The 121,663-nt window shown below is 43.2% G+C and overlaps 1 protein-coding gene across 1 annotated transcript; it reads right to left on the bottom strand.

Annotated features, from left to right (window-relative positions):
• Positions 1 to 32,287: 32,287 nt before the first annotated feature.
• PLEKHD1 (pleckstrin homology and coiled-coil domain containing D1) lies at positions 32,288 to 91,381 on the bottom strand. Its single transcript, XM_073610716.1, has 13 exons — positions 91,001 to 91,381; positions 90,756 to 90,849; positions 90,081 to 90,170; positions 88,617 to 88,693; positions 80,838 to 80,929; positions 74,914 to 74,966; positions 74,476 to 74,570; positions 67,073 to 67,166; positions 61,386 to 61,558; positions 55,902 to 56,034; positions 49,001 to 49,145; positions 42,642 to 42,785; positions 32,288 to 34,226 (listed from the first exon to the last, which is right to left on the bottom strand). The coding sequence occupies exons 1-13, from the start codon at positions 91,147 to 91,149 to the stop codon at positions 34,069 to 34,071; spliced, it is 1,497 nt and encodes a 498-aa protein (XP_073466817.1). The 5' UTR covers positions 91,150 to 91,381; the 3' UTR covers positions 32,288 to 34,068.
• Positions 91,382 to 121,663: the final 30,282 nt, after the last annotated feature.

The following is a 121,663-nucleotide window of genomic DNA, read 5'->3' as shown; positions in this document are numbered from 1 at the left end:
TCCTTACTGTGAAGGAGTGTGGGGTGTGGCAAGATGGTGATAGAACGTCACATCCGTTACAATATCTGATAGGTCACCTAATCTGATGAAACACTGTACACACAGGAGTATTTCCTGTTTAACGGCAGTCTCTGTAATAGGAAGTCCTGTCTCCGGCGCTGCATTGGACGACCGTTCTGTCCATCAAAGGAGGCGGGACTTTCTATTAATGAGGCCGCAGAGGAAACAGGAGTTTTTCCTGTATGTAATCTTTTGGCGCTCGTCCCGCCCCCTCCCTGTCCCCTCCGAGGCTGCAGATGAATGGACATCAATCACTGCACTGATGGCAATGGTGAGTCTGCATTCCTGGCAATACTGGGTGCTGCATTCCTGGCAATAGTGGGTGCTGCATTCCTGGCAATGGGGGTGCTGCATTCATGGCACTTGTGAGGCTGTAGATGGTCACTGACCCTTATTTTGCTTCACCGTTCTTTATTTAAAATGTAAGGTTTTTTCCTGAAACTTCCCTCTGAAAGTGAAGGTGCGTGTTGTACACCAATAAATACGGTATATCTAAATAACACACCCAAGCTCATCTCTTCACCACACACAGCCACAAAGGCAAGAGAATTCTTGTTGGGCAGTGTATTAGTGCTCGGACGAACACTTAGACCGAATTTTAATGCTTCAAAGAATGTCCGGCAAAATGGTCGGCCCTCACGCATGTTCACTTCATCAAATCTGGCCCTCTTTGAAAAAAGTTTGGACACCCCTGCTGTAGGACATAACCATTACCATACTGACACCAGAAGAAACATATTGCAGACACAATGGGGGTGATTTACTAAGAAGAGGGCACTGCACCAGTTCATACATTAATTGGTGCGCCGGAAAAGTCTTTCATTGAACGTGCGAACCGGCGCAGATTGAAGCGCAAATAATGATAATAAATACCTGCATATGTAAACTACAACTAGCGCTAGGGTAACTGCGGTTTTCTCATTGATAACAGTGCAATAAACAATACAATTGGTTAATTTCATCTCATTGGATGTGTCTTGTTAGGCAATTAGTAGGCGTACTCGATTAATTAACCCTTTTGGTGCTATTCTCATTCCTATCACTTCTAATATATCTTTGAAATGTGTTTTTTTTTTCTTTTTTAACCCAAATCTTTCAATACATTACAAAGAAAAGAGAAGTGTTTCTAAACCTAATAAATTTATATTTTCAGATCCTGATCTTTAAAGGTGACCATGCACTGCAATCAGTTAGATCTTAAAGAGGGAGTCTGGCGAATTTTTTTTTTTTTTAAAGTCAGCAGCTACAAATACTGCAGCTGCTGACTTTTAAAATAAGGACACTCACCTGTCCCTGAATCCAGCGGTGTCAGCACCCGAGGCCGAACCGTCCCTCGGTCCTCGGCAGCTGCCGCCGCCATTCTCTGTGTGGGAATCAGGAAGTGAAGCGGTGCGGCTTCACTTCCCGATTCCCTACTGCGCATGTGCGAGTCACGCTGCGCATCCTAACTAGTTGCCGCCATCTCCTGGGACCCGTGTGTGTCCCAGCAGACAGCGTGGTGGGGACGGGAAGAGGCATAGACTCCCGTGGGAGTCTATGCCGGAAGTGGGTGCAAATACCTGTCTTAGACAGGTATCTGCACCCCCCTCCCCTCTGAAAGGTGCCAAATGTGACATCGGAGGGGGGGAGGGTTCCGAAAAGCGGAGGTTCAATTTTTGTGTGAACCTCCGCTTTAAATAAATTAGATTTAGTGCAAGAGCCTGTTTGATTTTCTATATTTTGAATTAATTGTTCAAGGGCATCTTCCTATTACCCATTTTTCCTAAATATTGAGTTCTATAGAGATTGGCCAATAAGATTGCATAGTGCATGACCATCTTAAGTGCCAAATTTGGAATGTAGATGTGCCATGACCTCCTTGTATTTTCCTAATGATATTTCTTGGGCATTATACAAGGCAGATGAAAAACCACCTTTTTTCAAGACATACTAGAGTGATCAGGAATCTTCAAACTACGGCTCTCCAGCTGTTGCGGAACTACACATCCCATGAGGCATTGTAAAACTCTGACATTCACAGACATGACTAGGCATGGTGGGAATTGTAGTTCCTGAACAACTGGAGGGCCGTAGTTTGAAGACCCCTGTGCTAGACCATTATTATGCCTCCAGAACTGGGAGTGTGGCATCTACCCAACTTCTCTCTAAGAACCTACATCTATATATAAATAAATATATAAATATATATATATATATATATATATATATACATATATATATATATATACACACACACTGAAGCAGGAAGCAATATACATTGGCCCGGAAGCGAATCTGTACACAGGAAGTAGGTGTTTGTTTTGAGGCCAAATCATTTAGACATACACGCATGACCCACACAAACACCACCCCATGTAAAAATAAATAAAAAGTTATCTTAATTTGCAAAGAAGGATCATCTCTTCCTCAGAGAACACTGAATGGGGCATAGTGGTGGGAAGAAATTAGCAGCAGTACAAGCAACTTCCTGGAGGGGCGTGATGTCATTCCTGTGTACTGGCCACCGCTTCCAGATATGTGCCACGGGTACATACCTCCGCGCACACACAAGTTGCCCATCTCACATACACATAGGGTTGCCATCTTTTCTTCAAGTCAAACTAGAACACATTAGCGGCGCACAGCAATTTATTTATTTTTTATAGTATAAACTATACACATATTTAGCAATTAAATAACATTTCTAATCATTTGAAGTTAATCACAAGTGTTCCCCTTTTACATCAGAGTCCACAGAGTTCCCCTTTTACATCTGAATCCACAGAGTTCCCCTTTAACATATGAATCCGCAGAGTTCCGCTTTTACATCTGAACTCGAATAGTTCCCTTACTCTGCAGTCTCTGATGTAAGGAAGAACTCTGGGGACTCTAACATAAGGGATGCTCTGGGAACCCTGATTTAAGGGGGAACACTGAGAACTCTGATGTAAGAGGGAACACTGTGGCTTCTGGTGTAAAGGGGAACCCTGATTTACCTTAGTGTACTCACTCAGAGGCAGGAGGGAGAAGGATGGTGAGCTCACTCACCCCTTGACAGTCAGCACCTCTCATCCAGATTTATCTGAGGCTGCTGGACTTCAAATTTTCGGCCCCCATTTTCCTTTTCTGAGGCACAGTGCTGGGGATTAGAGTATGGGCAGACACAGAGGGGTAAGGGTGGGACAGAGAGGAGCAGATCGAGCCCTCTCTCCTCTCCTGTCTGTGTGTGTGTGTGTGTGTGTGGGGGGGGTGAATTGTTAGTGCTGGCTTTGGGCAGTGTGAAAGAGAGTGTAACAGAAACTCTCAGCTTAGACAACTGCAGTGCTCTAAATCAGTGGTTCTCAACCCTCTCCCCAAGTACCCCCAACAGGCCATGTTTGCAGATTTACCTTCACCTTGCACAGGTGCAAGAATCAGTCAATGGCTTGGTATTTTTCTACAGCTATTTTAGCTAAGATAAATTCCCAAAACATGTCCCGTCGCGGTAATTGAGGACTCAGGCTGAGAACCACTGCTCTAAAATGGAAAATGGAAATCTTACCTCTCTAGAATTTTCCTTTCCTGGTGCCTATCCATGGAGCATACACACAATTCATGCATAGGCTACCATGAAGGCACCAGGAAAGTAGTTTTTAGACAAATCACACCTTTTTTTGTTTTGCCATGCCAATCAGACTAGTTAAGCTGCAGCTGGGAAATCTGTTGCATGAAAATTGTTTAAGGGGGAGAGAGAGTTTAAAATGCATTACTTGGATTGAGCATTCATCTGCAAAACAAATTATTAACAAAACACATAAAAAATAAAAAGGTGCTACAAATTTTATCGGTCAACAAAACAGGACTTGGAAATAAGCAAGGAAAGCAAAAAACATGTGTTTGTTAATTTGAGACACTAACAGAATATGGTTTTGAGGTCTGACCATTTTGCAGAGGAAATTAACAGGAGCTAAAAGGACTGCACCCACAAACGGACAGTCTCTTAATGATTTAAACATTTAGCATTCACAACAGCTTGAGGAAGATTTTGCAAAATAATGCAGCACAGACAATTAAATCAAAGTGAAACTAACAATCTGCAAACAGCGCAGATTGACAACATCAAAAATATTTCAATGAAAAATATCCCCCCTCCCCAAATACAAAAACTAAAAAAAGTAAAAATTACTTGCTCTAAAACACACCTGTTTTGCAAAGACATAACAAACAAAATACAAAGAGAAAATACATGTGTTACAAACTCTATAAGGACACCCAAATGTACTAACTTAAGAGACACAAACACCTTTTCAGGCCAAGGTAAAGAATGCTATCTGCAAGATTTATATAACATAGGTTTGTGTGCTAATCAGGCAATTGAAAACACATACATAGTCATGAAAACGCACAAAATGCAAGTTCACCCAGTATAGAGACAGAATTTCAAAGTGGGTACACCTGTTAAGGATGTCCTTAAATTACTAACCCAAAAAACACACTCTCTGAGCATGCCCAGAAAAATCCAAGTGCTGTTCACACACAAAAAGCACAACAAAAACAAAAACAAAGTCCCTGAGCATGCCCAAACCAACCCAAATGCATTTCACACACCAAAAGCCACAGCAAACAAAACAAAGTCCCTGAACACGCCCAGAACAACCAAAATGCAGCTAGCACAAAATAAGCCACCCCCTGTCTAAAATTAAGCACACTATCCGGCATGCTACAAAATTACAGATGGGACAAACTCTCCCCCAGTCCAGGGGAGGCAAACAAAGAGCCTAACATGGGCAAAAAATATACAACAAATGCCATTGCAGTCTATGGGAACTGACTTGTTAGCTTTGCTAGTCCCCTCTTGGCTGGCTTATATTCTAGTTATTGGCCTTAAAATGGTTATGGGGGCCCAGGTCCCATCCTAAGGGACATATATCAATGTCACCAATTTGGACAACCCCAAAAATGAAACAAGGAGAAGTGCCTTTAAAAATGCAAAATTGCTGAAAAGCTACTAACTTGGGCGGGGGGGTGGGGGGTGGGGAGCTTCAAAGATGTACGGCTTTAGAGAAAGCTTACAAATCTACATTGCAGCTGCAAGATTTTAACCCAAAACAAAAAATAGCCTGCCCTCCCAATACATACAAGGCCATTTGGGTCTGTTAAGGCTTAAAATGAGAACCCCCACGTGAAAAATACCATCCCAAACTAAAAAAATATTGTGCCCCTCCCACACGCTAACAAACCCCTAGCCAAACACACAGCAAGCCAGCGCATGAAAGGGGGGTGGATGCTTGGGGAGAGGGCACCCCAAAAGTCAACCTCCTCGTTCCCATATTCAGGGGGACAAGGGCCTCTTCCACACAACCCTAGGCTGGGGTTGTGGGGGGCTGCAGACAGGGGGCTTTACGGAATGTGGCAAGCCACTTTAAACTAGTGGGTACAAAGTGCTTTGTGATTGGTATTGGGCTGAGCCCAACATGCCCCAAAGGCAGCCAGCTATGTTGAGTGCATGTGGCCTTGTATGGTTCAGGAGAAGGTTGGGCGATCACTCTTCTTGCCCCTTTCCTAGCTGGCCCTGTTGTATGCTCTGAAAAAGGATGTGGTTTGGATTGGTGAAGGCAGCTCACAGCCTTTTAAGAATAGAGATAGAGTGGAGTGTGGAGTTCCTCTTTAAAAGCAAAAGTTAGCCCATGGAAATCCAAGGGGTTAGAAGGGGGAGACAAGAGCATAGTAGAATGGAGTGTGGAGTTCCCCTTTAAAAGCAAAAGTTAGCCCAAGGAAATCATATGCATTAGAGGGGAAGGTTAAATGCCCTTTTAGGAGGAGCTAGAGGAGCGAGAGTCTTCTTACATAATTTTAACAAGGTGCATGTCACATGTTGGCAACGTAACATGCTAACATGACCTGTGTGCAAATCTCCTTAAAAAAATACAAAAAGGTGAACCAGCGTAAATAAAAAAATTGTCAAGTTAAGAGGTGTGCCGTTCAACTGTATGTACGTTGCTTAACATTTACTAAGATTTTGGCCGCGCAGTGAACAAACGCATTTGAACGAGCGCAAGAGCTGCTTGCGTATGCGCACTGCTTACATCTCACGCAGTTCTAAACGTACTTGCAGGCACAGCAGGCTTTCTCTGTAAAAGTTACTTTCTTATTCTATTTTGGGCATATTTGTTACTTGGGCAGTTGTTACTAAACTTCCTCACATCACCCCATAATATTGGCATCTTCTGTCAATATTGATTTGGAGATGCTGTGCGCCATGTCCATAGTGGTGCACAGATTGCATCCTCCCGTGCGCCGAGATCGCTTTAGTAAATGGGGGGTTCGCGCTCTGTTACCGACGCACCATTTTATAAATATGGAAATGTGCGTTGCGCCTCGCCGTGCACCATATTCATAAATCACTTCCAATGAGTACCATACTAACATGAACTAAAACGTGTCCGCAGACACAATCATTACCGTACTGACACTTCCAGATGACTTTGCAAGAGCACCAACCAAGCCATACAAGATAACATAAAATGATATTCTATATTTGGTAATTTTCTGTTATCTTTCTCCATTAAGATATTACATACTAATGTACTGTAGATTGCCTTGTTTATATCACTAATTAACCCCCCACACCAAAATATATATTTTTTCTGGAGCTATTCTGTTATATTAGCTTAACCACCTATTTACCAGTACCTTTTATAAATAGTGGCTGGTAGACAGGGATTTTAAAGCTGCTAGCTTTAAATGTTTTAAATTTGTTTAGCAGGTGATGGGCTTTCATGTTATAACCACCCGATCACTTCCACAGCCCGCCAAAGATACCGCCCCCCTGCTGTACTGCTGTGATCTTATCCCTTTAATTAGTGGCGGCTGGTGCTCAACATTTTGGGAGTGGGGGGATTATGCGGCACAAACTAACATCTTCCCCCAGATGAAAGGTGGCGATTCGTTCGCTATTGTCACACAAGTGGGTGTGTCACACACTTTTTTGAAGCCTATTAGAGCCTCTGGCTCTAATCACGCATACCTCCCAACTGTCATGGATTAGCCGGGACATTCCCGGAACTTCAATCAAATCCTGCGAATCTGTGCTGAGTCCCACAGCGAAGCCCAGTACCGGAACAAGTACAAGTTCCGGTACTGGACTCCACGAATCCTCCAGTCCGGTGCCCGTGGATGGCCAAACCGTACTGTAGCAGTCCCCTGTCTGCTCCGCCCTCTCTGTGTGTGTCGGCTCCTCTCACAGACATAGGCGGCTGATGAGAGGCTTCTGGTTTAGCCGGAGCTGCTACCAATCAACCCCTGCACTCCCAGAAATGCCCTCCGAGTCCCGCTCCCCTATCAACCAAAGATGTCACGTATGCCCCGCCCCCTGCAATGTGCTTCTGCTCCTAGTGCTACAGGAACCTATTGGACAGGTACAACCCTACTGATTTATGAGGACACTTGCTATGGGGGGACTCTGATGGGGAACCTGCTGTGTGGGGTGGCTCTGATGGGGAACCTGCTGTGTGGGGTGGTTCTGATGGGGAACCTGCTGTGTGGGGGGGCTTTGATGGGGACACCTGCTGTGGGGCGACTCTGATGGGGACACCTGTTGTGTGGGGGGGACTCTGATGGGAACACCTGCTGTGTGGGGGGGACTCTGATGGGAACACCTGCTGTGGGGGGGCTCTGATGGGAACACCTGCTGTGGGGGGTGGGCTCTGATGGGGACACTTGCTGTGGGGGGACTCTAATGTGGACACCTGCTGTGGGGGGACTCTGATGGGGACACCTGCTGTGGGTGGGGGACTCTGATGGGGACACCTGTTGTGGGGGGGACTCTGATGGGACACCTGCTGTGGGGGGGACTCTGATGGGACACCTGCTGTGAGGGGGGACTCTGATAGGGACACCTGTGGCGGGGGGGAGTCTGATGGGGACACCTGTTGTGGGGAGGACTCTGATAGGGACACCTGCTGTGGGGGGGGCTCTGATGGGGACACCTGCTGTGGGGGGAGGGGCTCTGATGGGGACACCTGCTGCTGGGGGACTCTGATGGGGACACCTGCTGTGGGGGGGGGACTCCGCAGGTAACTCTCTCCCCAAATGTTCAAAAGCTGGGAGGTATGATCACGTGCTTTAAAAAAAAAACATCCCTTTCATTGGAATCCATAGCACCATGCATGTAGATTAGGGGCCGCACGCGTGGATGGGAAGGCGGCCCCCCTACGCCCCTTATGGAGCGCCCACCACTGACTTTAATCCATATTTGGAAAATCTGAAAATCCATGGTGTGCTGGCAATATATGCTTTGACTTATGTCACTTCTGGCATTGACTGCCACTTTCCCTAGCCACAAGGATCTGTGCTCCATTAGCTGCAGTGGAGGGTAAGGAAGACATCAGTGATCTAATAGACTCCTGATGTCTCCATAAAGAGAATCTGTCATTATAGTATGTTGGCCCCCCCATGTGATAGCAATAAAGTTAATTGTATAATAGGAAAACACAAAAAAAATGAAATAAGAGCATAAGAACACAAATGAATTTGCGTTACACATTACACATCACCTTGAAGGTTGGAGTGAAAGGAATAATTCTAGGGCTATCATTCATGGTTAAAGGAAAAGTACAGCCAAAGCTTGTTTTTACTGCGCTTTTGTAAGGGAGCAGTGTGAAAGTAACCATAGAGATTAGAAAGGAATTCACATAATGAATAATACCATTCTAGATATTAGCCACATACAGGTATCAGTCCAGCTAGGTAATCCTGTTTAAGGGCTTGTTGGCCCACTTTTATTTGAAAAGAGAGTAGAAGTTCTACAAAATAAATGGCTGCCCTCGCGGGGGTTTCCACCATCACTTCAAACACAAAACAAAAATGACATTAAGCCTCCTGACTTTCTCTTGCAACATCACTGCTCGGGCTTATGGTATGGTCCCTCAAACCTCCATGGTTTGGTGCAACCTCTGCACATGCTGCACTGGCCCATACCCTAACCTAGGCAGGGAACCTCCTGTCTTCTGGGTGGAACCCTGAACTATGGCCAGCCCCATGCTTTTATAGGGTGTGCCCACCTGCACACACACAGCCTGCTGGTCTGACTGGTAAAACCCAGATACAGGGGTACAGGCTTCTTCCCTTCTACAACTCTTTGCAGCCTCTGGATTCCAGACCCCAATCAAAGCGTTACAAAACATGGGGAAAACTGAAAAGTCTATTTTTTTTCTGCTCAAACCAGACATTCTGGAGCCCCTCAATCAGTATATGTGGGAACCCTGTGTGCTGTTTACCTCTTCTAACACAGTAACAGGGTCTATCATGTCACAAAGTATACAGCAGCCAGTACAATGAAAAAATATTTAATTTCTTAACATGCGTTTAATCATTTTGTTCATAGATTTGATCTCATTTACCTCTCCCCACCACTAGCACATTGGCTGCCCAGTTTCCAGGCAACATTATTTCTCACAATTGTAATTTCTTTCTTGTAGATCAGTGTTCTCCAAACAACAGATCGGGGGCAGAATTTCTCCTAATGACACAAAGATGGGGCAGAAATCCTCCCAATGACACCAAAGATGGGACACAATTCCTCCCAGTGACACCAACAATGGGGCCCAATGGCACCAATGATAGGGCACAATATTTCCCAATGACACCAACGATGGGGCACAATTCTTCCCACTGAGACCAAAGATGGGGCATTGTTTATTCCCACTGATGTTGGGACCTCTTTTACTACCAATGGTTACAGTCTGACAATAAGTGACGTTTCCTATTGTAACTTGATAGGCTGTCACAGTGATCACATGAGCAGAAATTATATAGAGTATATTTAGTATATTTTCATAGCATACATCTATCTGCCGTGAATTCTGACTAGCTATTATGGATTCATGCACTATATTGGTTTTTGTAATGTTGATACATTAACTAAGTCAAAACATGCTTCTTTTTAACATTCATTAACCACTTGACCTCCGAAAGGTTTTACCCCCTTCATGACCTGGCCATTTTTTACTACTCAGCACTGTGCTACTTTAACTGACAATTGCTCAGTCATGCAACACTGTTATGCCCTGTACACACAATAGGATTTTCTGACAACAAAACCGTGGATTTATTTCCGATGGATATTGGCTGAAACTTGTCTTGCATACAAACAGTCGCACAAATGTTGTCGGAAATTCCGAACGTCAAGAATGCGGTGATGTACAACACACACGACAAGCCGAGAAAAAGGAAGTTCAATAGCCAGTGCGGCTCTTCTACTTGATTCCGACTTGTGTGGAATTTTGTGCGTCGAAATTGTGTACACACGATAAGAATTTCCGACAAAAGATTTTGTTGTCGAAAAATTTGAGAACCAGCGCTCAAATTTTTGTTGTCGGAAATTCCGACATCAAATGTCCGATGGAGCATACACACGGTCGGAATTTCCGACAACAAGCTCACGTTGAACATTTGTTGTCGGAAATTCCTATCGTCTGTATGCGGCATCAGAAATTACGTTTATATCATTTTTTTCACACAAATTGTTTTTTTTTGTGGTTTTTGACCATTACTGGATTTTTTAATACTTTGCTATATAAAGAAAGACTGAATTTTGTTATTAAACATAGCTATAGGTCAAAATGTATTCTGCTACATGTCTTTGTTAGAAAAAAACAACCAGAAATATAAATGTATTTTATTGGGATTTTATGTGATAGACCAAAACAAAGTGTCACATAATTGTGAAGTGGAAGGAAATTATAAAAGGTTTTACATTTTTTTTACAAATAAATATGTAAAAAGTGTGGCGTGCATTTGTATTCAGCCCCCTTTACTCCGATACCCCTAACCAAGATCTAGTGGAACCAATTGCCTTCAGAAGCCACCTAATTAGTAAATAGAGTCCACCTGTCTGTAATTTAATCTCAGTATAAATACAGTTGTTCTGTGAAGCCCTCAGGAAGTTTGTTAAAGAACTTAGTGAACAAACATCATCATGAAGGCCAAGGAACACACCAGACACGTCAGGGATAAAGTTGTGGAGAAGAAGGTTAGGTTATAAAAAATATCCCAAGATTTTAACATCTCACGGAGCACTGTTCAATCCATCATCCGAAAATGGAAAGAGTATGGTACATCTGCAAACCTACCAAGACATGGCCATCCACCTAAACTGACAGGCCGGGCAAGAAGAGCATTAATTAGAGAAGCAGCCAAGAGGCCCATGATAATTCTGGACGAGCTGCAGAGATCCACAGCTCAGGTGGGAGAATCTGTCCACAGGACAACTATTAGTTGCACTCCACAAATCTGGCCTTTATGGATGAGTGGCAAGAAGAAGCCATTGTTGAAAGAAAGCCATAAGAATTCCTGTTTGCAGTTTGAGAGAAGCCATGTAGGGGACACAGCAAACATGTGGAAGAAGGTGCTCTGGGCAGATGAGACCAAAATTGAACTTTTTGGCATAAAAGCAAAACTGTGGTGGAAAACTAACATTGCACATCACCCTGAACACACCATCCCCACCGTGAAACATGGTGGTGACAGTATCATGTTGTGGGGATGCTTTTCTTCAGCAGGGACAGCGAAGCTGGTCAGTGTCGATGGGAAGATGGATGGAGCCAAATACAGGGCAATCTTAGAGAAAACCTGTTAGAGACTTGAGACTGGGGTGGAGGTTCACCTTCCAGCAGGACAATGACCCTAAACATACAGCCAGAGCTACAATGGAATGGTTTAGATCAGGGCATATTCATATGTTATAATGGCCCAGTCAAAGTCCAGAGCTAAATCTAATTGAGAATTTGTGGCAAGACTTGAAGATTGCTGTTCACAGATGCTCTCCATCCAATCTGACAGAGCTTGAGCTATTTTGCAAAGAGGAATGGGCAAAAATTTTGCTCTCTAGATGTGTAAAGCTGGTAGAGACATCCCCAAAAAAAGACTTGCAGCTGTAAATGCAGCAAAAGGTGGTTCTACAAAGTATTGACTCGGGGGGGCTGAATACAAATGCACACCACACTTTTCACATATTTATTTGTAAAAAAAATGAAAACCATTTATCATTTTCCTTTCACTTCACAATTATATGTCACGTTGTGTTGGTCTATCACATAAAATCACAATAAAATACGTTTATGTTTTTTGTTGTAACATGACAAAATGTGGAAAATTTCAAGGGTTATGATTACTTTTTCAAGGCAGTGTATATACTGTAGAGCTGCACGAATAATCGTTAAGAATCGAAATTCTTTTCCGTTCCTGATCTTAAAACAGCATTTCCCGATTCTATCTAACAAGTGCAGAGAGTTCTCTGACAGCTGGAAAAAAAAATCCAGGCAGCCTGCCAAGTTTTATCACAACATCAGGATAAATATAAACAAAGTCACATTTCGTTCTTAGATCAAAGGGATGAACTTCTGTTTGTAGATGAGGGAAGTTTAACCACTTAAAGACTAAACCTTTTCTGACACTTGCTGCTAACAAGTTAAAATCAATATTTATTGCTAGAAAATTACTCAGAACCTCCAAACATTATATATGTATTTTAAGCAGAGACCCTAGAGAATAAAATGGTGGTTGTTGCAATATTTTATGTCACACTGTATTTACGCAATTTTTTGGGAAAAAATACACTTTAATGAATTAAAAAAAACTATAAACAGTAAAGTTAGTAAAGTTTTGTATAATGTGAAAGATGATGTTACGCTGCGAGAATCATGAGAGAATTGTGATCTTTATTCTAAGCAAAAAAAATCGTGATTCTCATTTTAGCCAAAATCGTGCGGCTCTAATATACTGTATAAGGAAATTGAGCCATTCTGATGTACTGATGGCCTATCTCATTTCTTGAGTCCCAAAAAATCCAAGACAGTACAAATACCCCCCAAATTACCCCTTTTTGCAAAATAGCCAAGCCCCCATTGGGGTTGCTGATTACTGTGGTTCACCTGACACCCTGCCCAGACAGACATCCATCTCTCAATCACTCAGAGACATAGAACAGTCCATAAGCTTTAGGTTTTTTTGTTTTATTGAGGGGATTGAACTTGGATGGGTAAAGAATAGTTATGGGATGCCCATAATGATATGCACTCCAGTAAATACACTCCAGTCTTCTCTCCAGCACAAACATTTGCTTAAAGTGATTGTAAAGGATCGTTTTTTATTTTTTTTAAATAACACACACATCATACTTACCTCCACTGTGCAGCTCTTTTGCACATAGTGGCCCTGAACATCCTCTTCTAGGGTCCCCCGATGGCTCTCGTGGCTCCTCCCCGCATCAGATAACCCCCTAGGAGAAGCATGCTCCCGAGGGGGTTACCTTGTGGGCGCGCTCCCGAGTCCAGCATTTGCGTCCACAGACACGAATGCCGGACTCGGCCCTGCGCCCCGGTGCCCGCGTCATTTGATTTGATTGACAGCAGCGGGAGCTAATGACTGCACTGCTATCAATCTATCCAATCAAGAGCTCCATGGAGAGAGAGACAGCACGTCCCCACTGAGGAGATGAAGGGGCTCGGGTAAGTAAAACGGGGGGCCTGGGGGGCCGGTGACTGACAGGTGTTTTTTTGCATTAAGGTGAAAAAACGCAAGGGTTTACAACCCCTTTAAGACCTCTTTTCCTTTACTCCTCCAGCACTTCACTTGCTGCATAACGTTACTCCTCCAGCACTTCACTTACTGCAGACTAGCTAGCATCGCATGGTTGGGCCTGACACTAAATCAACCAGAGCTTACTGGATTGCCTTTTGCGGGCAGAGGCCTCGGGCCCCTATGGTGAAGAAATAGTTCAGGTGCTAACTGTCCTCTATTTAGTTACCAATTCCAGATGGCTCTCTTCAGGCCCTGCAAGCCAGCCTGGCTGCAATGACCTCTCTCCACTGCCCTTCCCACAGTCCACTCTCCTGGTTCTGCACCCATCTCAAACGGCAAACTCCCAGTTCTCTCAGGCTCGCCTCCCCAGTCCCCCCGACTATTCTTCACTCACCAGCCCTCTTGGCTGCGACCAGTTGTCCTCCCTGGAGTCTCTTAGCAGTGTTCTCTCCCGCTGTCCTCTCCTTGGTCTCTCATGTGCCTCTCCTCCAGGATCTCTTCTCTCCTCCTGGATGCACCCGAGCCCTGGCCCAAGGTAACCCCCCCCCCCCCCGACTGGGGAGCTCTCTGTGGGCCCCGACAGCCTCCACACTCTCACACTCCAGCACTTCCAACAACTCCTTCCCAGCTGGGCTGACTCTGGGTATTTAAGGAAGCCTGCCCCCCTGCCAATGCAAGTTGGGGATTGGTCAAGGCTCCTTACAATACCCCAGACAGCGCCACCTTCCCTAATTTCAAAATAGAAATCTAGGCCTGCCTAAATTTTCCTACTCTGCTAGAAAAATCCTCTCTAGCACCTACCTAACTAGTGGGTGCTACACTGACAGTGTGAGGCATTTAGTAAGAGGCATGGCAAGTTTTTTGAATTTGTAATTTTTTGTCACAATCTTTTTGTAAATGAAGAAATTAAATATTATGGGTTTTTTTTCACAAATGTTTTTTTTTACATACTGTCACCAGTGCAGTACAGCATCATCATATAACTGGTGTGGCGATGATAAGGGATACTGACTGATGACAGTATTTTTTTTTTTAAAAAGAAACATTTTATTCCATTTTTTTAACATTTTTTTTAAACTTTTTTTTTTTTATCTTTTTACTATTTTTTTTTCATCCTGTCCTCGGAGTAGTAGTGACACTGTGCTAATCTAAGGGGGTGATCAGGGATGTTTTCTTTCTTTTTTATACTTTGCTGTTACAGTGATGATTACTATAACAGCAGTGTTTTGAACTGTCATGAGTAAGTTTTATTCGTAACAGCTGTGATTGCTATTGTGAGGTTGTGATTGGCCCACAGCTATCCCATGGTATAACATGCCGTGACTGGCCCATGTTCCCATGTGATAGCTGTGGGCCAAACACAGCATCACAAAACTAAGCACAGCTGTTCAATTTGCATTATACTTGTATGTCGCCCAGCACATGTGCACTGGGGCACTCACACAACCGCTGTGTCCACCAGACACAGTGGATAATGGCATCACATGATCACAATGTTAACACAACGAACATTGTGATCATGTGATGCCATAATCCACTGTGTCTGGTGGACACAGCGGTTGTGTGAGCGCCCCAGTGCACATGTGCTGGGCGACATACAAGTATAATGCAAATTGTAAGATGAAACAATCAGCGCCACAAGTAAAAAATATTGTGATGTTTAAATAAGATAACCTAATAATAAACGTGCACAGCTGCTAAACATTCCAAGTGGTACACCACACTAATTTCAATATAGATAGTAAATAAATAAATGTAGCGCTATGTGTAAAAATATATATAAATATAAAGTGCAAATCTCTAAAATAAATAAATCTTACATTAAATGAATAGTCCATAAAATGAAAAAATGAAGAAATGATACATGAAAAACTCTTCTTGTGATCAGTGTATCCACACAATTCCACCACAGTGATTGTTTGTCCTCAAAAGGAGTGCACACCACCACCAGTAAAAATGCACGCTCACCTCCCAGATGAGTCAAAACTCATATGCGGATCTCCCCACAAGCTCTTTGCTCTCACTTCCTCTTCCCAATCAATGGTGGGTAATCCAGATGGCTCTTTTCTTAATGGTAACTCAGCTCATTAACATCCAAAGAAACGAATCACCTCCCAGCTTGGCTCAACATTCCATGAGTTCAGAACATGTAAATAATAAGTATAGAGACCATAGTGTTCTCTGTATGTTCCACTGAGGAAGGCCTGTGATTGGCCGATACGCGTCTAGAAGGGAGGTGCTGATAGTGACGTTTAGCCAGGCACTGTGTATGTGGACATGGCAGTGCTACTCTCGAGGTTTATATGTGATTTTAAAAGTTTTTATCTTGTAAGTGCAACTTGTCTGTTTGGGGGCTTTGAATAAATTTGTATACGGAGAACACTATGGTCTCTGTACTTATTATTCAGAGGAAACCAGTGCAGCCTAATAGTGCCCATCAGTGCCGCCTATCAGTTCTCATCAGTGCAGCCACCTCAGTGCCCAACAGTGCAGCTCATCAGTGGCCATCAGTGCAGCCTCATCAGGGGCAACCAGTGCAGCCTATTAGTGCCCATCAGTGCCGCCTATCAGTGCCCATCAGTACAGTCTTATCAGTATCCATCAGAGCATCCTCATCAGTGTGGCCTCATCAGGGGCAACCAGTGCAGCCTATTAGTGCCCATCAGTGCCGCCTATCAGTGCCCATCAGTACAGTCTTATCAGTACCCATCAGAGCATCCTCATCAGTGTGGCCTCATCAGGGGCAACCAGTGCAGCCTATTAGTGCCCATCAGTGCCGCCTATCAGTGCCCATCAGTACAGTCTTATCAGTACCCATCAGAGCATCCTCATCAGTGTGGCCTCATCAGGGGCAACCAGTGCAGCCTATTAGTGCCCATCAGTGCCGCCTATCAGTGCCCATCAGTACAGTCTTATCAGTACCCATCAGAGCATCCTCATCAGTGCAGTCTCATCAGGGGCAACCAGTGCAGCCTATTAGTGCCCATCAGTGCCGCCTATCAGTGCCCATCAGTACAGTCTTATCAGTACCCATCAGAGCATCCTCATCAGTGCAGCCTCATCAGGGGCAACCAGTGCAGCCTATTAGTGCCCATCAGTGCCGCCTATCAGTGCCCATCAGTACAGTCTTATCAGTACCCATCAGAGCATCCTCATCAGTGTGGCCTCATCAGGGGCAACAAGTGCAGCCTAATAGTGCCCATCAGTGCCCATATCAGTGCAGCCCATCATTGCCCATATCAGTGCAGCCTCTCAGCACCCATATCAGTGCAGTTCATCAGTGTCCACATCAGTGCAGCCTATCAGTGCAGCTCATCAGTGCCCATATCAGTGCAGCCTATCCGTGCAGCTCATCAGTGCCCATATCAGTGCAGCTCATCAGTGCCCATATCAGTGCAACCTATCAGTGACCATATCAGTGCAGCTCATCAGTGGCCATATCAGTGCAGCCTATCAGTGCCCATATCAGTGCAGCTCATCAGTGGCCATCAGTACAATAACTTCCATATTGAGCACTTGACACACGCACATTAGTAGTAGTCACATAACCTTCTGTCCTGGCCGCTGGCAGGGGATTCCCCTCGTGCTCCTCTCTCTTCTCCTCCTATCGCCCCGGGTTGGGGGGAAGATTCAGTGAAGAAGAAAGCCGTGTGGAGGAGAGTGGGCTTAGCATTTAGCTCCACCTCCGCCAGTCAGATTACGTTCAGCTGGCCTGGCCAATCACCGGCTGCTTATGGGGGTGCCAGTCATCGTTGCTGCCGCCCCACCCCCTCCGCCGGCAAAGCGCGCTCCATGTACTGCCCACAATATTTACAAGTGCCGTGCTACAGCAAGTCGGCCGCCGGGGCTATATTTGTGCGGGAGGCGGCCGCGGGAACCGGGACTTGAGAAAACAGGACAGGGGGGCTTTTTGCATGCGGGGGGTGGCTTTTTTGCAGCCCCCCGCAAAGTGCCGCCCTAGGCCTGGGCCTTGTCGGTCTAGGCCAAGACACAGAACTGTATAGACTGAGTTTTTATTTGTGCCTGGAGTTCTGCTTTAACCATTGTATTCTGGATCAATATTTTTTGAAACAATGTCTAAAAAGTCTAATTATTATTGCCATTGCTATTTTTATTTTACTTTATTAAAAAGTATGTTTCGTTGGATCTGCAGAATCTGTGTATCAGGGGCACATGGAGCTGTTTCTTGTAAATTTCTTCTGTAGCAACCAGAATGCTTGAGGCATTGGCTTTCAACTTCATGAAAGAAAAATTATCTGTGGCCTTGAGGTTTAAACAGAAGCGATAAGTAGATTCAAAATGCTGGTAATGCTGAGCCTGAGGAGCTGTGCTATATAAGTAACTGCATTATACATTTGTTCAAAGAACGCAGCCAAGGTCTAATTCTGCACGGTTTAATGGGACAAGTGTACTTTTGTTAGTGCACATTGACTCTTTACAGTCAATTGGTTCTTTTTTCAGTGAATATGGATTTTTTTTCAAGGAAAGCTTAATGGGTGATCAAGCCATTTCAGAAACAAATTACATATCACAAAATTCTTTGTTTCCCCCTTCTTTTCACACCAGAGGATTTCCAGTAACGGGTTCTTCCCTAAAGTCTTTGCCTGATGAAAAGCCATTCTGATTGCTACACAATTTGCGTTTTTTTTCTGGCAACGACAGATTACTGATAATTTTTTTTTCACTCCATAGGCCAGCCTTTCTCAAATAGGGTTCTGTGAAAACTGGGGGTTCCTACAAACATTTCTAGGGGTTCCTTCACCATCTTCTACCTCTTAGATGAGTATTGTAACCACTTACACCAATGATCTTTTAGATATCTGTAAGAGTATGATTCTCCTACCTCAGAGGCATCAACCTTAACATAGTTAAGGTTGATGCCTCTGAGGTAGGAGCAGAGGAGCAGGTACCTTCTGGAAGGGCCTCCCAAGCCTTTTTCTATCCTCACTGACCATAAAAACCTGCTGTATCTTCAGACTGCAAGACGTTTGAACTCACGTCAGGCTCAGTGGGCTCTGTTTTTCTCCCGTTTTCATTTTGTTCTTTCTTATGTTCCTGGGCATAAAAACAAGAAAGCTGATGCTCTTTCCAGACAGTTCGCTACCTCTGAAGAACATCAACCTACCGAGCAGTATATAATCCCACCTCACAAAATTGTCGCACAGATCTCTACGGCTCTTTCCCAACAGTTACAAGAAACCCAGAATCGTGTTCCCCAAGGCTTGAGGATACCACCAGGTCGCCTGTTTGTAGCCCCTAGCCTCAGAAAACATGTACTCCTCTGGGCACATGATGGTGTGTTATCCGGTCATCCTGGTGTCACCATCACTCTTAAGACCTTGCAGCGTCATGTCTGGTGGCCTCATATGAAAAGGGATGTTACTGACTATGTGGCTGCCTGTCCAACTTGTGCTGCTAATAAAGTACCCCGCACATTGCCTACCGGACTGTTACAACCACTTCCGGCACCTCGCCAGCCTTGGACCCATTTGACTATGGACTTCATTACAGACTTACCTAAGTCCAAGGACATGACTGCTATATGGGTCATAGTGGATCGCTTTTCCAAAATGTCTCATTTTGTGCCGCTCCCGGGATTACCTACAGCGGAAGCACTGTCTACCCTATTCCTTTCCCATATTCTGAGTTATCATGGCATACCTACCAGTGTCGTCTCAGACTGCGGATCCCAGTTTGTTTCCAGATTCTGGAGAGCGTTCTGCAAGAAACGGAGTAACGCTCTCACTCTCTACCTCACATCACCCTCAAACAGATGGTCAAACTGAACGCATGAACCAGACCCTGGAAACCTATCTTCGACATTATGTCAATGCCCTACACTCCAACTGGTCTGAGTATTTGCCTTTGGCTGAGTTCGCCATTAATTCCCGTTGGCACAGTGCTCTTCATACCACACCATTCTATGCTGCCCTAGGCTATCACCCTCAGACTTTTCCCCTACTTCAGCCTTCTTCTGGTGTACCAGCAGCAGATCAGCGGGTGAAAAATATTCTGCTACACTGGAAAAAGATTTGCTTATTACTACGGAAGTCAGCAGGCAAGTATGCGCTTTTCTCCAACAAACAAAGATGCCATATACCTCCATATGTGGTGGGGGACAGAGTTTGGCTATCAACCAAATACGTGAGACTGAAACAACCTTCTACGAAATTGGGCCCTCGATTCATCGGTCCTTACAGAATTATTGCTGGAGTCGGGCCAGTTTCCTATCAGTTGAAATTGCCCTCTTCTCTCCAAATACACCCCGTATTCCACGTTTACCTCATCAAAAAGGCAATTTTCAATTGCTACTCCAGAACGCAAAAGCTACCTCCTCCTGTTTTTGTTGATGGACAAAATGAGTTTGAAGTCTCTAAAATTCTTGATTCCAGAAGACAGGTTCGTGGCCTATGGTATCTGGTTCATTGGAAGGGATATCCTGTCACAGACCGTTCCTGGGTCCCATCCAAAGATTTGCATGCTCCTGCTCTTATTCAAGACTTCCATGCCTCCTTTCCCACTAAGCCCCGCTAGCCCCCGGGGGGGGTCCACTGGGGAGGGGGCCCTGTCATGTACCTGGATGTATTTGAACTGGGATGTTCCTGGTCCAACAGCTGCAGTCTTACCACAGAAGAGCTCTGGCATTATGGTTCTCTCAGTTTGATGCATTACCTTGGACTCACCAGCCCCACCTGCTGCCAGCTGTGGACAATCTACAATCAAAGCAGCCCATAAATAGCAGCACTTCCTATCTCTCAGTGACCGTTTGTGTGGACTAGCTACCTGGGTGTTGTGACTGCTTTGTGACTCTGAATACCATATATGAATTTCTGCCTGAATTCCTGACTACTCTCTAGCCTGCTGATTTTTTACTTCACCGCCAGCTCGTGTATGACCTTTGCCTGCCTGACCACCCTCTGGATTTTGATTGTGTATCACTTTGCCTGATCTGTTGCCAACCTGATCTGCCTGACTAAGTTTTCACCTAAATCCTCAGCACACAAGCTCCACTTCGAACACTACCTATCGCAGGTACCTTACTTTATGAATGTTGCCAAAAGTGTGTTGTGAAGGATGGCCATTTTTTTGAAGGCCAACAAAGGTAATTTGCTTGCATCTTCTGTTTCCTTTGTTTTCTGATACCATTCACTGAACTTTTTAGACACACCTCGTAGACACTCATGACTATCGAAAGCATCTACTGGTTAGCAGCTGAAAAGCAACTTCCTTCAGGCCTGTGTGGATGGACTTTGGGCTTGTGTCAATTGGCAAATACAGCTTGATTTTAACATCAGTTCAAGGCACATCTGAGATTACTTGGAATTCATTGACATGCATGTGACCTCCTTCAAGCTGCTGTTCCATTGCCAATTATTTTTATGGTGACAGAATAGTTTTGAAGAGAGCAAAAGCTCATCGACACAGGCCTGCTAGAGAAAATACAATCCAGAACATATGGACGAGGTATGTGCAGCACAGTAGTCCAAATTTATGTGAGCTTCTATTAGGTTCTCTAATTTCCACCCACAGTAAATAATAAGGTTAAAGAAGAACTCTGCTAAGAGCTCTTTTTTTAAAATGACTGCATAACACCTGTCTGTGAAAAACACAATTTGAGTCTCCATACCTCATTGAGGATAGTGACTTCAGAACCTCTTTAGCATGTCAAAGTATTTTATTAAAAAAGGGCAGTAATAGTTATCCTTCTGCTAACTCCCAATGATCAGGAGCTGTAAGCAATGTCATTGAGCAGGAGAGACCCGACAACATATCCTAAGACAGACAGATTCTCTGAATTAGGATATGATCTTATTTCCATGTATTGACCTTGCAGCTTCAGACAGGTGAGACAAAATTGTTACTGGGTTATATTTAGATATTTTTATCTTATCTGGTTCGCACATGTGTGGACAAGGTCTATAAGATTCTGAAATTTGCTTGGGCATGCGATCTGTAAAGATCTATGCAGCATGTTAGTGCTGTATAAATATGGGAAATAAATATATAGTTACACGTTTAATAAGTATGGCATAGGCAATTTTGATCCAGTTAAGAACTAAAACACATTTTGCCCAATGGCTACCAGTATTGCCCCAAACATAAATTCTTCTTAGCTCCACAAATAGCAGAAAAGGGAATTCCCTGGATTAATATACCTACAATAATTATTACAGCTGCATATTATTTTACATTAGGTGTTGCTGACCTGCAGCATCTCCAATTTCTACAGTTGCTCAGCATGGTAAAGTTATCTTATTGTAGTCACTGCCATATGCTGTATCTTCCCTTAGGTTGCAATACAATCAATATTCAAACATTACTTTTTCTCTCCCTTTTCTGAGTCAAGATTTTAGTTACTAGCTAATATGAATATAACTCGGTGCCTCTGATTCTGAAGTATCTGCAAATCTCTTTTTGACAGCAGTTACAAATAATGCCTGCCAAAAAATAACAGGTTTTGAAAGCATGCAAATTCAAAAAGCTTGAGCTGGCCTATAAAAAGTATTACTTAAATTCCAAACTTTCTAAAAGAATAATTCCTCAGTACCTGAAGCTGTCAATCAGTGACAGTTTGTTATGCCAGTTATGCATTTTTGTTGCTTTCCCTTTTGTTAAGTAGATCTAGCTATGTTCAGCATCAGTCCATCCATTTTCTTATAGTGGTGATGGTATAGTGGGAAGTTAAAAAGAAATGTATGATACCTTGAAGTGGGTATGTTTACCATTGTCAGCATTTATCCAAAATTTTCAATTATGTTTTAGGCCAAATTATCCATTAACTTGAGTATCACAATGTCATAGTTAAGAAGAAAAACAAAAAAATTGTAAACAGGCACGTTCATGATTATTACTTTGTAATTGTTTCCTAATGGAAAATTATCACAGTAAATTCCATAATATGGGAACAGCCTAGAATAGCTAATACAATTATTGTATTTCTTTTTCCACAGTTTACCTAAAGCACACACCCACATCTCCCAGCATGTCCACCTTTTGGAAAGTTGCCTATGGTTGAACCATGATGCATTGTAATGTGTGGCCCTTCCTGCTGGAGCACTGGCTTGTGTTAAGCACAGTAGTAGTTTGTATGGATAGGCGACAGTGTCAAAAAGGTGGCACCAACATCCCTGAAGACTATATGGGCAGGAAGATGATTTCGGTGGGATTGTAAGGGTGCCAAGCAATAAAGTTACTGACAATACATCAAAGTGTAAAAAAAATATATAACAAAATTTATTACACAAAAGTCAGATTTAAAATATTGGCTGTACATCTATTACGCAGACAGATATACACATCTAATCAAATGATGGAACAGATGGTCACTCTATATATTTTTTTACACTCTGATGTATTGTCAGTAACTTTATTGCTTGGCACCCTTAAAATCCCACCAAAATCATCTTCCTGCCCATATATTGTGTTAAGCACAGATATGTCTGCATTTTATAATGACTTTGCACTGTTTGATTTCTATTGGTTTGTGAAATATTATTTTTGTATAAATAAACTGAAGATTACATGTCAAGCCTTGACCTCGTTTATATGTCATTTTCTACTATGCTGTATATAAAACCCATTGTGTAGCATGTAAAAGGCATTGTATAGCTTCCTCACCACCTGTTTTAACCTCCTAAATGCAGGACTACCACACCACAACCATGTGCATTGTGCAAGGTTGTGGGGCCTCTGCTGCATCCCCATACACTTGAATGGGTCACATTCAATGGGCATCAGAGCCCTCCAAACAAATGTAGCGTTACCTCCGTAGGAGCTGCTCAAATGTTGGATTGTCTGTCACCCTACCCAGACTGGCATTCATTTCTCAAACACTCAGAGACATAGAACAGTCCACATGCTTTTTTTTTTATTTTTTTTATTGAGAGAATTGAACTTGGATGGGGTAAGAGAAATATGGGATGCCCAGTAGAATGGGTAGAACTTGCTTGGGACAACTATATACAGTCCAGTATATACTCTCCATTTCCCCTCTTGCACATCACTTCCTCTCTAATCTTCAGGTCTTTCTCCTCCAGCACATCGCTTCCTCTCTAATCTTCAGGTCTTTCTCCACCACATCGCTTCCTCTCTAATCTTCAGGTCTTTCTCCTACAGCACATCGCTTCCTCTCTAATCTTCAGGCACAGCTAGTACAAAGTGGTTAGGCCTGACACTGGCTCACCCAGGCCATTAGCAATAGCCCTTTGCAGGCAGGGCACATGGGCCCCTACAGTGTAGCAAAGTAGAAAGTCTCTGGTGCTAGCTGTCCTACACGCAGCTACTGAGCCCTGTAAGCCATCTTCAGGCCCTGCCAGCCCTCCTGGCTGCAGCTGCTTTTCTCCATTGCCCCCTTCACCACAGTGTACTCTTCTGGTTCTGCACCCATCTCAGACTGCATGCTCCCAGTCCTCTCAGGCGTGCCTCCCCAGTCCTCCTGACTGTGCCTCACTCACCAACCGTCTTGGCTGCGACCAGTTGTCCTCCCTGGAGTCTCTTAGTAGTGCTTTCTCCCGCTGTCCTCTCTTTGCTCTCTCTTGTGCCTCCAGTCAAAGACCTCTTCATTCATTCCTGAAGGTGGTCCCAAATGTACCCGAGCCCAGACCCAAGGTCACCCCCCCAGACTGGAGATTTCCTCCGGACCTGTCCCGCCAGCTGGGCTGACCCTAGGTATTTAAGGAGGCCTGCCCCAGGTTGGGGATTGGTCAGGGCTCCCTAAAACACAAAAGACAGCTCAACCTCTTCTCTCTTTCCAGATCTTTCTATCAGACTCTGGAAAGAAGAGGGAGGTCTCAGTGATGCTGCCTGTGAGTCACCAGCTGCTACCCTGAGCTACTCCCAGCCCAGATCAAAAGAAACAGGCCTGACAGCCAGCCAGGCCTGTCCTAACAAAGAAACATACCTCTAGCACCTACCTACCTAGAGGGTGCTACGCAAAATATGGGGTATAGGTCCTGCAGCGGGCACAAAGCAAAGAATAGTGGCCATGGCATGTGTTTACCCCTGGACCCTGCAGTTGAGGGAGCTGTTGAGAGGCAGTAAAAATTTGGCTCAACTACACGGTTTTACAGCCTCCACTGAAACCACTGGTTCAAACAAGCCCTTATACAGAATACATTAACAATCCATCAGACCCCATTCCCCGGCAGAGCTGTGCACATTACGGAACTGCATAACTACAACATGACTCGTTGTCTTGAAATATCATGATGGAGTGCTTTGTTGAGACACTGTAACTGACCAATAAAGCTCCTACTTAGATTAAAGGCATCCAGTACAGCCTAAAAAATGGCCTACCTGCATTTCTCCTGCCTGTACCCATCCTTTGCTTTTATCTACTTTTATATTTCAATAAAGAAAGTCTACGTTATCTCATGTGTGGGTGTGCTGCCGATCCAAAGTCTCCTGTTCCATGATTTCTGCTGCTGTGGCAGGACATGCCCCCAACTTTACGGAAGCAACCTTGGAGTAGTAACAAATTGTATCACCTGTTAGCAGCGGCCTCTTTCTTTTTTCAACCTAAATAAATGCATTTATGTAAACCAAGGACTGGATTTTTTTTTTTAGGTACATCTAAAGACAAAGTGTGGAAACCCGTATCAGGTTTTTATTGTTATCTTTATCCCCACTAGGGAGAATCAACTTCTAATATTTGATTTACAGTATCTCACAAAAGTGAGTACACCCCTCACATTTTTGTAAATAATTTATTATATCTTTTCATGTGACAACACTGAAGAAATGACACTTTTCTACAATGTAAAGTAGTGAGTGTACAGCGTGTATAACAGTGTAAATTTGCTGCCCCCTCAAAATAACTCAACACACAGCCATAAATGTGTAAACTGCTGGCAAAAAAAAGCGAGTACACCCCTAAGTGAAAATGTCCAAATACATGTACAAATAAATATCTGAATAAAAAAGCGAGTACACCCCTAAGTGAAAATGTCAAAATACATGTACAAATAAATATCCGATTAAAAAAGTGAGTACACCCCTAAGTGAAAATGTCCAATACAGCTTCCAGATTGTCTCTGTTTATTGCGAATTATAGTTTCCAACCATCCATGTTGCCTGACTCTTTTGTTCCTCAAAGAATTCTTGCATCTGATCATGATCTTCGTTTCACTTGGGAGCAGGTCCAAGAGTCCTTACGACATGCTAGTGAGAGGTACAGACGCCGCAGACGCCTACCTGCGCCTTTCTACCAAGTTTGGGAGAGGGTCTGGCTGTCATCTCGTAACCACCAACTCCGTGTTCCCTCACTGAAGCTGGCACCATGGTTTATTGGGCCTTTCCATACTCTCCATAGGATCAACCCAGTGGCTTACGCATTAGACCTTCCTTCTAACATGCATATTTCAAATGTATTCCATGTCTCCTTATTAAAACCTTTCGTATGCAACCGTTTCACCACCTCGCTACTATGTCCTCACCCAGTTTAGGTTGAGAACCATGAAGAGTATAGATACAATTGATCATTGACTCCCATAGGTTCTGTGGCTGCATACAGTACCTGGTTCACTGCAAAGGATATGATCCGGAGGAACGCTCTTGGGACTCATCCTTGGATGTACATGCTCCTGTCCTCCTCTGTGCTAGACGTTTTCCCCTCAAATCTGGTGACCCTCCAACGGGGAGGGGTCGTTGAGGAGGGGGTACTGTCGGGGCTGGGCTCTCAGCCTCCCTTCTCAATGCTCAGGTTGCTCAGCTGTCGGTTAGTTGACAACACTCACCGTTCCACAGCGGCTCACCTGGTGATCATTTCCTGCTCGTCAGTCCAGCCTACAGCCAGCCCCTTCTGGATATTTAAACTGCCTGGTTCATTTCTTCCGTGCCTTCGCCTTGGTCAAACATATCTGGAGACTCTCTGCTGTGTTCCTGTTGAAGAGTTGCCTGGCTGATGCCCCTTCTGGTTCCTGATCCTGTCTGCTGCCCCTGACTACACTGATCTCTGGCTTCCTGATTTACTGGCTTGTTCTGACTACCTGCTTTGGCTACCGAACCCTGGCTATGTTTTGACTATGTTTACTATTTGTACCATTGTATTAAAAGGTGTGATTTTTACTGCATTTTCTGTCTCCGTTTGATTCATGGTTCCTGACAGGGGTGTACTGCACTTAACCGCAAGGGGAGCCCCTCTCGGCACTTTGGCCTCCAACCAGGTACGTGACAGTACAATCCAGCCATGTCTGAGGCCGTCAGAGGTGCTTCCCTGCTTGAGGCTCTGTGCCAGCAAGTCACCGCTCTTACGCAAGCCATGCAGAGACTTCAGGAGGGCTACTTCCAGTTGGAGGGTCAACTGCAGCATTTGACAGTTGCTTCAGCCCCTGCGGATTCCAGTTCACATTCCACCAGCACTGCATCAGCTTCCTTGCCTCAAGAACGTGCCAACCCGAACCATACAGTGATGGTTCCTCCTCCTGAGCCATGGGTACCAACACCTGAATGGTTCTTCGGTGACCGGAAAAAGTTCAGGGCCTTCCAGAATGCTTGTTGTACCTGGCCCTTCAGCCTAGAACTATTTCTATTGAGACTGTGAAAGTAGGGTTTATCATCTCCTTACTATCTGAAGAACCCCACGCCTGGGCTCATAACTTACTGGAACAGAAGAACTCTCCTCTGAATTCTGTGGATACCTTCTTTGAGGCTATGGCACAATTGCATTATGATCCACAGCGTATAGTCTGCGCTTAATCTGCCTTACATGCTTTACAGCAAGGGAAACGTCCAGTGGAAGTTTACACCATTGACTTCTGCAGATGGTCTGCTGACACAGGTTGGAATGAGGCAGTGCTTAAGTATCAGTACTGCCAAGGACTGTCTGAGATCATCAAGGATGAACTGGCTCGAGTTGCGGCTCCCACTACTCTTGAAGGACTTATCCAACTAGCCATTCAGCTTGACAGGCGCCTGCGGGAGCGACGGTCAGAACGTGCTCAAGCCTTCTGGCCTACCTGGATGCTGTCCAAGGTTCCACCTACTGTTTCATCTGCACCTGTACCTGCCTTCTCTACAACCTCTGAAGGGGAACCAATGCAAATTTGCCTGGTCTGTTCTTCCCTTACTCCTGCCAAGAAGCAATGCCGCCGGCAGGCAAATCTCTGCCCCTACTGTGGAGGGGTCAGACGTTTTCTACACAACTACCCCGTGAGAACTAGTAAGTCCTACCCACAAAACCCACACATTTCCAGGTCTTTGGATCTTCCCTTTCTCACCTCATTCTCCCCGTCTCCCTACAGGTGGCGGAAGGGGAGGTCCGGCTCCAAGCAGTCATTGATTACGGGGCATGCAGCTGCTTTCTGGACTTATCCCTGGCTAAGAGACTCTGTGTACCCCTTTATGAGAAAAGACAAAGACTTGAAGTACATTTGGCAGATGGTTCCCTGCCCAGTTCTGGACTTGTTACCCAGGAAACCAAAACCATTCTCACTGTTGCAGATTTCGGCCATCAATAATTAAACAGCTTTGATGTCTTATGCTCACCCATGTTCCCCATCATCCTGGGAATCCCTTGGCTGCAGGCACATAACCCACAAATCAACTGGACCGAGAAGGAGATCTTCTTTTCTTCTGCTTATTGTCTGCAACATTGCTTTGCCCCCAGCTCCAGTAGCCCTGACAGCTGTTTGGCCGTTTAACCAGTTTCCAGTACCCACCAGAACGTTCCACCAGCTTATCAGGAGTTCATGGATGTTTTTGACAAGAAAAAGGCCGATGTCCTCCTACCTCACCAGCCTTATGATTGTCCAATAGATATACTCCCTGGAGCCAAAATCTCCTTTGGACAAATTTTCCCTCTATCTGAGGGCGAACTGGAAACCTTACGGTTGTATATCAATGAATATCTTGAAAGCTATTGGGAGCTACTGGCCATTAAATCCGACTTAGAAGAATGGAGATATTCGCTGGAAGGTGCCACTCATCCCATTATGATCTTTACAGACAATAAGAACCTGGAGTTCCTCAGAACAGCTAAACGTTTAAGACCCCGGCAGGCCCGATGGGCCCTGTTCTTCTCCAGGTTCAACTTTCATATTACGTATTGGCCAGGCTCCAAGAATGGGAAGGCGGATGCTCTCTCCCAAATGTTCCCAGACACCCCTGAATCAGCAGAACCAAGTACGATCTTATCTACGCAGAATTTCTTGCTTATTCAGCCTGACTTGAAGACTTTGATTATGCAAGCCTCTACCCGGTGTACTGGGCCAGAAGTATCCTCGTTGAGAAACCAAGATGGTTTTTGTGGCATCTGGACATAATTTTTGTTCCACAGCAAGTCAGACTCCAAGTTCTAAAGACTTTGCATGATCATAAGCTTGCCGGGCATTTTGAGATACGAAGAACCTCTGAACTTGTTCGGCGCTCTTTTTGGTGGCCCAGTCTAAGATGAGATTGCCAAGAGTATGTCAGCTCCTGTATCATGTGCCAGCACAACAAGGTGTCCAACGCCAAGTCATGAGGTCTATTGAGACCATTGCCTATTTCTAGACAACCCTGGAAAGAGATATCCATGGACTTTATAGTAGACCTGCCCCCCTCTGGGGGATTCACCACCATTATGGTGGTAGTGGATCGCCTTTCCAAAATGGCACACTTCCTACCGATGATTGGCACACCTTCCGCTTCAGACACAGCAAACATGTTCATTAAGCAAATAGTCAGGTTACATGGACTACCAAACAATATTGTCTCTGACAGAGAGGTACAGTTCACCTCCAAATTCTAGAGAGATCTCTGCAAGTCTTTGTCAATAGAAGTATGTTTGTCCTCAGCTTACCACCTACAGAGCAATGGACAAACAGAAAGGACAAATCAAACCCTGGAACACTATCTACGGTGTTTCTGTACTTGCTCGCAGGACGACTGTTTTTCTCTTCTTGCATATAATAACTAATTGCATGCTGCCACCAATCAGTCTCCTTTCTGGGCAAATTATGGGTTCCATCCCTCCTTCTTACCAAATACTATACCGGAAGCATCAGCCCCTGTAGTTCAGGATTGACTAAAGTACATTCAAACCAACTATCAGTTGCTTCAGGAGGCCATGCAAAGACACCAAGAGGACTATAAAAAGTACCATGATAAGAGAAGAAGAGGGAATCCTGTTTTTAAAATTGGGGATAAGGTATGGCTTTCTTCAGTAAACCTCAAGCTCTCATGTCCCTCCCGGAAGCTTGGGCCTGAAATTCTTCGGTCCCTTTGAAATCAAGCGAGAGATAAGCCCAGTGGCTTTTGAGCTGGCACTACCCAATTCCTACAAAATTCATCCGGTGATCCATGTCTCTCTGCTCAAACCATCTGTACCAAGTCCCTTCCCTGAGGGAGAAGAGTTGCCTCCACCTCTAGTTTCGGTGGAAGGGGAAATGAAGTTTGAAGTAGAGGCCATTATGGATTGCCGTAGGAGAGGTAGGCAAGTTTAGTATCGCAGCAAGTGGAGGGGATACCCCTTTGAAGATAACTCTTGGGAGCCGGTAAGTAACGGTCATGCTCCTAGGCTTGTACAAGACTTTTTAAACAAACATCCTGAAACCATGGCCAGTTTGGGCATCCAGAGGCTGCCCCTTGGGGGGGGCACTGTCAGGAAAGAATTCAGAGAAGATTTGGAAAATGCCAACATCCACTACAGTCTTGCTAATTCGCGCATGGCTTGCTTTATGGATTTGACTGCTGTCTCCAGTGTTTGATCCCGGCTTGTATCACGGACTTTGCTATCATTACCTATCCCTGGCTTGCCCTCCTGTATTTGACCTCGGCTAGATCCTGTTTCTGCTACCTGCCTCTTCCTCTTGACGGATCCACAGTGTTTGACCCCCGGCCTAGCTTTTACTACCGTCTACTGCATGCACCGTTGCCAAGTACTACTGAGGTTTCCTTAAGAGACTCTATCCCAGCTGTGTATCCTGCCTCATCCGATATACTTCAGATGACCACCGGCTCAACTCTCCTGTACCCATCTGGCAACCTGTGCTTCTTTGGGCACTGCACCTTCTGTACCAACTTCAGGGGTGTACTCCACTTAGCTGGTGTTGACAATATGAGTTGAGTGAGTAAACTAGACCAGTGGTTCTCAACCCTCAGGCCTTGGCGCACTGCTGGGCTGTGGCCTTTCTACTGGGTCTCCAGCCAGCTGTAGTTCTCCTTAACCATCCACAGTGCCTCCCAGCTCCCATAATGCCCCCTAGCCTCATATAGAGGCCCACAGTGCCCCAGGCCCACTTAAAGCCCTCTACAGTGCTCTTAATTTCCCACAGTGCAACCCAGCCTCCCACAGTGCCCCCAGTCCCCAGAAGTTAAGGCCCTTTGTACATCCTGGGCTTAAAGCCAAATTTTTGCCAAAAAAAGTCATTCTATATAGCTTTATTTACATCACTTACCTGTAATGAAGTATGTCTCATGATGTGCAGGCTGCTGGATTTAGTAGAGATCTTCATGTCAGAGCTGTCCTGTCCTCTTCCTGCTGCTGATCTTTTGCAGCTGTTGGGGTTAGAAGCTTGAAGTCCAGGCTCAGCTGCACTAAAGGTTATCCATTGGGAACACTACCCTTCTGCCTTGCCCCCCTAGAAAAGTTTTTTCACTGATTATGCTGCTTGTAACATGATCAGTAAATGGGGAAGAGTCTTGTCAGTCACAGGATTCTCTTGCCCATACACAGATCCTGTTACAGACAGTATGATCAATGAAATAACTTTTCTCGATGCAGGAGGGGGTGACTCCTCCACAGATCATTTTTAGTGCAGCTAAGCCCGAAGACAAGAAGCTGTTAACCCCCACATCGGCCGAAGTTCAGCAGCAGGAAGAGGTCAGGGCAGCACTACAGTGAAGATCTCTACAGAGTACAGCAGCTTGCACACTATACTTACAAATTTTAGTACATGTAAGTATAGTAACTATAGCTTTTTTAACTAAACTTCAGCTTTGAAGTGGAACTTTGGTGCCAGGATGAAAGAAATACCCAGCGTGCATGGGAGTTTCATCATTCCTTGCTGACCAATCACAATGGCTGAAGACCTGGCACCTGGCAGGGAGAGGATCACGATGCCCATGGGAGACCACACAGACATTGGATCATTTGAGCAGAGGTAAGTATTGCAGAGTGTAGTTCTGCTTTAAAGTCCAAAGGGTTCCACAGGGAAACGGAGCGATTTGAAGCCTGACACTGGAACCTCCAGACAACACAAAATGCTTACATTTCAGAACAAATATTACAGTAGAAACATTTTAGACCAGGTCAGGTTCACTTTAAAGAATAAACCTGAATGCTGTAAGTAATGTTGGTCATACATGGCAAGATACTGTTACATAATAAGGCTGCTTGTGCAATAATCATTGTGTTTATGGTGTACATATAATGCTATTGGATGACTGGTGTCTATAGTGAATACTATTTGCTTCGCTAGTTATTGAAGGTCATTCTATTGCTTTTTATCTGTGCTCGTAAAACAGAGATAAATAAATAATGGAAATCACTTTATAAACAATGACAGAGGGATAACTCTGTGTTTTGGATACACATATCAGAGAGACAAAGAATCAATCCAAGGTCTAATGATTGGGTTGCAGGAGATCAGAACCTTGTATATATAGTCAATTTAACTGCACAACATTGATCTTTACATTATAATTACAGTTTAGAGACGATATTAGTAGAGAAAACTCTCAGTCAACCATTGTTTCACCAATTTTAATCCAAGGGATAGGGGGATTACATAGATTTACTGTAATAAATATTTCAAAACTAAATTATACATAAATTATACAACCATGACACATACATATGGTAAGCAGCAATATGAAAACGACATTCAATACTCCCAGCAATATTAATATATTTAAAGTGGAATATTTATTCTAGTATTAGATAAAATGGTCAAAAATTAGAATCTCAGACATACTAAAGCTTTAATAAATTAAAATAAAACTTTTGTGAACACAAACTATTGGCCTGCTTGTATTCCCATTGGCACTCTGCCCCTCCTGGTTAGCGGTATTAAACCCAAAAGCAAACATTTATTATATTGCAGCTTACCATTCTATAGATGTGATGGCTGCATTCATTTTATTTTTTAGGCTTTCTTTTTCTCTTCTTCTACAGTATTTTCATCTGATGATCCAGCCAGTAAGTCAGTTATTTCTCAAAAGAACAAGCTCTCTTGCAGATGTATCAAGTTACTGGGGTGAGCCTCACCATTTATCACAGACAGGGGAGACAGGGGTGCTTACAATGATCAACTTTTATTTAATTATGTAAAGCCTTTGTCACAAATGGAAAAAGAAACGGTTTGCGGTAACTGCTTATAAAATATTAGTAGGAGTTCAGCTTCAATTTGTTAGTGTATTTAAATTTACTACTACATCTACGCCTGCTTGTATTCCAATTGGCAGTCTGCCAAGGTGCCCCCTGTGCTCCTTAAATTAGAGTGCGGCACTCTAATACAGGAGGTGTGTTACTAGTCAGATCACCAGATGAAAACAGGGAAAAAAGCACAAAAAACAAAAGAAAACTAATTTAGCCAATAAATGTAAGGATTGGTAAGCTGCAAATATGACATTTTTGGTTTGGGGTTTAATACCATTTTAAGGGCACCGATGAAAAATGTTGTAACACTTGGTTTAATTGGATAGACAATAATAACCAATAAGGTCTGGAATGTTGGTTAACAGTTTAATAAAGCTATAAGTGCTTGCTTTACTTGTGTAAAATCTACCATCACTACTTTTTCCTTGTTACTATTGCCGTTGAGGACAGAAAGTAAAGTGAGGGGTAACCCAAATTTTTGCACAGAGGGTGTCTTATAATGCAGGAACCTGTACTAATGACATCTGTAAGAAATTACATTTTCCCTTAGTTTGGGGAGATTTTTACTGACTTTCTGTAGTGTCTCCATCACAGAGAACTAAGGGAAGTCTTCCCAATGGGGATTCAGACAGCAATAAAAACCCAACAGAGGTTGTCATCCTTCAACTGTATACAAAACTACAAGAATAACATTTAGGTAGAGTTCTACTTCAAAGTGACCATGTTACTATACAAATGTAACTGAAGCAAGGTATACCTTTAAAGAAGACAGTAGATAATAACTTTTCTTACTGCCTGCGCTATCAAATGATCCTGGAAACTCTGCTGAAGTCTGTAGGGAAACCAACACTTCTGAGAATGCTGATATCCTGGGACCCCTGCAGCTCTCAATGGTTCCTCCTGCTGACTTCCACCTCATAACAGGACTTTGACATGATGTGCAGGTCAGCAGGAAGAACCAGTGAGAGCTGCAGGGGAGCACTCCCTCACTCCCACAAGTGCTTGTATCCTTCTTTTTGCGTATTTGTGCATAGTGACGTGGTTGCTTTAAACTTCATACATCGTATATAATTATGTAAGTAGTATGTGACAATTACATACTACCCCGAAAATAATCTAAAGAGAGAACCCAAGATATACGACACTGTAGCAGCGAGTCAGGGAATCAGCAGTTACTTCTCATGTCCCTGGGAAGGTTCTTTCTGTGTGATGATCTGATAGAGAGTTTCTCGAAAATGTTTATCCCTGCCTAAATTTCTGGCAGCTTCTTTTAGACTCTGGAAGTCATTCATCTCATCCGGAGACATCAAGAAGGAATGTGAGTGCCTCACTGAAAGAGAAAATGAGAATTCTAATAATAAAGATGTGATGCTCATTGGGGTGCATCTAAATACTTGCGGCAATATGTTAACAATGCAGCATCACTTCCATGCAATGATCGCTCTTTGACTGTACTGTGCCTTTACAGGGAATTGGTCTAATCAATTCTCTTTTTTGACTAAAGGCTAAATGTATGACTTGGTAGATAGCATTATACAGTACTGGTGACCTGGGTTCTATTCCCATCAGAGCAAGGATTGCATGGGCTTTGTGTACATGGTAAAGAAAATAGCACATGCATTATGTTTTGTGAGTTAAGCCATAGGTGGTTTGTGCAAACATTTGGGCATTCCTCCAGTTCAGCTACTCATTTTATTTTTTGTACAGGCTCATAATTTAGATGACTTGTTGGGCCTTCATTTCAGAGAAATATAATCCTGAAGATGATTACCTTCTTTGACTCTTGGAACCTTATTTACATTCAACACCCATGTGCTTGACTAATCATGCAATGCAATGAACTGAAATAAAAGACTTATGCACAACAGAGAAAAGCTATATGAAGATATCTGAACTGTCCAGCTTGAAATATCCAAGTGTGCCAAAAAGAAACAAGACACTGTTTGAATAAAAAAAAAAAATGTGTGTAAGGCTCCAGAGACCTTCCTATAGACTGGTTAGGGATGTAAAGTCAAGTGTCAATGTCACTGCAAAGGACATCAAGGCAGGTTTAGCTGGCTTAGAAGTAGCGATGCACTGTTCTATTGTTCAGCAATGCTTCCCCAGACATGGTCTGCATGGAAGATTCATCACAAAGGAACATTGCTTGCAGTGTTTTAAAAAAATTCCAACATCTGTAGTACGCAGCATAACACTCAGATAAGACATAGGTGTGGTGGAACCAAAAGCTATGGTCTGTTGAAACTAAAAATTACTATTTTGGATAACAAGCTTCAAACTATAGGCATGCCAGACAATACAACTGCTATTGGGCTTGAAAGCAGAAGGTGTCCGGAGCTGTCTGGCTACATGGTGATTTATGATGACAGATTAATTTGGATGAAATGAATCTATATAAACTTTTGGGAGATCTATAGTATGTACTTGCTATGTAATCTATTAGATTTTGTATCACTAGACGAAATGTCTTTAAGATGCGATTGGGTGAGACAGAGGCTCCTTTCTTGGTTTACTATGGGGCCCCATCACACATAGTTACAGCTCTAATGCCCCGTACACACGGTCGGATTTTCCGATGGAAAATGTCTGATCGGAGTGTGTTGTCGGAAATTCCGACCGTGTGTGGGCTCCATCGGACATTTTCCATCGGATTTTCCGACACACAAAGTTGGAGAGCAGGAGATAAAATTTTCCGACAACAAAATCCGTTGTCGGAAATTCCGATCGTGTGTACACAAATCCGATGGACAAAGTGCCACGCATGCTCAGAATAAATAAAGAGATGAAAGCTATTGGCCACTGCCCCGTTTATAGTCCCGACGTACGTGTTTTACGTCACCGCGTTTAGAACGATCGGATTTTCCGACAACTTTGTGCGACCGTGTGTAGACAAAACAAGTTTGAGCCAACATCCGTCGGAAAAAATCCTAGGATTTTGTTGTCGGAATGTCCGAACAAAGTCCGACCGTGTGTACGCCCTATAACACCCATATACCTATTTAGTATAGGGGGAACCTATTATGTTTTGAGGTTTTGAGACAGTCAGTGGTACATGGGAACGTCTGCCTCTCCTCGTTGTCCTCCCAGACATGATGGGGGGGGTGTTTATTAACACAATGTAATATAGATGTGGAAATGTGTATGTGGATGCACTTTAATCAAATCCTACAGTTCACAAAGAAAGTGAACTCGAAATGTGGCTGAATATTACCACAAGGCAACTAAATAGACATATCGTACCTAAAAATGAGTCAAGAACAACTTCAAAGATGTATAATTAAAGTGGACCTATGGTTAAAATAAACACCTCACATAAATAAATATAACACGTCTGCATTACTGAATCACATCATTATTGATGAAAAAATTCCTTCTTACTTGCCACAAACAAAAAGTACAAAATCAAGATCTCAAATATTTGATCAAAAGCCTTGGCAGTCTAGACCAAATGAACTTTGGTCAGGAATATATTATTGTTTCAAATCAATGGAGAGTGACGAGACTCAATGAGACACACCATGTCAGATAGACTTACAATGTTATGAGGATTAGCAAGGCTTAAAACCTGCATATGCAGCAAGCAACTATGGCTGCCCCTATGTACATACTGTATATGTTTACAAACAGTACATGGAAGCAAGGTTTGCTTTAATACAATAGCACACATTGATAAGAAATATACAATTTGCTAATCTCCTTCACATTTACATCGAAGAAAATAAAATAAAAGACTACATTTCCTCCTTAAAGTGCAACTCCAGCCAACACAACAATGGGAAAGGGTTAGAACCCCTGTCATATTTTTGTTATTCTTTGTAGATTCGCTGGAGAGATTCTCCTCACTTTCTCTCTGGGTGACAACAGTGTCACTTGGATAGGAAGTGTCCAACAGGAACAGACAGCAATAAAATCTGTTGGGGGCTCTAGTCTACCCTTACTCTACCTACAAATTGCTTTATTGCTGCCTATCTTACAGATTTTCTCATACTTCTTTTCTGGTGACAAAAAAAAGATGAAAAAATTATTAAAATGGCAAATTCTATCTACAAATTAGATTTCCTTGGATTATTTCACATTCATTAACAAAAAAGCAAACTACCGATCTGATCATAAATAGCCCCTCTAAACACTAACAAACCAATTTTTTTTATACTTTACTAAAAAATAGATTTGATGTTTAAATTGTATGCTGTAATTCAATAACTATTCATCAAAGCTTTAATGCTAATGTTCTCGCACTCTAACAATTTGTGCTGAATGAGTGCTTTTTTTTACCTGCTTAGCATACATATTAAGGAACTGTTGGGAAAGTAAAACAAGGGAACAGATGGCATTTCGGTGACAAGTCTGGCATGATATGTAGGTTGATACTAATGCTGATTTACATCACATATTCACTCTGTTCTACAAAAACAATCGATGACAGCAACTCTTTAAATTGAAGAATGGTATCAGTTGTGGAGTGAATGAACGTACTGAAGCAAGCACTGGCATGGAAAGGGTTTAATGTTATGTAAAGGGGTGACTCTTTCCTGCCTAAGGCCTGTTGTGCACCCACCTGTCAAGGTCACTGCCTGCTGCTGTCAAGCAAGAGAGAGAGAAGTCACAGCATATACTGTACCATGATTGAGCTCTGGTGCACTAAATCCTTCAAATCTCCTAAAAGCCATGAATTCGTAAGGCTGCAAGCAGATATTATTGGAGGATAACCACCCTCTAATTTTCTCATCCTGTGCATGCATTGCTTCAAATCCCAGAACTGGCACAGTATTCACTGAAGGGGGACCCATTGCTTCTGGCTAAATTGGGGTATGAGAATGTGAAGTTTAACTCCTGCTCACAACCTGGAATCAAAGTAGAATACATTGAGAGTAATACTGCTTATTTTTTTTAGGATAACAGAAAATGTCACATCTCAGTTAGGGTAAGCTAAGATATTGGAACTTAATAACTACATAATCTAGTTAGGCAAAATGTGATTTATAAAGTGACCCATGCCATAGCTCTTTCTAATCCATCTAACAGTACCTGTTCAAAGAGACTGTTATAAAGTTTATTGAGCCCCCATATTGCACATGCATTCCCAGCATACAGAACAATCTGCAGATGATATGGCATAGATTCACCCCTCCCATTCTTCATTTAATAAATGTGTTACTGACTAAGTGTATTGGCACATAAATAAGTCATCAGCTATATCAGCAAATAACACCCAATTATTATGGTCAGAGAAATAATTTAGTGGGATTTTGTGGGCGCCAGGCAAAAAATTTTTAGACGAACATCAAAATAAAAAGTATAAATCACATTTTATTAAACATAAACAAAGTTTAAAAATTATGCTGGCTGTACATAATATAGAACCAACGGCAGTACATATCAGATTAAATAAAGAATAGGGGGTCACTCAGCACTATAATCCCGACATGTTTCGCCCGTTGGGGCTTCCTCAGGGGATGTATGTTGAGGTACCAAAATGGATATATCACTGCATGAAATAAGGTACAATTAAAAGCCATCAAAGTATTAACAAAGAAAATATGTTTAAGGAAAAGGAGAGGTGTTAACGACTGTCCAGAGCTAAATTGTTCAACTGCCAACTATTGGTTAGTTACCTGCTGTGAGGGTAGAGCCAGAAGTAGGAGAATGGACATTGCGCTGTACTGGAGAGAGTTGGCCTGAATGGGCCCAAATGAGGGCCGTAGGATCAGTGTCTGCCACATGAAAGAAAAGTGTAAGTGGGATGGTGATGGGGAATTGGAGAGTGGAATAGTCAGGGAAAGTAGGGAAGGATTGGGGGGGGGGAGGGGGGAATTGGGGAGGAAAAAGAAGAGGGGGGGGGGAAGGCGGGGAAAGGAAAGAGAGGGAAGGGATGAGGTGTGGGAAGTGAGGAGGAAGGAAGGAAGGAAAGGGCACAGGAAGGAAGGGGGGGGCCGGAGGTGAAAATGTGGGAGGAAAAATGTTGTGGGGTGTGAAAACCACCCTAGGGTGGTAATTAGTGTGAAAAACATAGAGTGACTATGAGGTGATAACTAGATTAAATGGGCCAAAGGGAGAAGTACTTACAAAAGACCCAGCTAGGTCTAAGAAAAAGCGAGGGCTGCCAAATGGGGATGTTTATCTGATTAGAAAAATAAGGACCATACTAAATATCTACATTGATTGGTACTAAGTGTAGGGAAATATATGAAGAGAAAAAGCACTGCCATAGTAGGGTTAATTTAAAAAGAATTAAACCTTGCAAATACTATTGAAAAGCAAATATATTGGTCATCCATGCAATAGAGAACCATAATCCCGTATACAGATTGTCTATACCCACTTTCAAAACGAGAGCGGTTGAAACCCTCGCTTTTTATTAGCCCTAGCCGGGTCTTTTGTAAGTACTTCTCCCTTTGGTCCATTTAATCTAGTTATCACCCCATCCCCTCATAGTCACTCTATGTTTTTCACACTATTTACCACCCTAGGGTGGTTTTCACACCCCACAACATTTTTCCTCCCACATTTTCACCTTTGGCCCCCCCTTCCTTGCTGTGCCCTTTCCTTCCTTCCTTCCTCCTCCTCACTTCCCACACCTCATCCTTTCCCTCTCTTTCCTTTCCCTGCCCCCCCTCTTCTTTTTTTCTCCCCAATTTCCCCCCTCCCCCTTGCCCCCCCCACTCCTTCCCTACTTTCCCTGACTATTCTGCCTTCCAATTCCCCATCACCATCCCACTTACACTTTTCTTTCATGTGGCAGACATTGGTCCTACGGCCCTCATTTGGGCCCATCCGGGCCAACTCTCTCCAGTACAGCGCAATGTCCATTCTCCTATGTCTGGCTCTACCCTCACAGCAGGTAATGAACCAATAGTTGGCAGTTGAACAATTTAGCTCTGGACAGTCGTTAACATCTCTCCTTTTCCTTAAACATATTTTCTTTAATACTTTGATGGCTTTTAAGTGTACCTTATTTCATGCAGTTATATATCCATTTTGGCCCCTCAACATATATCCCCTGAGGAAGCCCCAACAGGTGAAACATGTCGGGATTATAGTGCTGAGTGACCCTCTATTCTTTATTTAATCTGATATGTACTGCCGTTGGTTCTATATTATGTACAGCCAGCATAATTTTTAAACTTTGTTTATGTTTAATAAAATGTGATTTATACTTTTTATTCTGATGTTCGTCTAAAATTTTTTTGCCTGGCGCCCACAAAATCCCACTAAATTATTTATCTGACCATATATGTTACTCAGGGATGGTGGTGCCTTCTCTTTGACAGTGTCACCTATCCATACCAACAACACCCAATTATTGTCTACAGAAACTGCCAGGATTTACGTTTTATGATGTACAGAGTCTATGAAGTTTTTCTGAATCAACTTATGCAGTAATGTTCTATCACGGAGACACCCAAATCAGGGGTATTAAAGCTTTTTTGTCAATCACTGGCCAACAAATAAACCACTGCTGACATTTAAATTTCAGACTGCTTGAACATTAAACAGCCAGGATAGAAGGTACAATCATCTACTAGTGGTATTGGAGTGGATTACATGTATCTGTCAGATTTGGCCTTACCACTGATGGTCACCTGAACTCTCAATGTATGGGTAGCTTTAAAATTGAATGTATGAGCCAGTTCCAAATGTTAACAACTAAAGTAGAAGAAAGAACAATGGTTCTCAACCAGTTCTTTAGAAGCCACGCGTGCCTCTCAGCTTCCTTTGATGTGGCTCTCTGCAGAATTTTAACAAGGATACAGTGATGTACATAACTGATGCATTATATACTTATATATGCCTAAATCAAACAAAAGTATACTTGACTCAAATACATTTAACTAAATATTTAGATTATTAAAAAACACAATATATAAAGTGCTATTTTCATACCTGCTGTGACTAGTATACTAGTTTGAAACTCTCTAATAAAGAGTCAAGGCACATTTACTCTAAAAATCAAAATATAATAACAAGATCCAGAGCTGCATGATATAACATGACACATATTTTCTACAATAATTACAATTATTATAATTTTTACCATCATCAACATCTTGTTTGTAATATTATTTATTATTATTTTAGCAGTAGTGATTCCTCCTGTATTGAATTGTATTGTAACTGTACTGTCTGCCCTCATGTTGTAAAGCACTGCGCAAACCTCCTCAGGAAGGATGTACTGGAATTGGAGCGAGTACAAATAAGGGCAACAAAACTAATAAAGGGTCTGGAGGACATTAGTTATGAAGAAAGGTTGCAAGCACTGAACTTATTCTCTCTGGAGAAGAGACACTTGAGAGGGGATATGATTTCAATTTACAAACACCGTACTGGTGACCCCACAATAGGGATAAAACGTTTTCCTGGAAGGGAGTTTAACAAGACACGTGGCCACTCATTAAAATTAGAAGAAAAGAGGTTTAACCTTAAACTATGTAGAGGGTTCTTTACTGTAATGCCCCGTACACACGGTCGGACTTTGTTCGGACATTCCGACAACAAAATCCTAGGATTTTTTCAGACAGATGTTGGCTCAAACTTGTCTTGCATACACACGGTCACACAAAGTTGTCGGAAAATCCGATCGTTCTAAACGCGGTGACATAAAACACGTACGTCGGGACTATAAACGGGGCAGTGGCCAATAGCTTTAATCTCTTTATTTATTCTGAGCATGCGTGGCACTTTGTACGTTGGATTTGTGTACACACGATCGGAATTTCCGACAACGGATTTTGTTGTCGGAAAATTTTATAGCCTGCTCTCAATCTTTGTGTGTCGGAAAATCTGATGGAAAATGTCCGATGGAGCCCACACACGGTCGGAATTTCCGACAACACGCTCCGTTCGGACATTTTCCATCGGAAAATCCGACCGTGTGTACGGGGCATAAGAGTGGCAAGGACGTAGAATCCCCTTCCACAGGCTGTGGTCTCAGCAGGGAGCATTGATAGTTTAAAAAACTATTAGATAAGCACCTGAACAACCATACAGGGATATACAATGTAATACTGACATATAATCATACACATAGGTTGGACTTGATGGACTTGTGTCTTTTTTCAACCTCACCTACTATGTAACTGTTAGCGCTATATAAAAACCTGTATAATAATAAGAATAAAAGTAATAGCACCATTTTTTTCCTAAATATTTTGATGAACTATTTAAGAAACAAGGTTTCATTTCTCAAAACTATAAGGGCCCATGCACACTTTTGCACTGTGGTAATGCTTAGCCTACTGAAATGTGCAGTAATGTGTGCTACATGCATTGGTGCGATGTGGTTCTATTCATTCTGAAAAGAACCCCAATGCACCGTGCCAATAGACGTGCATTGCAGTAAAATGCTTCATGTGTCAATGTTCTAACTTGCATTGCGGTGCACTTCTACAAATACTAAATGCTTCTTTTTGATGAATTTTGATGCATTGGTCAGTCCACTCAAATAAATGGGCTGCCTTAATGCAATGCACATTACCATGAAGCATAAAACACATATGCTGATCCTGTGCAATAGTTATTGTTTATTTCAAATTATTTTCTAGGAGAGCTTACTAATAATCAAAGCAATCTGTTTTAGCAATTTAACCCTTGTTATTGAATATAGTCATGAGGGCACCCTGGCTTGCAGAGCATGCTGAGACTTGCAGTTAGGTAATGTGTTTGCTCTGAATGGAAATATTGCTTTGGTTAGTTACACAGAACAGTCACTAGAGGGAAAACACATTTGACAAAGTTCTTAACTCACATCGAGAGAGGATGGGTCGTTGGTTGTGAAAACGACAACTTTTGATTCGTCTGGTGGCAGCTCGGGGCACATACACAGAGTTTTTCATAATCACAGGCTTCATTGCTTCAATCTCTGAATTTCTGATACAGTCTTCAAAGAATTCTAAAGGAAAGTTCCAAAAAACAGCTTTTACATAAACTCCACCATCACCACCACGCCAATGCTGTATTCAGTAGACTGGCTATTGAAAATAATCCAACCACAGGGCACCTTTAGCTGCATTAGCTTACTAGTAGTCCTGCTGCATGCCCTCTTGTTCCCCACTTCCATTTGGTTTCAAATCTGACACCTTCAGGTATGGGGGAACGTGTGACACTCCCCATGCAATCGCAAAATGCAGTACTCAGTATATGAGTAGCCAATCCCCATGTCTAAGTACACTGCATAGGGTGTGAGGTGTGCCTAGCAGTGTGCAAGTATCGACTACACACTACAGGAAAGGTCAATGACAGTGGGAACAAGATGGTGGGATGTGAAGCTAGAGAGTGTGCATAATATAATATACTACAATGTACAATAGTACACTGTGCTGGTGGTGAGAGGAATTGGGTTTTATAAATGGAGACTTTTATTTTTATTTTAACATATTTTTATTATTCAAGGGTTGATCCATGTTTTTACCACTCCCTGTCGCCAAGCTGCAAGTTGACACAGCCAGTAGCCTTGTTAGCACACATTGTCATGGTTTCAGCATGGTAACATTATTACAAGTCTTTTTTGGCAGACAAAAGCACCACCAAATGGGACCCATCCAAGTAAATGGGACCATGCTGCAACCGCGTGTAATGCAGCAGGCTATCAATGGTTAAAACAGACACTCAGGAGGCTACATACGTATCTCCTCCAGCCCACACATCATCTACCTCTGAAAAATTATTCACTGTAGATTGTTTTTCAGAGGGAAAGTAAACTCTACCACACATGTAAATGAGGCGTGTCATAAATGGGATAAATTAAAAAATACATTTAGTACTTTGTAGCCATAGTAACACTGGTTGTTTTAAAGTGACTGTTGGTTAAACTAAATAAAAGTGTTTTATTTATTTTAATTTATAGAAATAGAAAATTAATTGTTGAATGACAATCCCACCAACAGAGTGTTGTTTGTCGCAAAGAAAAAGTAATATTTAAATCACTTTGGTACCATATGTCAGGAGAAAGTTATTTCTGAATTAATAAGCTAACATTTGAAATGTGAAAATAGCTGTAGACGTTGCTAGAAGCTGCTTTTTATTTCTTTAGTCAGTGTTTGATCTGCTCCTGTACTCTGGGGCTATCTTCTGGAAGATTGGGTGCATTACAGCTTTTAGAATGACTACGTCTCTGTACTGAGTTCAGCAACGTCCCTAAATAATAATGTCAGTTCTCAGATGATGGTTAATTCTAGCCGCCGACTGTATAACACAAGTTGGTCATTTACATTGGCATACTTTCTCACTTTCTGAAATGATAAAGGGACAGCTTTTAGCACACAGGGCACACATGATATAGGCAAAGGACACATCCTTGCCATGCCCCCGATTTTACCAACCACACATATCTAAAATGCAGAAAATAATTGGCTAAACCACAGAAGTATGTTTTTTACCTCTTGAAAGAAAATATTAAAATAAATTATTGAAATAAATCTTTACCCAGATGGTGGCTATGGATTCCCTCTATTTATTCCATATACATATTAACTTGTCTATTCCTATAGTTAACTAGTCTATTAAAACTCTGATAATGTTACTGATAGTATAATGATATAAGGTTAGCTATGAAAACAAACACACTGCTTAGTAAAACAAAGTCTTATTTATTTCCCAAGAAAATAGGAAATGATAACATAAAAACACTAAAGGAAAATATTACAGAGCATATAACAAAAGAACACCAAAGATACTTAACGTAAAGGCTGTCCTTTAGATATTGTTTCGTCCGCTGGGCTCAAAATGGCAAGAGAGGGCCATGCGGCACGAGAGCCACCAGGCAAGAAAGCCAAGAGCGAAAAGGGACAATTTCCCTTCTGTGTGCAATATTAAACTCCAATCATACACCATCTAGACCCAACCCCATTGCCAGCCCATCTAGGTTCCTGACGAATCAACATCTTAATAGGCAGTCCTTCTTGTTATATTATATTTCTGTCTGTCCTGCTATATTGGTCTCTAGGGGCAGCATTTGTCCATGGATCATCACTATGTAACCCGGGTCATCTTCACTGACTGTTGGTCCTTTGATCTTCTGTAGCTCACCTTCATCAATCATCCTGGCAGCCATGGCCCTCTTTGAAGCTTGCTTGCAGAGTGTTACTCAAGGATTTCAATCTTATTACACCAGTTGGTCAGGAGCCAAGCTTTTGTTCAGCATCTTTGCTAGGGGGCATGACTTCTTCTTTCAGATGAAAGTTCTGATATGATACAAAGCTTTGATGTGCAACTTGTTACATTCCAGTCAGCCCCCAAAAATGCGGAGGCTTGGTGTATCCAGATTTCATATTCAAACACATTGTGTATTATGAAATAAAACATGTTGCCTTCCAACACTTCTAATTTTCCTTTATATTGGCACTTCAAAACAGTAAATACAGTAATATAGAAGTTAGATAAAAAGTTTAGAGCAGCATTACACTTTTGGTAGTAAAATAGTATATTCTGTATAGAGATGTACACATCACACCAAAAAGAGCGACAGCAGAGGTTGCACAAGGGACAGGACTCTTTTCTCAAATAAGGGACAGTACCTCCGAATGAGGAGCATTCGGGAGCTTTGCATTTGCTGCATATCATATTATACGGCAAAAGTCACTGTTTACAATAGACCTAAATTAAGTGAAATTTTGTCTTGGGCTGAGTTACCGGCCTCTGGAGAGTATTTTCTGCCACATAAGCCTGGAATAATTCTATGTAGTTTTTCTTTAGGCCCAACTCTGGGCAAATAAAATATTGACCCTTACAGTGGAACTTTGCCTGCACTGCAAGGGTTGATTGCTCATTTATGCCTAGGGGAAAAATAAAAGAAGAATTTTAACCACTTTTCTGATCCTCCCCACAGCATCTGCAACACTTCATCATTCTAGGGTCCTGATGTCATCCAGATCAGAGCAAGGTCCATAGCCCTACAATAAACATGAGCATGCCAAGGAACAATTCACCACCTGATCATGGGGCAGCACAGTTTGCCAGGGAAGCAAAGGATCAGGTAATTAAAACTGTCTCTTCTCTCCCCTAGACAAAATTAGCTATTAACCCTTGCAGTGCGGGACAGTCCCACTGCAAGGGATAATTTTTTAGTTGCCCGGAGTTGAGCTTTAAGTTAAATTCCAATCAAAGAGCTAAATACATAGCTGAAGTACATTTATGTGAACTTCTTTAGAGTACAGGGACAGGTATTGTTGATGCCGTCTCCCTTTGGCATGCAAACGCAACATTTATCAAATGCATGCATTCAAACACAGGACCCAGCAACGGCTGCATGTAGGTGGGGTGCAGCACGGTGCAGCGGAATTACACAATCAGTCACAGTGCAATGAAAGAACTTGTATTGAAATAATGCAGAGACGGTTCACAGATAACCCAGTGGTAAGGCAGCCCAACCGGGAACACCAACAGCTTGTAGAGAGCAGAGTCCAGCCAAACTGTCAGCGTCCATAGAGAGGGGAAGAATGCAGCCTGGTCGTCTTGTGCCCAACAGGTAGGCATCCAACCAACTTACAAACCTAGGAGCCAGGGCCTGAAATAAGCTCTGCTTGACCCAAGATGGTTACCAGAGTCACATAGGGTGGCAGAATCCAATTGAATGCTTCCCCAGTGACCCAGAAAACCATAGAGGAACTGTGTTTCTCCTGACTTTCTCTCCAATTGCAGTGTTGCTGCAGAAGACTACCACCTACAATGGAGAAAATAGAGTGCACCTACCTACATGCATTTGACCTGTTTTCCTGCAATTCTAATGAATCTCAACAGGACCTGCTGCACCCTAATAATGCAGCCTCATTCTCATCCACACTACAGCCTTATAGTAAACACAGACTTGTGTTAAAAGTGCAACTTTAACCTTTGTTATTTCTTGTTAACAACTACTCAAAAACAGTGTCCCTAAGTGCACTCTGCACATACAGACCGAAGAGCAGTTGAGTGTATGCACTACTGACAAAGGGTACCCCTGGAGGTGACTACAAGTACCTGGAGCCTAATAGTCAGCGTTGACTGGCTTTTGTTGGGGCCATTCTATAGGTGGTGCACATGTAACTGTCCCTTTAAGTCTGTACACAAGAGATGCCTGATGTGCTGTTAAGTAAGTGCAGTCTCAGCTGGCATAAACTGTGGGCAGAAAGGGGCTAAACCCGGTAGTTCCACTCACCAATCCCAGTATGCAGAGGATCAGATCCAGTACGCTTGAGGATCTGTTGTCCCAGAAGTCTCAGTCCTCATGATCAGGTCCTCACAAGGCTCAGTCTCTCAGCTCTGGTCCCATTTCAGGGAAAGATCTTTCGGTGGCTCAGTTCTCAGGCTCTCTTTTTCTCAGGCTCCCATGGGGACACCAAAGACAGCAGATCTCTGCACAAGCTTTGTTCTCTCGTACAGTGCACAGACCTCAGCAGTAGGTCTTCTCTGTCCCGTTACATGTGCTGGTATGCCCTGATCTCTGGTAATTTGCCCGGTAAGTGCTGTATCTCGCCTCCTCTGCATAGGGAATCCTGGGTATAGTAGTTCTGCAGCCATTCTCTTGTATTCTACAGTGCCCCTTTAAGACTCTATTTCCTATGATCCTCATTGTTTGCATAGTAAGTCCTCTCCCTGTCTCTGAATGGTTCAGGTCTACTGCAGCCATGAGATAGATGGGGGCAGGAGTGAGCAAGGGATTACACAGAGGAGCTCTGATGCTCACACAGCAGGGAAGCTCAGGGTGAGAGGCAGCTGCTGCACAAACAGTGACAATGGGGAGAGGGAAGTGAAGAGAGAGAGGCACAGGCAACCAGCAACACAACCAGCTACAAGCTGTTTGTCCAACAATTTTCTGCCTGGCTCCTTTGATTTTTCAATTGAAAGATGTGGGGTGGAAGGAGACCAATAGCAATTAAATTCACGCGGTATATGGCCAGCTTAAGAATACAGTATATGTAGTGTTTTCAATTAATACATAACCGATTTAAATTGTGTCGTCATATATTTGCCTGAACTACAGCTGTATATTTAATTATGAAGAGTAGTAAGGGATCACACTAAATATTCATATGAATAACCATAGTGAAGCATGGTGGAATTTCCCCAAGTGTGGGGCTCCATTTCTGCAAATGGAGTTGGAGATTTGGTCAGTATTAAGGATGTCCTTTATGCTGAGAAATACATGCAGATATTTATCCATCATGCCACACCATTAGGGAGGCATGCAATTGGCCCCAAATTTATTCTATAGCAGAACAATGACACATACAGCCAATGTAATTACGAGCTATCTTCAGCGTAAAGAAAAACAAGGAACTTTGGAAGTGATGGTTTGGCCCCCACAGAGCCTTCATCTCCACATTATGGAGTCTGTCTGTGATTACATCAAGAGACTGAAGGATTAGAGGCAGCCTACATCCACAGAAGATCTGTGGTTAGTTCTCCAAGATGTTTAAAACAACCTGCCGGCCGAGTTCCTTCAAAAACTGTGTGCAAGTGTACGTGGAAGAACTAATGCTGTTTTTTAAGCAAATAGTGGTCACACAAGATATTGATTTGATTTGGATTTTTTCTTATTTACTTTCCATTTTGTTGATTGATAAAAATAAACTATGAACACTTCTATTTCTGAAAGCACTCTTAATTTACAACATTTTTCCATACCTGCCTTAAACAGTAGTTTTGCACAGTAGTGTAAATCTCACAAATAGGTTAACAGAATATTAATCTGACCTTGGTGTATTAATTAGAAATCTTTAAATGACCACAATGAGCAAATTCATTTAGCAAATTCCTATACTAGCAGCCCACATTTCCAAGAATGCTTCTTTGCATGGCTCTCGTGTTTGCAGGCCTTTACACATCTTCCACTAGCTGTCAGCCACAGTCTACAGATTTTTACTTTTTATTCTGCTACTTAAACCAAAGCTTTCTCCACTTTTCTCAAATAGAATTGGTTATTGAATTCATGTATAATTAAGCCTGGTATGGGTGGTGGAAGTTACATCTTCTCAGAAACTGATGTATCCCTGAAGATTTCATGTTTTCTGAACTATATAAATCCTGTTTCTGAATCTTGTAAAAAAAAAAATATATTTATTCAACAGAATTCCAGACTGAAAGGAGAAACTGCAAAAGCCCATTTACGGACCATATGACTATACTTACTTTTAAGATGACTGACGTCTGCCCTCATTTTTTCCTCCTTGTCCTGGTTTAGGACAGTAGAATTCAGGCCTGCTTCCAGCCTTCGTAGAGCTTCCTCTGCCTCTCGCAGCCTTCTTTCCAGGTCTAACTGCACCTTTAACTGCACCTATGTACAACAAAGCAGTATGGGAAGTGTAATACATCTTATTGTACTGAGATCACTAAAGACATATACTCTGCTTCTACTGGTAAATCTAATATATCTAAAAGTCCTGGATACAGTGTATGAATGTATTCCCCAGAGGAGCAACTGACTGTAACAACTGGTTGTAAACCAATGCAATAAAAAAAAAAAAAACGTTCTCCTTTAAGACAGTTGTATAATGTGCTAGTATGCATCACATAGTGTGCTAGTATGCATTATGAAATACCTTAAATACGAAGCCCTCCAGCAGTGCTTCCATCTTTCCCCGGTCTTCCTTCTGGGTTTGTGGACTCTGGCTGTGTGAGCGGCGATGACGTCATTTCTGCGGTTCTGGAACACTGCTCTGAAGGTCCGGCACGATATTCCGGACTTTCAGAGCACATTCGTCCGTGACGTCCCCGGGTGCATCCAGTTTGAGTATTTCCTAAACGCTGCACGTTTAGGAGATACTCATTTTACCAACATGTAAGCCTTATTATAGGCTTACCTGTAGGAGAACATTACAAAGCGGACATTACTACTGATTTAAATTGTATCTAAACCCAAAAGTTAACATTTAATAAATTGCAGCTTACTAATTCTTAGATGTAGTGGCTGCATTTGTTTCTTTACTAGTTTTTTTATTTTATTTTCCTGACAGTAAGTTATTTTAACAGACCAAGCTGTTCAGCAAAAGTAGCAGTTAGAGGGAGGAGACAAAACATTTACCACTGACAGGGGTGCTTACAAATATCAGCTTTTTTTTCATTTATGTAAAAACCTTTATCCCAAAAGGAAAACTAAACTGCTTAAAAAGTGTTAACTTGAGTTCAGCTTTTATTTGTTAGTCAAGTCCATCCAAATCTGCTAGTGCATCAAACACTACCCTTTCCAATGACTGACAATGATACTGTCCAAAAGTGTCTATGTTGCTCCTCCTTTCAAACTGGAGACACCCAAAGACAGGAAGTGTGTTACTGACCTGATCACCAGGTGGAAATAAAGGAAAAGAAGCCTAAAAATGAAAAACGAATGCAGCCATCACATTTAGGGATTGGTAAACTGATATATAAATATGTTGTTCTTCGGTTTAATACCACTTTAATGCATCTTGCTACATGCTTGCGTTCACCACAGATATCTCCTGTCTGCCTGTTATAGGACATTGATGCACTGCATGTAGAAGTATTTTAAGTGCTTAATTTACAAAAATAAATAAGCTGAAGTTGAACGTCAGGCAAGCTGCTAAATATACAGTATATAGTTGAAAAACGTTTATTGCAGATTTACCTACTAAAGTATTTTTATTTCTGTCCATCCACTCCTGATGTTTATAATGTCCTTCCAGGCTGTACAGCCAGAATGGTGACCAGACTTTTATTTGCTGCAGTTATGCAATACAGCTAGATCTTCTCCCTACCACTAGCCTGTGAGTGGGCAATGAAGGAATTGAATTATCTTTCACATTGCTCTCACCTCCTATCAGCATGCTTTCTACCAGCAAATGTAGAAGCACCTGACTGTCCTCTGGTGTGGCTCCTCTCTCTCCCAGTCTAAATACAGGAACATACAAGAGGAGTCAACTTCAGGCATTAACACTAGCTGATTTTTTAAATATATTTCATTATTTTAAAATGAATACATAATTACATGAATCAGGCATTTATATCTGCCTTGCGATCAGCTGAACTGGTCATTTGTATCAGCCTGGAATTCAGACATGTAAGACATCTCTAAACAGGCAATGCTGCATAGACTGAAGAGAAGGGAAGTCGGTCAGAAGTTGCTTTCCTATACCCTGCAAGCTAAACTGGTCATTTCTACCAGCCTGGAGTTCAGATGTGTATGATATCTCTTCAATCTATATTGCTACATAGATTGAAGAGACAGGATGTCAATCAGTCAGAAGTTGCTTTCCTATTGTATCCTGCAATATAATAAAATGACAGAAGATAATGAAAACCACATTTTTAATTTCTTCCAACTGCTTTACAGTATCCCATGTATTTTTAATTCCTCTCTTGTAGAAGTCTAAGGTTTGGATGAACACAATAAATAAACGCATGAACCCTTGGATCCAATGGTTTAACTCTCTTGCAAATTACAAGAAATCTCAGGACAACTGAGGTCCAAATAAAGGCAAATTCTAAAAGAGGTTCATTATACAGTAAATCATGCTTTGGGCATATGAGAATGATATACCTATTTATAAACACTTGATGCTTCTAAATTTCTACAAACACTTGATATTTTATTCTGAATTTCCATCTACTATTTTCTTATTGTGATTCATATGATTTTAACAAACAGTCCATAAAACTATTTGTAGGTGTTTATTATTCTTTAGAACAGTGGTCTCCAAACTGTGGCCCGGGGGGCCAGATGCCTGCTTGCTTTCATCCGCCCCTTGGGGCACTATTTCATCCATTGATACCAACAATGGGGCATAATGCCGTCCCACTGATACCGATGTAGCACCCTGATGTCTAGGCAGGGTTGGTCCTAAATTTACCTGCCAGGTATCAGTGCCTTGGCCAATTGTGAAGGATCAATTGATTTCACCCTAAGTCTAGAATTGCTGCACTTCTCTCTTCTGTCACTAGATGGACGGGTATCTGGTGACATTAGATAAGACAAGAGCATTGCAAGGACAGATTAGGAATAGATGGGGTATCTCAGCCAATGGGCAGGGGTTTTCTTGGCCCCTTAGTCTGCTGGGAGAACCTGTATATTTGGGTGGAGTCAGGTGATCAGTGTTCTGTGCCACCTGGATGGCTGTCTAGGTGGATGTGTGTTGAGCTGCCTGGGCTTCTAGGCCGGAGTTTGGGCCTATCCCAGGCAAATCTGGCTGCTAGGCTGTCTGAGGGCCTATCCAGAAGCAAGAGAGCAGCGTAGGTTTGGGATTGCGGTTTGCAGTCCAACCAGAAGTGACAGTTTTGCCGGCCGGAGAACCTGTCATGGTCGGAGGTAGAGGGGAAGCTGTCTCCACTAAGGGGCCAACCACCTTATTACCAGGGACCACAGACAGTAGCTGAAGCAAATACCGGAGCATTATTCTCATTAACCGGGGACGGTGAAGAATTGGGAAACTTCAGCAGGTGTCAAGCCAGGGACCCAGCCAGCGGAGGTGACGCTTGCAGAGCAGCCTTGTGTGCCAAGCCAGGGACCGAGTAGGCCAGTGGGGTGATGCTTGAGGAGTAAGCTTCAGGAGTGCAAAGCTAAGGGACCCAGCAGGGAAGCGGTTTTGACGCTTGAGGAAGATACTGAGTGTGAAGATCGGAAGACCTCAGGGGGTCCAGTGGCAGTGGATCAGCAAGTCTAGTGAGAGAAACTGGGAGCGGAGATTTACAAGAAGTGATTGTAGAGGAAGTAAACAAGTTCATTAAAACTTGTGTTAGAAACTGTTAAAAGACTGTTGCCATAGGAGACAGCAATCCTACATATGCAGATGTGGTGTCCCGCTGGATGTCTTTCCCTGCATGGCTGTCTACCTATAGAAGTCTTAGAGTCTGCCAATTAACACTGCAACTACCTAAGGGTGTCCTGGCACTAACCCTCTCTCCCACAGTTCTGTTCAAGAAAAAATAATGCCTTGTAACCCACTCTGCACAGAAGGATGTCAGCTGCCCCTAACTCTGGAGGCACTCATTAGACTAAAGGAGATCTGGGACCTTGCTACACCAATGAATGGATAAACCTCCTCCCAAAGACACCAACAATGGGGCACAATTACTCCTAATGACACCAATGATGGAGCACAACTACTCCCACTAATACAAACGATGGGGCATTTTTTGTTTTACACACTGAGATCTTTTCTACTCCCAATACCCCCCCTCCTGAAGTAAAGTAAACTTGCCCTTTGTTTAGGAAGTTTGGAGATCCCTGCTCTAGAATATAGACTAAAACCACAAAAGGGTTCTTTTTGTCTACTGTATATGGGGCTGGTGCACATACCTATTCAACTTAAAAACAAAAAACAAAAAAAAACGTAGAAATCATAAAAGCAGAGAGAGTAGGGAAGGGTTGGATCCTCTATCATTTTTTAATGAGAAGACTTTTCTTCACTTTCCATCTCAAGACATAAGCGGCACAAAAGCGCTCTCCAGGTTAGTTAGCATGGTTTGAATAAGTGTGCTCACTGGAAGATTTCACTTTGTATCCTGTCCCTGTTACAACTCAAAATTTTGGATTTTCAGCGCAACTCAAGCCAAAACCTTTTTTTGTTTAGCTGGAATAGTGTGGAAGGATTAGAAACTTTATCAGCTTTTTATTTTTGTCTGTGGTACTTTAGAGGAGATGTCCCCTCTTTTCCTTTTCTGCATTGTCACTGGGTCAGGAGGTGAAGGAGAATCTCTCCAGTGTGGACAAAAATAAGACCTGGCTCTTTCCAACCCTATCCAAATCTAATGCTGTTTTTTTATGCTTTGGATGCAGTAGTCGTCTAAGACCATCATTTACATGTACTGGCACAGCAGATCAACCAGGCTAGATAGATCAAAATCTGAATTTGTCAGGAAGACACACTAGTGCTGCCGACTCTGCTGCTTGCCAGTTTCTACTGCTGCTTGCCAGTTTTAGACAAGAGTGAGTGATAAATGATGTTAAAGTGGTACTAATTAGAGAAGTGTTAATTGTCATAATTCATTCACATAAATGATATATATCATGCAATTGTATGTTGTTTTTTAAAACCCTCTAAATACTCTATTCCTGCAGAGCTGTTGTGTAGTAACTGATTTTTCCCTGTTCTTTGACATCTGCAGGGAGACATCCTCAGGAGGGGCTTCTATTACTCTGCTGCTGTATGCTCTCTACAGTGCAAGTCTGTCTGGCCGGCCCTAATTGGTGCTGTGCCAGTCACATAATTAAAAAAAAAAAAAACAGTTACAGAAGAGTAATTCGATTTAAATTATAAATATCAAAAACTGTTTTATAGTGCCCCATAAATTGAATATCAAATGTGTATTTTTTGTGCATTAACCACTTCAATACCAGGCACTTTCTTCCTGCCCAGGACAATTTTGAGCTTTCAGTGCTGCCGCACTTTGAATGACAATTGCGCGGTCATACAACACTGTACCCAAACTAAATTTTTATCATTTTCTTCCCACAAATAGAGTTTTCTTTTGGTGGTATTTGATCACCTCTGCGGTTTTTATTTTTTGCTAAACAAACTAAAAAATACTGACATTTTTGAAAAAAAAAAAAAAAATGTTTTTCTTCGTTTCTGTTATAAAATGTTGTTTTCTCCTTCACTGACGGGCACTGATGAGACGGCACTGATGGGCACTGATGAGGCTGCACCGATGGGCACTGATGAGGCGGCACCGATGGGCACTGATGAGGAGGCACTGATATGTAGAACTGATGGGCACTGATAGGCGGCACTGATATGCAGCACTGATGGGCACTAACAGGTGGCACAGATGGGCACTGACAGGCAGCACTGATTGGCACTGACCGGTGGCACTGATTGGCACTGACAGGCGGCACTGATTGGCACTGACAGGTGGCATTGATGGACACTAATAGATGGCACTGATGGGCAGGTACTGACAGGTATTAATGCTGGGCACTGATTGGCACTGTGATGGACACTGATTGGCACTGTGGTGGGCTCTGATTGGCACTGTGATGGGCACTGGCAGACTTTATTATTGGGGCACTGATTGGCACATCTGATCGGGCTGTGCTGATAATCAATGTGCTGATTATCAGCACGGACCCCCCCCCCTCTGACAGGGAGAGCCGCCGATCGGCTCTCCCTATCAGCGCAAACCGAGGAATGCCGTTTACTGGCACTTCCTGGTTCTCCCGATGATCAGCTGTGATTGGTCACAGCTGATCATGTGGTAAGAAGCCTCTGTCAGAGGCTTCTTATCACGATCAGAGATGCGGTGTGTCAGACTGACACGCTGCACTTGCAAACACCGCGCTGCGCGCCCCCGCGGGCGCGCACCGGCATGTTATCCTGCTGGACGTCATATGACTCCCAGTCAGGATAACAGAACTACTTCCCGGCCATCATTCTGTTATAGGCTGGGCAGGAAGTGGGTAATATGGTGTAGGTAGAGTCAAAAATGATTGACAATAGCTTTCATTTTGTCCAGACGGCATCTGCACCCAAGGCTCTTTTTTTACTTTTACAATTACATTAGATATATTTAATACTGATCTATATTAAAACTAAGCTTGTTTGCGAGTTTCTCAGTGAATGTAATCAACCAGCATACTATATCCTGCCCCCAAAGTTTTTTTTAGCAATAGGAGGACATAGAGGAGGAGGGAGGGAGGGGGGTGTCATTTACCATTGTGTATACACCAACATGTGTGGCACTATAGTCATATAGACTGCACGGATAAGAAAAAGGAAGGAATAAAAAGCTTAGAAGGGAACAGAAACAGAGCATGCTCCATAGAGGACACCAACTGGTCTACACAATCTCAACCTGCAGTGGGGACACAGAGAATACAGGAGGGACAGCTGAAGGCAGGATCAACCAGGTATATTTCACTCTACACAAAACGAATGCTTTAGTGGCTTTGTGAGTATGAACTCTCTGTATGTCATGAAATTTTTTTATAGTCTGGGTTTGACGAAACTTTAAATTCCATTCATTTAGTGATATATGTATTGTATTATAAATATACAATCTGCATATTAGCTGAGGAAGCCCAGCTGGGCAGAACAGTCCCGGAGGGGTCTCATTCCGTTTGTACCAGCAGAGTTTTTACCTTAAGCTCTCTCTCTGTTTGCTCCTTTTCAGCAGTAAGTTCAGCTAGAGAGGTCTGCAGGGCCTGAGACTCAGACACGTAGAACGCCCGTTCTTTTTCCAGAATTCGAAATCGCTCTTCATTTTCCTTCATCCTGGGAGTGGAAAAGAGGATCAAGATATATTTTATAGGCAAATGTACATCTATCAATGTAAGGACTTTCTATGAGATTCGATTCTCATCAGGCAAAAAGATTGCAGGTTGATACATTCCATCTTTGCCATACACCTGTTTAGCAGTATACAGTATACGTTAGAAGAATTTTTTCCCCATGGGTAAAGTGCCTGGTAACGCACAGCTTTCATCAATTCAGAAGTGTTGTTGTAATACTAAATTATAAATAAAAAAGCTTTATCATCTTCGGTAGTCACCATGTAAACTGGATTACAGTGGCCGGACTACCCATAAAAGTTTATATGTTGGTGAATTTCCTCCAGTCAGATGATCCGAGCAAGACAGGTGGATGAATGATGAAGAATTTTCATGAATAATAAGCAAATCCAGTTGTGCTTGATTTGCTATCACTAAAGGATCTATTTATCAATGTTTTCACCCAAGATTCACACAACTTGCACCCAAGATTCACACCTTTTTCAATTAGCTTAATTTCAGAAATGTGTGAATCTTGGGTAAATATGAGCATTTATTGATTTCCTTCAAACATATAGCTGTGTTCATTGGTATTTTTTTAAATTTGCATGTAATTCAGCTTTAATGATGAATGCGTTCAAATTATATGGTGCACAAAATACTCTGTATACATTTTCTATGGCGATAGTGATGTCAGTGTGTAATATCTCCACGAGTTTGTTTTTGCATGAACTCTACTTCATAACTGTGTTCAGGGCCGGATTTTCCACAAGGCCACCGAGGCCAGGCCTCGGGGCGGCAGTGGTGCAGGGGCGTCACCTCTCCAGCGGCGACTGCTCGGCTTTCGCGGCCGCCCCCCCCTTTCAGGCTGCCCGTTTAAAGTCCGTTATCGGCACCGGTGCCTGTAAAAAAAGATGGCCACGAGCCGACTACTAAACTGCGCATGTGCCATTCCAAAGCCGGCCGGGCTCGGGAAAGCCGTACGAGCTCGGCGCATGCGCAGTAACGTGATTGTGCCACCCGGCGCCATTTTTGAAAAGATCGAGGGTCTAGACCACGGCGGCCGGCAACTGTGCAGTGCACTCGTCATAGGCGAAGCCGCGGAGGAGCCGAGCAGCCGGTGACGGTGAGGAGGACACTGAGGAGGAGGAGGGTGAAGCTGGGGGAAATCCATAGTTAAAAAAAGGGGACAGAGAGAGAGAGAGAGGGAGGAGGATGTTACTGGGAGCCCCAGGAGGCAGAAGCCATGCCATGCAGGGGACAGAGACTGATGTGCTCTGTCCACCATCCATCATATCACTTCTCTAGTCCACATCATTCATCAGTGTGCTGTGTCCTCCTGTGCCCCTTTCACCTCTCCACAGGTCAGGGCAGCACTGTGCTGCCCTGACCTGTGGAGAGGTGAAAGGGGCACAGGAGGAGGACACAGCACACTGATGATGTGGAGAAGTAATATGATGGTGGACAGAGAAGCTACTGTGAGGGGGTGAGGAGGACACTATCATGTCCGCAGCCTCTGTCCACCTCCTGTGGTATGTCCGCAGCCTCTGTCCACCTCCTGTGGTATGTCCGCAGCCTCTGTCCACCTCCTGTGGTATGTCCGCAGCCTCTGTCCACCTCCTGTGGTATGTCCGCAGCCTTTACTTGCCATTGAGTCAGAACTTTTAAATACTTTGTCCTACGAAGATATTATCGATGAGTTTGCCAAAAGAAAAGTTAGAACTAAAAAATTGTAGGGAGTTTCTTACTGCTATAATCTTTAAAAGGCATTTTCTGCATTACAGAGTATTTTCAGTCTGTACAATTAAAACCAGTTATTTTCAGTGTTCTTGTGTTCGGAGATATGTTTTTAATAGATCTATTTTAGCAGTCATTGATAAAGGAGAATGCTGGTGTGTGTGTGTGTGTGTGTGTGTGTATGTGCGGCAGAAATTAAGGACTCGGCCTTGGGGCGGCAAAGGGAGTAAATCTGGGCCTGACTGTGTTAGTGCTTGTTCAAGAATGCATGTATTAGAGGTCTCTGTATTTACACAGGCTTACATATGTTGCACCTAACCCACATTTCCAGGGACCTGGTGGTGACCCCCAGAGGCGGGGAGGGCCGACATAACTCCTCAGGGTGCAGGTTACTAGGCATTGTGGGTGATGAACAAGATAAAAATTGGGCGCCAGTCACTTCTATGCTTAAAGGGGTTATAAAGGCTTGTGTTTTTTCACCTATGCTCCTATGCATTAAGGTGAAAAAACACCTGGCAGTCACCGGCCCCCTAGCCCCCCGTTTTACTTACCTGAGCCCCTTCATCTTCTTTGGTGGAGACGCGCCGTCCTTCTCTCCACAGAGTCCTGGATTTGATTGGATAGATTGATAGCAGCGCAGCCATTGGCTCCCACCGCTGTCAATCAAATTCAATGACCCGGGGGTGGGGCCGAGTCATACATTCGGCTTCTATGGATGCCGAATTAATGACTCGGAATCGCGCCCGCAAGGTAACCCCCTCAGGAGATCACTTCTCCTAGGGGGTTAGCTAATGCAGAGAGAAGCTGCGAGGGCCACCGAGGGACCCCAGAAGAGGATGTTCGGGCCACTCTGTGTAAAACGAAGAGAGAAGTAACAAAGAGAAGTTTATTTCTCACAACAGGAAAAATGTGGGAGAAAGGGGATAGGGCATAGGACAAAAATAGTAAAGATCAGCAGATAGGCAGATTGGCAGACTCCTTAGACAAAAATGGTGAGATAAAGTAGACAGCAGTACAGGAAAAGAGCCTTTAAGCTGAACCAGCTTATCTGTACCTCATAGATTAGGCTGTCTCCTGTGGTAATTGAACTTAACTCATGGGAGGTGTAGGAATTCTATAGATGATTCCATCTTGATGCTTTTCCAGGCTCTTCATGGGTCCCCAGTCCATGCAAGAGTCACCTCTGGTACTTCATCTCAGGTCTCCATCCCTTTTCAAATTATTTCTGGATGTTTAGCAGGCATTTCTCAGCATAATTTCAAACACCAGGATAGGCCTAGCAGCCAGGAGAGCACCTGGATAGGCCTCAGACTTCAGGCCTAGCAGCCAGGAGTTGTTTAACAGACATCCACCCAGACCGCAGCCTGGGTGGGAAAGACCTTGATCACCCGACTCTCTCCAAATAAATACCTTTCCCAGCATTCATAGCAGCGATTCTGATTGGCTGAGAAAGGGATGTTAATTCATAACCAGAACGAATGCACTGTAGGTCATCACACTAATCTCAAAGGCAACAGTGCCACCTACTGACAAAAAGGGAGAAACTACAGCTAAACAGGATTAGGAGAAAAGCCATTTGACCACTAAACACTACAAATTAGCCAGGATGGCTACCACCCAGCACAACTAAATTTACCTATACCCCTATTTTTAGGACGAGGGTGCTACACATACATTCAGGGTCTATTTATAACAGATTTACTTTTGGAATGTCTTAAGCATTTGCACAGCTGTTACGAGTAATTGCCGTATTGTATTTAATATGTTTATTCCCTATGATCGGCCATAATGGGATATTCAACCTCCATTAGAAAAATATTTGATTATGGATACCAAATGGAGCTAACAATCATAGGAAATAAACATATTAGACACAATATGGTGATTATTCCTGATGGCTGTGCGAATGCTTGAGGTATTCGCACAGTGAATATTTTATACATAGACCTTATTTTAAAGAACCCTATTTAATCCTAAATTGAAAGGCATAAGACCAAAGCAACACACCAAACACAGAATATTGGATGTTTTTCATATGGTGCACTGGTATGAAAAGGGTCCACAGTAAAAAAAAATGTATTTTCTTATAGCCCAATGCACAAGCTATTAAAGCGGAGTTCCAGCCGCTACAAAAAAAACTGAAAGTCAGCAGCTACAAATACTGTAGCTGCTAACTTTTAATATAAGGACACTTATGTTACTGTTCAAGGTTCCCGCGATGTCGGCACCCCAAGCCAATTCGTTCATCGGCTTCGGGTGCAGGCTCCGGGACTGCAAGTAAGGGAAACCAGCAGTGAAGCCTTTAGGACCTATTTGGATTTTAGCCTGGAACTTCGCTTTAAGCTGACTGTAGAGTTGGGCAATGGTGTGGCAATTTCAACAGGGAATCAAGATAACCTTCTACCAACAGGTTATAACAACACTGTGAAACAATCAAAGCTGTTGGTGGTAGAAAGTTGGTGGTTGTGTTGAAAGCATCAGTTTTAATCAGTTTGAGATGCTTCTGAGGTCATTCAGAATTCATTAAAGTTTGTTTACACTAGCAGTTGGGGGCCGGTAAAACCATGTGGTTAAGCCATGTTTCGCACCTCCCACCTGCTCCCCTTTAGCTGCAAAGTCAGGGGCCAGGGTTGTACACCAATAAACAATAAAATTACTCTCACACAAAAGATTGGTAGCCCAGCACTTGTATGGATAATAGACAATTCCTCAAGGGATACTGCTCCTAGCCTTGCTGCCCTCTAGGACTGGGGGCGTCCTTGTTGTCACTGGAGAAATAGAAAGAAAAGAGGGCGCAGCACCAGCCTAGTGCATTATCCCAGATAAATTTATTGTATAAAAAGGTATAAAACAACTCACAAGCACGAACGGGTAACCACTTGAATATGCTACTACCATGTGGCTTTACAGTCGTGGAACCAGTTTCAGAGGTTTTACCTTCTTCCTGTGAGAGCCTCTGAGGAAGAATGCAAAACCTTCAAAACGCATCAGCCAGCAGGGGCTCCCGAATGGTTTCTTCTGTGATCTGTAGAGTGCTGGTTCCAAAACTGTACAGCCACATGGTAGTGTCATATTTAAGTGGTTACGCATCTGTATGCTTGTGAGTAGTTTTATACAATAAATTTATCTGGGATAATGGGTGTGCCCTCTTTTCTTTCTATTTCGCCAGTGGTGTACACATATGCCTTGGCTGTGGCATGAATTATTCCCCCTGTTGTGTTCGGCAGGCACTCAAGTAAATAGGGCCATTCTGCAACCATGCCACAGGCACCTCCTTACCAAGTTCGGATTGCTTTTCAGAGGAGCTGTAGACCTTGCAGCCAGTGTAAACAAGCCCTAAGAGCTGCATTTGACCTGCAGTTGACCACCTTCTGACCTGCATTTGACCTGCTTGAAGTGGGTTTACCGACTTGTACCGACTTCACCTCTACCGACTTGTATGAAAATGCAATACCTGTTTATAACAAACAAGTCAGTCAACACAAGCACTTGAACTGCTTCATCATTTTTGCGATTGAACGTGATTATAAGTGCCACAAACATTGCCTGGATATGGCCAGCACTTGGGGTTGTTGGAACACGTGTCACAGGTCTTGAAGCACAGTATAGTTTCCCCACCTGGTTTCAGCCTGAAGCTTCTCCTCCAATAACACTTGCATCTTGCTTTCAATCTGCTGCAGACTGCTATGGAGACCTTGTCTAGGATGCTCACTGCAATTGGCTGAAGACTGCCGGGGATCCTGGCTGGCTTCCATGATGGCAATGGTCCTCTGCTTTTCCACAGACAGCTCCTATCAATGATTAAATAGAGGAGTCTCACCTTGCAACAAAAGCAGTATTCATAAAACAGCCATTTACATTGGCTTCACACATTACATGTGAGATACATTTAGGACGAAAAGGTAAAAATATTAAAATATCTTAGTAACAAAACGCAAGAAAAACAGAGTAAAAGAAGACGTTATAATGTGTCTGGCTGGATATTTAATTCACTGCATTGGAGTATACTGTCGTGTCTTAAAGGAAATCAAAATGGTGGCAGCTCCTTGAAGCGTTGAAAGCCGGAGGCAGCTGCAGCACTGGAATGGAGGGACAGTGGGGTCAGAGGCCTACTACCTCTTCAGGAAGCTGACATTATAATTTCTATAGAGAACAAACAGGGTCTCTTTAAAGCCTAATTCCAGCCAAAAATGTTTTCTTCTGTTTTGGATAGAGTGAGGAAGAGTTAAGATTTCTCTCAGGTTTTTATGCCTGTCTGACACCAATGGTGATATTTCACCTCATGCCCTGTTCCTGTGATGCATGTGTAAGAAATGGATGGTATGAGAATCACCAGCACTGATATGAGGGCAGAGACAGCATGGAAAACATTTTACTAACGATGTGTTTTTGTTTTTGCCCATATCTCTGTTGGAGATTTCCAATCACTTTCTTTCCTGACAGGCAGGAAAAAAAAAAAAAAACTGATAGAGGCTCTAACCCAGGGGTCAGCAACATTTTCCACAATAAAGCATAATTAAACTCTGATAATATATATATATATATATATATATATATATATATATATATATATATACACACACACACACACACACACACACACACACATACACACACACTATATATACAGTGCCTTTAAAAAGTATTCATACCCCTTGAAATTTTCCACATTTTATCATTTTACAACCAAAAACGTAAATGTATTTTATTGGGATTTTATGTGATGGACCAACACGAAGTGGCACATAATTGTGAAGTGGAGATAAAATGATAAAAAGTTTTCAAGATTTTTTTTTTTTTACAAATAAATATGTGAAAAGGGTGGCGTGCATTTGTATTCAGCCCCCCTGAGTCAATACTTTGTAGAACCACCTTTCGCTGCAATTACAGCTGCAAGTCTTTTTGGTGATGTCTCTACCAGCTTGACACATCTAGAAAGTGACATTTTTGCCCATTCTTCTTTTCAAAATAGCTAAAGCTCTGTCAGATTGGATGGAGAGCGTCTGAACAGCAATTTTCAAATCTTGTCACAGATTCTCATCTTCCCATCAACTCTGACTAGCTTCCCTGTTCCTGCTGAAGAAAAGCATCCCCACAACATGATGCTACCACCACCATGTTTCACGGTGGGGATGGTGTGTTCAGGGTGATGTGCAGTGTTAGTGTTTTTCTTTTAGGCCAAAATGTTCAGTTTTGGTCTTCTCTGACCAGAGCACCTTCTTCCACATGTTTGCTGTCACTCCCCCACATGGCTTCTTGCAAACTGCAAACAGGACTTCTTATGGTTTTCTTTCAACAATGGCTTTCTTCTTGCCACTCTACCATAAAGGCCAGATTTGTGGAGTGCAAAACTAATAGTTGTCCTGTAGATAGATTCTTCCACCTGAGCTGTGGATCTCTGCATCTCCTCCAGAGTTACCATGGGCCTCTTGGCTGCTTCTCTGATTAATGCTCTCCTTGCTTCCAGTTTAGGTGGACGGCCATGTCTTGGTAGGTTTGCAGTTGTGTCAACTCTTTTCATTTTCGGATGATGGATTGAACAGTGCTCAGTGAGATATTCAAAGCTTGGGAAATTTTTTTATAACCTAATCCTGCTCTAAACTCCTCCACAACTTTATCCCTGACCTGTCTGGGGTGTTCTTTGGCCTTTATGATGCTGTTTGTTCACTAAGCTTCTATAACATATCTCTGAGGCTTTCACAGAACAGCTGTATTTATACTGACATTAAATTACACACAGGTGGACGCTATTTACTAATTAGGTGACTTCTGAGGGCAATTGTTTCCAAAAGATTTTTTTTTTTAAATATCATTTTTATTGAAACCCGCAATGGGTGAAAGCAGGCTATTACATCCACTTCTGAAGACATTGAAAACATCAGACATATAACTTACATGTATGTCAAAAAGCAGTTGTGAAAGTATATAGAATACCAGAAAATATCAAGGGAAATGTCAACAAAGATTAATAAAAATCTGGGAAAAAATAATCAGGAAACAATCTATCACTTTCCACTGTCAAACTGTTGTCAGAAAAGATGAAGAATGGACTGTAGGGTAAGACCCGCTGTCGCCCATGATAATTTTCTCATTTTCAATGATCAAAAAAGGTAAAGAAAACAAGGAGAAAAGGAAGAAAGAGGGAAAGGGAAAGAAAAGGGGGGAGAAGGGGGGGGGGGGGGAAGAAAGATAAGGGGGGTGGGAAATGGCATTGGTTCAGGATATCTAAGATGATCGAGCTCCGGGACTTATGTGTGACATTATGTTCCAATAAGCACCGTACTCTCCGCAGAAATGACAAATTGGTTCCAAAGTCCCTAAGTTTTAGAGTATTTTTCCTGTTGATGTTGCGCAGTAAGTATTAGATCTTCCATCTTATTGATATCTTCCACCTTACGATGCCAATCAGCAATGGTCGGTGGTGATTGTTCCTTCCAGTGGAGCGGGACACAAGACTTTGCAGCATTCAAGAGGTGTCTTACAATGGATCTTTTACAGAGTTTAGGTGAGATGGTGGAGACATGTAGCAGAAAGAAGGCCGGATCACCAAGAATCTTTGTATTCTGTGAATTTTTGGGTGATTTCTCTAACTGTTGCCCAAAAGTGGGTCAATTTAGGGCAGGACCAAAATATGTGGAGTAGCATTCCTCTGTCCCCCTGGCCCACCAGATTTAAATTAGGGGTATCAGAGTAAACGGGGTTGAATACAAATGCACCCCACACTTTTCACATATTTATTTGTAAAAAAAATAAATGTAAAAAAATAAATGAAAATTATTTACATGTTTCTTCCACTTCACAATTATGTGCCACATTGTGTTGGTCTATCACATACAATCCCAATAAAATACATTGACTTTTGTGGTTGTAACATGACAAAATGTGGAAAATTTCAAGGGGTATGAATACTTTTTCAAGATTCAAGACACTGTATGTATATATATATATATTATATAATATAACACTTTGCTACATTGTAAAGTAGTGAGTGTACAGCTTGTATAACAGTGTAAATTTGCTGTCCCCTCAAAATAACTCAACACACAGCCATTAATGTCTAAACAGCTGGCAACAAAAGTGAGTACACCCCTTAGTGAAAATGATCAAATTGGGCCCAAAGTGTCAATATTTTGTGTGGCCACCATTATTTTCCAGCACTGCCTTAACCCTCTTGGAAATGGAGTTCACCAGAGCTTCACAGGTTGCCACTGGAGTCCTCTTCCACTCCTCTATGACAACATTTCTTCTGGCTCCAGATTCTGCTTGCTGTTCTACTATGCTCATCTCTGGCTCCCTGACATTTTGGCTTGTCTGACTATACGTTCTGGTTCCTGAACTCTGGCTATGTTTTGAGTACGTTTACTCTGTTTACCTTTTTATTATTATTATTAAACAAGTGTGATTTAACTGTACTTCTGTCTCGGTCTGATTCATGGTTTCGGACAAATACTGCTCTGCGGCCCAGTCTGCGAAGGGGGGGGATCATGCTCTGCTTCAGAATGTCACAGTACATGTTGGCAATCATGGTTCCCTCAATGAATTGTAGCTCCCCCGTGCCAGCAGCACTCATGCAGCTCCAGACCATGACACTCCCACCACCATGCTTGACTGTAGGCAAGAGACAACATTTGTCTTTGTACTCTTCACCTGGTTGCCGCCACACACGCTTGACACCATCTGAACCAAATAAATTTATCTTGGTCTCATCAGACCACAGGACATGGTTCCAGAAATCCATGTCCTTGGTCTGTTTGTCTTCAGCAAACTGTTTGCGGGCTTTCTTGTGCATTATCTTCAGAAGAGGCTTCCTTCTGGGACAACAACCATGCAGACCAATTTGATGCATTGAGCGGCGTATGGTCTGAGCACTGACAGGCTGACCCCCCACCCCTTCAACCTCTGTAGCAATGCTGGCAGCACTCATACGTCTATTTCCCAAAGACAACCACCTCTGGATATGAAGCTGAGCATGTGCACTCAAATTCTTTGGTTGACCATGGCAAGGCCTGTTCTGAGTGGAACCTGTCCTGTTTAACCGCTGTATAGTCTTGGCCACCGTGCTGCAGCTCATTTTCAGGGTCTTGGCAATCTTCTTATAGCCTAGGCCATCTTTATGTAGAGTAACAATTCTTTTTTTCAGATCCTCAGAGAGTTCTTTCCCATGAGGTGCTATGATGAACTTTAACACACCTGCTCCCCATTCATACCTGAGACCTTGTAGCACTAATGAGTCACATGACACCGGGGAGGGAAAAATGGCTAAGTGGGCCCAATTTGGACATTTTCACTTGGGGGTGTACTCACTTTTGTTGCCAGACATTAATGGCTGTGTGTTGAGTTATTTTGAAGGGACAGCAAATTTACACTACAAGCTGAACACTCACTACTTTACATTTTAGTGACATGTTGTTGTCACATGAAAAGATAGAATAAAATATTTACAAAAATGTGAGGGGTGTACTCACTTTTGTGAAATACTGTATGTCTGCTCCCTTGTATATACTGTATATGTAGCGCTACCCCTCAAGGAGCCGCTGTAGATTGGACAGTTTCTTTCCCCAACAGTGCAGAGGCAGCCAGGGGGTTTGGGGTGATGCAGGATACTCCAAAATGGAATGTATTGCTAGCAGAGGATACTTTTTTGCTTAGCAACTGCACCACTAGTATAGATTCAATTCATGATAGGGGACCGTAAAGTAGTATGAGCACAAACAAAGGCTTTACTCACTGGATCCTGGTACACAGATAGTCCATAGGTGCAGCCTCTTGCAAAGTGGTCCAGCATTCGGTCCATAGGGCTCCAGGGACTGGCAGCCACTCTCCTCTCAGCTCACAGATCCATCCCCACAGGGGGAAAAAGACAATCTGCTCAAGGCTCCAGACTATTTAACAGTAACCTAGCTCCATCTGAGTACACCTTGGCTAGGGCTTGGCTACGTCCTGCTGAATATTCAGATTGGACATTTGAATCCTCCCGCCCTGAGCTCTAGAAACTACTTCTAAAGGCAGGGGAAAAAAATTAAAAAACCCTCAGTCTGAAGCTCTGAGCAGATCAAACCAAACAATCTCCGCTCCTGTGATTACAGCAGAAGCCAAAACTAAATTTACCTAGCAGCCTACATATAAACAAAAATTATACATGGAAAATTGCAGTTTACAACTTTAATACAACTTGATAAATTGCTTTACGCTGAGCTGATCTCTTTTGCATTTTACATGCTGTACATTCCCTTCAAGGGTTGCACATGGCACACTTATTTACTATCATGATAATATTCTAGACAGTGATCCAGTGCAGGGCTCACCTCTATTGTCCTATGCAGGTGCTGGGTGAGGCTGCATAGCTCTTGTTTCTCCTCTCCTACCCCCTTCATACAGTGGACGGTCAGCTCCAGCTCACTAAAGCAAAGAAGAGAAAATAGGAATGAATAGCTGCATTTCACTAACAATCAGCACAATTTACAAATTAATAAAAACACTAGACATGTGCACAGCCAAAAAATTTGTTCATTTTCGTTTTCGTTTCATTAGTTTATTATTTTTTTTCGTTTTTCGGGTCATTCGTTATGATCGCGATTTGTAAATTCGTTCATTCGTAAATTCGTAAATGCGTTCATTCGTACAATCGTAAATTCGAACGTTCGTTCATTCGTACATTCGTTCATTCGTACATTCGTACATTTTTACATTTGTACATTCGTAAATTCATACATTTGTAAATTCGTAAAATCGTACATTTGTAAATTAGAAAATTCGGAAATTTGTAAATTCGAAGTTTGAAAATTCGAAGTTTGAAAATCCAAAAACCCGAAAATTCAAAAATCTGAAATAGTAACTAACTATTAAATTATAGGTATTGTAATTTCCTTTCAAATTTCAGTCAGTGAACGTAACAAATACGAATTTATCCGAAGTTATGAATTATCCAAAACGAATGCTGCATCTAAACAAATGGAATGGAACAAATTAATAATAAATAATAATATTAAAATGTTGTTATTATTATTATTGTTATTTATTATTATTAATTCATTACGTTCCATTCCGTTTTTTCGAATCACTCATAACTTCGGATAAATTTGTATGTCGTTCACTAACAGCCAAATTTGAAAGGAAATTATAATACCTATAATTTAATAGTTACTAGTAATTACTAATAGTTAAAGTATTATTAGTTAACTATTATTTCAGATTTCCGAATTTTCGAATTTACAAATTTACGAATTCACTAATTTACTAATTTACGAATGTACATTCGTAAATTGCGAATGTACAAATGTACGAATGCCCGAATTTACGAATGTCCAATTTTATCGAATTTACGAATATTCGGAAAAATTCGTTAAATGGTTTTTTTCGTTAATTCAGATATTTCCGAATTAACGAATTTGTCGAAATTCGTTAAAAAACGAATTCGGAACGAAACAAATTGCACATGCCTAAAAAACACTAAACTATAGATCAGCTGAATTTGTTGCATAAGTGTCATATTTTCCACACACACATTACTTTATCAATTCTGAATGTAACATGAAATAATGATACTACACCCAAGCAATAGCTACCCTTGTCAATTGAACGTTTGTAGGAGAAAATTAGAGTTACACTATTTTATCCAACTATAGGTGTGATAATTTATGCTTTGATAATATATACGTATACGATTTCTTTTCAGATTGGAACTAAATACCAATGAGGCTGGACCTTGTAATTACCTGGACATCCAAAAAGACCTTATGAATTCTAGAGGTCCAATCATTCCAAACTTCCTCTGTAATCTCAGTCCCCAGATCCTTTTCCCAGGCCAGTCTATACAACAGTTTTTGAGCAGAACTAATAGCAGAAGCGATATAGCGCGTTTCTGGGTCACGTCTTGAAGGCATCTTTTTTTGGAAGCCATCCATACTGTAATATCTTCTATCTTTCTTTGTTAAAATGTAGGGAAATGGGTAATGTGACATAGATGGAAGTGTTCAGTCTGCGGCATTTGAAATTGCCGAAGAAAATATTTTGAGTCTGTGGGGTAATAGACTGTTTTTACAAATAGAGAGAAGAGTCTTTAGCACACTTTCCAGGGAATGTAATCCTGAACTGTGATAAAGATGAAGCCTTTCACTGCCAGAGCTTTTTTTTGCACACATGTTAAAATAATAATTTTGGGCCTGAAGGTTAGTTCAGACCTCCAAACCAGCCAAATTTCGATCCATCTATGACTAGCTTCAGGGGGCGCACTCAGTGCCAGGATAAGGTCATCTAGTGCCCAGGGCGAAGATGCCAAACGGTACCCCCCTTCAAAATGTATAATCATTATGTGTCAGCAAAAGTCCCCTCCCTCCCCTCCAATAGAATGTGAGCACTAATATTCACACTTACCCCCTAAGCATAAATTCCTTTTGCAAGCCAAAATTCTCCCCAAACAAAAAATCCCCCTCTTACCGTACAAATCCCCTCTCCCAGCTTAAATCTCCCATGATCCCTACTAGCACAAATCCACCTCCCCACCATACCCCTTCCTAACATAAAACCACCCTCCTAGTAGGTATCCCCCCCCTTCAAATCAACCCTTCTAGCAATATCCCCCAAATCCCCCCTCCTAGCGCAAATCCTCTACCCCTCAAATTTTCCTTCTGAGCATAAATCCACTTCCTCACTCTAAATTCCCCTCTTTTAGCACAAATCCCACCCCCCTGCCTAAATTTCCCCTCCTAGCACAAAACCCCCAATCATCCCTACTAGCACAACCCCCCCCCCATACCCCTTCCTAACACAAATCTACCCTCCTAGTACACATCCCCCCCACCCTCCTAGCAAAATCCCCACTGGGTTCAGGGCAGCTGCCACTCCTTCCCACTCCTTGTCCTGGCCCTGGGCACACTGACCACCAGTGTAAGGGGGCATGCTGTAACAAGAAAATTGGATGGCCGCACACTCCACTGGAACATAGTAGCTTTATTGATCCTTATCACAAAACACGTATAAAAACACGTATAAAAACTCATAGCACACAGAGCATGAGTGCAAATAGGAGAGATGTTACATACAATCCCATATACACAATCCTATACCCACAGTTGATCCAGAGGAAGGGGAAAAACCCCAGGAAAGCAGGATCCAATTTGCTCCAGCAGGGGAAAAAAATTCCTTCCTGATGCCCCAAGAGGCAAATGGATTTTCCCTGGATCAACCTTACCTATAAATGTTAGTACCCAGTCATATTATGTACACCTAGGAAAGAATCCATGGCTTTTTAAAGCAATCTACTGAGCTGGCCAGAACCACCTCTGGAGGGAGTCTATTCCACATTTTCACAGCTCTTACTGTGAAGAAACCTTTCCATATTTGGAGATGAAATCTTTTTTCCCTCAAACGTAAAAAGAGAGCCCCCTTGTCCCCTGTGATGATCTTAAAGTGAATAACTCAACACCAAGTTCATTATATGGTCCCCTTATGTATTTGTACATGTTGATCATATCCCCCCTTAATCTCCTCTTCTCAGGAGAGAATAAATTCAGTTCCTCTAATCTTTCCTCATAGCTGAGCTCCCCCATGCCTCTTATCAGTTTGGTTGCCCTTCTCTGCACTTTCTCCAGTTCCCCGATATCCTTTTTGAGAACTGGTGCCCAAAACTGAACTGCATATTCCAGATGAGGTCTTACTAATGATTTGTACAGGGGCAAAATGATATCTCTTTCTCTGGAGTGTATACCCCTCTTAACCACTTGCCGACCAGCTGCCGTCATTATACTGGTCATTCCCGCGAATCGCCGTAGGTGTATGTCTGCTCCTTTAGGAGCCAAAGCAGGTGCGTGCCTGCTGCACGGCGGGGAAACCGATGCACTAGAACTAGAGCCAGAATGGAGATCTGCCAATGTAAACAGACAGATCCCCGTTATGACAGGGGAAGAGAGAGAGATCTGCTGTTCATAGTAATTAGGAACAACAATCTCTCTCCTCCTCCAGTCAGTCCCCTCCCACCACAGTTAGAAACACCTTCCTAGGGAACAAATTTAACCCCTTGATCACCCCCTAGTGTTAACCCCTTCCCTGCCAGTGACATTTACACAGTAATCAGTGCATTTTTATAGCACTAATAGCTGTAAAAATGTCAATGGTCCCAAAAAAGTGTCAAAAGCGTCTGATCTGTCTGCTGCAATGTCGCAGTCCGGCTAAAAATCGCAGATCGCCACCATTACTAGTAAAACAATAAATAAATAATAAAAATACCATAAATCTATCCCCTATTTTGTAGACGCTGTAACTTTGAGCAAACCAATCAATATACGCTTATTGCAATTTTTTTTACTAAAAATATGTAGCAGAATACAATTTGGCCTAAACTAATGAAGACTTTTTTTTTAGGATATTTATTACCCGAAAGTGCCACTGCTTTAATTCCAGTGTGAAAGCCACGAGGGCCTTCACACTGGAGTGGTGCGCTAGCAAGACGGGAAAAAAAGTCCTGCTAGCAGCATCTTCGGAGCGGTGAAGGAGCGGAGTATATACCACTCCTTCACTGCTCCTGCCCATTGAAATCAATGGGACAGTGCAGCTATACCGCCGGCAAAGCGCCTCTAAAGAGGCGCTTTGCGGTGGTTTTAACCCTTTCTCAGCCGCTAGCGGGGGGGTAAAACCCCCCCGCCAGCGGCCGCATACCGACGGTAAAGCGCCACTTACAATAGCGGCGCTTTACTGCCGTCGCCGCCCCCGCCCCAGTGTGAAAGGGCCCTAACAGGTCTATAGTTACTTGGTAAAGACTTTGATCCCTTTTTAAATACATGTGTTTCACACCCCGCGGCACGTATTCATAATATAAAATCAGCACCACTATCTGTCTTCGATATAGTCCTCAATGACCACAGGTGTAGGAGCTGCTAATCACCTATTAATCCCTTAGGCCCCTTTCACACGGGCTTTCCGATCAGGTCCGCCTGTCAGTTTTTCAGGCGGACCTGATCGGACGCTCCATTCACTCCTATGGAGCAGCGGATGTCAGCGGTGACATGTCCTCTGACACCCGCTGCTATCCGATTCGATCCTGTCCGTGAAATCCAGATGGATAGTGACCCTATTTTCCATGCGTCTGGTGCAGTGGTCATCAACCCTGTCCTCAGGGCCCACTAACAGGTCAGGTTTTATGTATTACCTTGGGGGGATGCAGACTAGAATACTGCAATGACTGAGCAGCAAATGATATCACCTGTGATGTATTTCAGTTATCTTGCAAACCTGGCATGTTAGTGGGTCCTGAGGACAGGGTTGATGACCACTGGTCTGGTGGATCGGATCCAATGAAAATGGACAGGCGGTCCTTTTCATCCAATCTCCACGTAGAGGAGAGTGAGACTCTGACAGGTCGGTCTCTGCACAGTGAGTGGAGACGGAACTGCCATCCGCCTGCTCAGCAGGGATCAATAGAGCGATCCCCTGCAAAGAAACCAATCAGCTTCTAGGTTGTATTGCCAAAGCTTAATTAAACAAGCTGACGTTAGAAGCGGTTTCTCTGCAGAAGTGTCACTGTTTTTGCGCTCTCTAGCTTTAGACCTCGTACACACGATACGAAAATCAGAAGGGAAAATTCATAAGACAAGCTGTCTGCAGATTTACGGATCCAAATTCCGTTACAACGGAAACGTGACTGGTGTTTTGTTGACCAATCAGAGGTTTTCTTCTGCTGCTGAGTGAGGGTTGGGAAAGTTACCTTTTTCAATATGGGAGTGGGAGACTGGTACTGGTAGTCGATGGGAGATTCAGAATCGGACAAAATAAGAATGTATGTTAATATTGTTTTATTATTGTCATAATAATTACGATTATTCGTTATGATGAAGTTAAAAACCCAGGAAGTCAGCACAGCACAGGGATGGTGGGAGCCCCTCATAATGAGCACAGCAGGGGTACAGCCCCAGGAGGAAGTCAGCACAGCACAGAGATGGTGGGAGCCCCCTCATAATGAGCACAGCACAGGGATGGTGGGAGCCCCTCATAATGAGCACAGCAGGGGTACAAACCCAGGAAGTAAGCACAGCACAGGGATGGTGGGAGCCCCTCGGGGATGGTGGGAGACTTCTTCGCGGAAGTTAACACAGCACATGGATGGTGGGAGCCCCTCATAATGAGCACAGCACAGGGATGGTGGGAGCCCCTCGGGGATGGTGGAAGACTTCCTCTGGGAAGTCAACACAGCACAGGGATGGTGGGAGCCCCTCATAATGAGCACAGCAAGGTACAAACCCAGGAAGTCATCACAGCACAGGGGTGGTGGAAGCCCCCTCATAATGAGCACAGCAGGGGTACAAACCCAGGAAGTCATCACGGCACAGGGATGGTGGGAGCCACCTCATAATGAGCACAGCAGGGGTACAAACCCAGGAAGTCAGCACAGCACAGGGATGGTGGGAGCCCCTCATAATGATCACAGCAGGGGTACAGCCCCAGGAGGAAGTCATCACGGCACAGGGATGGTGGGAGCCCCTCATAATGAGCATAATGAGTCAGACGACTACCATATTGAGAAAGGTATTTTTTGCTTTTTAAATTCATTATAACGAACGTTCGTAATTGTTAAGAAAAGTTAACGAACCTAACAAAAATTCATATTTCGTACGAATCCAAATTGAGTTTCAGATACAAATGACGAAATATGAATTAACGGCTAATACGGAACGGAACGAAACGAAACAAATTTATTGACGGCGCACATGTCTAAATTAGTGCAGTGCTTTCGACAGCCGATTTGACTTTTTCATCAGACAAAAGCTGGATGTGCAGACTATAAAATTTTTGTTGGATGTGAACTCAATGTCTGATTTTCAGATAGTCAATACAGAAATCGTCACACAAAAGTCGAAAGTACAAAAACGAATGCTCAGAATCAAGGAACAACTGGGAAGAGTTTGGTCTTGTAAACTACCATTCGTAATCTAGAATTAACATTTGTGACGTGGCAATTGATGAAATGTCGAAATGCAGCGCACATTCTCATCTTCTTTAATGGGATAATAATGAAGCTGCTTTGCTGGTGATACTGATGTAGTTATACCAAACATATTTTAAAAGGCTTTTTTTGTACGTTCTGAAAATCGCGAATCAACGCTCACCAAACTTTTACTAACACGAAATTAGCAGAAGGGGCCCAACTCTCATAGTACGTCACTACGTTCGTGTTTGTCAAGCGACAATTTGTTGATAGTATGCTAGACAAAATCCTGCACACACATTTTTGACAAAAATCAGACGCTCAAACGTACAACAATCAAACTGTGTGTACGAGGCATAAGCAAATAAATCCCATAGTGTTACAATATAGCATAAAATGTTAAGTGCAAAATGACACTTGAAAAACAAATTGAAACACAAATACTAATATAATAAAAAGAAACAAAAAAGGAAGAGAAAGAAAAAAATATAATAAAACAATGTAACAAAACAAGAAAAGTTTTTCTTTTTAACAAATAACAAAAAAGTAATTTGATACAATCTATTAAGTACTTTTCTGAAACCAATATACACACCATGACTACCTACTTGTGAAAGAGAGACCCGCACATGGGTGTAACTCATAATAATACTGACCAGTGACCAACAGTGTAAGGGGCACACTGACTACCAATATAAGAAGACACACTGAGAACTAATGTAAAAAGACACATTGAGCACTGACCACTAACATGAAGGGGCATTTAAAAAAAAAAATCCAGCTCAGACTTACTTCTTGATTTTTTCTTGTTCAACCCTGAGCTCTTGAACAAGGTCTTCAAAATGGCTCTTTTCAGTCTCCAAGACCTGATTTATTTTCTCTAGCTCCTAAAGAAAGATTATCCACAAAATGTATCAATAAAACCTGAGCGATTCCATTCAGACTTAATTTATAATGCAAAAAAATCAATGTACAAAGTGCAATAAACCATAGTACACAATCAACAATGGCATCACTTACTCTATTAAGGGGACTGGGAGCATTTTTGTGGCATTTGTGAACCAGTCCTTTAAATGCCTAAAGCAATTCTTTTTTTGTGAATGAATTTGTGCAACCAGATAATGTCTCTGCCTCATAATGAACTGGCAGGTGATGTTCGAAACATTGTAACAATTCAGATTTTACAGATTAAAGAAATCAAGCAGTTCATTTATTTGTCTGTTACGTCACCTCTTTCTGCTCTCGCTCTGAGCACAGCTCCTCTGTCTCCGTCATCAGTTTATCTGTAGAACAACCAGCAGAGATGTGAGCAGGTTCTAATGACACCAGCTTATACATATATTATCGTACTGGTGTTAAAATAACACTCTTCCTATGTTTCACTAGACGTCTTTGCAGTTATACATGTTCTTTATTGTAATTAGGATTCCAATTACTTTCCAAGTCAAAATGCTGCTGTATGAAAAATCACCTACTGTGTGTGCTGTCACATTATACACTGTACGAGTGGTCTCCAAACTGCAGCCCGAGGACCAGATGTGGCCCTTTACTTGCTTTTATCTGGCCCTTGGAGCACTATATTCATCCAATGATACCAATGATGGGACATAGTTCCCCCACTAACACCAGGGAAGGGATAGAATTCTTCCCAATGACACCAACAATGGGGCACAATTTGTGCCAATAACACCAACAATGAGGTCCAATGACACCAATGATAGGGCACAATTTCTCCCAACAATGCACACGATGGCAATTCCTCCCACTGACACCAAAGATGGGGCGCTATTCCTCCTATTGACACAAATGATGGAGCAATGTTTATTCACAGTGGCATTGGGACCTCTTCCATTCTCATTGGCCAATAAAAAATAAATAAAGTGCGCTAATTATATGAAAATACACACATAGATGTGAATACATGTGGGTGGTAGTAAAAACCACAATCTACTGAGAGCAAGTAAATGACTCCATGAGTGGTAGAAATATATAAGTGCAAAACATAAAAACTCAAATAAAAAGAAGAAACAAAAAATGTGTACATGTGAAGTACAATGATATTAATAGCGTGAAAATCTGAGAATCAAACAAACTCAGTCCATGGGTTCAAACATAAAAAGTTCATCAGTGAAAAAAAGCTTCCATCCACTATACAGCTCAGCAGCAACTAATCCCCCTATGAGTGGATTGACAAAGGAGAGAGATGTGCAGGATGGTGCAAATCCACTGGCGGTGACTCCAATAAGTGAGAAAGTGATAAAGGTGGACTCTTACCCTCCGTGTTGGACCCCCTCCTTGGCAGGGTCTATCAGGTATGCAGATTTTTGCCCTCTGCAGGGACCGTGTAATGAGAAGATCTCCCCAGCAGCTGTCAGGAATGTTGTCTCCGATCCGGGCTGGTCCAAGTGAAACGCCTGGAGAGGGGGGAAGGAAAGCTCTCTTGCTCCCAGTGTGGCAAAGGAAAAAGCCAAAGAGCGGAGCTCCAATAGTGTAAAAAGTTTCGGAATTTATTCAATAAAAGTACAGACCGCAACGGAGAGTGCACGCTCCGTGAGGTAAAAATACAATTAAAAACAAGCCGGCATATAAGAATCGTAATAACCCGTGCATAACATGGGGCAATCGTGACGGCTTACAACGTAGCCACGCCCTACATGTTTCGTCATTAGTAGACGTCTTAAAGGGGCACGGGCTACGTGTTAAGCCATCCCCTATATAGTATAACAGTGCACACCAAGCCTCGTTTTCACCTCCGCTCTCAGGGAAGGGAAAACCCAAGCCTCTACCTGGTGCTCCTCAGTGAATGGATGTTGCCAAGGTGACACATAGGACTGAAACTAAACAAAACTTCAGCCACTCCCAGCAGAGCCAATCTCTCGCGTCATCTGGAGGAAGAAGCCCAGTATTACTAGACAATTAATATGTCTTACAGATGCTAATTTGGAACATAAAACTGACAGAGCAGAAAGGAGAAAATCACTGAATCTCACCAAGAGGCACGATGTGGTGGTTAATAATAACTTATTAATAATTTATTATTATTAACCACCACATCGTGCCTCTTGGTGAGATTCAGTGATTTTCTCCTTTCTGCTCTGTCAGTTTTACGTTCCAAATTAGCATCTGTAAGACATATTAATTGTCTAGTAATACTGGGCTTCTTCCTCCAGATGACGCGAGAGATTGGCTCTGCTGGGAGTGGCTGAAGTTTTGTTTAGTTTCAGTCCTATGTGTCACCTTGGCAACATCCATTCACTGATGATCACCAGGTAGAGGCTTGGGTTTTCCCTTCCCTGAGAGCGGAGGTGAAAACGAGGCTTGGTGTGCACTGTTATACTATATAGGGGATGGCTTAACACGTAGCCCGTGCCCCTTTGAAGACGTCTACTAATGACGAAACATGTAGGGCGTGGCTACGTTGTAAGCCGTCACGATTGCCCCATGTTATGCACGGGTTATTACGATTCTTATATGCCGGCTTGTTTTTAATTGTATTTTTACCTCACGGAGGGTGCACTCTCCGTTGCGGTCTGTACTTTTATTGAATAAATTCCGAAACTTTTTACACTATTGGAGCTCCGCTCTTTGGCTTTTTCCTTTGCCACACTGGGAGCAAGAGAGCTTTCCTTCCCCCCTCTCCAGGCGTTTCACTTGGACCAGCCCGGATCGGAGACAACATTCCTGACAGCTGCTGGGGAGATCTTCTCATTACACGGTCCCTGCAGAGGGCAAAAATCTGCATGCCTGATAGACCCTGCCAAGGAGGGGGTCCAACACGGAGGGTAAGAGTCCACCTTTATCACTTTCTCACTTATTGGAGTCACCGCCAGTGGATTTGCACCATCCTGCACATCTCTCTCCTTTGTCAATCCACTCATAGGGGGATTAGTTGCTGCTGAGCTGTATAGTGGATGGAAGCTTTTTTTCACTGATGAACTTTTTATGTTTGAACCCATGGACTGAGTTTGTTTGATTCTCAGATTTTCACGCTATTAATATCATTGTACTTCACATGTACACATTTTTTGTTTCTTCTTTTTATTTGAGTTTTTATGTTTTGCACTTATATATTTCTACCACTCATGGAGTCATTTACTTGCTCTCAGTAGATTGTGGTTTTTACTACCACCCACATGTATTCACATCTATGTGTGTATTTTCATATAATTAGCGCACTTTATTTATTTTTTATTTTTCATGGTATACACAGATATTGGTGTATTTTGTGTGCAGCTTTTACCTTTGAACTTTTTTGCTCTGCAGCGCAGTTTTTCTTTTTGTTTTTGAACATTCTCATTGGCCACAATCCGGCCCCCTTTAAGTCTGAATGACAGTAAACTGCCCCTTTGTTTACAAAGTTTGGAGACCCTTGCAATATACAATCAGTGAAAACATTGACTGGAATCTTCTCAGCAATTTAAGAGGAACTGCAGTCTGCTCACATAATTTGTAATAAAATCACCTTTGCCATTCTGAAGCTTTCCTCCAACCACTTTGCATATTATTTTATATATATTGTGATACTGTACTAGCCAAATATGCTGCAGAAATCTCCCTCCACTAAGGCTGGCCATACACTATACAATTTTCTTGTTCAACTTTCCTTTAGATTTACCAAAACCATATAATATGAGGTCACACCTAAGCCCTTTCAATTCGTATGCAATCAAGCAGGCCCTTGTACTACATAGTTGAAGGTAAATCTAAAGGAAATTGAATAAGAAAATTGTATAGTGTATGGCCAGCATAAGTCTGGCTGCATCCATTTTAACTGTGGGCAGCTGAAGCTGCTGCCTGTTCACTTCCTGGATTTACACAGACACACAGAGGCACACCTCCAGCTCTGAAGCCCTGCAGCTCTCATTGGCCCTCTTATAACTCATCCCCCCTCCCTGCCTGGCAAACTCTCACGAGAGTGAGAGAGGGAGCTGTGCATGATATCATAAGCCTAGGCTAATTACCAGACAAGAAACATGAAGTTGGCTGTATAAGGTATTTACTGTCAGAAAGGGATAAGGCCTCAATCACACAGGGCATACTAAAGTGTACACCCTTGGAGGGTCATGTTTACCCACACAGGTGTGCGTTCAGGGACACAGAACCAAACACCCCCTCTCCCAGATAGATGTCAAATTGGGAGCAGTGGTTGTGTCCGTGCAGCCACAACATCTCAGTTGACATCAATGGGACTACCTGCACAGAGATACATGGAACACCTGTTCCTGTAAACACAGCCCTTCACAGGCATACACTTTAGTATGCCCAATGTGAATGAGGCCTAAATCTCCAGGAGCATATGGATATAAAAAGGCTGCTTTTTGTAGGAGTATGAGAAGGCTAGAACTCATGTCAGCTTTGTATTGCTGTCTTTGTCCCTGTTTCCCCTCATCTGGTAAAAGTATTGTCAGCAGGACAGAAAATGAGAGATGAAGCCTTGGATAGTGGTAAAAGCCCAACAGGATTTATAACCCTTCATCATTTTACCCAAAAAAAAAAAAAGTTTTGGTACTACTTACAGTCAAGGAAAATAATACACTTTCTTGCATAATTTAGTCATTAACATTATGGCAATAATTGTAATTTATAACATTTATTCCAGGGAAATGAGCCATAAAACATTGCCTGGAGTATTTTGTTTCCAATTTATTTAAGAACGTATAAACTTCAATACCTGGAGAACAGCTGGTTGGCTTAAAGCTGAAATCAGGACTAAAAAAGTATTGTTTAAATACAAGAGCCAAGAGTATGGGACCACAGGCGCCAGGCTAATCTAACAAAACATGCATAGAAAAAATACACAACCAACACACTGAATGGATTAAATTAGGCCACAGCCTGGTTAACTAGTTTTAAATCATATTAAGAATATAAACCTAATTCGCATCACATAACTTTATTACCAAAATAATCAGAATTCAACAACAATTCAGCCCAGCCACTAAGACTCAAGCTGACCAAGAATTTAGCTTAACCATCTTTTTACATGTCCCCTTTGACCCACTTTATCAAAGGGACTCACCACATAAACCAGCCGCAACATGGGGGTGGGATTTGGGAGGGGAGCTCCTCAGGGTAAAGCCTCTCTGGTGACTGGCAGAAAGCCCTGGTGGCAGGCTCCTTAAGTAGGTCCCCATGGCTTTCTAGAAGATTCTGGGGTCATATAACCCTAACTGGGCTATCCCAGACTGACCCCTTAACCTACCAGAACCTTCCAGGTCATATGACCCTAATTGACCTATCACAATAAGCCCCATTAAAATTGTTACAATAGGGCCTTATACTGCCAATGCCGCGGTCCCATGAGGCAAAGGAGGGCCTAAAAAGGCTACCCCCTTTTCCCCAACATTCTTATTGGTATCCTTCGTGTAGTTCTGTACTTTGCATCTGTGCAGCAGTTTCCTGTAATATAGACAAATCGCTGCTGCTCTCTCTCTCTGCTCTCTCTCTCTCTCTCCTTGTGCACTGGTCTTGTATGAACCCACTTGCAGTTTTCTACTTGTATCACATGCCTATGCAACCAACTAGCCAGGAAGCAGATGACATGGCAAGGGTGATGGAGGCTCTGGTAGTAAAGGGGTGTCAAGCATGGAGTTATAGAGAAATGCATTTCCTGTATCCAATAACATCATAGGGGTTATACTCACTGGGAGTGAGGTGATAGGACTGCTGAGTTGGTGCACACCTGGGGAGGGGTGAACCCAAGCAGAGGTTGTGTCTGTAATGTATCAATTAACAGTGTGGAAGTTTTCCCACAGATTACAAATTGTTGACTGTGCAAGTTGCCCTGCTCACTTCTAAGTCAGGCGTGCCTCTTTTTTTAATGCTGAATTCACATGACTGTATTGTCCACCTGCAGTACAGGCATTAGCGGGCGCTATTTCACAATGTGCCCACTAGGGCGCATTAAGCCACACCCGCAAGCCTATAGCAGGTGGACCTGCTAGATGCCATCCACAGATCTGCTCTCTATACAGGCTATTTGCAGCACAGCGATGATATCACTGTTACTTTTACTAGGTGGTAGCTGGGTTTGAAAATGCAGAGAGGGTTGCATGCAGATCAACAAGCACCAGTTTGACCTGTTTAGAGTATATATCATCATCTATCTTGTACATCAAATTGAACCAGAATACTATATCCTTAATGTAACATACCAAAATATTCTTGCCTCTCCTTAGCTAGCTGCAGACCCTGAGCTTCCAGGCTTCCAATCATCGCCTCTCCCAGCTGGGCATTCTGCCAGGTCCTGTGTGCCGAGCAATGGAAGAATGCATTAGTACAATTAGAATTGTCTTTGCCATGCTCCACCCACCTTTAAAAGGCAGCTTTCAATCATAGAGAGTAATGGCTAAGTACTGACAACATAAGTGACTGTTCCCTTTGCAGTCTTGATTTGTCTATAGGTTCATTTCTATTAAGAATAAAAGTGAGTTTTAAAGAGAAACTGAAAAAATAGCACATTAGAATAAATGGCACATTAAAATGCAGCTTCTGACAGTTCTAGTTTGGTTATGTCATGTTTACCTATCAGCTGCTGCATCCCCCTACCAGCTACCAGTACCTAGACACAGCCATAGCAGCTGGTCACATGGGTTCTGCCAAAGGGGAAGGGGGGGGGGGGGGCTTAGACAAAGACAAACAATTAGCATACCTCTAACCTTGGAAACATTAATAAGAGGGACACCTTGAGGTAGAGAAGTCATGCATTGTGCACCATGCCAAAAATCGGCATGGCTAAACTGAGCTGACTATTGGGCATACCCTAGGAGGAGTCTGAGCCTACATCCTGCAGTCCTTGTACCACAAGACACTCCATAATTACTGTTCTATAACTAAGAGCCTCACTTACATAAACCTGTGGTCAGTTGGGGGGCAAGATTCATCAAGAGTGGAGGGAGCATAAGGGCTTAACAAGGGGAACAATAGTGCCCAGTGGGAGGTAGAGGAACAACAGTGTCCAGTGGGAGTTGGGGGGTTCCTGGCATGAGGAACAATAGTGCCTAGGAGGTAGAGGGGAGAAACTATAGAGCCCAGTAGGGGGTAATGACAAGACTCCGCTTGAGTGCTTTCGTCATATACCGCTTCATCCAGTCTGAATATAGATATCAGATATTCCAAACCATTGACAACCAATTACTAGACAGTACTTGTTTTGGCTGCTCAACATGAAACTATTTATTGAAACACAGGTACACAGAGGTAACACTCGGGACAATAATCCCCCCTTTTCAATTCAGGATGGGGTAGAATGTCCAATCAGCAGGGAGAGCTGTTGGAGGAATTCTCCCCCTCCCCTTTCACAGCTAATCTACATACACATCCCATAATACCCAAAGCAGACAGACACAATAGAGTCATGGAATACAGCCACACCCCAAACGACCCAACACAGAGCACACCATAGTATGAGACAATATATATATATATATATATATATATATATATATATATATATATAAAAAACATTACAGTGTGGTTGTACAGTGAGTCCGATTAGTGCAGATCGGACTGGAGTTCTCGGTCACCCTGTGCCCCTATTAGAGACACAGGGTGACTTAGACATAAGAGGTGCATGGAGAGCTGAAACAAGGGTTTCCCAACCTCCCCTAGGGATTCTGGGTTTCACAGGCCCCCTGCCCAAAGTGATTCCCGTCACATCTCTCCCCTTTCGGCAGCAGACTAACATAGGAGGAGACGCCAAATCGGTTGACTCTGAAGTCAGTAGTTCCAGTCCCCCAATGCCGGTATCCACACAGTACCCCAAATAAATTGTCCCAAACATAGCATTACTCACCCAGCCAACCTCTGCCTCTCTCAGAGAACATACCCGCCGCTGGGGAGAAGCCTGGACTGGCCCTTCTCCCTGGAGTCCTTTCAGCCGCTGGAGAATAAGACAGGGTGACTAGGCTCACTTCATCATGCTGTTGGGGATCTGGACCGACTGCCCAGCATCCCTGGCGTAAACAGGTGGAGACTGAAAACTCATCCAATCTTGGTAGATGAAAATCCCCCAGTGCTTGCAAAGCATGGCTGATATCCTCCTGTCTCAGGGCCGCACCATTTTCTGGGGTTGTGTCAGTGGAAACCGAAGTCCAATTTTAGCTTGCACATGATTGGATGATAAAATCAGCAGAGCTTCCCCTCATTTCAGATCTACCCCTCAGATTTACAGCAACTGCACTTCCAAGTGCACTTTCAGTGCAATTTCAAGTGCACTTTGCACTTATAGTTTGCACTTGTAGTGCAAAGTGGATTTGCCTTTCGTAAATAACCCCCTATATCTTCCAGTGCCCAGTGCACTTCCGAGACGTTCAGTATCTCTTCTCTAAAATCCATAATTTCGTCCAACCGCCATGCCAAATTGCTCCCAAAGTTATGGTCCCCTGTAAGCTTCACATACAACAGTCCCAGGCCGCCGTAGCCAAAGTCTTCCATTGGGCTGTCATTCACTATTCAAGGGCATGCTTGGGATACATGCCACCAGAGGGCTCTGTAGCTCTCATCCAGCCGTATCTCTACCCAGACCAGCCTGCTTAACTCAGCTGTCTGCTCCTTGTGCGGTTTTTCTCTCGAAAACAGCACCCGCAATCCATACTGCGACCAGTAACTTTCCTGGATAGAGGGGAGAATTTTCCCCTGGTGGCGTGGCTCACGGGCACCCTGCCCAAAGTGACTCCCGTCACAAAGGGGAACAATAGTGCCCAGTGGGGGGTAGACAAACAATAGTGTCCAGTGGGAAGTAGAAGAACAATAGTTGGGGGGTTCCCGGCGTGAGGAACACAAGTGATTAGGCGGTAGTGGGGAGAAACTATAGTGCCCAGTGGGGGTGAATGACAACAATAGTGCCCAATGGGGGGTGGGAAGGAACAATAGTGCTCAGGGGGTAGCAGATAGTGCCCAGCGGGGATGGGCAACAGTGTTCAGAAGGAGCTGGGGGGAACAACAGTGAGTGTAATGTCCTTATCCCTCCACTGGAGGCTCCAACATCTCTCCTGTAATGTCTTTATCCCTCCACTGGAGGCTCCGACATTTCTCCTGTAATGTCTTTATCCCTCCACTGGAGGCTCCGACAATATTCTTATTTTTTCCACTGGGAGCTCTAATATCTCCACAAACTCCGTTGCAGATTGATGACGTCACAGCAACATCACCTGGCTCCTCTTCTTGTCCCTACTTAAACAGCCGACGCCATTTGCTTGACGTTCGTGCTAAGAACCTGATGCCAGGTAAAGTTCTCCAGCAGAAGACTGCCGTCATCTCTCTCTATTGGGCTGGTCAGAGCCCCGACTATCATTTCTCTTTTGGGCCGGTCAGAGCCCGACTATCATCTCTCTTTTTGGTTGGACAGAGCCCTGACTACCATCTCTCTTTTGGGCCGGTCAGAGCCCCGACTATCATCTCACTTTTGGGCTGGACAGAGCCCCTCCAACTTCCACTTGTTGGGCCGGACAGAGCCCCTTCCTCTCTAATAGTCAGAGACTCTCCTCTGCCCTACCCACAGTCTACTTACTTTGCCCGAAGAAAACCTTATCCGTTCCTTTCCATATAGGAGACCAGTACATCTCTCAAGAAAACACTGGGTGACCCCATCTCCAGGTTCTAAAGTTATCTGAGTCTTCCTACCTGATAGCTGTTAAGGTTAAAGTTAACTGTTAAGAATATAGTATTCATAGACTTCCGAAGCTGTGATCCAACATAGTTCACTGCCTGAAGCATTACAGTGAGCTACAAAAGGTGGGACACAACCCAGGCCCACGGGATGCTGGGATTGTGTTAAAATCCCAGGACAATCCTGCAGAAAGTGGGATGGTTGGGGGAGGTATGAATCAGTGTTTCAGCCTTAACACAGGTCTTGCTTTTGTCAGCAGCCATGTGTTCTGCTGCTACGGCTGTCCTTTGATACCAGAGCAGCTGAGAGTTAAGTCTTGCCCAAATTAGCAGTTAATAATGTAGACAACAGGAGTTGGAGAAATGTATTATATATTAGCTTTTTAACATAGTTTTATCTACTTAAAGCTGGTCATACACATAATCTGATGGGACAATCCTTGTATAATATCTTTTAGATTTACCCAAACTATGTCAAGTGACGTAAGGGCCCACTTAAACAAGCCATTCAATTTGGATCCAATCAGGCAGGCTCTTGCACCTCTACATTATTGTTGGGAGGCCTAAAGATGATTGAAAAAATAGATTGTGATGAGTATTGCCAGCTTTAAAGACAGAGTTAAAGTTTTCTTTTTCAAAATTTTATGCAAAATATACCTAAATCTGGTATCTCTGTTCAATTATTTCCTTCCTAGATCTAAATTATTCACACATTTTACCAACCTTTTTTTCATTGAGAAACCTCTTAAAATAATTATCGGATCTCAGGAAAGCCCTGCTAAATATTATTAAACCTACAGCTCTCTGTGATAATTAAGCTGTATAAAATATTAGAAAGAATAAAGACTGTAGGGTACCTAGAGCATTTGATGCACAGAGCAGAACATTTTCTAACACTTCCCTGCTGTATAAGACAATATTAATCCTAATATAAAATGAATGATTAAAATGGCCTTATATAGCTCCCAGCCCTAGGCTGGATAAATGTAGTTTTTTGGCTCTGCTGTTCTGAGCAGAGACATCTGTTTTCTAGGTTGGTCAGGTCTCCCTAAGCATGGTGGTTGGTTTCTCCTGCTTCCAGAAATAGAGTAGGAGAGTCAGCCCACTGGATTATTTCTCTACAGGGCCACCATCAGGGGGGACACAGCCCATACACTTGTAGGGGGCCCAGGCATTGGGGCCCGGGCCCCAACCAAAGTTGTCTTTAACGTGGGGCAAAAGGGTCAGTTGTCCTGGGCCCAGTTATTGTTGTGGGAGCAAATCAGTTGCCCCTTAAGCCTGAGCTTCCCGCATAGTTGCCGCAATTTTCATCAAGCTGTCCTGAGATGGCTGTGTCCCACGCTGAGTCACGGAAAGAGCTGCAGATACAGCAGCAGTCCTGTCTGCTTTCTTTTCCAGCTGCTGCACATTCCCCCACCTCTCTATCTCTCTCCTGACCCTCTCTAACATCTCACCCCCACAATTCTCTGCCCCCACAGCAGTCTGTCCAATCGCAGGTGTGTGGTGTGCCATCTGGACCCGCCCTCTGTGATGAGGTGGGCCAATAGGCTCCAGCAGGATGAGAGACTTGCAGTGGGAAGTTTGAATATGGAAGTGTGATTGATTGGAACTGTGGAACTGAGAGAGCGAGGTGAGCCCTGGGACCAAGGAGGGGCCATACACTGAGGTATATCACCTGGATCAGGGTGTCTCAAAGGCACAGGAGGGATCTACAGAGGGAGGACACTGCGAAAGAGGACTGACATAGCATGGAGGTGAGACTAGAGGATGACGACATGGGATGGAGGAGGACATTGATTAAAGGAGGACATGGAAAAAAGGAGGAGATGAAATGTAGGAGGACATGTGATGGGGAGACCCAGGTGGGGGAGGACATGTGATGGGGGAAATGAGAAAGGTAAAGGAGGACGTGGGATGGGGGAGATGAGACTTGAAGAGGAGGATGTGGGATGGCAGAGATGAAACTGGAAGAGGGGGTCATGGAATGGGGGGGTGGAACTGGAGGAGGAGAACATGGGAAAAGGCGGATGGGACTGGAGGAAGAGGAGGACATTGGATGGAGGAGGCCATGAAATAGAGGACATGGGATGGAGGAGAGGACATGGTATGGAGAAGATAGGGCTGGAAGAGGAGGAGATGGGACTGGAGGAGGGGAGGAGGACATGGTATGGAGCACATGGGATGCCGGAGAACATGGTGTGGAGGAGATGGGACTGGAGGATAAAGAGGAGGACATGGGATGGAGGAAATGGGACTAGAGGAGGAGGACATAGGATGGAGAAGATGGGACTGGAGGAGGAAGAGGACATGGGATGGAGGAGATGGGACTGGAGGAGTAGGAGAACATGGCATGGGGGAGGAGGATAACTTGGCATTGAGGACAGGGGATGGAGGAGGAGGAGGACATGGTATGGAGGAGATGTGACAAGAGGAGGAGGACATGGGATGGAGGTGATGGGACTGGAGCAGGAGGAGGACATGGGATGGAGGAGATGGGAATGGAGGAGGACATGGGATGGAGGAGATGGGACTGGAGGAGGAAGAGGACATGGGATGGAAGAGGACATTGGATAGGGGAGATGAGACTGGAAGAGGAGGACATGGGATAAAGGAAATGGGACTGGAGGAGGAGGACATGAGATGGAGAAGGAGGAGGACATGGGATGGAGGGGATGGTACTGGAGGAGGAAGAGGAGGACATGGGATGGAGGAGACAGGATTGGAGGCGGAGGAGAAGATGAGACTGGAAGAGGAGGAGATGGGATTGAAGGAGGAGGAGATGGGACTAGAGAAGAATATGGGATGGAGGATAAATTAAGTTGTAAGAGTGTTAAAATAAAAGTGGGTGCACTGAAGGACTTGGTGGGATGGCCAGTGGACAGATTTGGTTGGACGGCCAGTGATCGGGCCCTGGGGAATGTTGGTGGTTAGGCCCGGGGGGCCCAGCCCTAAATCTGTGTAATGGGCCCAAACATTTCTGATGGCTGCCCTTTTTCTCTGATCTCAGCTGATCCCTGTGAGGGGGCGCCCAAAGGGTGACTGGGGAGAAGATAAAAGTTTGAGAGGCCTGTTCAATCTCTCTCTTCTCCAGGGGCCTCTCGCCAGGGAGGCAGTGGTGTTACTGAGGAGCTGCTAGGCCTCAGCATGTGCTTAGGGCCAGGAGGAACCTGGATTTAAAGACATTTGCTGAATGACACTAGCTTACGGAGCTGGACTGGAGAAGATCCACTTTTTCCTAAAGAGGGTTGCATGGAAGCTGGTTGGAGACAGCTGTCCTTGGACATTGTGAGTAGGATCTTTTTACCAAGGACTCTAGGTGTGCCTTTGCTTTGGGGGTTACATGCCAGAGGTTGTTACAAGGACTGTGATGACTTTTACAGAGTCTCCTGTAGTTCCTGACATTTTTGGAGTATACTTCACACTCAACCCTCTTTCCTGTTTAATTATTGAATACATCTACAAAAAACTGAGCCTGTGTTTGTTGGTGTGCTCTGGAACTTCTACCTGGGCCTGGCTGCCTCTGAACAGGTAAGAGAGACCTAGGTGAGCGCTACACTTAAAAGAAACATAGACTTATGCATAGACATATGCATAATTACATTGGTCCAAGCTGGACCAAAGGAGCTGTGTAAAAATATCCATTCCTAGAATTCATCGTTAAAGCTGTATTCTAGACAGATTTAAAAGACACAAATAAATGCAGTTGTGTAATTATCAATACATCATCACATTTAGTTTTTAATGCAAGCAGTGTAAGTATCTGAATTTTCCCTGGTGTCTGCCTATTCTAGCCCCTGTACAGCAGGTCTGGATTGTGAGAGGAAGAATCAGTACAAGGGCCCAATCAGTTCATGGGCTGACAAGAGGCATGCTGATAGGGGAAAAAAGCAGAGTGACAAAGAGATTAACTTATCACTGTGCTGCTTCTCCTTTTAAGGACAACCCTAGGCTCAGAAAAAATGGGTTGAATGATGCCGGCCATCAGACCAAGGACTGAAAAAAGTACTGTGTGGGAAACCTCTGGATTGAAATTAAATATATCAACAAAAGCTGGTTTTGTTATTTTATCTTTTATGGGTTAATCATTTTTTACCTTGCCATTTTTGGCTGGGGCTCTGCTTTGATGTCTAGTGAATGTGATCATTGTATGTCTGTATTTGCAATATTAAATCTCTTACAGGTCAGTCCTTCCGGCATCCTTAGCAACAAGGAAAAATAATTAATAAGACATGTCATTGTAGATCAGTCTGTTTTTTATCTACTTCTGTGTGTGTCATAAATTCCACTTTGGCATTTTCAGAAAGCATAAAAACGAATGCACTTACACTTTGCCAGATTCATGCAGCATTTCCAGCCACTGGCTTTGCTCAATCTCAGTCTCTGCAGCCAGCAGGATGTTTCCCTGCAGGGTAGAATGAGAAAGCTGCAGTCCCATTGAGGTATAGCGTGATGAAAAGCTATCCCAGAATACGTCTAGGAATCATCTGCATATGGGCTCAAGATTCACATATAATGGCAATACTGTAATTTTAAAGCTCTCTGTCTGTTCACTCCTAGCTAGCTGGGTCGTACATATCCAAGTGTCAGTACTCTCCTAATTTCCCCATAGACATTAATCAGATTCAAACCAGCCTGGAAAGTGACAGCTGGAATCCGAAAGCTTGAAGCTGATTGCTCACATTGGGAAAAAGAATGTTTTTTCTTAGTACAAACACTTTTGACACATACAGTATACTAGTGCCACTGTCTGTCCTATTTGTTTTTTTTGGGGGGTTTTGAAACACACAGACTGTTTAGAAAGAGTTTAATCTTGGTATGAAAAATAGCAATGTGCAGTGACCCCTGGCAACCAGTCAGAAGTCACCTTTCATTATTATGAGAGCAGTGAAAGTAAATCCAATTAGTGAAATTTCATATACAGAAAGTAGTAACATTGTAGTATAATTTCAGAAGTTGTATTCAAACTTTAAAATATGCAGTTTTTGTTAAAACAATTCATGGAGATCATGTAATGAAGATCTCTGTTCCACTTATTCCTATTATGGCGTGACAACTGTCTCCCAACTGTGCTCCCTTCGTTGTCACCCTGTCACATTGTGCCCCCAGGGGTGGCTACAAGCAGGATTGTGGACACGTATTGTAGAGGCACGGTTTTCTGATGTCACTACCAGCAAGTGGAAGAAAATGGCTGGAGGAGATCAGGGGCAATGAAAGGGAAACAATGGATGAAAATAATTGTATTTAAAAAATAGTTTAACCTACACTGTACTTTAACTAACAAAATCTTATTCAGTGAGGGTTTAGATCTCCTTTGACAAAATCACTTGGTATGCTCATTACATGCAATATGCACACTAAACGTTTTGAGGTAAGTATGAAAAAAAAAAAAAAACAAAACAAAAAAAACATACTTGTGTTTTAAACATCACTTTTATAATATAAGCAGCCATGCCCAGACTTGTGCCACAAACTAGTTCCAGGGCAAAATCTGAGTAACTAGATCTAACTGCCAATAAATAGTATGTGAATTGTGACTATATTAGATGGCCGAGCTGCATGATTTAAAGTGGTAGTGCTTACTCAATACCCCTTCTCTGATTATACATAGCCTACTTTGCTAATAGGCTTGTGGGTGTTATATCAGTTACATGTTTATACACATACTGTACACAGCTTATGGCTTTTCCTTTGAGTTTTCATACTTCCTATTAACACTAAAGCCTTAAACAATATGCAATCAAATAGAAATAGGAAATCCCATTTCTGGGGGTTTACAAACAAATACCTACATGAAAATCTTCATGTGAGATTTTAATGGCATATGGCATGCTGGGTTCCTCTTTAGCTTCCACCTGGCAGCCACCAAGTGGTATCACTCCCTGATAAAAAATAATTCACAAGATAAATACGGTATCAAAAAAGTAGAAAGGTAATATAAAACATAGAATAAATCTAGAAAGTAAAGTGTTCTAATAACAGTTAATAAATAACTCAAAATTTAATGAATATTGTAGCCTAAGTTTTGCAGCATTTACAGACTGTTCCAATACCATTTAAAGGACCTTCATAGAAAATGTCAATCTACAGTACACATGGACATCAATAATGGCCATACATTTCTATACATAACCAAGATAAGAGAAACCACTGGGTAATAAAACATTACTGCCCATGAATAATTCTTATACATAAGAACATCTCTATTATTCATAAAACTATTGCCATGGCAGCTAAAACTTCCAATCTGTATAAAGGTAAGAAGCAGTCATTTTGTACACAGATGTGGTACTACTACAATAGTACAGCTTCTGGAATTCAGTTGATGAGGATATTGGGATGTGCAGTGAAGCTATAGCTTTAGAAGGCTGTGTTGTTATACTAATGATCGTACACTGGTAATCTCTGTAGAGGGATACAGATGTGTCAATAGTAATAAGGATTAGCGGTGCACATGCAAACCTCACCTTGGGGTGAATATTAAAATATCTGTTGCTTTCAAAGTTCCTCCTTTCACTCTCAGAATAGTAAAGCAAAAAGCTGTCCTTTATTATAAAGAACCTGTAAAAAAAAAGTAAGACAATGCCTAGTACATGTTTTAAAAGCTCTATAAATCACGGACCGCATAGTAAACATTGTCGGGGAACCACTGTTAAAAAATGAATAATATACATCATAGCTTGTATGGACTGCAAACTTGGCTTGCTCTTACCTTTTGGACCATTTAGCAGACTGCCTCCCAAAGGGTCTTTTCCATAGCACCCCCAGAAGCTGCACCTTGGTTCTGATGTCCAGATTGTCCGTGTCTGTATGATCCATGGATGGAGAGGGGGAAACAGAGCTTGATTTGGAGTTAAACATCTTAATCCAGGCGTGGTCCTTGCTGAGGCTGCCAGAGGACAGTCGAATGTTATGGCCTGGCAGAGAGAGGGAGGAGAGGATGCAGAGAGGAATGAAGAGTAAAGTGAAGAAAGCAAGAAGAGAGTGTTAGAAAATACATTGAAGAAAAGGGAGACAGCGAAGATACCAAAAGGAAGTTACAGCAGATTAGTAACAGAGGCGATCAGTGTGGCACTGTAAGACAAATGTTTGAATGAACTGAAGGGATGAGAGCTGGGATAGAGGAGAGTGATGGGAACATTCCACTTTCAATCAATAGCTTCTCTGCTGAGTCAATACATGCCTCAGTAAATGAAAGTTCATGGCCATCTCTGATCATTTGTCTAATGACACAAAAGGATGGAGAGAGCTATCAGCCAGGAGAAAGAGAGGATGGCTGAGCTTTAGCAGTTCTAAAGCACTATAGGTGCTACCTTTTTATTGCTATGCAGACAAAGTTTATAATAACTTTTTTCACCTTTCTACATGGGTACCTCTATAAATCTAAAGGAGTGGATTCCAGACCAATTATTGTTGCTGCTGTAGAATCCACAAAGTGGCACATAATTGTGAAGTGGAAGGAAAATGATAAATGGTTTTCAAAATTTGTTACAAATAAATATGTGAAAATTGTGGCTGGCATTTGTAGAACCACCTTTGGCTGCAATTACAGCTGCAAGGCTTTTTGAGTATGTCTCTACCAGCTTTGCACATCTAGAGAGTGACATTTTTTGCCCATTCTTCTTTGCAAAATAGACCAAGCTCTGTCAAATTGGATGGAATGCGTCTGTGAACAGCAATTTTCAAGTCTTGCCACAGATTCTCAATTGGATTTAGGTCTGGACTGACTGGGCCATTCTAACACATGGATATGCTTTGAGCTAAACCATTCTCTTATAGCTCTGGCTGTATGTTTAGGGTTGTTCTCTTGCTAGAAGGTACCTCCGCCCCACTTTTTTAACTCTTTTGCAGACTCTAAAGCCGCGTACACACGAGCGGAATGTCCGGAAGCTTTGCATCGTCTATTCCGATCATGTGTATGCCTCATCTGACTTTTTTTTTTCGAAAATTCTGATAGAAATGGAACATGTTCTAAATATTTTCAACGAAACCAATTCCATTTGGGAAAACCGCTCGTTTGTATGCTGTTCCGATGGACCAAAAACGACGCATGCTCTGAAGCAAGTACGAGATGGAAGCTATTGACTACTAGCTATTGAACTTCCTTTTTCTAGTCCCGTCGTACGTGTTGTACGTCACCTCGTTCTGGACAGTCGGACTTTGCTGTGACCGTGTGCATGCAAGACCGCTTGAGCAGAATTCCGTCAGAATTTCGTCTGGGAAACCTTCGGGGTTTATTCCAACGGCAAAACCGGTCGTGTGTACACTGCATAACAGATTTTCTTCTAAGATTCCCTGTATTTGGCTCCATCCATCTTCCCATCAACTCTGACTAGCTTCCCTGTCCCTGCTGAAGAAAAGCATCTCCACTACATGATGCTGCCACCACCATGTTTAACAGTGGGGATTGTGTGTTCAGGGTGATGTGCAGTGTTAGTTTTCTGCCACACATAGCGTTTTGCTTTTACGCCCAAAAAGTTCAATTATGGTCTCATCTGACCAGAGCACCTTCTTGCACATGTTTGCTGTGTTCCCCACATGGCTTCTCGCAAACGACACTTCTTATGGCTTTCTTTCAACAGTGGCTTTCTTCTTGTCGCTCTTCCATAAAGGCCAGATTTGTGGAGTGCACGACTAATAGTTGTCCTGTGGACAGATTCTCCCACCTGAGCTGTGGATCTCTGCAGCTCCTCCAGTGTTACCATGGGCCTCTTGGCTGCTTCTCTGATTAATGTTTCCCTTGCCTGGCCTGTCAGTTTAGATGTATAGCCATGTCTTGGTAGGTTTGCAGTTGTGCCATACTCTTTCCATTTTCCGATGATGGATTGAACAGTGCTCCGTGAGATGTTCAAAGCTTGGGAATTTTTTTTATAACCTAACCCTGCGTTATACTTCTCCACAATTTTATCTCTGACCTGTCTGGTGTGTTCCTTGGCCTTCATGATGCTGTTTGTTCACCGAGGTTCTCTAACAAACCTCTGAGGGCTTCACAGAACAGCTGTATTTATACTGCAATTAACATACACACAGGTGGACCCTATTTACTAATTAGGTGATTTCTGAAGGCAATTGGTTCCACTTGGATTTCAGTTAGGGGTATCCAAGCAAAACGGGGCTGAATACAAATGCACGCCACGCTTTTTAGATATTTATTTGTAAAAAAATTTGAAAACCATTTATCATTTTCTTCCACTTTACAATTATGTGCCACTTTGTGTTGGTCTATCACATAAAATCCCAATAAAATGCATTTGCGTTTTTGGTTGTAACATGACAAAATGTGGAAAATGTCATGGGTATGAATACTTTTTCAAGGCACTGTACATACAAGTTTCATGAAGAATAATCCCAATAAACAAGTTTGTATATTCTGCAAAGTCTGGTCTTGTCATTTAATAAAGATGAACTTATGTGGCCAATACAGTGTGTTTTATTAGGGGAGCGAATAATCATTTAAGTGCTTGTGTTACATCAGTGTAGAGAAACAACCAGTTTGGGATGGTGATGGCAATGGCCAGTGACAAAGGATTCCAGTCGGAAGGGTGGTTTGGTGTCTCCCTAAGCATGGCCTTCTCAGTGGTGGGTCCTATGCTAGGGCTTCTGCAGTACAGAACGTTCCCATGGACAGGTTCTGGGCCATGGAAGAAGCAAGGCCTCACAAGTGTATGGTGATTCCCTTTCAAACTCACAGCTTAGAGTAAGCACAGCACAAATGTGCTGTGCTAAAGAACTAGTGGAGGGTATTTACAGTTCTAGTACTGAGACGGGTAGGAACAGACCCATGTCACTGGCTGAAGAGGTGACAGGAACCTTCTGCTGTGGGTCCTGGCAGGATGATTCAACATATGGCTACCTGAGGGTGGTGAACTAAAATTCATCATTACTGTTATAGTGGAGTAGTGGCCCGTAACCCCTGTGCTGTGGCCCTCACCTACAACATACATGTTTCACTGGCCTTAAACCACTTCCTCAGGACCTCCTAAAATGTTGTTATACAGGCTGATTTTGCAGTGATTAGGTAAGTAATGTCTCTAAGTGAGTTCATACACATAGATTCATCTGTAAAAATATATATAATAATGCCCATTAAATATAGTAAATGTGATCATTTTATTAATGTTACAATTATGAATAAATACAGCCGATGGTGGATATTCATGTGATGTATATTTAATGAACATTGTTATTATATTTTTTACAGATATATCTATGTATATTAACTCACTGTGAGACATTATTGACCCAATCGTTAAAAAAATCGACCTGTATAACAAGATTTTAAGGGGTCCAGAGCAAATGGTTTAAGGCCACAAAACGCAGAGACTCCTGTATGACCTATGTGCTTTGTATACAGTGGGGACGGAAAGTATTCAGACCCCCTTAAATTTTTCACTCTGTTATATTGCAGCCATTTGCTAAAATCATTTAAGTTCATTTTTGTTCCTCATTAATGTATATACATTACATATTGACAGAAAAACACAGAATTGTTGACATTTTTGCAGATTTATTAAAAAAGAAAAACTGAAATATCACATGGTCCTAAGTATTCAGACCCTTTGCTCAGTATTTAGTAGAAGCACCCTTTTGATCTAATACAGCCATGAGTCTTTTTGGGAAAGATGCAACAAGTTTTTCACACCTGGATTTGGAGAGCCTCTGCCATTCCTCATTGCAGATCCTCTCCAGTTCTGTCAGGTTGGATGGTAAACGTTGGTGGACAGCCATTTTTAGGTCTCTCCAGAGATGCTCAATTGGGTTTAAGTCAGGGCTCTGGCTGGGCCATTCAAGAACAGTCACGGAGTTGTTGTGAAGCCACTCCTTCGTTATTTTAGCTTAGGGTCATTGTCTTGTTGGAAGGAAAACCTTCGGCCCAGTCTGAGGTCCTGAGCACTCTGGAGAAGATTTTCGTCCAGGATATCCCTGTACTTGGTCGCATTCATCCTTCCCTCGATTGCAACCAGTCATCCTGTCCCTGCAGCTGAAAAACACCCCCACAGCATGATGCTGCCACCACCATGCTTCACTGTTGAGACTGTATTGGACAGGTGATGAGCAGTGCCTGGTTTTCTCCACACGTACCGCTTAGAATTAAGGCCAAAAAGTCTCATCAGACCAAAGAATCTTATTTCTCACCATTGTGGAGTCCTTCAGGTGTTTTTTAGCAAACTCCATGCGGGCTTTCATGTGTCTTGCACTGAGGAGAGGCTTCCATCGGGCCATTCTGCCCGAAAGCCCCGACTGGTGGAGGGCTATAGTGACGGTTGATTTTCTACAACTTTCTCCCATCTTCCGACTGCATCTCTGGAGCTCAGCCACAGTGATCTTTGGGTTCTTCTTTACCTCTCTCACCAAGGCTCTTCTCCGCTGATAGCTCAGTTTGGCCAGCTCTAGGAAGGGTTCTGGTCATCCCAAATGTCTCCCATTTAAGGATTATTGAGGCCACTGTGCTCTTAGGAACCTTTAGTGCAGCAGAAATTTTTTTGTAACCTTGGCCAGATCTGTGCCTTGCCACAGTTCTGTCTCTGAGCTCTTCAGGCAGTTCCTTTGACCTCATGATTCTCATTTGCTCTGACATGCACAGTGAGCTGTAAGGTCTTATATAGACAGGTGTGTGGCTTTCCTAATCAAGTCCAATCAGTATAAACAAACACAGCTGGACTCAAATGAAGGTGTAGAACCATCTCAAGGATGATCAGAAGAAATGGACAGCACCTGAGTTAAATATATGAGTGTCACAGCAAAGGGTCTGAATACTTAGGACCATGTGATATTTCAGTTTTTCTTTTTTAACAAATCTGCAAAAATGTCAACAATTCTGTGTTTTTCTGTCAATATGGGGTGCTGTGTGTACATTAATGAGGAAAAAAAATGAACTTAAAAGAATTTAGTAAATGGCTGCAATATAACAAAGATTGAAAAATTTAAGGGGGTCTGAATACTTTCCGTCCCCACTGTATGTACAGCAATGGAACATGGTAGTTTGTTTTACTATGGTCAGAAAAAAAGTCACATTATGCAAAGAGCAAGTTAGTACTGTATATGGAATATGTAATTGCTCTTTATATCTATTTAATAAAGTTATATTTATTTTGATGTATGATATACTAATAATTAATGCTGCTGTGCTTGATTCAAAGTCTTGTTGATGTTTATGCTTGCACCTTGCTACTACTGCAAATCACACTTCTTCAGCTTTCTCGGTACACCCAAAAGTGATATTTTACATCTTACAAGATGCTAGAGAACTGCATCACTAAAGAGCTTCCCATGTCTCTCAGAGAGATGAGACTCCTCTGCTATATTTCTCAGGTCTGCAATTCTACCACAGTAAATAGGAGGGATATTCAGTTACCCTATTGGAGTTTCTTAAATAGATTTATATTATAGAGAATACAATTGTAGCCAGTTGGTTGGCTATGAATGGAGAGTCAGATGAACACTGGCTGCAGCTGCTCTCCGTAGCTGCTGTGCTGTGGTGCTAAACTGATTAGCCACTATATCAGCAAGAAGAGGGCGCTGCTGAGCAGGAAGACTTCATAATTCTGAGTCAGGCAGCACTGCACTGTGGGAGCTGTAGTCTAGAAGAAAGAGACTCTACTGTAATCAAGAGCTTTTAAACTGCATTTCCCAGAGGGAGATTGCCAGGAGGAGGGGAAAGAGCTGCATTTTCTCAGACTGTACAGGAGACACCTTCCTCCAGCTCTCTACACAAAATAAGGGAATAAGTGAAAATAAATCTGAACTAATAAGGAAAAGGAAATATCACAAAACAGGGAAAGAGAATGTCATGTCGTGTAGAAAGCATTTCAAAACATCAAATATAAATGAATTTTAAAAAATGGAGCTATGCCACAGTTTCATGTTTTTGAAGAAAGACAGCATAGTTGCCAGGTGTCCCAGGAAAGTGTCCCTTAGGATCCAGGCCAGTGCAGTTGGTGCTTATTAAGGATGAGCCGAACACCCCCCTGTTCGGTTCGCACTAGAACATGCGAACAGGAAAAAAGTTTGTTCGAACACGCGAAGACCGTTAAAGTCTTTGGGACACGAACATGAATAATCAAAAGTGCTAATTTTAAAGGCTTGTATGCAAGTTGTTGTCATAAAAAGTGTTTGGGGACCTGGGTCCTGCCCCAGGGGACATGGATCAATGCAAAAAAAACTTTTAAAAAACGTTTTTTTCAGGAGCAGTGATTTTAATAATGCTTAAAGTCAAACAATAAAAGTGTAATATCCCTTTAAATTTCGTAGCTGGGGGGTGTCTATAGTATGCCTGTAAAGGGGCGCATGTTTCCCGTGTTTAGAACAGTCTGACAGCAAAATTACATTTCAAGGGAAAAAAGTCATTTAAAACTACTCGCGGCTATTGCATTGCCGGTCCGACAATACAAATAGAAGTTCATTGATAAAAACGGCATGGGAATTCCCCACAGGGGAACCCCGAACCAAAATTTAAAAAAAAATGACGTAAGGGTCCCCGTAAATTCCATACCAGGCCCTTCAGGTCTGGTATGGATATTAAGGGCAACCCCGGCCAAAATTTTTTAAAAAAAAGGCGTGGGGTTCCCCCAAAAATCCATACCAGACCCTTATCCGAGCACGCAACCTGGCAGGCCGCAGGAAAAGAGGGGGGGACGAGAGAGCGCCCCCCCCCCTCCTGAACCGTACCAGGCCACATGCGCTCAACATTGGGAGGGTGCTTTGGGGTAGCCCCCAAAACACCTTGTCCCCATGTTGATGAGGACAAACTGGCCAGTGGTTGTGGGGGTCTGTGGGCGGGGAGCTTATCAGAATCTGGAAGCCCCCTTTAACAAGGGGACCCCCAGATCCCGGCCCCCCCCGTGTGAAATGGTAAGGGGGTACAAAAGTACCCTTACCATTTCACTAAAAAACTGTCAAAAATGTTAAAAATGACAAGAGACAATTTTTGACAATTCCTTTATTTAAATGCTTTATTTAAATGCTTCTTCTTTCTTCTTTCTTCTATCTTCCTTCATCTTCTTCTTTTTCTTCTGGTTCTTCTGGCTCTTCTGGTTCTTCCTCCGGCGTTCTCATCCAGCATCTCCTCCGCGGCGTCTTCTATCTTTTTCTCCTCAGGCCGCTCTGCACCCATGGCATGGGGGGAGGCTCCCGCTCTTCTCTTCATTTTCTTCTCTTCTTCATCTTCTTCTTCTTCATCTTCTTCTCTTCTTCTCTTCTTCATTTTCTTCTCCGGGCCGCTTCGCATCCATGCTGGCATGGAGGGAGGCTCCCGCTGTGTGACGGCGTCTCCTCTTCTGACGGTTCTTAAATAACAGGGGGCGGGGTCACCGGGTGGCGCACGGTGACTTGACGGGACTTCCCTGTGACGCCACGGAAAATGCCACATGGGGGCACGCAGCGTGGCGATCGTGGTGTGGTGTGTCAGTGTGACACACCGCATCTCCGATTCCACTAAAGAGCCTCTGATAGAAGCTCTTTACCATGTGATCAGCTGTGTCGAATCACAGTTGATCACAGTGTAAACAGGAAAAGCTGTACTCTTCTGACAGGGAGGGTCTGCGCTGATTAATTATCAGCGCAGTCCCCCCCTAGAGATGCCCACCCAGGACCACTGAGGATGCCCACCAATGATGACCACCAGGTATGCCACCCAGGATGCCAATCAGTGCCCATAAATGCTGCAAATTAGTGCCCATAAATGATGCCAATCAGTGCCCATCAATAATGCCTACCAGTGCCTCCTCATCAGTGATGCCTATCAGTGCCATCTATCAGTGTCCATCAGTGCCACCCATCAGTGCCACCTATCAGTGCCGCCTATCAGTGCCCATCAGTATCGCCTATGAGTGCCCATCAGTGCCACCTATGAGTGCCCATCAGTGCCGCCTTTCAGTGTCTATCAGTGTCGCCTATCAGTGCCCATCAGTGCCACCTATGATTGCCCATCAGTGTCGCCTATCAATGCCCATCAGTGCTGGATATCAGTACCACCTATCAGTGCCCATCAGTGCTGCCTAACAGTGCCCATCAGTGCTGCATATTAGTGCCCATCAGTGCCACCTCATTGGTGCCACCTCATCAGTGCCACCTTATCAGTGCCCGTCAGTGCAGCCACATCAGTGAAGGAGAAAACTTACTTATTTACAAAATGTTATAACAGAAACAAAGAGATTTTCAGTCTTTTTTTATTTGTTTAGCAAAAAATAAAAACCCCACTGGTTATCAAATACCACCAAAAGAAAGCTCTATTTGTGGGAACAAAATGATAAAAAAAAGTTTGTTTGGGTACAGTGTTGCATGACCGCGCAATTGTCATTTAAAAAGCGACAGAGCTGAAAGTTGAAAATTTGCTTGGGCAGGAAGGGGGAAAAGTGCCCAGTATTGAAGTGATTAAGCAGCTTAGCTCATTTCCTCCTTGCCCTTGCATGGTCTATGATCTCCAGTGCAATCCTTGCCTGCGTCTGACTTGGCCTGGCTGACTTCCCTTCCTATTTCTGTTCCTGATTTTTGCTCCTGACTACACTGACTTCTGGTTTCCTGATCCCGGCTTGTCTGATTACCCACTCTGGCATCTAAACCCTGGCTTCTGTTTTTGACTACCTTTCTGAACTGTGTTATTTTTTGCTATTTCATAAAGGTGTGATTTTATCTGCACTTGCTGTCTCTGTCTGGTTTATGATTCCTGACAGACCTACAATGTTTATTTAAAAGTTTATTAAATTGCTACAAAGTGCAGAGATGGTGTGCCAAGTATTCTTTTCAGGACTCATTTACGTGGGGGAGCAATAAAAGTAGGCGTTTGAGCTGTGGTTTTACTGCCCCTTGGCCACTCACGTAAACTAGGGCTTGCAGCCACTCAGGGCTGCACGTATGCTGCCATACTTTCCTTCGCAGGACAAAATTAAACGAAATGTAGCTTCTCAGCAAGCAGTACTACCATAGGGATCTGTCCCGCTATACCTATAGGGAATAATTGACCCCTGTCATTTCTTTTTTTTTTTTTTTTTTGTGTGTCCCATTGGTGAAATTTTCCTTCCCTGGATGCAAAACAGAAAGTAGAAGAAGTCTACTCTTAATCTGGTCATGCTCAAATTACTCCATCTACACAAACAAGGTGGATGAAGGAATGCCCCCCACAGGGACATTGTAGTCACACAAGGCACCCACCAGTGTAAGAATGCACTGATTAGTGGCTGCAGATAATTGGCTGCCAAACTCCTGTTCTGTTAAAAATTGTATTTCCCATCATTTTTTTCTTCTGATGACCATGGGGAATCTCTCCAGTGGGGACACAGACAATCAAAAGAAAAATGACTGCGTTTTCAAGTGTTCCATAATATATCCAAACTTAAAAAATATTTTGCTAAAGCTGCACTTTAACCGAATACATAGATCTATTCTCTTTATCTTTGCCTCCAAAGATCTCAAAATCTAATAATCTCACCGCACACATATTCCCATTAGGGCAGTTTGTGAAGAAGCCAGTTAACCATGCCTTATGATCTGGATTGTGGGTGAAATCTCGAGGATCCAGAGGAATTGTACAGTCTATCAATATGGGGTCCTGGGAAGACTTCAAACACAGAGCCACAAGGCAGGAATCACTTGGCCATCGGGCTAAATCTCACTTGTTTGTTGAGTTGTCACTGAATTGTTTTCCTAACATTTAATAAATAATACATCACCTTAAAAGTCAATATCTTCCATCGTTTAATGCTTTAGTAACAATATATCTTGAAGAACCTTCAGTGGAAAGGTAAAAAAACTATAAAATATTAAACATTGTAAAGCATTCATATTTTAAGTGATATTAAAGATTTGTTTGTTTTTTAAATAACAAAAATGTTATACTTACCTGCTCTGTGCAGTGGTTTTGCACAGAGCAGCCCTGATGTTCTTCTTCTTGGGTCCCCGCTGGCGTTCTTTGCTCCCCCCCCAGTGACCAGTGCCCCCAATAGCAAGCCACTCTCTATGGGAGCACTGGTGCGTGCTGACTCCCAAGCTCTGCTCTAATTGTTCATAAGACACATAGAGCAGTGGCTAGGCCCCGCCCCTACCCTTTCCTCATTGGCTGACTAGATGTGATTGACAGCAGTGGGAACCAATGACTCCCATTGGTGTGTCTCAGCCAATTAGGAAAGAGAGAGCCAGCATTCTATCGAGAAATGCTTCCTGTCAAAAAATGCCCCGATGGGTCTGCGCATGTGCATATGTTGATATGTTGATCAGCTGGCATGACGTCAACACAGCACATGCGAAGATTGTCGGCGGCATTATCCGATGCTATACGAACAGCGGGGGGAACGTAGTTGTCAGATTGAGCCTTCGCTGTTGCGGGGGACGTTCAACACACCAAACCTGTCCTGCAACACAGACAAAACCCGCCCTTCAGCACACAGAAAACCCGCCCCGCCCCTGACAACGACGCTCTCCCTCTGCTGTTTGCATAGCTTTGAATACTGCCCATCAAATAATCTCTCCCGTCAAAAAATGCCTTAGACAATCTGCGCATGCGCTGTGTTAACTTCACGCCAGCTGATTAACATATCAGCTGGAATGACGTTTGGTACTGCACACGCGCACACCCCATCGGGGCATTTTTCGACGAGAGGCATTTCTAGATAGAACACTGGGATAGCCAAGGCTCTTGTGCACATTGCTGGATCGAGAGAGGGTTTAGGTGAGTGTTGGGGGGCTGTGGGGGAGCAGCACACAGAATGCATGAAGGTAAAAAACCTTCAGCCTTTAGAACCACTTTAATGTTTTCACATTTCACATAATGTCTTTGACTAAAGTTGGCGATAGATGGGTAGTTTAAAGTTGGCGATAGATGGGCTGAATAAAAAAAAACGAACGGATACCAAAAAATGATTAGATTCCTCTATCCACACAAGCGAGGCAGATGGAGGAATCTCCCAAGACTAAACATTGGGGTTGAATTATTAAATGCAAATCCACAAGTGCACTTGGAAGTGCAGTCGCTGTAGATCTGAGGAGAAGATCTGAAATGAGGGGAAGCTCTGCTGATTTTATTATCCAATCATGTGCAAGCTAAAATGCTGTTTTTTATTTTCCTGGCATGTCCACCTCAGATCTACAGCGACTGAACTTCCAAATGTACTTGCAATGTACTTGTAGTGCAAAGTGGATTTGCCTTTAGTAAATGAACCCCATTGCACTCTGAAAGCAGGACCCGCCACTGTCAGAATACACTGATCATTGGCTACAGTCGCTGATCAACAAAAGTTTTCTAACATGTCTCTTCAACAGAAGTTGATCAAACGATCAACTTCTTTCTAGGGATGGCCACACATTGATTGTTCCCAGTGCTGAACCATTTGAAATACGATCCATCTATGGCTAGCTGAATTGTCAAGCTCCACAACAATAAAATCTCAATGTTAGTAAGTCTGACTATGTCTTTGATAAAGATACTTTTTTGTTTTTACAGACAACATTAAACAGCACACCTTTTTTTATGATTATATGTTTATTGCATGACAAGCCTTGTTTGTCAATATCGACCAAAGGTGAAACCTGCTTGACATCTGCCTTCTGAATGCTTGAAATTGTTATGAGTGTTTCAGGCTGTTTGTTGCAGCGACAGTTTTTTTTTTCTGCTTGCTTTTGCTTATGTGCATAAAAGTTACATAATTTACAAAGATTTTAACCACTAATACCGGGCACTTTTACCCCCTTCCTGCCCAGGCCAATTTTCAGCTTTCAGCGCTGTCGCACTTTAAATGAGAAATTGCGCAGTCATGCTACACTGTACCCAAATGAAATGTTTATCATTTTTTTTTTTGTCAGATAGAACTTTCTTTTGGTGATATTTAATCACCACTGGTTTTTCTATTTTTGCTAAACAAATGAAAAAAAAAAATTTTTTTTCTTTGTTTCTGTAATTTTTCTTCTTTACTGATGTGCGCTGATAAGGCTGCACTGATAGACTACACTGATGAGGCTGCATTGGAATGCTGCACTGATAGCGACACTGATATGCTGCATTGATAGGCACTGATGGCGACACTGATATGCTGCACTTATGGACACTGATATGCTGCACTGATGGACACTGATATGCTGCACTGACGGCGACACTGATATGCTGCATTGATAGGCACTGATGGCGACACTGATATGCTGCACTTATGGACACTGATATGCTGCACTTATGGACACTGATATGCTGCACTGATGGGGATGCACTGATAATAAGGGCAATGATGATCAGTACCCTGATTATCAGTGTAAATGTCCTCTGTAACTGGAAAGCCAGTTGGCTTTCCTTTCCTCGGACACTGACAGCGCTGAGGAAAAGAAAAGGCTGATACCTGGCATTTGTTTGCATGTGATCAGCTGTAATTGGACACAGCTGATCACATGGTAAAGAGCCTACATCATCGTCTCTTTATCCTGATGGGTTATACGCTGTGTCAGAGGAAGCAAGCACAAGCAGCGCGATGCACAGAACATCATATGACGTCCAGTCAGGATAATAAAGCCACTGCCCGGCCATCATTCTGCTATATGCCAGGTGTTAAAGTTGAATGCCAGGTAAATATAAAAGACACATACTGTATGACTGAAACTCTATAATCATTAATACAGTACATCATTAAATGTGGAGAAGGTGTGTAAAATGAGGCCTATAACACACTCACTCAGCGCCAGATCAATCCTACGGTTCTATATTCAGTATAAAATAAATAAATAAATAAACACTTAAGAATATTAAATCCCACAATTCTATGTGCAGCAATAAATAAATATTCAAAAGTATCAAGCAGCTGTTTAAAAAGGGAAGAAATGGCATAAATGAGTAGTAAAAAAGTCCAGCAATCAAACTCTGGATCATAAAATACTAAAAACAGCGCTAAAATAAAAGCCACAAAAATTGTCACAGTAAGTGGCCAGAACAAAAATAAGAGTCTCTATGTAGAAGGTAATAATGAAGACAGTTCAAGGTTTTTATAGGTGTAAAATCACTGATGTCCAAGCGTGCACCTTTCACCAGAAAGAAAGCATGTTCCACCACGTGATGCACACTCCCCCAGGGGGTCAAACTCACCAGAAGCCACTATTAAAAGAGCATTGAATGGGTATTCAGCATCCACTTCAATAGTCAGTCCTCATCATCAGCAGGATTCACTGGTAAAGGGGCTCCATATATATCATAAAACACAAGAGCAACACTGACATAGCGTAATCCTGTTTATTTATGTAAAAATCCCCTATACAGCAGTGTTCCCCTTAATCCTAACTACGTACATTGTAACATATTAAAACAAGAAAATAAGTAAGCCCAGAGGGCGCTGTCACCATGTCTAGCCGTCCAGGATGGGATGTATGTTTCCCTGCAGACACCACACTATCTTCCTGGTAGATGGTAGCAGACACAAGCAGACCGGTTTTCGTCATCAAGAACTTCTACAGAGGACGCCCTCTGTAGAAGTCCTTGATGCCTAAACTGGTCAGAGCGTGGCCTACACGACGATCTGGAAGTGACACTTGCGCTCCATTGTCTGCTACAATCTACCAGGAAGATAGTGTGGTGTCTGCAGGGAAAAACACATCCCATCCTGGACGGCTAGACATGGTGACAGCCCCCTCTGGGCTTACTTATTTCAATATGTTACAATGTACCTAGTTAGGATTAAGGGGAACACTGCTGTATAGGGGATTTTTACATGAATAAACAGGATTACGCTATGTCGGTGTTGCTCTTGTGTTTTATGATATACAGTGAATCCTGCTGATGATGAGGACTGACTATTGAAGTGGATGCTGAATACCCATTCAATGCTCTTTTAATAGTGGCTTCTGGTGAGTTTGACCCCCTGGGGGAGTGTGCATCACGTGGTGGAACATGCTTTCTTTCTGGTGAAAGGTGCACGCTTGGACATCAGTGATTTTACACCTATAAAAACCTTTAACTGTCTTCATCATTACCTTCTACATAGAGACTATTATTTTTGTTCTGGCCACTTACTGTGACAATTTTTGTGGCTTTTATTTTAGCGCTGTTTTTAGTATTTTATGATCCAGTGTTTGATTGCTGGACTTTTTTACTACTCATTTATGCCACATCATTAAATGTATTTTTTTTTTTTTTTTTTAATGCAAGCTGTGTAAGTACCCAAATTTAACTTGATATCAACCTTGCAGTCTACTGTACAGTCTGCACAGCAAACTTCAGAAAGGAGAAGGAAGGAAGAAACAGAACAACCATAGCTCCCAACTGTCCCTGATTTCTAGGGACTGTCCCTGCTTTGGAACAATGTCCCTCTGTCCCTCATTCCTCCTCATGTGTCCCTCATTTTGGTCTGATCTATATAGATGTCTATAAAATGCACTTTTTATCTACTAAAAAGTGTTTTCCAGTGCTAAACCTTTTATCTGATTTCTAAATTGCTGCATTTGTAAATTCCAAAAGCCAATATAAAGGAATAGTAGTGGTAAAAAAGCACTTGTGGGTTTAACCAATCTTTTTTGTACAATTTTCCTTTAAGGGGGTTAGCAGGGGGTGTGTCCTATGCCTGCATTCTTTTGCTGATAGGTGTTCCTCATTCCCATCTAAAAAATTTGGGAGGTATGGCGACTACTAAAGTAGCTCACACAGGGATCAGTCAGGTACGAGATATGGATACTTGCATTCGTCCAAGCTGACTATGCTATAAAAATCTTACATAAACTTCAGCTTTAATAAATATATTTACTCATTTATTGATACAAATTTAGTTTTTAATGGTTCCTTTCTAGAATGTAAAACTTTTTTTCAATGTGGAACCATTGGTAATTATGATACAGCACAACAGGTTTTCCTGTCTCTTGCCTGCAGGAGATGAAAGTCACACTTTTGAATGCCTTCAAAGGAAACCTGTTAGGATGGAAATCCAGAGGCCACAAGCCCCACACTCTGCACCCTCTGTCCTAGCAGGTTCCTCTAACCTGCTTTGTGTACTGTTGGATTTAAAAACATTAAAATGGGTGGGGTTGTTGTTTACAACAGCAGAAAACACCCAACTAATGTCCCCGGGGCATTTCCTAATTTTGGAAACAGCAAATCTGCTAGATCATGGCAAACTTTGAAATGAGGGTTGAATTTCTACCGACATGGTGACACTAATGTCAAATTGCAATTTATAAACGAATGTCCTGGATTATGAAGTGAAGAACACAGGCCACTGAACTGGAGAATTTGTCTATGAAAAGTACATTTTAAGCAGTTCGGGTCCTGCGTTAGCCATGTGTGATTTATGTGCTGCTTCAGATAAGTGTTTTAGGCTTCATGCACACTGGCTTAAAAAACATTGCTTCTACAAGAGTTTTGTGTTCTGCCTGTAGAAGCAACTCAATGTTATCCAATGTGTCCATACACATTAGGACGTTGAGGCATATTTTGAGATCAACGTTTAGAGACAGGAAAAAAACCTTCTTATTCGCGTTTCTGATTGGAGCTCACTGGCAGAAAAAATGTAAAACTAAAAAAACTAAATGTAAAACTAAAAAAAAACTAAAACTCCTAAACTCGTCTAAACTTTGTACAAAAAATGCTCTATATGAGCGTTTTTTTACTCCAAAGAGAACAGATGTTTTTTTTAAGCCCGGTGTGCATGGAGCCTAAAGCTTAGCGCTCTGATGAGCAGAGACTATTGCAGATAGGGCACTTCTCTGTGGAATTACATTGGTTTTTCCTAATGCTTTTCAGTAGATCAAGTAGAGAACGTGCTGTACGCTTTTATAAATGCTGACAAATAAATCTACAGGAATTGTAATCACTTTATCCTATTGTCTTCTGAAGAACTTTATATATTAATATGAATAATTTAAGTAGGATTAAACCCTCAGTGTTTTTTAGCTTAACACATTGAGCACAACAAAATAAACATTCCCTAGTAAACAATGGGGGTCATTTACTAAGACGAATGCACTGCGCTGGTTCCAACCTTCCTTCCAACTGCGCTGGATAGATCCTTAATCCAGCATGTGAACCAGCGCACACACAGGAGTACCTGCACACGAGAATGTTTCCAGCGCGATAGGACCGCGCTGGTTCTCGGCGAGGTACTTCTCGAGCTCGCTGCAATAGGAAAAAGACATCTTCCTATTAAGGCAGTGCAAGAAAAACCTGCATGGGTTCCCCCTTCGGGTGCATGCCAGGCCCTCTGGTCTAGTATGGATTTTAAGGGGAACCCCTACGCCGAAAAAACGGCGCGGGGGTTCCCCCCAAATCCACACTAGACCCTTATCCGAGCACGCAGCCCGTCCGGTCAGGAAAGGGGGTGGGGACGAGCAAGCGCCCCCCCCTCCTGAACCGTGCCAGGCCGCATGCCCTCAACATGGGGGATGGGTACTTTGGAGAAGAGGGGCGCGCTGCAGGTCCCCCCACCCCAAAGCACCTTGTCCCCATGTTGATGAGGACAAGGGCCTCTTCCCGACAACCCTGGCCGTTGGTTGTCGGGGTCTGCGGGAGGGGGGCTTATCGGAATCCAGGAGCCCCCTTTAATAAGGGGGCCCCTGGATGCCGGCCCCCCACCCTATGTGAATGAGTATGGGGTACATGGTACCCCTACCCATTCACCTAGGGAAAAAGTGTCAATAAAAAAACACACACTGCACAGGTTTTTAAAGTAATTTATTAGACAGCTCCGGGGTGGCCTTCTTTCAGCTTCGGGGGTCTTCTTCCGACTTTGGGGGTCTCTCCGGTTCTTCTCTGCTGTCTCTGGCCTTTTCGCCCGCTGTTCGACCTGTTCTCCGCGCTCTCTGGGTCTTCTGCCGGGCTCCTCCGCTATCTTCTGCTCTTTTGCCACTCTTTTGCTAGCAGAGGAGCCCGGTCTGCTGCCTTCTGCCTTCTTCCCTCTTCTCTTCTTCCGATGTTGACACGACGCTCATAGCAGAGCTCACAGAGAGCATTCCAGCTGGAGAGAGCGTCGTGTCAACATCGGAAGAAGAGAAGAGGGAAGAAGGCAGAAGGCAGCAGACCGGGCTCCTCTGCTAGCAAAAGAGTGGCAAAAGAGCAGAAGATAGCGGAGGAGCCCGGCAGAAGACCCGGAGAGCGCGGAGAACAGGTCGAACAGCGGGAGAAAAGGCCAGAGACAGCGGAGAAGAACCGGAGAGACCCCCAAAGTCGGAAGAAGACCCCCGAAGCCGAAAGAAGGCCACCCCGGAGCTGTCTAATAAATTACTTTAAAAACCTGTGCAGTGTGTGTTTTTTTATTGACACTTTTTACCTAGGTGAATGGGTAGGGGTACCATGTACCCCATACTCATTCACATAGGGTGGGGGGCCGGCATCCAGGGGCCCCCTTATTAAAGGGGGCTCCCGGATTCCGATAAGCCCCCCTCCCGCAGACCCCGACAACCAACGGCCAGGGTTGTCGGGAAGAGGCCCTTGTCCTCATCAACATGGGGACAAGGTGCTTTGGGGGGGGCCCGCAGCGCGCCCCCTTCCTCAAAGTACCCATCATCCATGTTGAGGGCATGCGGCCTGGTATGGTTCGGGGGGGGGCGCTCGCTCGTCCCCACCCCCTTTCCTGACTTGCCGGGCTGCATGCTCGAATAAGGGTCTGGTATGGATTTTGGGGGGGACCCCACGCCGATTTTTCGGCGTAAGGGGTTCCCCTTAAAATCCATACCAGACCGAAGGGCCTGGTATGCCCCTGGGGGTGGGGACCCCCACGCCATTTAAAAAAAAAATTTTGGCATGGGGGTCCCCTCCAAATCTATACCAGACCCTGGGGGGACCCCGCGCTGTTTTTTTTCACGATTTTTTTTTTTTTAGCCAGCATTTTTTTTTACATTGAGTGGGAAGTCAGCTGACAGCTGATGACTCATAGGTTGTTAACCACTTCAATATCAGACACTTTTGCCTCTTCCCGCCCAGGACAACTTTCAGCTTTCAGCGCTGTCACACTTTGAATGACAATTGCGCGGTCATGCTACACTGTACTCAAACAACATTTTTAGCATTTTGTTCCCACAAATAGAGCTTTCTTTTGGTGGTATTTGATCAACTCTGCAGTTTTTTTTTTTTTTGCTAAAAAACTAAAAAAGAACAAAATTTTGGAAAAAAAAAAGTTTTTCTTCATTTCAGTTATAAAATTTTGTTTTCTCCTTCACTGTCGGGCACTGATGAGGTGGCACTGATGGGCACTAATGAGGATGCACTGATATGTAGAATTGATGGGCACTAATATGCGGAAATGATAAGCAGCACTGATGGGCACTGATATGCAGCACTGATGGGCACTGATAGGCGGCACTGATGGGCACTGACTGGCGGCTGTGATGGGCACTGACAGGCAGCTGTGATGGGCACTGACAGGCGGCACTGATGGGCAGATAGGCAGTACTGATTGCCACTGACAGGTGGCACTGATGGGCAGCACTGATGTTGAGGTACTGACAGGTTTTACTGCTGGGCACTGAGATGGGCACTGTGGTGGGCACTGAGATGGGCACTGTGGTGGGCACTGATTGGCACTTTGATGAGCTGTCTTTTAATTGGGGAACTGACTGACAGCTGAGGGGTCACATCTGAGGTGTTGTGGCACATCTGAGGGGGCTGTGCTGATAATTAATGTGCTGATTATCAGCACAGACCCCCCCTCTGACAGGGAGAGCCGCGATCGGTTCTCCCTGTCAGCGCGAACCAAGGAATGCCGTTTACCGGCACTTCCTGGTTCTTGCGATGATCAGCTGTGATTGGTCACAGCTGATTACGTGGTAAGAAGCCTCTGACAGAGGCTTCTTATCACGATCGGAGATGCGGGGTGTCAGACTGACACGCCGCACTCGCTATCGCCGCGATGCGCGCCCCTGGGGGCGCGTGCCGCATGTTGTCCAGTCAGGATAACAGAACCACTTCCCGGATGTCATTCTGCATACGGCGGGCGGGAAGTGGTTAAGGACACGCCAGCCGGCTTCCCGACCCCCTTCTTAGCAACCAGCTATATACAGCATAAAAAAAAGAAATCAAAAAAAGGCAAATCGCGGTAAAAACGCGGTACTTGCGTTTTGGATGCAGGTCCAGTGAAATCTATTACAAGCAAAACGCTGCATTTTGCGGGAAAAAAGTCCCTGGCCCTTTCTAAAAACACAGAGGCACAAAAATGCATTGATGTGAACATGTTCCATAGGAACCCATGTTAAAAAATTCCCATGCATTGCTGCAAAATGCATCAAAAAACGCATTAGTGCCCCTTTCACACTGGGGCGGTGGGGGCGTCTGCGGTAAAGCGGTTCTATTTTTAGCGCCGCTTTACTGTCGTTTTAGCGGCATTATTCGGCTGCTAGCGGGGCGGTTTTAACCCCCCACGGGGCGATTTTAACCCCTCTGCTAGCGGCCAAAAAGGGGTTAAATCCACCCGCAAAACACCACTGGATCGGCATTTTGCCGGTGGTATCACAGCACTGCCCCATTGATTTTAATGGGGAGGAGCAGTGAGTTCACCGCTCCAAAAAAGCTGCTGGCAGGACTTTTTGTGATGCCCTGCCAGCGCACTACTCCAGTGTGAAAGCACTCACTGCAGTGAATGGAGCCGCTTCTTTAGGGCATTTTTCAGGCGCTATTTTTAGTGCCGTATCGCCTAAAAATGCCCCAGTGTGAAAGGGGCCTAAAAAAAGTCCTGCTAGCAGCATCTTTGGAGCAGTGTATAAACCGCTCCTGCCCATTGAAAGCAATGGGACAGCGCGGCTATATTGCCGGCAAGATGCCGCTGCAGTGGTGTTTTGCGTGAGGATTTAACCCCTTTTCAGGCGATAGCGGGGGTTAAAACCGCTAGCGGCTGAATACCGCCGGTAAAGCAACGCAAAAAATAGCGCCGTTTTAGCGCTGCCGCCTGCACCGCCCCAGTGTGAAAGGGGCCTAAGGCCCCCCCTCACACGGACGGACCTTTCAGGTCCGCCTTGGACCTGAACGGACACTCCATAGACCTCTATGGAGGGTCGGATGTCAGTGGTGACATGTCCGCTGACATCCGACCCACTCCAATCCTAAAAAGTGTAACGGAGGAAAAACCTATTTTTCCATCCATCTGCGGATCGGATCGGGTGACGACGTACTCTACGGCCCGTCATCATCCGATCCCCCATAGAGGAGAGTGGCACTCTGACAGGTCTGTCCTTGCACAGTGTGCAGAGACAGACCTGTCATCTGCCTGCCCAGCGGGCTCCGTACACGGGGTACAAAGTCCCATCGTGTGTATGAGGCTTAAACACCAGAAATTCAAGTTTTCATATCTTTAAAGGTCACCATACACTGGCCAATCAGTTAGATCTTCCATAAATTAGATTCAGTGCAAGAGCCTGTTTGATTTTCTACAATTAGAAGTAATTCTTACAGTGCATCTTCCTATTACTGCTTTAGCCTAATGCTCTCTTTCCACTATTTCAACACCAAAGTTGCGTGATTTACAATGTGCTTTTTCGACTTGTTTTCCACTATTGCAACTTGTCATGCCACTAGGGACTGAAAAGTTGCATCACAAGTTCTACCCCATGATTTACAATGAGTACCGTTCATATGTGTGCGACTTGCTTACGCACATGCCGTATACACAGCGGGCACACATCTTTATTACAGAAATCCATAGTTGGCATGGAAATTAACCACTTGCTTACTGGGCACTTAAACCCCCCTACTGTCCTGACCAATTTTCAGCGCTGATCCATTTTGAATGACAATTGCGCGGACATACTTAGCCAAATGTTTTTTTTTTTTTTTTAAGTTCCCACAAATAGAGCATTCTTTGGGTGGTATTTGATCACCTGTGTGTTTTTTTTCTTTTGTTCAAACAAAAGAAAAGACAGATTTTTAAAAATAATTTGGTATATTTTTGGATATTTTGATATTAAATTTTAAATAAACAGGTAATTTTTCTCCTTCATTGATGTACGCTGATGAGGCGCCAGAACTCTGCAGCAGAGGTCCCTGCACTGATTTGACACAACTCTTTCAGGCTGGTTGAATACCAGGTCCTTCTACTGGCTGCCGTGGTGTCCCCTGCTAACTTTTAGACTCTACAGGACACAACAGTGACCTAAGACCCACTGAGCGGAATCATAGTACCCAGTGGTGGACATTCTCTGCTACAGGGCTTTTTTTCTCAGAGAATAGGTGCAGGAACTCAGCCATGCCCGCCAGACACACATACCTGCCAAATGGCATCAAATAGTAGCTCTTCCCTCTGCATACAACCTCCCTCCATTGCCCTCATCTTCTCCCCCCTCCTTAAAAGCTCCACTATCTGTCATATATCTTTCCTTTGTTGCAATATTAAGCTGAAACACCTATCCGGCTGTAGTACCTCCCAGCATACTATACTACAGTCACTTGCAAGGGAGATCATGCAGTAGGAGCATCGACAACTGGTCACCAGGGAAAAAATGGAGACCACAGAGGGTGCAGCCTACCATGCACCCTCTCCTGCCCATGACTGCACTGAACCCTGGCCACCTGTTCTGTATCTCCCTTGTCCCTGTCCGGCACTCAGTGGGATCTGCGCAGGAGATCTGACCTGTGGGAGCTACTGGGAGATAAGCTATCACTTGTAAACGCAGAAGCTGGACTTCAGTCCAAGTGATAGTGGTGAGCAGGGAGCAGAAGACCTGAGCCAGAGGTGGTGGAACTCCTAGTTCCTGCTGTAAAAAAGCCCTGCTCTGCTACATACCTAAATGTTTGGAATTTTGATGCTTTGGGACACCCCATCATGGGCATGCCCTTTATTTTTGGTTTGACATCTGCCCATCTACTTTATGACCAGTTTTAGCCAGTACTGTAAAATGTACCATAGATATTGATGATAATACAATATTGAGTGTCAGATATTATGTGATATATTACACTTGCTAACAAACCGGAACAGTTAACTTAACCACTTCAGCCCCAGAAGGATTTACCTCCTTAATGACAAGGCCATTTTTTGCGATACGGCACTACGTTAATTTAACTGACAATTGCGTGGGCGTGCGACTCTGTACCCAAATAAAATTGATGTCCTTTTTTTCCCACTAATAGAGCTTTCTTTTGATGGTATTTGATCACCTCTGCGGTTTTTATTTTTGTGCTATAAACAAAAAAAAAAAACAAAATAATATTTTTTACTTTTTGCAATAATACTTATCCATTAAAAAAAAAATATTCATCAGTCTAGGCCAATATGTATTCTTCTATATATTTTTGGTTAAAAAAAATCGCAATAGGCGTATATTGATTGGTTTGTGCAAAAGTTATAGCGTCTACAAAATAGGGGATAGATTTATGGCATTTTTATTATTATTAGGGAATGGCAAAATCTTGTCAGTCTTTTTTTTTTATCTGTGTCAGATTTGGGAGATTTCCCTTCACTTCCTGTCCTGTAGAAACAACAGGAAGTGATAGGAAATCTCTCCAATGTGAGGGAAATCTCCTCAGTTGTCATTGAAACAAGTGCCCCTTTTGGATGATTTCCCTCTATTCCCATTCTGGTAGCAATTTTGATTTCTTCCTCCCTTTCGTTCTTGGTGATGGTTGTCACCAGGACAAATAGGGAGGGTGTATTTCACGAATGGGCATGGAGACAGCTATAAGAACTTGATGGGGTGCTAACCCTTGACACTCTATCTGAAATTAAAATAAATGTTTTGGCTTTAGATGCACTTTACCTTGTACTTTAAACATTTTTTATTTTGTCGTATGGTGCTGACTCTCTTAACTGCTTGCCGACTGGCTTATGCCGATATACATTGGCAGAAGGGCACGTACAGGCAGATTAATGTACCTGTATGTTGCCCTTTAAAAAGCAGTTTGCGCGTGCGCGCCCCGGCGGCGCTTGCCCGCCGTGACCTCCGTGAGTGTGATTGCGGGTCCCGCCGACTCGATGTCCGCGGGGATACCCGCGAATGTCTCACAGAGAGGAAGAACGGGGAAATGCTGATGTAAACAAGCATTTCCCCATTCTGCCTAGTGAGAGGACACTGATCACAGCTCCCTGTAATCAGGAGCGATGATCAGTGTCATGTCACACATAGCCCCTCCCCCCCACAGTTAGAATCACTCCCTAGGACACACTTAACCCCTACAGCTCCACCTAGTGGTTAAATCCTTCACTGCCAGTCACATTTACACAGTAATCAATCCATTTTTAATCGCACTGATCGCTGTATAAATGTGAATAGTCCCAAAATAGCGCCAAAAGTGTCCGATCTGTCCGCCATAATGGCGCAGTCTCGATAAAAATCGCTGATCGCCGTCATTACTAGTAAAAAAAAATATATATATTAATAAAAATGCCATAAAACTATCCCCTATTTTGTAGACGCTATAAATTTTGCGCAAACCAATCCATAAACGCTTATTGCGATTTTTTTTACTAAAAATATGTAGAAGAATACATATCAGCCTAAACTGAGGAAAAAAATGTTTTTTAATATATTTTTTGGGGGGATATTTATTATAGCAAAAAAATGCATTTTTTTTTCAAAATTGACGCTATTTTTTTGTTTATAGCGCAAAAAATAAAAACCGCAGAGGTGATCAAATACCACCAAAAGAAAGCTCTATTTGTGGGGAAAAAAGGACGTCAGTTTTGTTTGGGAGCCACGTTGCACGACCGCACAATTGTCAATTAAAGCAATGCAGTGCCGAATCGCAAAAAAAGCTCTGGTCTTTTGCCAGCCAAATGGTCCGGGGCTTAAGTGGATAAGCAAGAGACCAAATGAAGTGAAGGTGCACTGCAAGTCAATCAACGACTTCAATTTTTGAGCTTAATTACCTGAGATTCTCTATGTTTTATACATATTAGTACACTTAATTTAAAAGATGAAAATCCACCTAAAGCTGAACTTCAAACAAACGACTTAGAACACATAACCAGGGGCTGTTTTACTTGTCACAGGATTTGGAATTTTCTCCAACCTGTCCTGTGATGTACATAGCCCAGCAAGGTTGGTGAGCTAATTTATCTTAACTGCAGTTAAAGTGTTACAAAACCCAGAACCTGCATTCACTATATCTGGTCTCCCACAGTACACGGAAATGCAATTATTTTAGTAAATATAAACTGCTACTGACGAAGACAGAATGTTGAAACGGGTCTAGGGGAGACCACACGACTTGCTGCATTTGGGATTTGTCTCTCCAGGGAACCACCACGAACGATCTGCTCTTCTTTGAGGTGGTGAGATTATTGGAACTGCTATGTCCATTGCTGTATGAGTTACCTGAATGCTGTTTTCAATTGAATTTTGTGTAAATGCAATAGCTTAAGGGTCGGGTGTTTTTTGGGACAATAAAAGTTTTACAGTATCACACTATGTGGATTCCTTTCCTCCTATATGCCTGATTAAGAGGATTGTGGGTGTGTTCAGTCTGGATGGTTCAGGATCAGGACGCCATTCATCTGTCGGGTTGATCGTTACTGTATTCTGTATACTGTATACACAGCAACTGTGTAGTTGCTGAACTTAAAGCTGGATTTATCCATTAAGGCGATTGTTTATTAGGAGTTCGGTGAGTGCAATTCCTATAGAGAGTGGAATCACATGGTGTGATGACGGTGGAACATCTCTTCAGTGATATGAACTGTTTTCTAATATGAGAAATTACTCAACACCAGGACTGTCACCATTTTTATAATTTTAAATTGTTTTTTGCTCATACGTTTTTTTATTTAAAGTGGTGTTCCGGCCGAAAATGATAGTTTTTAAATAAATATACCCCTATAATACACAAGCTTAATGTATTCTAGTAAAGTTAGTCTGTAAACTAAGGTCTGTTTTGTTAGTTTATAGCAGTAGTTTGTTATTTCATAAACTTACAGCAGGCCGTGGCCATCTTAAAGCGGGATTCTGGCCTAAAAAAAAAAAAAGAAATTAAAAGTCAGCAGCTACAAACACTGTTGTAGCTTACCTGTCCTGGGTGCCCGCGATGTCGGCCGCCCGAGGCCAACCCGTCCCTCGGCTCTCGGGTTCCGGCACCACCATCCTAGGTAAGGGAAACAGGCAGTGGAGCCTTGCGGCTTCACTGCCAGTTTCCTACTGCGCACGTGCGAGTGGCGCAGCGCTCTGTGAATGGCCCCGTGGTGTTCTGGGAACACACACAGTTCCCAGAAGACAATGGGGCTGCTCACTGAGGAGCAGAAGACGCTGCGGAAAAGGAAGAGGCAGATTAGGAAGACTGCATAGCAACAAGGGTTTAGGTAAGTTTAACATTTTTTTTTTTCACATTTTTTTTATTTTTTTTTTAAGGATTTTTGGTGTAATTTTTTTTTTCAGGGTGACCCTCCACTTTAAGTGTGGGCATCTGAAGTCAGACTGTATTTCTTCCTGGATCTCATCCTTGCAGATCTCGCACATGCTCAGTGAAGCACAAGCAGTGTAATAGGTTTCAGGTTAGGTTTCCATAGCAACGGCAGTGTCAGAGGAAGTTGCCGCCCCTTCCCAGAAGGCATTGCAAACAGGAAATGATGCGATGGGCCACGGCCAGGGAGGAGGAAGTGATAAATGAATACAGCAGATATACAGTAGGTGCTGAGAAAAAAAATAAAAATATATCCAATTCGTTTACAGTGCACAGTTTAGTGAGGGATGCTGAAGAGTTGTAAAAGTGGGTGGAACTCCACTTTATTTTTAATTTTATGATTTTCTGTTTTTTTAAAGGCGGTGCTTAAGCTGGAAAGAACCTATTCTCTTGGAACTTTTTTGCCTTCTTTTCAAATATAAACTGCTAAATACCTTTTCTCATCAGCAGTATATAGCAGTCTTGTGTCTTCTATTATGCCTCGTTTCCACTGAGCAGATCGGTTCGGTACAGTACACTATTTTGGGTGTTTCCATTATGAAAGCGGCCCATACAACCGAACTGTACCACTCCATTCAGGGTCCTGCTTCAGATGTGGGGCCATAGAAAATGGAACGGTTCGGTTAGGGCGGAGCTACGATACATTCCACTGATTGGCTGACAGAAAACCCTCTGCTGTGCTATGCTGAGGCATTTTTTCTAAACCCTGTATGGCCCCTTGTGGTCCCACTTGCAGTTGAAACGCTCACCAGAATAGACCGGACCATTCTAGGCCATTCAAACTGTACCGACCCGAACCGATCCGCTCAGTGGAAACGAGGCATTAGTGTCTGGTTAAAGCTTGTAGGAGTCTTTATTTTCCTCTGACTGTCCTATATGGCTGCTGGACAGTGCTGATTGGCCCTGTGCTGACCACATGCACTCTCCCAAGGAAAAAAAAAAGGCCTCTAGCAATACACACCAAACTGAGCATGTGCAGCTTGTCCCCAATGCTTTCTTTTATTAGGATATGTATTGGGGACTGTGGAAGGAGGAGGATCAGAGAAGACAGGATCAACAACCTTTTTACACAATGCAGGGGGATTAACCCCTTAGGTTCCACAGTGGGTATAACAAGTATGCTTTACTGCATATACACATTGATTTTACTGGTATGGGTTTAGTAACACTTTAAGAAATATAGCTTGGTCACATCCCCTGCCTGCAATTGGACAATGAAGTTACAGCAAACACACTAATCAGGTTGTCTCTCTATTCTTTGTATATTCATTCATGCATGCATGCATGCATGCAGAGGAACTGTATCAAGTAAGACTACTGAGTTCCTGTATTCCTAGTCTATTTTACTGTATAGAGGATAACAGGAAGCCAATATAAAGTCAAATCTCAGGTTCTTGTACTAGCTGCATTTAAAAATATAATTGATTTTTTTAAAATACTGATATTTTTTTATATCTGCCAGGAATTTATCTTTGCCTACATGAAAAAAAAATAGGCAATACGTGTAAAATATTTAACATGTATAATTGAACATGTATTAAGTGTAAAAATATATTGGGAAAAAAGAAGAGTTGTAAAAAAAAGTACAATATATGTAATGTGGAACTGAACTTTTATGAAGGCAATGTGCAAACTATGCAATTATGATGTATTAAAAAGACACCAATTGGTTAGTGAAATCTCTGCCAACCTAGTTTTTTATTCCAGGCCTTACTAGGATTAGAAAATATCTTACAGATTCCACCTGCAACAACACTTGCTAAATAAATCTGGTATGTTGAGACAATACAGACACAAGGATTCTGTGATAGGAATATGTATATTCAGTCTGCTGATTCTGTAAATAGGGAGATGAGAAGATTAAGAACCTGAAAATTTGTTTTGCCTCACTAGTTGCAATACTTTCTGTTTTGCCGACTTCAGAATGCCTAATCTGTCCACTTACTCAGAAAATAGTAAAGGCAAGGGATGAATAATACTGCAGCAAAATGTGTAGCCTCCTTACTCCTGCAGTACAGGTCTTCTTTAGGAAATGGTGTATTCATACAAAAAAAAAAGTCCCTCAGTATCATAAATGGCTTTACCTTGTGGTCAGACTTTGGATTATTCTGCCATAAAAAGGTGGCACTCGCCAACGGTATCTGTGAACTTTCAGAAACTTAAAGCTCAGTTCCACCCTCCCATTCCTACCCCCTTATCAGTTTTTTTTTTTATTCTTTAAATTCATTAATAAGGCCACATAATGAACTCTGCATAGAGATGTAACAAGCCAGGAATAAGGATGGAGCACATGGGGGTCAAAAGTAAGAGCAAGGAAAGGAGGAATTGCAAAAATTACATAAAGACAAAAAATTAGAAGGGAGAGGGGAGAAGAGGAGGAAGGGTAGGCAGCAAAGTCTCCAAGTTGTTTCCTTTCATGGAATGGTAGGCCTACAAAGAGATAACGGAAAATTGAACACTCACCTTTCCGTAATTTTCCTTTCCTGGTGCCTGCCCATGGCAGCATACCCATGGTTGGTTGCTCCGCCCCCTACCAACCCACAGGACCATTTTAACTCTATAAAAAAAAGAGTTGCTCCCCTCAGTCAGTATTCTTGTAACTAGATTTCATAACGCTAAGGATCATTGAAGGGAGGGTGTATGCTGCCATGGGCAGGCACCAGGAAAGGAAAATTACGGAAAGGTGAGTATTCAATTTTCCGTTTTCCTGGTGCCTCCAATGGCAGCATACCCATGGTAAATAACTCGCTTACAGGGTGGGTACTGCAATAAAGAAATTTAATTAAACAAAAAGTTACAGTACAGATGACTGCAAAGTCCTTTCCCCAAACTCTCGGGAAGTAAGGACTGCTGGGTCTACACTATAGTGGGACATAAACGTGCTGAAGGACGACCAGCTGGCCGCTCGACAAATTGTCTCAGGGGAGACCCGCGCCAAAGCTGCCCAGGAGGAGGCTATTCCACGCGTAATCCACTCTGTAAAAAGAGGAGTATGTTCTGGATTCCGGGGTTTAGAGGATCGAAATGGTTAGTCTCTGCCAATTCTGTAAACTTTCTCCAAACTCTATAGTATGTGGAATTCGTGGATGCTATTCTGGCCTGTAGCAGTGTATGAATGACATTATGCGAGCATCCTAGCTCGCCCAACCTTTTCCGCTCAACTTCCAAACCCTCACGTCTAGGATCTCCAGGTGCGGGTGACAGAACTTGCCTTGAGACAGAAGGTTGTCTATGCGTGGAAGGAGAAGCGGTTTGCACAAGGCCATCTTGATTAGCAACGTGAACCACGGTCTCTTGGGCCAGTATGGAATCACTGCCAAAATTGTGATCGCTTCTGTTGTTAGACGTTGGAGAAACCTCAGTATCAGTGGAGTTGGGGGGTATGCGTATGCCATCTGAAAGTTCCATGGCTGGGTTAGGGCATCCACCCCTGCTGATTTCGGAGATGGGGATCTCGAAAAGAAAAGCGGTGTCTTCACATTGAGCGGGGAGGCAAATAGGTCTATTTGGGGAGTGCCCCATTGCTGGCATATCCAGGAGAAGACCCTCGGATTCAGAGACCACTCGTTGTTGTGGCTGAAAGATCTTGAAAGCTGATCGGCTAACTGGTTCTCTGGCCCTGGGATATATGAGGCCCATAGGTTGACTAAATTCCTCTCAGCCCATGTCAGAATGGATGTCACTTTGTTCAGGAGGGACCTGCTGTGCGTTCCTCCTTGATTCTGAACATAAGCTACTGCCGCTTTGTTGTCCATCTGGAGAAGGATGGATTTTCCTCTGAGGAAGGTGGCCAGAGACCGGATTGCTAACCAAGCCGCCCTTAGCTCCAAGGTGTTTGATACCACCTCTGTCGCATTGAATTGCCATCTGTCCTTTACCAACTGGTCTTGGTAATGTGCCCCCATCCTAACTGACTTGCGTCTGTCGTCAGAACAGTCCATGGGATGGGGCCAAGGGGACAGTGAAGCAGAAGGTTGGATGGTCTTGTCCACCACCAAAGGCTGGATTTCATTGCAGGTGTAATCAATATCCTTTGATCTAGGCGATCTTTCTTCCACTGTGATAAGAAGCCCACCTGGAAAGTCCTTAGATGCCATCTGTCCCATTTCACCATAGGTATGCATGAAGAGAGGGAACCGAGCAGGCTCAGACAGTCTGATGCTGACATGGAATGGCTCGCTATTGCCCTTTTCACCTTCCCTATCAATAAAGGATCTTTTCCAGGGAGTGAAACTGCTCTTCCTGGAGTGTTGAAGAATGCTCCTAGGTAAATTATCTCCTGTGTGGGCGTAAGTTTACTTTTGGCGTAGTTGATTAGCCAACCAAACTTTATCAGTGTGTCTAGGACCAATTGTACGTGTATCACCAAGGTCTGTCTGTGCTGAGATAGAACTAGAATATCGTCCAAATAGTGTAGTATTCGAATCCCCTTCTCTCAAAGAGGAGCCAAGATCGCTACTAGCACTTTGGTGAAAGTTCTGGGCGCTGTTGAAATCCCGAAGGGGGAGGCATTGGAATTGAAGATGTAAGTCGCCTATTCTGAACCGAAGAAAAGGTTGAAACTGAGGGCGGATAGGTATGTGCAGATACGCATCCTGAAGGTCTATGGACGCCATCCAATCTCCTGGCTGAACAGATAGAATGACCGTGTTTAAGGACTCCATCTTGAAACGTTCCACCCGGATATGCCTGTTTAGTCTCTTCAAGTCTAGCACCGGTCTCCACCCCGGGAATAAAAGCCTAAGCGCTTCTCCGAGTCTGGAACTGGTACTACCGCCTGCTGGAGAACAAGCATTTTGACGTATTGAAGGGCCTCCTCCTTCTCCCTGGAGGTTGGAATCTTGGTGGGCTGAAAAGGAATAGAGGGGAGGCTGCCTTTTGAATCTCCAGAAATGATCTTGACAGACACTGCCCACTGGTCTACACAACCTTCCACCCAAACCTGGGCAAACGCCTTTAGACTACCGGACCGGTTTGGGTGGGGAGGGCGTCAAAAGGACTTCTGGCCCTCAACTGTGGATGTAGAGGCTTTTGATTTAGCCGACCTCAGAAAGGTAGCTTGTGAACCTTTCCAGTCCCTTCTGTACTCCCTTCCTGGACGGTAGTATCTGG

Source organism: Aquarana catesbeiana, linkage group LG13 (assembly GCF_042186555.1).
Source record: "Aquarana catesbeiana isolate 2022-GZ linkage group LG13, ASM4218655v1, whole genome shotgun sequence".
NCBI classification, from domain to species: domain Eukaryota; kingdom Metazoa; phylum Chordata; class Amphibia; order Anura; family Ranidae; genus Aquarana; species Aquarana catesbeiana.
The sequence above is the reverse complement of the archived record's forward strand: the minus strand, read 5'-3'. Positions and strand labels throughout refer to the sequence as shown.

Bases quoted from the DNA above. Each gene is read 5' to 3' on its own strand.
- PLEKHD1 (XM_073610716.1), bottom strand. From the start codon at position 91,149: ATGTTTAACTCCAAATCAAGCTCTGTTTCCCCCTCTCCATCCATGGAT. The intron at 88,694-90,080 runs GTAGGTATTTGT...TCTACCCTGCAG, and splicing joins TCTCACATGAAGATTTTCAT to GGAAACATCCTGCTGGCTGC. The intron at 74,967-80,837 runs GTATGTTACATT...GTTGTTCTACAG, and splicing joins GGAGAGGCAAGAATATTTTG to ATAAACTGATGACGGAGACA.